We start from the raw sequence: 108,488 nt of genomic DNA, 5'->3' as shown, positions 1-108,488 counted from the left end.
CTTCATCCTCCCCGGCCCCTCCTGCCTGAATCTTTAGTCAAGCCAATTGCAGTCTGTCTCAGTCAATTCCATGTTTTCTTCTCCTCCTTTCTGGGACTTCCTAAGGCTGTCTTAATTCTAAGCATCAGGTGCTGAATAGGATTAGAGGTAGGGGAGGCATCGGGGCATCTGGGTGTCTCAGTGGTTGAGCGTCTGCCTTTGGCTCAGGGCGTGATCCCGGGGTCCTGGGATCAAGTACTGCATCGGGCTCCCTGCTCGGTGGGGAGCTGCTTCTCCCTCTGCCTGTCTCTGCCTCTTTGTGTCTGTCATGAATAAATAAATAAAATCTTAAAAAAAAAAAAAAAAAGAATCCCCGGGTGTCACCTATCATCATTGTGCCACCGCTGCCTGAGCCTCAGGTGTGGTTACCTGCCGTGTGGTTGCCTGTCCATCTGCTTCATCATGGTGCAGACACTGTCAGGATCCACCTGCTGGCTGTCACTGTCCACCTCGGAGACAGAGGGAAATCTGGCCTTCTCCCACACTGTTCTGGAGCATAGGAAACCGCGAGTGGCTGTTTCAGACCCTCTCAGCCTCTCGAGTAATAATCTCTGCCTTCTGCTCTCAGACCACAGGATGAGGAACACGTGCACACAGGTGTTCCTGCCCAGGTCCCAGACAAGAATCAGGGAAGAGTTCCTCTACTCTTGCATACTCATACTTTCCTGGGGACATTATCACCCTACTCCCCTTTAAAGCTGACTGTGGGAAGGACTCCTTCTCAGTGCACTCATCCTCTGCTTTCATTCAAATCTGCTGAGGCTCTTCCTCTTAGGAGATAGAGGTGGGTAGAAGGGAGCCTAGCTCAGCAAGTACTTTGTTAGATCTTTATAGCTCACACCTGGACTGTGATGTCAGTCTTAAGACCCAATAGCTTTACAGTTTTGTTCTTGCTTTTTAGTTCTACCTGACTCCAGAGACCTTTGATCTAGCAGCCTGTATTCAGAAACATCACAAGAAGATAAGACTTAGAGGGGAAAAAGAGCCAGATGTCACAGTTGAGGGACACACCAGAACCAGTGAAGAGTGTAAAGCAGCATTTTCTCTGTCTAGGAATGTAATGTGATGAAGAAAGCAGGACAGGGGCAGCCTGTCCTCACCATCAGGAACCTCATCCATGCACTGAGTTCCCTCTTCTTATGCCTCTTTAGGCAGTGTAGACTCTTGTATAAAGGAGGCGATCCCTTTTCGAGTTTCTGTTGGTAACCTTCTGAGATGAAATAATAATAAGCCTGTGGGTTTACCAAGCACATTACATCCCTTATGCATTCAGTTAGCACATCCCTATAAGGAGGGAAGTTACTGGGACACCTGGGTGGCTCAGCAGTTGAGCATCTGCCTTTGGCTCAGGTCGTGATCCCGGGGTCCTGGGATCGAGTCCCACATCAGGCTCCCATAGGGGGCCTGCTTCCCTCTCTGCCTGTCTCTGCCTCTCTGTGTCTCTCCTGAATAAATAAATAAAATCTTAAAAAAAAAAAAAAAGAGGGCAGCTATTATCACCTGTTTTACAGAGGAGGAAACCAAGATTCAGAGAGGTTAAGAGACATGGCCTGAGCAAGTCAGAGAATGCCAACAGTCACCAGAACATACAGTCTTGTACAGAAGCAAAGGGTATGAGTTTGGTGTTAACTATTGCTAACCCAACAAACATTTTTTTAAGTGTCTGATAGCGTTGGATGATGTTCTGAGTGCAAGAGATACAAAAAAATATATAACACAAGATTTTAGAAGTTCATCCTATAGTAATGAGAAATTTGTGAGCAAGTAAGTGAAATGCAATCTTATGTGACTCTTAAAGATTTACACAGGGTTTGATTCAGCTCACAGAGGGATTGGTTGGTCAGTCCTGGGGAGAGGTGGGAAGCTTAACAGCAAAGGTGCCTCTCGGAGTGAGCCTAAAAAGCAGGTGGGCTTTGACACAGGGATGGGGAGACTGAGAAATTGAGGGAGAGGAGGTGTCATGGAAAAGGCCCCGAGGCATGAAATGACGGGGAATATCTTAGGAAATGCACTTCTGTGTTACTGAATCTTTGTGTCCAGCAAGGGATGAAGATGAGGTATGCTGATGAACTTGGAGAGGTGCTAGTTCGTAGAGGGCCTGGGAAGCCATACTGATGGGTCAAAATTTTGTCTTCTAAACCCTACTGTCCAATACAGTGGCTACTAGCCACATGGGATTATAGAGCATTTGAAATGTGGCTAGTATGACTGAGCAATTTAATCTTTAATTTTAGTTCATTTAAATTAAAAAATGGATTCAATTCAGTTATGGAAAACTTTTAAGTAGTTTGGAAGAACTTGGGTAAGTACATCATGTGCTCTTTCCGATTCCATTGTAAATTGTATGAAATCTAAATATAAGTCAAGCATTTCCAATGAAAATTTGACATCTGGAATTGAGATACATAAGTGTAAAAATATACACCAGATTTCAGAGATTTGGCATGCAAAAAGAATGTAAAATATATCATTAATCATTTTTATATTGGTGACAGATTGCAATAATATTTTTGATATATTGAGTTCAGTAACAGTGTTCAAACTAATTTCACATTTTTTTTTCTTTTAAAATTTTCCAGGAGCCACATAAAAAGATACATATGTGGCCCATGTTATATTTTTAGTAGACAGTGCTGCTTAAGCATTGGGGGAACATTGAAGACTTTTATGTAGGGCAGAGGCATGGTCAGATTTGCATTTAGAAGGAACATTCTGTTAGGAAAGGGGAGGATAGCGTGGAGGGATCTAAGAGTGGAGAAAGAAAGGTACATTGGTTAGGAAGTGGTTGCAGTAAAAGCTTCAGGAATGGGGTAATCGAGCAGATATTTTACAAAAGTTCAAATTACAGCAGGTGTCAGAATCACCTAGGGAGTTTGTTAAAACACAGATTGTGGGACCCACTCCCAAAGAGGCTGAACTAGGGTGAAGCCCAAGTATTTTCAATTGTAACTAGTTTCCAGATGTTGCTGGTGGTGGTGATCTGGAGACCTCACTTGAGAACCTCTCTCCTGTAAGACTTGGCCACCAATAGATATATGAAGAGAAAGAAAGAGAAAAGTTCTATGAAGACTTGCAGATTCCTGTTATGGAGGTCTGGGTAGATAGGGACTAGAAGAGGAGAAGCTTACTTGGGACAAAATGGGATGGGTTTTGTTTGGGACCTATTGAGTTTGAGGTCCTTTAAGAACCCCGAAGAGGGGATATCTCATGGGTAGTCGGGTATATATGTGTCTAGAACTCAGGAAAGAGATTGAGCTATAATTAAAGATTTGAAGTCATCAGAGTTGAGTTGACAGGTAAAGCCTGCTCAGAGGGACAGTGAGGCATGAGAAGACAAGAGACCCAAAGGCAGATTCCTCTAGTGAAAGCTATGTTTTGATCAAAATCATTAGTGTTCAAGAAAAATGAGATAGGCCAGAATATGCACTTGTCATTTTAAACTTGTGTTTGATCACAGTGACCCAGGCTTAGGTAACAAATTCATAGGGCTTTAAAATCCAATTAAAGGGATCCCTGGGTGGCGCAGCGGTTTGGCACCTGCCTTTGGCCCAGGGCGCGATCCTGGAGACCCGGGATCGAATCCCATGTCGGGCTCCTGGTGGATGGAGCCTGCTTCTCCCTCTGCCTGTGTCTCTGCCTCTCTCTCTCTCTCTCTCTCTCTCTCTCTCTCTCTCTGTGACTATCATAAATAAATAAAGAAAAAACATTTAAAAAAAATAAAATAAAATCCAATTAAAGGTTAGCTGTGCTCCACCAGTCACATGAAGTTAAAGATAGCCTTTATTTATGAATTTGATCATTAATAAAATAGTCTTGACCGAGCAGCAGAACCTTCCTAAGCTTTAGGTTTTTTTTTTTTTTTTCCATCTATAAAATTGGGATACTGATACCTCTTCCACAGAGCTTCTGGGGGAAAGAGATAATGTGTGTTTAGCACAGCATCCGGCTGACACACAGGAGCATCTCGAGAAGGATAATTATTCTCATCACCGCGAGACCACCTTCCAGGTGAGGCAACTTCGCTGCCTAAACCTTGTTGGATGGAGACCCTCGGAAGACTCATTTGACACGGAATCCCACCCAAGGCAAAGAGCCATTTAGAGTCAGCAACAGCAGTGATAATTTCAACATTGTAATTCTTGCCATTTTAAAGTTCAGAGGGAAAGAAAACCAATTCTTTAGCGAAAGGTGTGTTGTCCACTGTTACATTGTGTGTTTACAACAACATGCAATGGAAGGGAAGTAGCCCTCCTATGCCCTAGGCAGCCTGGATCTATTCTCCCATTTAATCTATCAATGTCATATCTTTAAATGAATCTCCAGCGAATGGCTCCATGTGTTTCCCAGCACGAGGAAGAGGAGCTGGGTCCCTGTGGTCCCAGCACATTGCTGAGGCAATCAAAAGCTGGGTCACTGCAGGTGGCTCGTTGTCATTCTTCAGAGCAGCAGATGGCCGACCACAGTCTGACTTGTCTGACGGGCAGGCCAGACCTGTGTAGACAAGGGCAGCCTTTCTTTTGGTCATCTAAACCACTTTCCCAGCACCCTCTCCTGTTCTCGTTTTCTTTGGGAGCCGCAGCACTTCTTTTGATTTGCCTGCTGTTCTCCCCCACACAAAACCCTTGGTCTGAGAAAGCCGTCCTCACGTTACCTTTAATCTGAATATCAATTTCAGCATCTTAAACCAGAAGAGCCTTATCTAGTCCAGCCGCTTTGATTGAGATGTGGTCTGGAAAGAAGTAAAATAGAGTTTGTGGGCTTGGCTGACATTCTCTGAGCCCTCTTGTACTTTTCTTTCCAGAGAATTCTCACCTCTCTCAGGTCCTGGTGTGCTAATGAAATAGATACTCTGTTTTGCTTCTGCTGCACACAGAGTGCGGTCCAAATGCGTTTCCTAATGGTTTGTTTTCCAGCTGGGCTGAACAGAATCAAAGCCACAAACCCCCAGTGAAGGCCTGAGATGTCTAAATGGACTGGGGAAGCTATTTAAAACGCTAGAAATAGAAAATAAAATCAGAGGCTGGTGGGATTGTCTGTAGTTACATTACTGAGTAGGAGGAGATTATTCTTTATACACATCATTAACCAATTACATTATAGTAAGTTATATACCAATCAGCAATACTAGTCCTGCTTTTTTTTTTCAAAAAATAAAAGCATATCTATACAACCCCTCATCTAACTCACCCCTTACTCATTCCCTCCCTGCCACCCCTGCCACCAGAAACTCCCACGAAGTGATCAGCAAACTCATCTATACCTTGGAACACATCTTCGACTATTTCCCACACCCACTTGCCTTAGTTGAAACCCACCGTCACTCTGTGCCCCCTTACTCTCTTGTTGCTCAGGGTCCAATGGAAGGTTAATGGTCCTCCTTGTTTGCCAGTTATTCCCCTGCCCTCTTACAAAAGCAAACGCAACCCCAGACACACAACAGTGCAACAAACCCAGCTCCTCTGAAGCTCATGCTATCCTACACAACTCCCCCTGCCCCTTCCTTAGTTGTCATTCACCCTCCTTCACTGAAGACTTTAGAACATGATTCACCGTCACTGTCTCCTGCAGTCAGTGTCACTGAGCTTATATATAAGGGAGGCTGCTCACCCAATGCTTTGCACATCAACTCAGTGAACTTCTCAACTGTATTTCAACCCATGTGCCCAAGATGCTGCCCCAGACATCGTCAAATACCTGCACCCCTGCCAAATATCATGTTTTTGCACATCCAATTTCCAGGCTTCCAACCTTTGAGTCCAACCACTTATTTTTTCCTTTTATTCATTGGCCTTCTCTCGACATCACTCGCCTCTTTATGACTTCTATTTCATGATTTACCAATGTCATCATGCCCCTACTGCTGTCCTTGTTTTACCCTTTCCATCCCACCCACCTCACAAACGGAACAGATTCTACACTAGCGCCTCCAGGAATGGCTATAGGAAACCACAATATGGAACAAACTGCTGTCACTCTAAATGAATAACTCACTTCAAATGGGTACACTGTGATGCCTTGGATTCCTGTTCTCTCTCATCTGGTAAGTTTGCTCTCCTGTTCTCTCCCCAAATTTCCTATGCTAGTTTTTCTCTTTATGATTAAAATGAAAGCCATCGTATGAAAGGCCTGCTGCCTTTCCTTGACCAATTCGGTACATGTGCTGGTGTCTGCATCAGTCTTTGCTTCTGCTCCTAGTTCAGTGGATCACTTGTCCTCCTCTGCTGAAAGGCCAGTCTCTTTGTGTGCACCTGGTCTTTTCTCTCTCAAAGGCAATAGCTTTCCTATTGCACATCATTAACTGGTGCTCTCAAGTTCAAGTTCCTTGTACAGAGACCCTTTTTTTCCCCCAGGATTGCATCCTGCTCTATGACTGAGTTCTAGGGGAAGGGGATATGGAAACCTTTTGTCTTCTCAGCTTGCCCTTTCCAGCATGGAATTTCTGCCCTGCAAGGAAGCTGGGATGTAGGCAAGCAGGGCCTCAGTACTGCGGACTTACCGTGCCTGGAGCAGAGCTTCCACCCAACAAGTGGAGGCTAGATAAAGAAAAGGAGAACCCAGTCTTCTTGGTATGCCTATCTGGAATAGAACATCCACAAAATGAGGCTGGGAACTGAGAAACACCAGCATCCTGCCCCCTCAGAAGTCAAACTACAGTCCCAGACTGGTGTCTATGGGACACTGGAGCCCTGTGGCTGCACATGACCTGGGTAGAGCTTCCATATAATGGGACTATTGGGCACCTGGGTGGCTCAGTGGTTGAGTGTCTGCCTTTAGCTCAGGTCGTGATCCCAGGGTCCTGGGGTGGAGTACCGTATCAGGTTCCCTGCTCAGTGGGAGCCTGCTTCTCCCTCTGCTATGTCTCTGCCTCTCTCTGTGTGTCTCTCATGAATAATAATAATAAAAAAAATCTTAATGGGGCTACTGGGGAAGATAATGGATCAGAACATAGCTCAGATGCCACAGACTTGTGCTGTTCTTAATTGAGATTTTACAGATTTTCCTGAAAGAATGTTTTTCCTTGCTGTATGCCCTTAGGACACTTTCCAGAGACTTCAGGTGATGGCTATTTAAAATAATTTTCTCAGTTAAATTGTTCTTTTGCTAAGTAAAAAGGCTTCCAAGTCTATTACTCCATTATTCCAGAAGTCCTATCTTTCAACTCATCTTTGTGTATCCACCAAAGTGTCTCTAGGCATGTTAGCATCAAGTCTAACAGCACAACCTCCCTTTAAAAAAATTACCTGCTTTAAAAAAAAAAATCTCACTTTTGTGAATCCAATTGAAAATAAGACTTTTAAACATTTCAGTGTATTTCCAATTCTCATCAACTGCAGCTTTTCAGATATTTCTCTTTCTTTTTAAGATTTTTTAATTTATTCATTTGGGAGAGACAAAGCAAGAGCAGGACAGGGGGGAGGGCCAGAGGGCCAGAGGGAGGGGGAGTAGCAGACTCCCTGCTGAGCAGGAAGCCCTATGCAGGGCTCCATCCCAGGACCCAGGGATCATGACCTGAGCCAAAGGCAGACACTTAACCGACTGAGCCAACTGGCGCCCCCAGAATTTTAGGTATGTCTTAAGATTCTTAAAAACACTGGTGCCCTCAAGTCCAAGTTCCTCATACAGGAGTTTAATGTGGGCTATAATCTTTTGGTGAGAATTCTCAATCACATGATGACCTCCAGGCTGAATATCTAAAGTAATTTCGAGGGCCTGATAGCTGAACCAACTATCTAACCAGCCTGGATTCAAGTCTCTCTTCTCCCACTTGTTAGCTATGTTACTTAGAACAGGTTGTAAAAATCATAGAAGCTACCTAAGAGGATTGTGGTGGGATAAATGGATGAATGCATGGGAACTAGTTGGCTCAGATTTAGGCACCCACTGAAGGACAACGCTCTGTTCATCTTGTCAACCTCTGCATGGTGCCAGATTGCCACAAGGGGGCATCAAGAGCCAGGTGGTAATGATGGAGTGCTCAAGTGATCCTTGGTTCGCTCATCCCCATGGCTATATTTGTAGGCCAGCCAGAAGTAGATATCTTTCCAGGCAACAGAAGATGGAAGTTGGAGGCACTTCCTAAACATCACCATACAATTTTCTATAGAAGATAGCAATTCAGGACCCTCCCAAAACATCAGTGGGTCATTCCCCCAACTGGAAGCTTAGCTATACAGGCATGGGACTTATACTTTCAGGAGGAAAGTCTCATGTGATTTACAAGGTCCTATTCCTGTGTGCAAGGTAGTGTTCTAGGAGACCGGAGGATGCGAGAGGTTCCCCTCAGGAACAATCATAGTTATGTAGTTGTTATTATTTACTTAGAGAGTGTGTGCCATGCATCAAGAATCCTCACAGCATAAGGCGTCATCCCATTCCTTTCGTTCTGATTGAAGAGGACCGCAGAGGCTCAGCCAAGGGTTTGACCTTTGCTCAGAGAATGATAAAAAGTCAATCGATATTCTGGAGCAAAGAGGAGGGAACTTAATGAAGAAGGTACTTAGCACGATTTATTCAGAGTGGAGCACAGAAAAAAAGAGTGAAAAGAAAAGTGCAGAGGTGCCAGTGGCAAGGTTGCAGTAGACCAGCGCAAAGCCAAACTTGATGAAAGTAAAAGCTCTTAATAACACTAAATTTTAGGAGAAAGCCCAATAGTTAAGAAGATAAAAATGAAGCTGAACCATGAAACAGTGACTGAAGCTGGCGGAAACAGGTGCCTGGCACCCGGGTCATCACCTAGGACTCTTTCACACCTTCCTGCAGCTCCCCTAATGGTGAATTGGTGAATTGGATATAGGTTTTCAAGACCATGTTCAGTGTTGGAAGAGCCTTGAGTGTGTATCTCTATGGAGCACAGCTCGAAAATGACTGCAGTTGTCCAAACGGTGAAGCGATTGGGTGAAGACATGGAATAAAGGATGACTTAAGGATGGAGGGAGGTAGAGCAGAAAGAAAACCCAGGACCTGACACCACAGTGCCCTGGGTGTGCTCACTTGGTCACGGCCTCATGCTCTGCCCTCTGTCTGCCTCCTCCTTGCTCTACTTCTCCCGCTTTCCTTAGCATGCTATTGCCTTTCCCTAGGGTACATCACGGGTCTGAGCCCAACTTTTGGCACTAATCTTGGTTCTGGTCCTTGGTTACAATTCACATTTGCCTCTTCCTTCCCAGAGACAACCCAGCCCAACCCAGGCTTATAAATGGGAGTCCTGGCATGGACCCAGGAGGCCACTATTCTTGCCAGGATTTTCCACCTGCTATGAAAATTAGGTAAGAAGAATGAAGGGGATCTAGCAACAGATTGTGTGTGGAGGCAGAACTAATAAAGAAAGGGAAGAGGGATCCCTGGGTGGCGCAGCGGTTTGGCGCCTGCCTTTGGCCCAGGGCGCGATCCTGGAGACCCGGGATCGAATCCCACATCGGGCTCCCGGTGCATGGAGCCTGCTTCTCCCTCTGCCTGTGTCTCTGCCTCTCTCTCTCTCTGTGACTATCATAAATAAATAAAAATTTAAAAAAAAAAAAAAAGAAAGGGAAGAAAGGGAAAGGGGTCATTAATAAGCTAATGTCTATGAAGTGGTGTCTCTGTACCAGGCTCACTGTGAAGATGTTAAATACACATTATATATATATATATATATATATATATATGATCAGTAACATATATCTACTTGTATGTAATATATGTAGTTGTATCTTTATAGATCATATATATTTATGTTTGTGTAAATATATGGGCAATGGGTGGGAATAGACAAGATGCCAAAAAGCACACTGTTTCTGATGAGATGCAGCCATTTTTCCTGAATAAATACTTGGATTGTTGCAAGACTTTCATTAATTTCTAGAGTTCTGAAAATGTTGATTTTGATAACTGTTGTCAGTGTTCTCATTGCTTTTATGGAAGGGTGAGTTTTCAGAAGTCTTTGCCCCATGGAAATCGGAGCCCCCAGGGGCAATGCTTGCCAAGTCCCTACATCAAGCAGCTCACTCATACTTGGCTTGTAGTCCTTAGAACCCTGAGTCCTTTTCCTGAGCTGCTAGCTACTCCTTCCATATTTGATTGTTTTTAAGTAGGTGTAAGACTTTTCGTTTTCACCAATTAAATTTCATTTTCTTGATTTTTGTTGTTGTTCCAAGATGTCAAATAATTTGGAATGCTGGCATCAGTCAGTATGCTTTTTTTTTTTGTTTCATTTGAGTCATAACAACATTACTGGCCCAAGTTGGAGCACGAACCAGCCTTTTGGGGCTCCACAGGGTATCTCCTCCAGGGGGACATTTATTCCATTAACTAGTTTGGGCACTTATTTCCAAATTGTGTCTCTAGCATCCCAAAATCTACCAGTAAGACACCTTTTTCTAAAAAAGGAACATTAGTTAACTTTACATGATTTATTCACAGCGAATTTTCCCAACTCCTATTATTCACTATTTCTTTACTGTTCACACATCATTTGCTTCTAAAGAATGTTATATTTATTGAAGTACCAACGATCCATCATTGCCCCTTTTTGAAAAGTGAGGCAAAATTTGGTCTTTCCTCAAATTTCTAGCCCCTTTCCATCTCTCCAGACATTTCTCAAAGGACAATAGATAGCAATTGTGTAGGAATTCATCTTCAGCCTCCCCTGTCTTGTCCCTGGTGATGGGGGTGCCAAGAAGAGCACCATCTGGGAGGAACCAGCTTAGCAGCAGGGGCTCTTCCCATACAGGCAGCCCAGGTGCTATTAGGTAACTCTAGGTGTGGTGTGGGAAATCAATACCAGAGCTCCAAACTACCCTCAGAGGACTGTGCCGTGGTTCAGGGCTGGCTTTTTTGGGTATTCGTAACAGCGCTTCGTCGATAATTAGTGGACAGAGAGAGAATCCAGCGTCCCCCATTCCCTGGGAGAGAGGGCTTGTGGGAGTAATGTGGGGTCATAAGGCCCAGCTGAACTGACTGAGATTCAGGGCTAGAGCCTCAGACCTAGCCTCTAGGGCAGGCGTCCTGAACTGTGAATTGGGCCAACTGTGTGTGCACGAAGGACAAGAGCCCTGTTAGCACTCACTGCTGACATATTTACTGTCTGTCTCCACAAATGCCTCAATAGGGAGTGTGGCACATTCACAATTCCAGCTGTGAGGGGCTGGAGAAGGCAGGAGCGACTAAGGAACGAACGCTGCTTTTGAGACTTTGCACGGTACAGTGGAAATAAAGGCCCAGATAGGCTAAATAAACTGTGGTCCGATCACTTGCCAAAGTACTTATTACTGTGAGTTTCAAGTTTCTCATCTATGCAGTTAAGCACTCAATGCACCAGAGCCCCAGTAAATTGTGCTTGGGTATTTTTATCCTGCAGGTACGTTTCTTTCTGGGAGCAATCCCCCACCTCTACTGCCAGATGGCGCCTGGGAGCAGTGTCGCCCTTTCCAAAGGCTTTTCTTTCCACCCTTTGGGCGCTAGGTAGTTATCTTCCTCGCTGTCAGTGCTCAGGCTGGCATTTAAAATCCAGTACTGCACACAGACTTTGTGCTTTTGATCCATCTGCTCCATGAAGAACTGTGAAACTCAGAAATACCTACTTCCAGCCAGACACCCATTGCTCCAATAGGATTTGTCAGTTGATAAGCCTTTGTGATATAACCAGGCAATGGGGACACTGGAGTCAAACATTTCATTAGGAATCTGATTTTTTTTTTTCTTTGCATGTTTATCTCTAAGTTAGAGAATCTGGAAAGAGTGCAGAGACTCAAAGTTCAGGCCTTGTTGGTTTGAATCTCAGCAAGCTGAGCAACTTTGGACAAATGATTTGATCTTTCTGAACCCTACTTTCTCTACCTGTAAAATAGTTGTAATAATAATAACTGCGTCATGGGGTTGTCATGAGAATAAATGAGATAATCCATGTAGGACATGGCGTGAAACCAGGTGCATAGCTAGTGCTCACCAAGTATAAGCAATTATGTCAAGAGCATGAACTTTGAAGTCAGAAGGATAAGGATTTGACTCCTAGCTCTTTTTTTTTTAATATTTTATTTATTTATTCATGAGAAACACACACAGAGAGACAGAAAGGCAGAGACACAGGCAGAGGGAGAAGCAGGCTCCATGCAGGGAGCCCGACATGGGTCTCGATCCCGGGGTCTCCAGGATCACACCCTAGGCTCCAGGGATCACACCCTGGGTTGAAGGCGGCACTAAACCACTGAGCCACCCAGGGATCCCCCTAGCTCTTTGATTTAAAAGTCTCACAGTCTTGAATAAGTCATGCAAGCTCTCTGAGCTCCTTGAAATTTGCAAGATTACTATGGAAATTACAGAGCTAGAGAGACAACACCTTTTACTTTGTATTTGCACCATGACCCATTTCAGATAGGATTTGAGTTTACCACCCAAAACAAAAAAGTAACCCAATAATTCTTTTTTAAGCAGATATTAACATCAGGGTCAAGAAAAAGCCAGGATAGGAAACACGAGATAAGGTTAGCATCTCTGATCACATCATAAGAGTAGCCATGTATCTTTGCTAGTGACGGGGGGTCACAAATGTGGCTTTGGGCCTCTTAGCATCCAAGGCAATAAAGAAAGGAAATATGGTTAGTTAAATGATTCAGAGTGCCAGGATGAATGCAGAGGAGTTCTGAAGAAGAATCTCAGCTATTCCTAGTTCTGAGACTGAAGAGGCTGTAAGTAGCACATGCTGGATAGCACATACACAATAGATGTATAAATGTTAGCTGTCCTCATCTTCAAGCACAGAAGAAAAAGTGAGTCTAGGAATAAAAGCCACATGGAAGAGGTAACTTCTGAGCGGAGAAGAACTGAATGCAAATTTGCCGGGTGCCTGGGGGGGGGGGCTGGGGGAGGGAGGGAGAATGTGACAGCGTCAGGCTCCCCCTCCCATCAACCGCTCTGCAGCCCGAAAGCCGAAAGCCGGGGACTCACGTGGTGCCACCCCGGGTGCAGCAGCGGAAGCGCCTGTCACACTGACAGGCCCAGGGACTCAGGGTTGGAAGAGCCAGGCCAGGAGAGGAGAGAGGTGGCTTGGCAGCTCCGGCACAGCTGTTCTGGCTCGAGGCTCCCCCGACTGGACATCTGCTGCTTAATCACCGGCCTCAGAGGGAAGCGAGTTCTCTCTTTTTGAGTGTGTTTTCTTTGGTTCTGTGCTCCTGTGAACCCAGCCTTATGGCTCTTGAAGGAAGGAAACAGCCAGGATGGTTCCAGGCCCTGTGACTTTTCTCGCCAGGTCTCCTCAGCCATTACAAGCAGGGCTGGAGGCTTCTGAGATGTGACCTTGTCAGGAAGCGTCCTCGGGCCGGGCCGAGAGGACCCACAGACTTGTGAGGAACTTGTATCCCCATTCCTGCTCCCTCACAGCACACTCAGCTCCCTTCTTCCAGCACGTACTCCGTCTCTCTCTATCTCACTGTCTCTCTGTCTCTCTGTCTCTCTGTCTCTCTGTCTCTGAGCTGGAGGGGGTGCGATCGACCTGCAGAAATCTGTGTTTCCTTCTGCCTTAGCCGCCCAGAGGAGCCTCCACATCCCTGCCTCCCCTTGGGACTTTGCCCTACATAAATCTATATGCAAAGACAGAGCTTTGCCACTTTGAGGTGTTCGTACCCAGGAGGTTGAAAATGAGCTAATTAGTGCTTCCGATTAGGTTTGGATCCCTGAACACACAGTTGGTACTACTGCCTTGTTCTCGGTGACAACCGAGTAGTCACTAACTTTCAGGACTTAAATACCCTCAGACTCTTCCTGGCTTGCCCAGAGTAGGCATAGCATGATCACTGCCACCCAGTAGAGCAGCTCAGTATCTCTGCAATCATCTGTTTTCTAAGAATTCTCCGCAGGGCCAGTTCTTGGTATGGTTCTGATTGTTATCTTTGTACCTTCTGTGTGATAATTGTGACAGTCCCCGTGTTAGCCAGCTCTGCCCAGGCACGGTGGAAGGGACCCAGGAGAGGAGAGTCAGGCATCTGGGTTCCAGGGATGGCTGTCAGAGAGAAGTTTAGTAGCTTCGGATAAGTCCCTTCCGTTTTCTGGTCTTTAATTTTCCCATCTGTAAAAAAAACTCTAAAAAAAATTTTTTTTTTTTTACATATGGATTTTCCTAGGGAAAATGGGGTCTATCTGTCATTATTTTCTCAAAAGGGTCTGGAACTCACAAAGGTTAAAATGCCTGGGATTGTTGATTTATAAATTCTTAGAATCCAACTTAGAGCAGTTCCTCAGTTCTGTGCTTCTAGGAATGTCATGCCTTGCATAATTCAGCAAGTTTTTGCTGACTGCCTACCACATACCAGGTCTTTTGACATGGTGCAAGGATATGAAAGTAAATAAGACGCTTGCAAGGAGACCGCTGTCCCATGGGGAGACCGACCCACAAACAAAACATCGTGATAAGATGTCTAAGAGAGAATGATAGAGATGTACACAGGGCACTTGAGGAACACAGAACATCTAGAAGTGACAGCACTATTTCTTCCTCACCTCCAAAGAGGGCGTGAACTACTGAGAAGAGGTTGGGGATGGGGGGCTCCTCCCTTCAGGTTTCCAAAGGGGAGGGCATGCTCCCACCCAGTCCTTCTGAAAGCCCCAGGCTCCTGCTGACCCTGCTCCTCCCAACAGTCTCTGCACAGGTTCTCTGCTCTTGTGCTGCCAACAAAGTCATGGAGCCTACATGGAAATGGGCCTCCTCCTCTTCCTTGAGTGCCTTTGTGTGCGTGCCTCAGAAGCCCCATTCCCTGAGGCAACCCCAACACCTTGCCAGCCCTTCTTCTCCTTCCCTTACTGGGTTCTCTTGGCCCCTTTCATGCCCAGCACTCCACGACACTAAACCTCTGGGACGCTGACAAGGGTGCTACCCCCACCAGCATGTTATTCCTGTTCAGGTGTAGACCTTAGCAGCTCCCCGTGGCCTTATGGCTGTGCAAATTCACCATTTGTTAAATGGTAAATCTGTTTTAAAAAAAAGCAGGAATACTTATGTTGGCATACAGCAGGCCAGAGGGATAGACACTGCCGTAAGCCTGGTTCCAATCTCAGTTCCCTTACTCACTAGCTGGATCCAAGCCTTTGCATAGAGTTGCTACCCATAGTCTGGGCCACTATCACCTCTGCACTCAACTATTCCACATAACTCATGTATAGGTCCCATAATTTGCTCTGCATGTGGCAGCCAGAGGGATCTTTTCCTCATCAGGTCCTATAACACCTTCCATAATCTGGCATCTGTCTACCTCTCTAGCCCTGCCTGGGACCCCTCTCCTCCTCACTCACTAAGCTCACGGATCTATCTCCACATCATAGTCAGTTCTGCCTCAGGACCTTTACAGGTGCCATTTTTTTGTTAACTGAACTTCTCTTGCCCCCAAGAAAAGCCTAGGCATGGCGTTTCCCCCCTTATAATTCAGATCTCAGCTGAAAAGGCACTTTTTTGTGAGAGGTCCTCCCTGAGGACCCATCTAAAGTTTCCCCATCCTGCCTCCACCACAGCCTTTCATTCTGCTCTCTTTTACTCTCTTTATGGTGTTTATTGTAATCTGAAATTATCTTGTGTATTTGCTTATTGTCCGTCTCCCCTGGACCACTAAGAAGCCTTGTGTATCATTTTCACTGGGGTATTCCTAGCATCTAGAATATGTTATGGCCCAGAATTATCAAATACTCATTGAATGATTGAATGAGTAATGATGGGAAAGTCATTTAATTTATTGAGCCCCAAATCCCTGGCTATATCTGATCTTTTGTGATCTTTAGAAAACTCTCTTTGGTAGGTACTATTATAGCCACTACACAGTTAAGGAAATAGAAAGTCAGATGGGTTATGTCATTTGCCTAAAATCATAATTGTCTCATAAAGTTTATCCCCTTTGAGGTACCAATAAAATAAAATAAAAATTGGGGGGACAAAAATATTCCCTATTCTTCCAAACTTTACATTCCCCCCAAAAGTTATCCATCACAGAATGGGACAATATGCTACTATCTGGTCTACCCAAAAGCAGGATCTGTGGCCGTGATGGCCCAGGGGGGTGACAGAGTCTATTCTTACTCATAATTCATCTGTATTTGATTCATTCTGAGCACTACTACTACATTCAATCACTCATTTATTTAAACATCAATTCATCACATATGTATGGTTAACAGCATTAGATAGGTATATGGTAGCTCTAAGGAGGAACCCGATTCATGCTAAATGTACATCCTTAGTCTCCCCTAGAAATAGATGGTCCCCAATAGGGTCTGTTGACTGAATTCTTTTGACTAATTAAGATAATGCATATAAAATGCTTATTAACCAGAGCTCTGGCATAGAGTAGGCACTCAAGGAGTATTAGTGATGATGATGATGATGATGATGACGACGAGGATGACAACGACAGTATTAGAACCTGGACCTCCTTTCTCAGCCAGGCTGCCTAGAAGGGGAGAAGGATATTAAATATTCCTTTGGCATGTTTTCCCCTTCCAGAACCATCCCATTAGAGAATCCAGCGCACATGACTTCCATTTCTTTTCCCTGAATCCACAGCCTGTACAAGCAACTGAAAGTAATAAGCATAATTTAAATGCTGTGTCTTTCCTAATTAAAATCCATCCAGAAGGGGATGCCAGAGTTATTTTAGTCCATGTGGCAGAGGAAGTTCCATTATATTAATCCAGGCTTCTCAACAGAGTCCAAGGGGAGATGTGTCCATGTGTGTGTATGTGTAGCATAAGTTTGGAGGTGCTACCAAGAATGCATAGTTGGCCCTGAACGGGTTGTAGGATATGAATTTTCAGAGGAAGCTATTGATGGAACCATGGGGAGTTGCGTCCTGAGGCTCTCGAGGCCGGTGAATAAGCCTGGAGTCTGTCTTGGCCCTTGTCGGTGGTTCTTGAAGAAACACACTGGAATGGCTTTTCCATGAGGAGATGCTGTTCCCGCTCTCCCTGCAGAGGCTCCACATGCTTGGCGGCTCTCCTTGGAAACACTGGTTGCCAGAGCAGCTGTGTCAACCCGGCTTCCCCAGAAAAGATGGGAAAGCAAGCAGGGAGCCCTCGGCTAACCCAAGGGCCTCTTTCCAGGGGACAACTCCCAAGAGCAAACCACACCAGAACCCAAATCCAAAGAGGAAGGAGATGACAATGGAAGAAACAAGGAGGAAAAGAAGAGAAGGTAGAGAAACAATGAACGGCAAGGAGATTTAGGAGACATTCTCTCTGAGGGTAGATTTTGCTTTTCAAGGGCGGGAGGTTGTCTCTGTGTGGGAGGATAGTTGGCTGAAGTCTGAAGGCAGTTTAGGGCATGCTTTTCATTTTCCAAGGATTCTTCTTTCCCATCACCTGGCCCTGAGACTCTGCTGTAACTGCTAATGGTTTTGAAATACATCTCAACGTATGTTCTCTTATTGATAAACCTGTTTTCTTTCTAGCAGCCAGTTGGCTGTAGTGCTGCTGGAAAGGAGGAGAGTCATTTATAGGTCTGAGATGGGGGTGTTTCTGCTCCCCAAATCAAGGTCGAACCCTGGGGTGTTGTGGGTGGGAGGGGGTAAAGGATGTGTAGCATGAATTGAGAAGCACTCCAGTGGGGAAATAGGATAACTTACTCCTGGGAAATGTACATGTCTTAGATAGCCCATGGTCAGTCCAGAATGCACCCAGCATGGCACAGGGACTGAGGTCGGTGTCCAGATAAGGGAGCCAGGGATCTGACTTGTTGAGACTTTCAGACTCTAGCTCAGTGCAGGGCAACATATATGGGAGATCCTGGGCCTCTGGGAGATGCAGAGGCTGAAAGAAATGAAGGACCTAAGTAGATCCAGGTGGTAGATAAGGCAGCTGCAGGGAGTTGGGATCAAACACGAAGTTCCAAAGGACAAGGTGGGACTCTCTTTCTCAGGCAGATACCCAGGAACAGTCTGAAATAGCCCACAGATCAATGGTGACTCAAGGCCAGCACAGGAACCTGAGACTAGCCTCCCGAACCCAATACCGTAGGACTCCTAAGTTCCGCCCCTACCCAGACACAATCTGGAGAAAGAGAAAAAGGTGGAGAGCTATCTTGACAGAAACTTCCCTGGACATTTGTATCTTGAATTGATTGAATTCTTAGCCCAAAGAGATCAAGTTGAATGGAAAAGGCGGTTTTAAATGGGAAAAAGAAGAAATTACATTTAATTGGCCAATTACATTTTCTGGGGACTCAAATAAAGATGAAATCAATTATAGATTCTTTTAAGAGCTGCACTTTTTTCCCCCACAACTGAATTGCAGTTTAAAAACTTTGACCTCTCTGTGATAATGACCTTACACAACCACAAATAGATTTAGAGCACACAAGTCATTTTCATGTACATTATGTTTTTTGAACCTCACACCAAAACAAAATAGATGCTCTTAGTCCAACTTTATGGATGCAGAAAACAGAGGCTCAGCGATGCTAGGAGCTTTGTCCAAGTTCAACAACGTAGAGGAGGGCCTCTTCCACACCCATGTCAACTACAAGCTGTAGATGCTCAGTCTAAATAGAGGTTCGAGACCAGGGCCATTTCTGGAGACAATTTTGGTGGTCATGCCTGGGGGAAGGGCATGCTGCTGGCATCTGGAGGGGAGAGGCCAGGGATGCTAATGATACATCCCATAATGCACAGCGTGCCCCTCACAGGAAAGAATTTTCTGGCCTAAAACGTCAGCAGTGTGGAGGCAAAGCAGCCCTCTCATACAGGGGATTCCAAGGGAGGATATTGTATCTCTCCTTTCACATCATAAAAATGGACAAGGACTCAGAGCCAAGGCGATTACAATTTAATAGAGAAGACACAACTAATAAACCTTAACTGGCCAGAAACATAGCCTCATAGGAGCTTCATTTCCAAGATGCTCTGAGGGGTGGGTGAGGCAAATCTTGTTGGAGGATTGAGAGGAAATTGTGTTCACCATGGCAGGGGTGAACCGAGGGAGCACCGAGGGATGTACTCGGAATGGATCATTTGTAGCCTTCTTTCCTCTGTACAACACAATTATTTAAAAATCAATAACAATGGCCAGAAAACTGCAAAATTTTTTCTCATTGAACTCATACACATAATCACGTCAGTAACAACAAAAAATGTGTAATGGAAAAAGGAAAGGAGTACCAGATTAATACTTTTAAAAATTATACTGATGTATTTTCTTTTAAAGGCAAAAAAATACATCTGCATGTTTTGTCTGTTGCAATGGATGAAGAATAATACTACAAGTTATTTGTCTCTTAACCTCTGTAAATTTGTCACTTTGTCAAAATTATGTCTTTGTAAATTCAAGTTCAGTAGCCTGATTTGTCAGGGCTATTTCCTTCACTCCTGGTTATCAAACAACTTTTTACCAATTTTAATTCTGAAATTTTCCTTCACACAAAGTAACAAATTTATAAGCAGGAACTTTACTATCTTCATCTGGGCAAGTTTGGCAGAGATACATAAAATATCTCATTTCTCAGTAAATTCCAGAAATTGCAGTACTGTCCATGTTTTTGTGTCCCTTCAGGATTTATCTTAAAGTGTTCCAAAGTCTCCACAGTTGAAAATTTCTACTAAAATACCCTCAATAGAAAAATCCATCATGATTCCTATTGTATCTGGTAAAAACTGAAAAATTTTCTACCATAAGAACAGAAAAAATGGCTGAAAAAAGAGAACATCGACATTATCCTTTTAAAAATCACTTCAGACAATGTACCCTCTTAATGTCTATACCCAGGGCTAATCCATCCTGCTCCCAGCCCCCCACCCAGCCCTTGGTATGCATCTGTCCATGGATGCATCCTTTAGGGGAAGAATCAATGTGGTAGGGCAGGCTTCATGGAATCACAGTGTTCTGAGATCACATCTTTTTTTTTTTTTTCTTAAGATTTTATTTATTTATTCATGAGAGACAGAGAGAGAGAGGCAGAGACATAGGCAGAGGGAAAAGCAGGATCCCTATAGGGAACTGATGCGGGACTTGATCCCAGGACCCCAGGATCATGACCTGAGCCAAAGGCAGAAGCTCAACCACTGAGCCACCCAGATGTCCCTGATCTTTTTTTTTCCTTTTAAACTTTGTGTTTTTTTTTTCTAACTCTTTGCACAAAGAATATAAAAATACAGAAATGCAGAGATGCCTGGTGACTCAGTTCGTTAAGCATCTGACCCATGATCTCATGAGATTGAGCCCTGGGTGGGGCTTAGGTCATGATCTCATGAGAATGAGCCCTGGGTGGGGCTCTGCGCTTGTGAGGAGTCTGCTTGGGATTCTCTGCCTCTCCCTCTCCTTCTGCCCCTTTCCTGTTCACATGTGCCCATGCACATGGTCGTGCTTTCTCTTTCTTAAATAAATAAAATCTTTTTTAAAATTCAGGAATAGGGACGCCTGGGTGGCTCAGCAGTTGAGCACCTGCCTTTGGCCCAGGGCATGATCCTGGAGTCCTGGGATCGAGTCCCACATCGGGCTCCCTGCATGGGGCCTGCTTCTCCCTCTGCCTATGTCTCTGCCTCTCTCTCTGTCTCATAAATAAATAAAATATTTTAAAAACAAATTTTTAAAAATGCAGAAATGCATTAAAGAATAAGGATTATACACTGCATTTGTTAGAATTAGATTTGGTTGCAATCCATACATAGTCTCAAAGATGGTGATATCTTAAGTTGTGGACAAAGGTATCGTTGTCGGGAGCTGGTTATCTCAAGAGAGGGGTTGATAGAGAGCTTGGGTTGGAAGTCGGAAGAGGTTCAGAGGAGCAGCGGAGGAGCTGCTTCCAACCAGGAGCCTAGAGATTCCATGGGAAAAGTGACATTTCAAGTTGTCTTGAACAATGGGTAGCATTCGGACACTTAAGGACCATGCTTTAACCTGAAGGACAGTGCATTGAGGGAATTAGGCTCTTCTTGTCTCCACTTCTCCATTAGCAAAGCAAAGACCAGATCATCTTTCCCCTTGGGTCCACCTGGAAAGCAGCAAAAGAGAGACAGGGTGCTTGTTCTGTTGAACGGAGCACAGCCTGGGAAGGAGGGGTCGCTCTACTTGTATTTCGCTGTGTGTGACAGTCAGCAAGTCACTTTCCTGCCCTGGACAATGTTCTTGTCTGAAAAATGAAAGGATTTACCAGATGCAACATCTCAAAGGCGTCCTCGGACTCAGACATTACTGTGTGATCCTAAAAGTGCCTTGGGGTGGATTTCTGCCAATGGGAACAGGGCTTCCTGTTCACACAGACACTTTGGTGAATGGAGATGGCTTAAGAGTCAACCTGGGCCTTTGCAAGTCACAGTCAGGGGCCCGGAAGTCTGGGCCTCTCCACCCGTCCATCTGCCTGGGGCCGTGAATCTCCACCCTTGATTTTCCTACAGCCTTTGCCACCTCTCTTCCACAAGCACCCACTCACATCCTCCCTCCACCACCACACGCGGGAGGGAGGGAGGCGAGGTGGGAAGAGAATGTCCCTCTTGCCCCCAAGAGCCCCAACCTGCGCTTCCCACTGAGAACTGGAGGACCCAGGGAAGTCTCCTCTTTCTGCTTCCCCCACCTCCTCTCTTCTTTTAAGCTGTTTTTCCTCTGTTTCTGAGATCCCTCTTCTTTAGAGGAAAGAAAGGCACTTTGGTCTTCTAAGGGTTCCTTTTCATGAGGCTGTGGCTGCGTCCGCTTCCCTCTGTAGTTCTGGGGCCGCGGCGGGGGGCCAGGGACCCTGAAAGGAGGCCGAAGGGACTTCGGAGAGGAAGCAGGCCTGAGGCCGGGAGGGGCGTCTTGGGGCCGCCTCGGGAGCCTGGTCAAAGGACGCTCATTTGCCGGCCTTCAAAGCTCCGAACAGAAAAGATAGGAGGAGGAGGAGGAGGGGAGGAGGAGGAGGAGGAGGAGGAGGAGGAGGAGGAGGAGGAGCAGGTTCATTCGAGGCCAGGCCGGCCTGTCCAGGCGGAGTCCGCCACGGCCTGCCGGCACCGTCATGGCCCTGGCCCATCTCAGAGGTGGCGGCTGGAGAAGCACCAGGGGCAAGGCCGCGGCGTCAGCACCCCGGCCAGGGCATATTGGTTATTTTTAAAAATTTATTCAAAACTCATTAATTATAGCTGAGGAAGCTGGGGTGTGTCGGTAGGGCCTTGAAGAGACGCAGGTGGTGGGCGGAGGGCGGCACAGCCCCCCGAGGGAAGGGGGGGACGTTGACCTATACTTGGCAGCACAGGCCCCACGTTCTCTGAGCCTGGACAAGGCTCGCCCCCCGCGGCCAAGCCTCAGTTTCCTCATGTACCGCACCCTGAGCACCTCGCAGCGGGGCTGGAAGAGCTGAGCAGGCGAGGCAGCGTTCAGGGCGCCGGGCTGTTCGCAGCTGGGGACCCTTCCCCTTCCCCAGCATCCCCAGCAGCGAGCCGAGCCGTCCCTGAGGAGCCGGCCCTTTGCTTTCCTTCCTGTGCGGCTCCTCCGGGCCTCCCGCTGGGCCCACCTAACCAAGCCCTGGGACAGCCTCCCAGTCCCCAACGGGCGGCGGCCTCGCGTCCATGTGCAAAGGCAGGGATTCCCGCTCTTCGCATCCTGGGCTTCCCGGTCTCTCACGGCTTCGGAATATCTAACTGGAAGTGGTTTGGGTGGTGGGGGTGCATCTAGGAGAATCTGGAGCCATGTTAGTATGTGGAGGCCGAGAAAAATTAAGGCCATCCCACCTCAAGTTTAGCATTAGCACAAGTACAGCCATCCTAGGCCCCTGGAAATAAGAGCTGAACTTTTACAGGAAAAACCGCAGAATGTCCTCGGCAGGGAATCCCATATCGGAAAGACAATAAAGCTCAGAATTGCCCTCGTTAGAGAATCCCATATCAGATCTTAAGAAACTCCCCCACCCTCTCCCCCATATTGGGATGGTAAAAATTCCTCCACCCCTCCTGAAGATCCCCTAGACCAGCCTATAACCCAGCTGTAACCCACCTCGGGGTCCGAGACCCTGCTCTGCTGTGTCGGGTATACTTGGACCCAAGCTCGAGCTTGCTATTAAACCCTCGTGCGCTTGCATCAGTGTCGGCTCCTCGGTGGTTTCTCGGATTCGCAATCTTGGGCACAACAAGTAAATCAAGCATCCTGGGGTTACATGAGCACGTGGTACTTTGGGGAGGCTTTCGAAAATTCACGATTATGGGGTTCAAAGGTCCATGAAGCTCCAATCTGTCAGTTTATCTCTGAGTGAAGATTAATAGTGGGATATGGTTCTTAGACTCAAGGCTGATGTTACTGCATGAGTTTATTATTTTTTTTAAAGATTTTATTTATTTATTCATGAGACACACACACACACACACACACACACACAGAGAGAGAGAGAGAGGCAGAGACATAGGCAGAGGGAGAAGCAGGCTCCGTGCAGGGAGCCTGAGAGCCTGACGTGGGACTCGATCCCGGGTCGCCAGGATCACATCCCTGCTAAAGGCAGTGCTAAACCGCTGAGCCACCAGGGTTCCCCACTGCATGAGTTTAGACAGAAGTTTGCAAACCTAGGGTGGATTCCAGTCTCCACCAGCAAATGTTCAATTCTCGTCTTAAAGTAAGGGTAGTAGACGCGAGATTCTCCCAAATTCCTTTGTCAGTCCCTTCCCTCTCCTGTAATATGTTAGGGTGGAAACCTTACAAGTAAATCTAGCCTAAGGGATTCAAGTGCCAAGTGCCTCAGCATGTTGTTTTATTCATTTGACTTTCAAAGGCCAGAGAGAGGACACGAATCCTGGGTCACTCCCAGGAGCTTATTTGTCTCCTGCAAGGTCAAGGTAGAAGCGGGCTGGGAGGGTGGTGGTGGTTAGGCAATGTGAGGGGACAGACTAGAACTAATACTTGTTGAGTAGCTAATACTCCAGGTTGCTAGGTGCTTTATATATGTTATCTTGTTTAATGCGACCAACACTGAGATGGCATTAAATGACCCCGCGGCTCAGAAAGACTAAGTATGACGTTACAAGCTAAAAAAGGCTTCTCCGTAGTGAGGGCTTGATGAGTTATTTGTTTCTTGAATAAATGGGTGCCAGGGCTTGAACCCAGGTTTGATTCAGCTCCAAAACCTGTGCTATTTCCAGGCTACATCCTCAAGCCCAACTTAAAGAGAAACATAGTTACTGACCTTCGGCAAATGCTGCACATCTCCGGGGAGCTGGGTCTGAAGCATTTAGGAGAAACTCAGGACCGTGCACCAAAAACACGGTGATGACTTAGTGCCTCTGCTATGATACTGAAGCACTGCGCAGAGCACTTCGGTTGACTCCAGCTGAAGGAAATTTTATTTTATTTTTTTTTAAGATTTATTTATTCATGATAGACATAGAGAGGCAGAGACACAGGCAGAGGGAGAAGCAGGCTCCATACCTGGAGCCCGATGTGGGACTCCATTCCGGGGCTCCAGGATCATGCCCTGGGCCAAAGGCAGGCGCCAAACCGCTGAGCCACCTAGGGATCCCCTGAAGGAAATTTTAAAAGCTAGAGTCTTGCGGCCTCCGCGGTTGCAAGAAACAGAAGCCTGCTCAAATTAGCCCAATCAAACGTGTGGTGGTGGTAGAAGTAATTATAATGCTAGAGAGCATACTGAATCCAAGGGAGGCTGAACGACTAAACATCAAGAAGGACAGGAATCAGTGAGGTCCAAGGACTTTGCAGGATTACAAAGACTTTTACTAATTTGCATTCCCTCCTCCACTGATTTATTCAGTCTCTCCAGGGCTGTTTAGAGGAGTGCTTTGCAAACTGCAGCTCGCACAGGCATCACCTGGAGATCTTGTTAAGATGCAGATTCTGGTTTGGTAAGTCTGGCATGGGGCCCAAGAGTCTACATTTCTAAAAAGCTCCCAAGTGATGCAAATGACGCTGGTCAATGGACCACACTTTGAGAGTCTCGAGAACTTAAGTCACTAATTCACAAGCTGAAGTTGGAATCACCTGAGACTTTTTTTTTTTAACCTAGATGCCTGGATTCTACGCTTCCCAGCAGATTCTGATACAACTGGTTTGAAGTATGACCTGAGAATTAGGATTTTTTTTTTTAAGTCCCCCAGGAGAGGGATCCCTGGGTGGCGCAGCGGTTTGGCGCCTGCCTTTGGCCCAGGGCGCGATCCTGGAGACCCGGGATCGAATCCCACGTCGGGCTCCCAGTGCATGGAGCCTGCTTCTCCCTCTGCCTGTGTCTCTGCCTCTCTCTCTCTATCTGTGTGTGACTATCATAAATAAATAAACAAAAATTAAAAAAAAAAAAAGTCCCCCAGGAGATTCAAATGAGCAGCAAAGTTTGAGAGCCATGGTTAGATCAAATTCTCAGTGGACCTGATGGAGCTGCTTCTCTGGGGTTAGAGGTCCCTCCTGGTTCAGGCAGCTATAGATGGACATGGGGCTTATAAAGTACACACATATCAGCCACACTTGAGTCTGTATAGGGCCAATGGGCAAGGATTAACATATCTGGCACAAAAAAAGACTTGGAGTCCAAAGAGCATGAGTACAAATTCTGGCATTCCCATTTTCTAATTGGATGCTCTCCTCCAGAAATTCTGGTTTCAAAATTCTTTAAGCATTGGGTTTTTGTTTTGTTTTGTTTTTAAAGTGAAAAGTGGAAGCTGTGATTTCTGATCCACATCCTTCCCAGGGTCTTTTGAGGCTCAGTGCAGTGTTCAACCTGGGGGCACAAGGGAGAATAAACTGGGAGAGCTTTCTGAGGCAGATAGGCTGGCCTTCCATGCAAGTCTCAGGGTGGTGCAGGCATGAGTTTTTTTATAAGCTCCCTCAGATGATCCTTCTGTGCATCCCTGGGTGTGAACCATTGATCAACTGAGATCATATAATAAAACCTTCGAGCTGTCCTTGACTCTTCTACCAAATCCCATGGATTCAAGCTCCCTAAATAGCTCTTGAATCTATCCATCCATCTCATCCCTAGAGCCTTATTCAAAGACTAATGTAGAAAGTTCCCTCAACTCTTCCTAATTCCCTGCAATCCATCTTCCCAGTAGCTGCCAGTATCATCTTTCTAATACAGAAACTGCTTATGTCATTCTTTTGATCAGGATAAAGTCCAAAGGCCTTAAAGTGGTGTGCAAGGATATTCATGGTCTGGCCATACCTCATTTCCCATCACTCTCCCCCTCATACCTTACATCCAACAGTCCTATCACTCCCAGGAGGGTTCTGTTCTCTCTCATTTCTGTACTGCTACTTGGGATGTCCCTCCCCATCTTTTCCTGATAAACTCCTGCTTTTCCTCCCCTCATTCTAGCATCCTCTTCCCTGCAGAGCCCTCCCACATCCATCCTGCTCCCCAACAGAGGTTGAGGGAGGTTTAAGGCCAGTTCTGTTTTATGAATCTTAAAAAGACAAAGAAGTCCCCAAAGAAAGTTACTCAAAACAGTTGTCATTCTATCTCTGTGAATATATATGCTTTTGGTGACAAATCAAACATCTTAATTTGAGGCCCTTCAAAATGTAAGACATGGCCAAATGACCTTTCTGCTTCATAATCCCACCCACTCGACATTGAACCAGCATGATCCTCAGACTAGCGGAGCCATGCATCTAGTGCTATGCAGAATACATCCAAGGGATATGTGTGCACAGGCCAATTTTAAGGGGATGTCTAGATCTTTAACTTCTATATGTACTTTTGCTTAAACCAATCTGTCCATGAAGGTGCTTGTGACGGAGGCCTTGTGCTGGTTCTCCCTTTCTTTCCTCCCTTACACAATCGGACTCCTTTCATTTTACCAAAGATAGGCATACCCTTACCCACCCTAAATCTTACTGTGGTTTAGGGCTCTAGTTCCAGGTATCAAAATATTTGGGACATTTTGGGGACAAGGGGACAATGAGGTGATTGGCTGTTGGTGAACCCTCCTGTTATTGAGGCACCAAAACTATGCACATTTATTTACCTAGATTGGCAGTTCCACTAAAGTTTTGCTTTTTAGGGGGCGCCTAAGTGGCTCAGTTGGTTAAGCAGCTGCCTTTGGCTCAGGTCATGATTCTGAGTCCCAGGATCAAGCCCCACATTGGGCTTCCTGCTCAGCGGGGAGTCTGGTTCTCTCTGTGACTCTCCCCCTTCTCTCAAGCTTTCTCTCTCTCCAATAAATAAATATTTTTTTAATTTTGCTTTTTAAGATTACTAATTATCAAAATTGTTAATATATGATATGGTTTATCAATTACATAATAGAAATAAAGGTAACCGTCAATCATACGTAAAGAAAAAAAATTTAAACTTTTTGAGCTTTCTGTTCTGGGAAAATAAAAATAATAATTTCAGTTTATAGACATGATTTTCTGGCTGAAAAACATGGAGGCTCAATACAAGACTTTCAAACACAAAAACGTATTACCTGAGAAACAAATTGAACAAATACAACAGAAATAATGATTTTGAGGGAAGAAGAAGTAAAGCACAGATTCCAACCGCATTTTCCAAATGGGTGTTGGTAGGTATTAGATCGGTAGGGGTCACCAGCTCCGTTAAAAAGAGCAACATGTTGGCTTACCTTAAATTGCCAAAATTTAGAGCAGTTACTGTGTCCTTTGCAACTATTTAAACCTGTGATATCATATTTTGGATGCTAGCTCTATAATATGAAATGCAGGTTCATGTTTTAAAAATAATTTTAGGGAGTACGTGAGGGGAAAAAATGGGAGATCATGCTCAAAGAGATGTTAGGCCTCATTTCTAAGTGAGTATCTACAATCTGGGGTGAGGAATAGAGGAAGGCCTATGTGGCCAGGAGGAGTCTAGATGGGGGAGGGTATGAGGACTAGGAAGGCTGCACCCAGTATAGAGACTGGCCCTCCTGAGAGCAGCTGGACAGCTCTGGACAGTGTTCAAATGCAGGACACAGGGAGGCAACATGTAGGCAGTAATGTTCTGATGGTCCAACCAGGGTGGGAGGTCTGTCCAGGAGGTAGGCCAACCTCAAAGTCATGTATGTGAGAGGGAATGAGCCTGGATTCCAACCAGGAACTGTCCTCCACTCACTAGCCTGGGGAGTGGCAAAGATGTCAAGATATCAGATAAGGTCACTGGACTTCAGAAGCCCCTCATATCAGGGCAAGTGGGACATTGCAATAGCCAACTCCAGTCTCTCAAAGATTTCATTCAGAAAAGTTTTTTTCCTCCTTCATGTGATAGTTCATTGACTCAGAGACCTAGGTCCCTTCCTTGTCTTTATCTTCTCAGGACACCTGCTGGAGCCAGAAGGAAGGGAAGAGAGAGGGACCACATGGCAATGTTTTGGGCCAATCGTGAAGTGATAGCCATGCTCACATCTGCTCATATTCTAGTGGCTGGAATTCAGCGGCATGGCCACACTACATGCAAGGGAGGCTGGAAAAAGTGGTCTGGGTGAATGTCTGGAAGGAAAAGGAATGGATTTGGTAAGCCGTTGACATATTGCTTACCCTCATCAGGGATAGCCAATACTTGGGCCTGTGTCTGTGGCTGATTAGTAGGAGTTAACATATCTATAGTATATAATATATACGCATATCTAACATCTAATATATATAATTTATAGTTATATATATGTACAGTTGACCCTTAAAAAACATGGGGGTTTGGGATACTGACCCTCTACACAGTTGAAAATCTGCATATGACTTTTGACTCTTGAAAATCTAAACTACTAATAGCCACTTTTGACTGGAAGCTTTACTGATTACATAGTCATTTAACACATATTTCGTATGTTAGATGTATTATGTACTGTGTTCTTTTTTTTTAATATTTTATTCATTTATTCAATGAGAGACAGAGAGAGAGGCAGAGACATAGGCAGAGGGAGAAGCAGGCTCGCTGCAGGGAGCCCAAAGCGGGACCCAATCCTGGATCCCGGGATCATGCCCTGAGCCAAAGGCAGATGCTCAACTGCTGAGCCACCCAGGTGTCCCTATGTACTGTGTTCTTATGATAAAGTAAGCTAGAGAAAAAATATTAAGAAAATCATAATGAAGAGAAAATACATTTACAGTACTGTACTGTATTTATTGAAAAAATCTGCATATACATGGACCCACACAATTCAAACTGTGCTGTTTGAGGGCCAACTGTATGTGCATGCAGCTGTATGTACAAAGATAGATATGGGTATAGGTATAGATACAGTATAGGCATAGGTATTTGCAAGGAGACCGAGGCAGGCCTGATAACAGAAGCTACCAGGAGAGCTCCTGGGAATCACCAGGACTTCTCATCCCTGTGTGAGCAGGGGACATTCTCAAGCTACAAGTGTCACCATTTTAGCACCATTCAGTACACTGATTCAAAAAAAGTTCTGCAAAATCCCAATCCAAGGCAGCATAATTGGCTTCAAATTAGTGATGCTTCATGAATTTTATGATTATAAAATCCATCTCAGAAACACAATTTGTTTCATGAAGTGGCCCCACTCCCTCCCCAGTTCACTCATCCATGTAGAACCCGGATGTCTTGAAAACACAGTAGTGACTCTTGAATCAAGTATTTGCAGAATGAAAATGCATCCACTAAAATTATAATATATGGTCTGACTCTGTCGTAGCACATCGCCAGCGGTTTTTACTAACAATTACTATTATTATTACAAAAAGGAAATACTGAATCCCTATCACACTCTGAGCATCGATTTAAGTGTTTTAGATGCACGTTCTCACTTAGTTCACGTAAGACCCTTACAAGGAGACTACTGTGATGCCCATTTTACAGTTAAAACTCAGAGCGATTTGGTGAACTGTCCGTGTTGGATGGATGGTGAGTGACGGATCTGGGACTCACGTCCAGGCTCACCTGCCCCCTGCTCACCCTCCTAACCACGACAACTGCCGTCTACCTTTGCTGAGCACGGACTTGAAAGCGTGCACTGGAGTGGTGTAGAACACAAACTCTCAAATCAGCCTTTCAGCCTGGGCTTAAATTCTCCTACTTCCTCTCTTGAGCCCATCCTTCATCTGCAAAACAGGGATAAGAATATTACCTATTTTGTAGCATAAGGATTAAATGAGATGTGGCAGGTTGAGGGTTTAGGATTCAGTGACTGTTAGTTTTTTCAATTGTTTCCTGGCACTGAGCCAGGGTTTGCAGGATGAAAAGAAGTCAGAGAGAGGGGCCTTTGGTCCCAAGTCCTCACTGACTCAAAGCCCAGACAGGCAGAGAAATCTCACCACCATCTTCACTCGGGCCTTTCTTCTCTAAAAGGTCCTTTTGATTTATTAGCAAGAAGCTATCTCCTGACTACAAAGGCAAGATTTCAATAATTCTCACCCAGTCCCTGGCTAAAGATGCCCAAAGAGACTTCTAAGCCAGTGATTTTCAAAGATGGAACTTAATTCATATGCTTTGAAGAGGGGGGCTTGATGGTTGGGCAGTTGGTTATATTTTAAGTTTGAATGGAAGAGCCATCCCCCATGGGCAGCAGGCAAGGGACCCTGGGGACGGAGCGCTTGTGAATGACTGGGCTTCCACACAGCTTGGCTTCCTACCAGTTCCTGCCATCTTGGAGGCCAGAGCCTCTCCAGGCATGGGGGAGGCAGTCACCTCCTCTAAGAGATTTGAAGATGCCATATATAAAACCAGTCACCCAAAGAGAATCTTAAGGTATCTGTGTCTACTCCCAGTCTCCTCAGAGAGGAGAAAGGTGTTTGGTGATGAAAGTAGAGCTGAACCCTAACTGCTCGATCTAAATGGGAAGATGCCACGGAGTGGATGCCTACTGACCTGTGTTCCAAGCTATGATCTATTAGGGATGTCAGAATACGAAACCACATCTATGTGGCATCCCTCATTCCCACACCTCCAGCCACCTGCTCCTTCTTCTGAGCAGGAGAATTGTTTCCTGTCCTCTTTGAAGGAAAAAATGGTCTGAGATAGTGAATTGGAAAAATTGCTCCTAGCCCACATTCCCCATCCCTGGGCCCCCATGACAGGTATTTGTTGCGGGCTTACGATTTTTTATGAAGTCATTCTCCCCGCAACCCTCAGAGGTAGAAATTATAACTTCATCTCACAGATGAGGAGGTCTGGGTTAAAAAATGCTTAGTGCTGCTCAAGGTCATACACCTGCTAAGTGACAGATTTGAGTCACCGAGATCCTCACCCCAGAGTTCCCTTCTCTCATGCCCAAGATGCTGAGTTCCTTGGCCTGGGCTACAGCCCATGCAGTGCCAGTGTTTGGAGCTTCCCAGGTGAGACTAATGGGCTGCCAGGCCTGGGCACCACTGCACTGCGTCTGCCCTTCTATAAATCTGTAAATGTGGTTTTTATTCCATCTTGCATTACAGATTCCTTGGGGGGGGGTGGAAGGGGGAAGCTGTGGATCTCCCCTACAGAAAAATAAATATGTTTATATATGAAAAGTTGCATACAATTTCAGGTAATTATGGTAATTTTGAAGCTTCTGCATGGCTCCCCCGAGTCATGAACTCAAATTAAGGTCAAGTCTGTAAATCTTCGCTTCCAATTACTTGGCCACACATGGGAGTTAGCTGGAAGCCTTTAAACAATTCATTTTCTTTCTAGTGACTCAGAATTACTGGATCTGTAGTCCTGGAATATGTTCCCGGTTTATTCTTATACATCCAACCAGTCTTTGGACTGGTTTTTGGGAACCAGTGCTCTAAATGATGCCCATCCAATGGGCCAGCATTCATTTCTGTCACCTCTACCTACATAATGTCAGACAAATTGCTTAACCTCCCACACCTTCTCTTTTCCCTTCTGTAAAATGGGAATAATGATAGACCCCACCTCATAGAATTGATATGGGATTAAATAAAATATTCCATGTCAGTGTTTAGCAAAGAGTCTAGCACATAAGTACTCAATAAATAGTAATGTATCACTGATTACATAGTAATATTATTTATCATCGAAGTAATTAATCTCTAAATGGTCTCTTGGTGATAGGATTGGGAACAGAATCTAATTTCTAATAGACTGTCAATAAAAATGCATGAAAGAAAGGAAAAAATTCAAAGTTTATTAAGCATTAAGAATAACAGACAGATAAAGGTTTGGACTTAACAGCATAAACACCACCAATATCTTGGTGTACAATTAAACTGACCTCACATTAGTTTGTACCTGTTTAACAGATGCAACCTTTGTGGTGTTGCCAAAAGGATAATGGTTATGGTTATTGTTACGTTTGGTAAGGTGCTCCAGAATTAAAGATGTTACGATTAGACTTAAATATTCACACACACACACACACACACACACACACACACACACACGCATGCACTCCTCTACCCACACCTGGCCCTCTGCAAAATGTACTGACTTCAGTTGGCAAGTCCAATTCAACCAAGATCTAAGATAAGGCTTTGCTCATTTTTAGAATGACATTATTAATTATAGAGAAAGCTAAGAGGAGACCATGGCCTCTCCAGTGAGGCCCAGGAACCCTCAGCAGGAAGCTGGCGCCCTGAGAACAGAAGAAATCTACCACATAGTTTCCTATCACCTGCAGCTTGCTGGCCCTGGGTTAAATCCCAGCCTCTGCATGCCACACCCGCAAAGAGGCCAAGCCAGCCTGCCTTGGGATTGCTCTGGTTAATTCTGCTAAAGTGTGAGTTTTCCTAAAAGGAACATTGGGGGGAAACTAGAGAAACTACAAAAAACAAAAACAAAAACAAAAAACAAAACCCAAAACCAAGCATAACTGCATGTTACAAAATGCCTGTTGTTTTACTCAGGGTGGGTGAAAGAGAGAGGCTCCACCTAAAATTCTTTTTGACTCTTCCAAAATCAGAGGACCTTCCATATGCACATTTAGAATTATTGTGTGTTCCCTCACAAAGCCAGTGAGTCGGAAGGAAACTGTGGGTTATCTAGTAATAGAATCCTACCCACCCAATGCCAGATCCCATCCGTGCTGTCCTCAACCAGTTGTTCTGCTTTGAGAGATGGCTTCACACAGGCCTGTCACATTGGAAGATGAAAGGCCCATCACAGTCTTGCCCATTGGGTGTTTTGAATGGTCAGAAGGTGGGCACTTTCTCAAAAGGAGGATATGATCATTTACAGCCCTCCCACCCCTCCCTACAGCCTCCAGTGGCACGGGCAGCAGGACAGGCTGATCAGCTGTTGCCTTCCTCTGCAAGTCTCGTCCACAGAAACGATAGCGTGACCTTGTCAGGAAGTCCTAGGCCGCTCATTCCAAATTGTGTCTAAATGATGTTGGCATGATATGATTTGGATTCATTTTTAATGGCCAAGTAATTAATCTCCCAAAGATGCTTATGATGAAAAGGTGAAAAATGACAACAGGACTTTTAATAGCTGCAGTCTGCAGGACTCATTTGACCCTGGTTGATCCAAGTCATTCCAGATCGGGCCATGACTTCCCACGCCATTTAGCAGAATTGCCTTATTTACTAGTTAATTGCCCTAGACAGAAAGCAGTGAGTCCAGGAATGAGTGTTCATGTGTGTGTGGTGACAATGACCTACATAGAAGGCACGCATACAGACTCCAAAGTTTTTACATTTTAAGACGAGGTAGGTTTTCTGAAACCTCTCCTGGCACACCGAAGAATACGTTTCATTATAATCTTTTTATTTCTTCTGCAGAGAACATTTGCGATCCTCATTTGACACAAACAGCCTAATTCCAAGAAAGACCAGGGCTCAAATTCGGTTTTTCAGCTACCATTTCATCCTGTAGTGAACTTGGATGGTCCATGGTGCCTCACTTCTCCACTTAAAGATGCTGCTTGTCTTTGTTTTAGTAACTACTGCCACTTAATAATTCTGCTGCCATTGGTCTCTTTACCTATAAAAAAGCCAACTTTGCATGTCCACCCGTGTCTCTTACTTAATATCACTTATTCAGTTCTGCTTCGGAACTTGGCCAAAGGTTTTATTTATTTTACTGGTCGTATACCTGAACCATGCATTTTGATTCCAATGCTCTCCCATTTCCCACCATAATCTGTAGCTCGGAACAAAAGGGATTTCTAAGTAGGAATATCCTACTGGTCAGGATTACCAAGACTATGACCCTATAACAGAAGCTTTGCCGGTGGACTGACCAGGAAACCACCAGGTCATTAAATAATTAGATACTCTGGAGGCAGGAGAGTAGAAAATCCCACTGATGAAAGGGTGTTTTAATCTAGCACAAAATGTTTCTTTGCAATAACAGCAGAATCTCTTGACATTACACAACGTTGTGAAACAAAAGAACAATCATCTTTAAAGTCAAAACATCTATCAAATTATAAGCCATACACATAACACCAATATCAACCTTATATTGCATTAGACGCACGTGCCCACAGAGGAGAACAGAATTGTCTGGGGGTGCTTGCAGTGATTATTTCATTCCAGGAACTCATAACTTTGAAGTGAACATTTTCGTGGCAGATGCTTTTCCTAAAAAAACACTGTATCATCCAATAAATATTTGACTAACATCCACTTTGTGCTTTTGGGTGACGTTAACTGACTTCTCTCCGAGACCTAATAGGAAACAAGAAAGCTCCTTATATATTTTAGAGCAGGATTCGTCACACCAAGCTTCGATACTGTCATAAAATTTTAATTTAAAGCAAAAAACATGCTGATGTATCAGTGATAGGCTTAAAATATTGAAGACTTCAAAAACCCCCAAGTGCTTCTTCTCTGTACAACATTGATGAATATATATCTTTGCTATAGAATTTTAAAACATGGAATAGTTTTCCTTTTCTCTTTGCTATATATAATATATGTCTTCCAAAATACATTGTCAGTATTTATATCTGAAAAATACTGTACAAAAAAGAACTTCCTATAATTACTCTGTATAAACATTAAACAATTTAATAATCTCTCCTTTTGGTCTATAGTAAACATTTAAATTGATTGGATTAACCACAGTTTGTGACAACACCATCCTCTTCTGAGATACACCAGTGTCTTTTACATTCATTTTTCAGAAGTCCACTTTATAAGAGCACATACGTTCAAAAAGCAAACAGAAAATTAGAAACATAAGCTCCAGAACCATTAATTTATGAAGCATTCAAAAAAGACACCACTAGGGAAAAGGGTCTTACAAAACATCAACTCATTAACTTAATTAACTGATTTTTAAAAACAGCAAGGTGTAATTCACAAAAAATATATATATTACCAAAAAAATGGGGAAAACTGAATCTTAAGTAATTGTTTTGAATATCAAGAGGGTATGGAAAAAGGTATCTAGAAAAGTGGGAGGGTGAGGGACGGGAGAAAACAAAACCAGACATATCAATGTCAAAAGCTGTTCCAAGATGCAATTTATTTTGGCTCCTACACTGATAAATTAACCCCTCGTTCTGACACCTGGCATTTCCCTCTGCTTCCCTGTCCTGGGGATGTTCTGGGCATGCTCAAATGCATTACTGCAATTTTTGTGTTTTAAAAGACAGTGAAATTCTTAGGTAGGGAACATATCCTATGTCCACTAGTAATACTCAGGCAGCATGCTCTAGCGTACGATAGGATTATTGCTTTAGGTACAGACGGTGCAAAAACACACTCTGTGTTCTAGAAGAGTACTCTTACTTATCTGGGGTTGGTAGAATTAAAAGGAAACTTAGTAGATAGCAGTAAGTAAATATGGGAATCTAATAAATCTAAACAGCACTTTAAATTTGAAGACAGTTATCACCAAAACGGAAAATAGGAGGAAAGCAACCTATAACCGAGAGAGAGAGAGAGAGAGAGAGAGAGAGAGAGAGAGAGAGAGGAGAGAGAGAGAGCGAGAGCTGCAGTGTAGTGCTAAGTGATTTCTGTGCACCTTATCAGCATGGTCACTTACGGATTAAACAGAAACGAGAGCTCGTAGTCTGGACAGGTGAGAGCCCACCGGGGCCCCGCGGGGTGATGCCCTGCAGAGGCGTCCTGGGGGCAGGAGGGGACGGGAGGGGGCGGCGGGGCCCCCGCGGGCTGGGGGTGCGGGCCTCCGCAGTCCGGTAGAAACACGGCACCTTTCCTTTTCGGAACTGAGAGACGACGAGAGGGCTGCCTGAGGCGGCAGGTGCAAGGGCAGGTGCGCCCGGGCCGCACGGGGCAGGTGCGCCCAGAGCGCGGTCCGGGTCGAGGCCTCCGGTAAAGTGCTGATGGCAGAGAGGTTGGTCCGGGCCACGTGCTGTCGGGCGGGAAACACTCGGTCCCTCCGTTGAGAGCCGGCCCACAGGACCCGCCGCCCTACAGGGGCCCGTGCCTGGCCTCGTACTTGGCAAGGATGTTCTTGCATTTGCCCAGCTCCTTCCGCAAGTCAGCCACCTCCTGGCGCAGGGCCGAGTTCTCCTTCTCCAGGAAGGACGCCCGGATTGCGATCTGGTTCTCCTTCAGCCGCCGGGCGTCGCGGGAGCGCTTGGCTGCCATGTTGTTCTTCCTGCGCCGGGCCCAGTACTTGTCGTCCTGCTCGTTAGTCACGGGGAGGGAGAGACAAGGCGTTAGGCTTCGGGTGTCCTCCCCGGGCCCGCCGTGCACCTCGGCATCTGCCTCCCGCGCAAGGGCGCACCTGCCGGGCCGGGTCCCAGCGCCGCCCTTCTCTCTGCCCGGCAGGTGGGTGCCCGACCAGGCCCAGCCAGGGGCCCACCTCACGCCCCGAACTACACCAGGCCCCTCTGCGCTCTTGGGGAACAGTGTGAGAGCCCTTTCCTCCCACGGGGGCTGGCTGGTCAAAGTCCTTCCCACCCTGTTGCAAGGCCACCTGGCGCCCTGGCTACCAGCCGCCGAGATGCACCACCACCACCATCGACGGACCAGCCCCACTCCTGCGACCTCAGCGTCCGCCCGTCTGCACGCGTGTGCACACAGACACGGGCACAGCAGGCTTACGGTGGCATTGTTTCTAATGGGGAAACTAATCAGTAGGAGATTTAACGACTATATGATGATGGGAGTCATACAAAAGGATACTCTGCAGCTGTTACAAATAATGATCCAGCTGAACCAAAGAGATGTTCATGACATACCACTCTGTGGGTGGAAACAACGGCAATTTGCTGATTAATATGTATAGCCTCATCCCACTTTGGTTAAAAAAAAATCATAATATTGTATATTCATAGAAAGAGGCCCAGAAGGATTTGTGCCAAGCTATTAAAAGTGGTGCCTCTACAAGGGGGATTGGAGGAGGGACGCCAAGGAGAGAGGTAGGTAGGATCTTTCACCTTTTCTGTCTTTCTGATCTATGCCTTGGTCATTAAAAACAGAAATTAAAGAACAAACAAAAACTTCCACCCGCCTCTGATCATATCTAGATGGCTAGCATTTAAAGAATTTAATCTCCTATTTAACTCTTAGACCTTTATTCACCTGGGTACTACTTAAACACGGTCAGTGTGAAAGCATTGTGTGCAGTCCCCCTCATCATTGCTCTCCTTGCCAAAAAAAAAGGGGGAAACTTTCCGAGGAAGATGAAGAAATATAAATCTTCTTTTAGGCCTAACCAGTTCATCTGTGGTGCCACCTGGTGTGTTCTGCAATTCTCTCTTTTCAGCAACTTGCAACAGCAAATCCCTCCATCCTAGCAAGGCTAATCCTTACAGTTACCGGTCACCTAGAGTAAGTGAGTTGAAGACAGTTCTCACCCTCCCCCCGGGATTGTGAGGGGCAGCTGGCATTGGAGGAGGTCACATGAGTGGGGACCAAGGCTGCAAGGACGTCTCAAGATCAGTGGTGCATCCCATGCCTGCCCATTACCCTTGGCAAACATGTGCCCTGCACAGAGACAGGAAGTGTGAGAGAGAACGCAGGTGCAGGCACCTTCTGCCAGCCAGCAATGATCTGATACCGGTACCTTATTTATAAAGCACTCCTAGCTTTCTTCATGTTTCATCATAATATGTAACTAAGTGAAAAAGATGATCTTCACAATAGCTGGTACTAGCATCCTTCTTCCAGAGAAGAGGGCTGTCCTTTGAAGAACAGCTGGCTAAGTCGGCTCGGGGCTAGTATGGGGTGGCCATTGGTGGGATTTGTTGTTGTGCTTGAGGAAGGGGACAGAGGACTGAAGGAAAGGGACAGAGGCCAGGCCAGCTGAATGGGGTGATCTAGGAGGAGCAAAAAGAGTCAAATGACTCCCCAGAGCTAGGAGGACCTAAGGGCATATTAACAACAGTGAAGGTTCCAGTTTGGATGGCAGCTGTTGGGTTACTTCAATGTAAGCCCCAATCTTAACCCCTCATAGTCTCGGTAAATCTACCACAGTCAGCGTTCCTTGGTTGTGTGGTTTCCAAGATCATTCAAAGGAGGAGGAGCTGACTTAGAATGTATCTGAACCTGACCCAGGGGAACAGGAAGGAGCCTGGGAGGTAAAGGGGTGCATGAGAACAAGACCCTGGGAAATGGCAGAAGCTGGGGGTGGGGTGGAGGGAAGGGAAGGGGTGTACTGATGTAGGCCACAGACTTAGAGGTGTGTGACTGGGTGTTAAGGACCAGGGAGTCAGCAGCTTTTCTCAGGGTAACAACCAACTTTTCTGTCTCTTAGAGTTCTTTTTGCTTCTGTTTTCATTTCACAGCCTCACCTGTCCACACAAGCAGGTGAGCTAGAAAGGTGTAAAATGGGGATCCCTGGGTGGCGCAGTGGTTTGGCGCCTGCCTTTGGCCCAGGGCGCGATCCTGGAGACCCGGGATCGAATCCCACGTCGGGCTCCCGGTGCATGGAGCCTGCTTCTTCCTCTCCCTCTGCCTATGTCTCTCTCTGTGTGTGTGTGTGTGTGTGTGTGTGTGTGACTATCATAAATAAATAAAAATTAAACAAAAAAAAGGTGTAAAATGGAGACCATCTCGGGTGGGAGGGGAGCTAGGAGGAGGAGTGGAGCAGAGGACGCAGAAGGCTAGAATCAGTGATGGAAGAGGGGGCTGCCCTGGACCAGAAAACCAGCTTGCTTCCCTTTGTTACCACGGAATGGTTGGGGGAGGGGGAGCAGGACACTGAGTGGGGCTGACAAATTTGGCACTGTCCTCTTCTCCATTGTTCCCAGGAGCAGGTGCCATCTGGCTACCAGGTTACCCCACCCAGCAGGGGCCCCCCAGTCCTGCCCCATCATCTTCCTGAAGGTCTCATGTTTGACATTGCCTCCCCTTGCCAAACCCCTCATTACAAGTCAGCGATCCCTTTTTCTTGCCAGACTAGAAGTTCCTTGAGAGTAGGAACAATGTTAGTTCTGGCTCACCTCTGGATATCCCCAGGGCTTGGAATACACAAGCATTTGAAAAATATTTGTCAGGCAAGTGAATGAGCAGTAAAAAGTATTAAGACAACAGGGTGATTAAACTGATTCTCAGCTAGGAATCCCAGGACCCACACTGCTCATTCCTCCCAGGAGACGCATGCTAACCCGAGCGAATGGTTCCAGGGAGGGTGTAGGCACCTGAGGGGAAGACACCTCTCTGCCAAAAGGAGAAACACGTTACAGCTCTGCTTCTTGTTTCCATATGAGATCATGGTCTGTGGCCTGAGCCTTTACCCACAACCAAAGGAATCCAAGGACATTTGGCAGGAGAATGTTCCTGCCCGCTACCCACCTGCTATGGGAGAAGGTCAGGCAGGCCTGGCCATGACAGCAGTACCATGCATAATTCCAGCATAGACTGTTTTCCCATGGCCTCTTTGTTGCCAGGGTTACCTGGGTTATTCAGTAAGTCTGCTCTTTTGCTTTGAACTTGTAAATGTGGAGACCCCGGGAAGGTCTGGCTGCAAATTAGAGCTACTGCTCAGGATCATCAAAAAGAGATCCATGCTGCCATGGTCTAGCTGAAGAGATGAGCTCTAAGATACACACAGGACCAGATGGCTCAGGTGAGGATAAGCATTCAGCTGAAAGAAGATACCCTACTGCCCAGGACCTAGTCCCAGTGGTTCTTTCTTACCCTTACTCTGACCATCAGTTCCCTAACTAACTGGCTTAGTTTTCGTGGTGTGTTTACTATGAACTTCACTCTTTGGATTATACACACAGGACCAGATGGCTCAGGTGAGGATAAGCATTCAGCTGAAAGAAGATACCCTACTGCCCAGGACCTAGTCCCAGTGGTTCTTTCTTACCCTTACTCTGACCATCAGTTCCCTAACTAACTGGCTTAGTTTTCGTGGTGTGTTTACTATGAACTTCACTCTTTGGATTATTAGGGTGACAGCTACTAGTCTGTAGCCTGTGTCCCAGCCAACATCCCGCAGTGACATTTCTGGACACTAGAAGACTCAGGGACGAGGCCTTCCACTAACTAGCAGTGTTCACCCTATTTCACCCTACTTCTTGTTCCATTTCCTCAACTGCAAAATGGTAATTTTGATATAAGGAGCCTCTGAGGTCCCATTCAGCCCTGACATTTGATGAGTCCTCCCCACTCAAAATAATCTTGGGTATGTAGATGACAGCAGTGATTTCAATCTGATTTCCTTTTCCTCCAGTGCTCTTTCTAGATGGCAAAAACAGGTACCTGGTCCAAATTGGTTCCAAGAAGATATGCCCAAACTCCCATGTTCCCAGCCTATAATGACTTCCCATCCGCATCACAATTAATTTTGAGAAATGGGCAGGTTAGAAGCTAGAAAGAGGCTAATTATGCCTGGTTTCAATGCCTCGATTGTATACAATCATATCCCTATTGTCTATATGATTGGAAGGAAGCATAAACACAAAAAAATTCTAAGCCATATCTAATCAAAAATGGTTCTATTTTGGGATAAGTGGACATGGCATACTTTTGGAGAGAATTCTCTTCCTAATTATTATTAAACGTGTCAGATTAATTTTGTTTTAAGTTGTATCAGACTTTGTCAGATAAATCTATTTTCCTTTATAGATAATGTATCCTCTCAACATAGCAGAAAAGAAACAACAACCTGAAAGTAACCTTTTCTTGAGATACTCAAATGACCATTGTTTAAGAGACAGAGTACACAGTACATATAAATTATACCAGGGGACCCACAAGCTTCCTTAAGAAAATCCCACCCAAGTCATCCATAGGTGGAGAGAGGCCCGGTCTCCAGTTGTTACTCTCTGAGGCCTATACAGAAAAGGCAGCAATTACTTATCAATAAATCTCCTAAGGGAAGAAACCCTTGGAGGACTTTGTGGTCCAGATGTTCTTCACAAATAATTTCCGTTCTCTTTCCAACCCTGAAAGATTTTGGTTTGATTTTATTGGGCTTTCACAGGCTTCCCTGCAGATAGTAGCAGGTTTGTTTCCTTCATGGGTTGTAAATCACTCCAACATTTTACAGCTTCTCCTTATTTCTGTGCTATATCAAGACATGAAAGGCATATTTCAGAAGGCACCCAGGGAGAAAGCAACTTGCCTAGAGTCACATGCCAAGAAATAGGATCAGAAATCACAAGTCCTTTGTTCACTTGCTTATGTGATCTTCCTGGAGGTCACCCTTTTAATCTGCCTCTTGAGCCCACCTTCCATTTGCCCAAAGCCCGATGACCAGTTCCAATTTACCTTCAGATCATCGGGGATGAAGACTTTGCGCGCTTTCTTAATCATGGGCTGTGGCTTCAGTTCTTCCTCAGAGAACTTGCGTTTGCGAGGGTCAAACATTTCCTGGCCAGGGATGCTGGAGAGGGCCAGATCTGCTGGGTCTGGCTCGTAACCCACCGGGACCTGGATGGTGTCAGGATCGATGGGACTCGGTGTATTGCGGTTTGCTGGCAACAGCTGACCTGGAGCAAGACAGGAGCTTTAATTCAGAAAACTACCGGAGCCCCATTAGACAGCTACCAGATGATACTGCAGGATAAGTGGCAAGAGGCTTCAGCTTAATACATGACTAACATTGTTCATTGTATTCATCCTCACCACATTACTGAGGACCCAGTAGGTTGAGTATGACTTTACTCACGTCACATCAGGCACAATAAAGACCCACACACATGTGTGCAAACTCAATTTTAAAAAAATACACGCACTCATTCCTCCCTATAACACATTCATGGAGCACCAGCTGTGGGCCAGCCACTGATTTTTACTTTACCTAAATTTAAGGTGTCTTCCAGGCAAGTCAGGGAATCAGACCCATAACAAGTCAGTTAGAATATAGTGAAGGTTCTGGGACAGAAATGTGCTTCCAGGGTGTGGGGGACGGTACCTAACACAAAGGCGGTTAGGGACACTTTCTAGAGGTGACACTTGGTGTAGGTACAGCTTGAGGTAAACAGTAATTAGCAAAAAAGGTAATCCAGGGACAAAAACAAGCCGGAGGGTTATCTTTTGGATAGCACGGACACAGAGCACAAGACAGAGCAGAGAGAGGCGTAAATGCAAGAGCTGTAGTCAGGCAGGTGGGCGGTGGGGGCTACTTGAAAAGGATCCCGAGCTCCCAGTGGCAAGCAGAGCTTGAGGCTGGAAAGAGGACTCAGGCCGTGTGACGGATGGACTGGACGAGGCAGGGCTGGAGACTGGAGCTCAGCCTCCAGCTGCTGTGATGACCCGCCCAGGCGTACATCAGTGCTCACAGTGGGCCCAGTGGGAAGAGGGTAATTTCAAGGAGCATTTCACAAATTAGAAAGGACACACTGGAGAGGCCCCCACTTCTACGGGAGGGTACTGCAGGCCCAACCAGGGAACCGCACAGACGTCCCAAGAACAACAGAATGTGTCCTACTGGTGAAAGTGAACTTAATGACAGACTGCAGTGTTTACATAGGCAGCTCTGAATCTCAACTTCTAATTTCATCTGAATTCTACAGTTGCTCCTTTCACACCCAGAAAATAAATGAGAGGATACAGCCTGGCTGTGTTTGGCACACCGCTCCCCCAATTCCTCATTGCTAATGGTTGGACGATGTGTGAAATATCCTTCAGGTTTCATTAAAACCTACCCCAGTTTGAAGCACGAAGCCACTGGCTCACATTCTAGCTGAACTGTAAAACCACGCTCATCTGTTTTCTGGAAAGGCCTGGTGGGGAGCCTGCAAATGAATGTTCTGGGTGACCTTTCAGGTCCTCACTCTGCTTTGAGCTCTCTTTGTGTCCTGCTTGCCAAAGAGGAAGAGATGGGCCCCTGAGGCATTGGCAGAGGACAGAGATTTCTCATTAGCCAAGCCGCAGCTCAGCTATAGCTTCTAGAGACTGCTGGGTTCGGTATTGGATGGTGTCAAGCTAGATTTGATCTTGTGCCTCTTGACATTGCCTCAGAAAATGAGCCATATCTGAGTCAAACAGGGATTTTATTTTCCCTTTAGAAATTCTCTTTGAACTTAGTAACAAAGCTACCCAATGCCCTATCACCACCGGCACCATTCCACCACCACCTCCCCCATAACACCGGCACATGCTCAGGCATATGCACACTCTCCTACCCTCTGGAAGCATCTCGTAATTAATATTTCCCAAACTTAATTGCTTCAAGTTATTTCAAGTTCCTCCTAAGTACTTCAGAATTCTATAATTATGCTATATTGCAATGTTCTCCTTTTTGTTTTATAAATAATAAACTTGACATACATACACACACACACACACACACACACACGCACCCCTCCTCTACTGGACAACATGGTCTTTCATGATTTATCTACTTTATGCCCACTCCACTCCTCACCGTGGTACCTACTTCAGAGGTCAGCTTCTACAAAGAGTATTCCTCATTTACCAGTGGCCCTCTGAGATGCTGGGCTCTGACATTCATTCGTGGACATTCTAACAAAAACCCCTCACATTCAGGCAGAAACTTTCTTCGTATTCTTTCTTCAAAGGCAGTAGGTCAGGCCTACCTGCAGAATGCAGAAAACCTAACTGGACCATAGATGAGGTCAGTGGATTCCCCAGTGTCAGACAGCAAATGGCAATGCACCCAAGTGAACCTGAGGAACAGAACCAGGTCCTCTTTCTCCCCAAAGATACCCTCATGCCATCTTGTTCATCTCAATGTTTTACTGGGTTAACTCTGTTGGACTCATTTTTCCCTCCTTTATTCCAAAAGGTCAACGCTGCCATCGGGTAATGGAAAGGAGGGTCTTTAATTTTGTCCTACCTTTGTGGGTTTTCAAAATTTTAATGGAAAAATGTTCAACCTAAGAGTGTATCATTATATATATATTTTTTAAAATTACTGAAGATGTTCATTGCAGAATTTCAACAAATGCAGAAATGTGTCAAGATGTGTTCCTGTCCCCTGTCCCCTGTCTCTTGCTCCTCTTCCCAGAGGTGACTGCCCTTAACTGCTTGGTGTGAACCTTAGTTTTCACACATAAATAATTTAACCCAAATAGGATTATACTACCCACATATCTTAAATCGCTTTTTCAATATACCATATACCATGTCAGTGCAGAAAGAACTACTTTGTTCTTTTAAAGGGTAAGGGGCACCTGGGTGGCCCAGCTGGTTAAGCATCTGCCTTCAGCTCAGGTCATGACCTCAGAGTTCTGGAATCGAGCCCTGCAATGGGTTCCCTGCCCAGTAGGGAGGGAGTCTGCTTCTCTCTCTCTCCCTCTGCCCCTCCTCCCTGCTCTTGCATTCTCTCTCAAATAAATAAAATATTTCTATAAATAAATAAATAAATAAATAAATAAATAAAATCTTTTAAAAAGGGTGGGGGAGGATGAGTATTTACCTGCTTATTCCCAACAGAGAAGTTTTTAGGTATTTTTGTAGAAGGGATTCCTAGAAGTGGGGCTGCTCGTCCAAAAGGTACGTGCATTTTATAACCGTACTGCTAAACTATCATATCTACTTACACTTGTACCAGCATTTGAGTGCATTTCCACACAATATTAATTTTTTAAATGTTGGCAGTCTGATAGACACAAATATCACCACTGTTTTAATTTGCATTTCCCTTATTACTACTGAGACTGAACATTTCAAATATTTATCGAGTATTTATTTCTATTGCTATGTACTACCTCTTCCTGCCTTTTGTCCCCTTTTAAATGGATTTTATTACTTACTCGTTTTTTTTTAAAGATTTTATTTATTTATTCATAGAGACAGAGAGAGAGAGGCAGAGACACAGGCAGAGGGAGAAGCAGGCATCATACAGAAAGCCCGATGTGGGACTCGATCCCGGGTCTCCAGGATCACGCCCTGGGCTGCAGGCGGCACTAAACCGCTGCGCCACCAGGGCTGCCCTGCTTACTCGTTTGTAAGAACTCTACAGACTGGATATAATTCTTTCATCTGGTTTATCTACAGAAAATATTTTCTCCCAGACTATTGTTTGTTTACCGACTTTGCTTATAGAGTTTTTCAGTATTGGCAAGACCTCACATTGTAATGTAGTAATATCTTGAAGTCTCCTTTATGGCTTCTAACTTCTGTATCTTTCATGCAAAAATTATATATGCACATACATGTATGCATCTATATATTCATATATGTATTTTTTCATATATGTATTTATATATGTATATTACTCTATACTTTTCTCTGAACAACTATAATGATTTTTAGAATTGTGAGTCACCTAAAATTTAATTTTATTTATTATTTTTTAAAACATTTGTTTAAAGATTTTATTTATTCATTCATGAGAGACAGAGAGAGAGAGAGAGAGAGAGGCAGAGACACAGGCAGAGGGAGAAGCAGGCTCCATGCAGGGAGCCTGATGTGGGACTCGATCCTGGGACTCCAGGATCACGCCCGGCCAAAGGCAGGCGCTAAAGTGCTGAGCCACCCAGGGATCCTGAATTTCATTTTGTGTATAATATAAACAAGGGGTTTTACTTAATGTTCTCCAAATATCTTTATATAATGGTATCAGTAAGGCTTGATATTTGACAAGGCAAATTCTATACCCTTTACTGTTCTTTTTAGAAAAATTTCTTTGGTATTATTCTTATAGTCTTCACGATGAATTCCAGAATATATCTACTAAGTTATATTTAAAATTATTACTGAGATTTTTGAATGAAGATTGCATGAAAGCTATAAGTCAGTTTAGGGACAAGTGAGGTCTTTAAAATTTTGAGTATACCCACAGCATATCTATCCATTCTTATTTTTATTTTTTGGTCTTTTTCTTACATCTAGCAGTTAAGGCTTAAAGTTTTCTTCATTTTAACTATTCACATTTATTGCTAGGTATATCTCTTAAACGTTTTGTAGTTGTTCCTAGTGTGAATTTTCTGTTATACCTCCTAATTGGTTAATGCTGGCATAGAGGAGCTACTGGTTTTAAAAGGCTGGGTTTAAATCCAGCCACTTTACTCTCTTATTAGTCCTAATTGCTCTAGCATTGCCAACTTAGTTTTCTACGAGAAAACTAACACAATCTTATCATCTGCCTCTAGGGACAGTTGTTGCTTCCTTTCAGTGTTTGTAATTCCTAGTTTTTATAAAACTTCACTGCATTAGCTAGACTCTGCTACAAGGAGGAGTAAGATGGGTAGAAATTGCTGCTTGTCCCAGCTTTTAAGGGAAAAAGTTTTTAATATGAAGGGTTCAAGTATGAAGGTTTGTTCTAGCATCCTAACTGCCTGACAAAGTAAGGCAGTTCCCACATATGGCACTGAGAGATTTTTTTTTTTAATCAGAAACGGTGCATTAAATTTCCTCAAGTGCCTTTTTTAGAATCTGTTGAGATGATGGTGTGGTTTTCTCCTGTATTTGTTAACTCTGAGCCTGGGGTTTCTCCAAGGCTTTCTTTGAAAGATCCAGGGTAGACCAGATCAACCCCATGATGCAGACTCTGCAGTTTGCTGGCACATTGTTTTCTTCTTTTTAAAAAACATCTTGATGAAAGTCACTTCCAAAAGGGCCAGGGAGGATTTCTGGAGGAAAGGGTGGAACAAAAGAACTTAAATCTGGAAGAAGATTAGAAATGACCTTCAAACCCAGAATTGGCCTCCACTTTTGTCACAGGTCAGGCATAACTAAACCTCCAAACACTAGAACATAAGATTGGCTATTTCTTATTCTTATATGCTTTAACAACAAGTGAGCACCTTGAGTTCAGTTAGCTGATTGGCTAGAAGTCATCAGTGAATGGGAACAGCAGCAATATGTGTCCTGTGTCCTTATCTCTTTTCAAGTCAATGGTTTAATTTACGGCTGCGTCAAAGCAATAATAAGTCATAGTTGTATTTGCTATTTCATCCTCAAGACTTATTGCCACACCTCCAACCTTTCTGTTTTGCTTCTCATTCAGGCAGTTAAAGAAAACAAAACCTTAGATCTGCAGCTGTAATGTCAGGACAGATGATACTTCCAGTGTTTATCACTGATGAGTATTATTCTCCATGAAGGAAGGCTGAGAGAAGAGAAAGTAATCTGGTTTTGACCAAAATGTTCTCTATTAGCACTGAGGGTGAACTTCCTTGTGATTCAAAGGTTGTTCCCAGATCTTGGTCCAATCTCTTTCTCTCTCCATAATCAGTTTGTGGTCCGTTGCTTGCAATCACCTTCTGAACCCTGGATGGTCATAATTTGATTTGAAATAGCACCATTTACCCTCTTTGCAGCCACTGCTTTCAGAAGAAAACTGCCATCGAGGTCACAGCCTATTTTGCTACAAGACACCCCTGCTTCTGAGAATGCCTTATGTTACAGGGGGCCAATTAACTTAGAAGATTGTGTAACACTAGCAAGTTTCTAAAGAGTGCTCACGATATGTGCAGAGATTAAATAAAAATCTCACAAGTACATCCTAAGGATATGGGCTTTGTGGACTCTGAGGCCAATTAGCCAGTCTCTGTTCCGGCAGCAGGAAAAGCTTTCTCATGTTCATCAAGCAGGTCTGCATAAGCAGCTACCTCCTAATGGTCAAAGGCCTCACCCTTCCCTCTACCCATGTTCTGTTCCATGTGGCTTTGCAGTTCCAGGCAGAGCCTATCTCTCTAACTCCTTGAATCTGGGCTGGCATTGTGACTTGCACTGGTCAACAGAGTGTGACAGCTGTGACAGTGTCAGTCCTGTGGCTGGACCTAAAGAGACTTTGCACACTCCTGCTTCTTCTCCAGCACTTCTGTCCCCCCAGACATAAGCTCGATCTAGCCTACTGGGGAGTGAAGGGCACATGGGCACATGGAACAGGCCAGTCTAGGTCAGCTCCCTCGTGGTGAGTACAGTCGTGGTCAGCAGAGCCATGTGACCGACCCACAGCATTCCCAGGTAAGTAAACAATGAACCTTCATTTATGCATGTGACTATTTGGTAGGTATAATCATAAGAACACATGAGTGATCTACAAAGCTGAACTACTGCCTACGGGGAGATGCTTATACAGTAACTTTAAGAGTCTAGCAGGATTTACAACATACAGGATGGCAGTTAAAGTGAAGGGAGTCAGACTTGGGTTAGAATTCTGGTTCTGCCACCAGTATGGTACAAACCTGGGTGTTGGTGAATAAAGGACCAAAAAGAAATACCCCACCCCCAATTTCCTAATAAGGTCTGTTTTAAAGAACAAGGATTATTGGTCCTCCCCCCCCCCCACTTTCTGTTATTTCCCTGAGTTTCGGTTTCTTCATCTGCAAAGGAATTACTATGCCAGCCTCAGAAGGCTGTGTGAAAAATGAATGAGATAATGTATATATAAATAAAGTGCTTAACACAATGCATAGTGCCTGGAAAATACTCAATAAATGATATAGATATATACATAATTACACAATGTAGATCCTTAATCACAGATACTTAAAAAAAATTAAAGACTATGCCCCCTTGTCCAAGCCAGCCCAGTCTCCCCCCAAACTACTGTCACATCCCCCCAACCGCTCTTCCTCCTTCCATTTGTGTCTCTACAATGCACTCTCCACGCAGCTACCAGAAGGTATTCTAAAAATGCAGACCTATGCAGGGCACTCCCCCATACCAAAACCCTCCAAAGGCTTTCCATTGCCACATATGATAACATTCAAGACTCCTCCTCACTCAATATGCTTAGCCATGCTGGCCTTCTTTCTGCTCCTCATATACCCCAAGCAGGACCCCACCCAGGCCTCTGTACTCTGCCTTCTTTCCGTGTAAACCATTCTTCCCCTGCTCTCTGCCTGCCCAGTCTTCCTGAATCATTTAGACACCAGCTTGTGGTGTCTCCTTGATCCTGTGACTTAACCCCCCCTGCACCCACCTTTCCAACCACCCATCTAGTAACCTTTACAATATTTATCTTCAGGGCACCTGGGTGGCTCAGTGGTTGAGTGTCTGCCTTTGGCTCAGGTTGTGATCCCGGGGTCCCAGGTTCAAGTCCCACATCAGGCTCCCTTCATGGAGCCTGCTTCTCCCTCTGCCCATGTCTCTGCCTCTCTGTGTGTGTGTGTCTCTCATGAATAAATAAATAAAATCTTAAAAAAAAAAACAATATTTATCTCCCCCCCAAAACTGTCTTTTGTATTTGCTTGACGTTTGTTGACTGCTTCCCTCCACCTAGATGGAAGCTCCACCACCAGGACAGGGAACCTTGTCTTGTTTGCTGCTTCTTATCCCTATTCTATATGGAGCCTGCCTGGAGGCGGCATTTGGTACAAACTATTGAGTAACCAGAAATAAATACTCCCAGATCCCAACAAGGACTGTTTTAGGGAACAGGGACTATTTTCTCTTTTTATTATATTTTGCAAATTGTCTATAATGAGCATCTTTCACTTTTAAGGTCAGAAACTAAAATATCATTTTTTTAAAGAAGGGACTCTCTGCTTCACTCTGTACATAATACTTTCAGGAGCCGTTGTTAAATGTTGTTCAAGAGAAGACCATTCGAGTCCCTAGAAAGGAAAAGGAGGAAGAAGAGGAGGAGAAAGAACAGACCAAAGAGAAGCAGGAGAATGAGGCAGAGGAAGAACAGGAAGAGAAGGAAGAAGGAATCAAAAAACTAAAGCAGAAATACAAGGATGAATGAAAACAGTGAAGGAGGGAGGGAGGGGGGAGGGAATTGGAAGAACAGAAGGGCATAGAAAGGAAGAGAAGGGAGAGGGGAAGAAAGATGACGGGAAAGAAAAGGGTTAGCTGAAGACTAAAATGGGAAATATCTTCTGGATCCCAGCTGCTGGGAAGTGGACGTGACCCTGACACTGTTCAGATGTCCTGAGCCACCTTACACAGCCGACACATGGACATGAGGCAAGACCGACTCTCTCTCTCTTTTTCTCTTTTCTGTCTCTCTCTCTCTCTCTCACACACACACACACACACACACACACACACACTGTCAGATTCAGACAAGGTTCCCAGTAAGCGCCATCCACGACCATTGAACAGGTGCCCCAAAAGGCATAATGCAAAGATGGCTTTCATCTAAGCAGCTCTTCTCCCACAACTCTCTCCACACAGTAACAGACCATCAACAGAAGTCTGAGGTAAGCTTGATGCTGAGAGGCCAGCTCAGTCCCTTACGTGTGACCATCAGGGAACATGCGGTGCCACCCTGGGGGCTGGTAGGCAGGCGTGCCCCAGCCACCGGGCAATCATTCTCCATCATACCGATGGCTGACTGGGGGGGGGGCAGCGCTTATTCCCCACCAGGCCCCACTGACAGGCCGCCTCATCTAATCCTCACAGGGGCTGTGTGAATGTGGAATTATTAGTATCTTCTTGTTCCAGATGTGGAAAAAAAAATGGAAACGATTTAAGACAAGTTCAGAAATGCTAAATAATTTGCCAAAGGTTGCCCAATTAGCAGATGAAACAGGGACTCACCTCCCCATTTTTCTGACTCTGAAACACAAGTTTTTGTTGTTGTTTTGTTTTTTAAAGATTTATTTATTTTAGAGAGGGGGGGAGGGCAGAGGGAGGGAGAATCTCAAGCAGACTCCACACTGAGCGCAGAGCAGAGCCAGATGTGGGGCTCGATCTCATGACCCTGAAATCACGACCTGAGGTGAAATCAAGCACCAGACGCTCAACCTACTGCGCCACTCAGTGCCCCTGAAACCCAAGTTTTTAATTGTGCAAATGCCTCAGAAATGGAGGCCAAAGGGCCTAGCTCTGCATTAGTGGAAAGTGAGAGACTTTGTGCTTCAGGAGTGAGAGTCCTGTAGTGGGACCTGGACTAGGAGCCTAATGTAGAACATTCCATTGAACCATCAGCCCTGCCCAAAGGGGTAGATAGTGTCCCACATTTTATGGATGAGGAAAAATTTGTCAGAGAGGTGAAACCAACTGCACAAAGTCATGCAGATAGAAATCTGCAGGGGCAAGGTGAGGTGGAATTCAGACTCAAGTCCACTTGATCCACAGCCCATGCTCTTTCTACTCCGCTTTCTTCTCAAAGGAGCAGGGGAGCATGGGGAGGACCCCGCAGATTCCGTTCCCTGTAGCCCAACATGGGCCAGCAGCAGATGGACCCCCAAAGAGGTGGAAATAGCCTCCATGGACAAGAGCCCCCGGGAAGCTATGGGCAGCCAGCCACTCATTTCCTTGCCCTCTGTTCCTTCTTCTCTTCCCTCCGCTCCTCCACTACCTCAGTCCCCCTGAATGGCCAGCCTGTGCTAAGGGCACGTCTCTGACAACACCACTGCTGGCCACGGGGTCGGGGCTCCCTGCAACACTATGTCTCCTCACTGGCATCTTTAACAAGTTGTGGGAGAGCCAAAGACCATGGCTCACAAAGAGAAGGGTGAGGGTTCCTGGCAGAGAGGGTGTCTAACATATTGTTGTGTGGCCATGAAGTTGGTTGCAAAGGTCGCTCGCTTCATGGGGAAGGCATATTCTTCTACATCTATACCCTTAAATTGTCACTATGCCAATTAGTGCTTGCTCTGGGCTTGGGCAACGAAAGACAGCTGGAACTCTGTTCTGAGGCTCAGCCCCAGCCTTCATGCCTCTGCTTCGACCTTCCTGGGAGACAGCGCAGCTCATCAGAAAGCTCAGACAGACGTGGACGCATCACGACTTTGCCCCTATACGGCTCTGCGGCCTGGGGCCGCGGCTGCCGCCGAGCAGTCTTGTTCCCTCATCTGCCAAGCGGGGCTGGACAGGGTGGGCCGTGGAGGCGGGACGGGAGCCCCGCAGCAGGCATGGAATCCACGTGTCCCTCCCTCATGCTGCCTGGCGCCGGTTCTTCCGTAGCTACAGCCCAAGCCACGGTGTCCCTCTCTGTGACCCCATGGCCAGGACAAGCACTTTGCCCTAGGACTGAGCCTCAGGACCCGAAATGGCCCTGACTTGACTCGGCAGCTCGTAACTTGGCAGGAGCTGGGACCGGATTAACGAGGCCTCTCATTCCGAGGCTGTTTATCACCACGCTTCTTGCCAACGGTGTCAGCAAGAAACCTGCCTCCTTGAACTGAAGGTGAAGCCAGAGGAGCTCATAACCACAGCCTGTTGCAAGTCAGTCAAACGGCAGGCAGAACAGAAGTTCCAGCCCAGTGGTCGGGGCCCAGGTGGGCCCACCGGCCTTCTCGCCATGGCCCCTGAGACCCAGCACCCTCTGTCTCCTCCCCGGTGGGCCAAGGGCCTCTCCCCATCGCTGGCACCGCACCTCAGAGTGCAGAGAAGTCAGACTGGCCAGAAACGAACTCAATGCCAGAAACTGAGGCCTAAGTGAGGCATAACTCAGATGGGGCAGCCCTGCCCCTGGGTTGTTTTTTTTTTTTTTTCCCCCCTGGGGGTTTTGAGCAGGGAACAAGAGGCATCATCCTCCTCTCACACACTCATGCCCCTGCCCCTGCCCCCACTCCACCCCAAAGCTGTGGAGCTATGGTGGGAAGAGATTGGCTCCCTCTGCAAGTGCAGGGAGTGCACAGTGGGATGAAGACCCAGGAACTAGAAGGTTAAGTCCCAGCCATCTGCTGGCTAGTTCAAAGTCTTCAAATTGTTTTGTGCTCCAGCTCTCCCTTCTGAAGGAGGGGAGGCCCAATGCCTCCCAGAGCTGCCAGGGTGATGATGGGAGTGACAAAGAATGACCATTTCACACACCAGACTCCACATACCAGAAAAAAAGTAACAAGAGACATGTGGAGAGGACAGAGCAGATCCTGAATGTCCAGTGTCAGACCCCTGCCATGGGGTGCGTGGTAGGGATGCCATCCAGACCGGCCACCTTCCACAGAGGAGCAGTTGACGGAAGAGGCTCCTGCTTGCACCTGCCACTGCGTCTGGACCTGGTTCAACAGCATGTTGCATCTCTCCAGCCTCATTCCACCCTCCTGACAACCCTGGGTTGGTAGGAGGCAGGTAGGCAGGACCAACGGGCATCTTTTCCAATGGAGAAAGTGAGCCACGAAGCAATTTCCCTGGGTCCCCGTAGGATGGGGCTAACTTTGATCAAGCAGAGAAGCAAGCTCTTCCAACCTGGAGTCTATTTTCAGAGGCTCTTTCCATTTTTAATGACAACGTGCACCACTAGAATCAGCACCACCTAGGTCCCCAGAGTCTCTTTAATTGTCTGAGTTGGTGAAAATGTGCAGGCCTAGTCATTTGAAACCGGCAGTTTTCAAAGTGCTGCCATGGCGAGTAATTAAACTGTCTATTCTCCTTTGGGCTATGTTAAAGTTTTTGTTTGGATTTAGGGGAGGGAGTGAAACAGGAGACCAGATAAGGGGTGAGGCTGGCTGACGCTCCCTATGAACCCAGGAACCTGTGGCAAACAAACAGCCCATACTCTCCCTGAACAACACCCTTCCTCCTCCCCCAACCCCCAAACCAAACCAAACAAACATAGGAAGAAAAACAGGATTGCTTTAAAGCCCTAGTTTCCGGATGAGCATGAATAGGATTCAGGTGTGTCTGTGGTTCTGCAGCTTCTCAAGGAGATTCACAAAAATTCTTTCCTGTGCAGGACTCCAAGCTGAGCACCCAAAAGTAAACATGCTTTTCCAGAGCCTCCTTGCCTTGGCCCCCGGCCAGCGCTCTCTCCTACCAAAGTTCACAGAGTCCTGGCCCCAGTCTGGGCGTCACTGCACATTGCCCCCAGGCTCACCGTCACCTCCAGGCCAGGGTGTTTAGACCAAACCCATCCTCTAAGCTTCCAGGGACCATCAGCGTCTCGTGCCTGCCAACTGTCCACTTCTCCATTCTGTCAGGCTTCAAATATTAACCACACACCTCTCATGCTGGAGCGAAAAGTGAGCCATGGATCCGAATCTTCCCTGGGCTTCCCTTTGGCCACCCATTAAATAACAGGATGCCAGGCTGGAATGATAGCAAAGGCTCATTCCAGCTCTGGAAATAAATTATCCCTGGAAGCTCACGGGAGGTTTTCCTTTGTGGTTTAGATTCCCATTTGGGGGCTGGTGCAGGCTATTCTATGAAGGACCCAGACCATCATAGTACCTTCCTCCCTGGCCTCTCTGCAACCTGCAATCCTGTCGGCCAACAGAGCTACCCCATTACTCTTCCTAGAACATCTCCAGTATCAAAGGTAGCCAATGGCTCCCCACTGCCCCCCATTTTCACTGCCGACAGTCACGCTGCCCTCACCTTGTAGTCTCTGCTCAAGCCAAGCTGCTCTGCCTTGCTTCCTGGACATTCTTGCTTTATATCCGCTCTACCTCTACCTGTCCTGCCACCCACTGGGATTTAATTCAAGCTCGCCTCCTGCTAACTGCCCCAGTGTTGGTGGCAAATTTTAACATCCCTCACGTTTAATGTCTCTATCATATTGTACTACACACATGCCAGCCTAGAGTTTTTACCAGATTAAGTTACTCTACAACTTCTAAGCAATCCAACTTTCTCAGATTAGAAATCTTTTCAGGGGAAGGCCAATGCCCTCAAAAAGACTGGCTGATTAAAACATTCATTTGTGGGAGTGCCTGGGTGGTTCAGCATCTGACTTTTTTTTTTTTTTTTTTTTTTTTAGCATCTGACTTTTGACTTCAGCTCAGGTCATGATCTCAGGGTCCTGGGATTGAGCCCTGCATCAAGCCCCGTGTTGGGCTCTGGGCTCAGCACAGAGTCTGCTTGAGACTCTCCCTCTGCCCTCCCCCTGCCATGCACCCACACTCTCTATCTTAAATAAATAAATTAAAAAAAAACAGAAAACATTCATTTGTGTAACAAACATTCATTGAGCACCTACTATAGACTAGGCTCTGGGAATTTATAAATAAAACCCAACCCCGCGGAACATACAGACTGGAGATGGAAACAGTGAGCAAGCAGATGATTAGAATACAAGTGCTAAGTGCTCTGAGAGAGCCTTGCCCAGGGATACAAAGGTTGGAGTTCAAAAGCTGATCATTAATCCAGATACCTGCAGGGACATCAGGAATAGCTTCTCTGATAGAGCGGGCATCTTGGTGGACTCCTGAAATTGGCCAGACGAGTCAAGGGACAGGAGGTGGTCATGGCAAAGGGAATAGAATATGTGAAGGCATGAAGTTGCGAGAAAATTCATGGGCCAGTCATGGAATTGAATGGTTGGTATGACTGGAGCTCAGAGAGCAGAGAGGAGTAGTAAGAGTGGAGACCAAAGAATGGCTGCAGGTGGTCAGATCTTATCCTCAAGGGAATGGGAGCAATTGATGAAATATTGCTGTGACACCCAAGTGGAAGAGAGATCAGAGGGGAGTCTAGAGATGAAGGTCCCACACCAAAATGGTAGAGGACTGGGTGGGTTCAAGAGTTACTGATGAGGAGGGTTCACTATGAGCCGACTCAATATGGGGAAAAGAGGAAAGAGCAAGATAAAGACAGTGTCTGGCTGTGGGCCCATTGAGTCTGGGGTGCTGGCGCATTCCAGATGAAGAAGCTGGAGCACACGGAGCTCAGCTTTGTACATGAGTCTACGCTTCAGGAGAGCAACCCTAACGACACATACAGACTTAACCTTGAAATCCCCCCAGGAGAGGACACAGAGAATGAAAAAAACCAGAGAAAAGATCCCAGGGAACCCCTGATGCTTTAGGGACATTTAGGGACAGGGAGAAAAGCACTCCGTGGAGGATACTTCGGAGAGGCCAGAGACAGAGGAGGTAAACTAGTTCTTGGACAAGCTGGTAAAATGGGACTGACCAAAAAGATGGTTCTGCTAATTATGTTGTTAATCCCGTATGGGCAGTCACTGTGCCTCCCAATCAAGGAGCCACATTATTACCTCCATTAAACAAATGAGAAACAATACAAGACAGATCAAATAATTTGCTCAAGGTCAAATAGTTGGAAGAGCCTACATTCAAATTAGGGCTAGCTCCAAGGCCCAAACGTTTTTTCTACATCTCTACCTGTATCCCTCAGCAAAAGTGGTGCCAACGGCTGGTGTCCAACAATCTCCTCCAAGCAACACTCCCTGGCCCCTACACGTGCCACAAGGATCCAAGGGTTCTGACACGTGTTTTGGGATGTTAGGTGTCTATTATTCCAAACTCTTGGGGGGTATTTTGTGAGGGGTGCTTGCAAGGGCATTTATACGCTGAGCAACCCAGCCTAACAGAGATATTTCCCTTTGCTGTCTGTCCACCACTCCTACTGCCTAAGGTTCCCATGACTTTTTATTTATTTTTTATTTTTGATCTGGCAAGTGTATCTTTGGAGGGCATGGGCAGTGGAGGCAGGGAGTCTGGGGGATGAAAATGCCTGGGGAGATCCCCTCTCCAGACCACAATCAGAGATGTCTGTACCACAGGCTGTGTATATCACATGGAACAGGGACATTCTCTCTTTCCTTCTTAGTTAATGATAATTCTGAAAGGTTGCTAAATAAGAGTTGCTAGGCAATAGTAACTGCCTAGAGGGGTTTATGCTAAGCCAGGGGGTGTGGATTCTTGGGGGGAAAAATGTCAATTTAATTCCATGGAGTCAGCTGTTACCTAAACAAAATGGATGTTGTGCCTTCAGTGTCTCATTTGTGGTGAGGTGAGCAATCCCCTAATAGTAACAGCCCTTGTGATTGCTGTCCCGGGGGTGGGGAGGGGGAAGAGGACTTCAGCTTCATATAAGTATTCACTGCACAAGTCTTGTCATCGCCTGATGGCATACACCTTTGTGATGAGGCGTCACAGAAAGGATTACATTATAAAGAAGTGACAGCTCAGGCTCAGTCATTTAGGGAGAGGGAAAGGGAAAGTTATGGAGTAAAATATATAGTTACAGCCATCTACTGATTTTTACATTCAAATGCAAGCCAAGGCTTGGGAAAAGACATACACTCAGGTTTTCTTAAGTAAATTCAAGTCCCTCATAGGGGAGAAACAGCCAAACAGCTGCTGATTCACGTGAGTAATAGATGTGGAGGGGTTTATTAAATCTAGTTCTTACCACCATGTTGGTGGGGGAGGGGGACACAATAAATTGTCCCCATATTTATAAGCCTGCGGTAAGTCAGCCTATCATCCTACAGTTCCTACACTACAATAATATCCTAGACCAGTTTCTTAGAAATGTGCTGTTTCAGAAAAACTGAAAAATTTCCACCTTGCACAAAGGGTCTGTAGCCAAGCTAAACCCATCTGGCTCCTGCCTGATGTGATCTGGGGAGAAATCAGAATGGGACAAAAATCTACCTTTACATTTCTCATGAGGTGAGATCTGTGTGCCTCTCGGGTAAACAGAAACTAGATACTAAGTCATTATGGGCAGCCCCGGTGGCTCAGTGGTTTAGCGCCGCTTTCAGCCCAGGGTGTGATCCTAGAGACCTGGGATCGAGTCCTGCGTCGGGCTCCCTGCATGGAGCCTGCTTCTCTCTCTGCCTCTCTCTCTCTCTCTCTCTCTCATAAATAAATTAATTTGAAAAAAAAATAAAAGCCATGTCATTATCAAACACTTTCTCCTTTAGTTCCTCAAGCCAGTGCCCACTAGGAACATGCATGGCAAGGGAAGCCCCACCATAGTCTGAAATGGACCAAGAATATCCCAGTACCTTTGAAATCCTCTGCCATTCTGACATGGTGATAACCCCCCATGCCAAAAAGCTCAGATTTCCTAACACGAAACTCCCTTCGCAGAAGGCAGTTCTGACCTAATCACTGGGGTGAGCAGGTTGACAAGGACACCAACTATAAAGATATGCCATGAAAATGACAGGTGGGAGTGGCAGGAGACCGTTTCCTTAAAAAGGAAAAGACATACATGCTGTTCGATGAAGACAAACGGTCCTCGGGTGGGTCGGGGGTGTGAAGGGTGAGGGTGTCATGCGGCTTCCTAAAGCCACACAGCCAGGGGCACCGTCTTTGGCAGCAGCTCAGTGGACAGACTTACAGAAGATGGGAAGGCATGGCCTCAAGGGGAAGGATAAAAAAAAACCCTGATGGTTGGTGAATTTTTTTTTTTCTGAAACAGGGTATGAAAGAAGGTCAATAACTGGAATAATTCTTTAAGATGGATAATTCTTAAAACCAGTCTCCTGGAGAAGAAATGCCTATTCTCATTCTCTTTCCCTCCTCCACCCCTCCCCCCACCCCAATCTATTGAGGCTAACTAAGCAAGAGAAAAAAAGACAATTTAAATTCCCAGAGCTGGCAACCCCGTGTGCCAGTCCCCAGGATATCAGAGGAGGAGGAGGTATTGACTTTTAATACCCACAAACTCTACCTACTATTTCTGATGGAATTGGAGGCCATACCACAAGAACAAAATGATTCTTTCTTAAAGGTCTATAAAAAGAGGAAATGAGTTATGGCTAGATAATTAAAGGATAGTGAGAAAAGTCTCAAACTGTACCTGGGTGTTCACTCTCTGGCTCTTGTAGTTTGAATCCTACACTATTTTAATACAGACTCATTTAATGTTTATATCTGTCTAAAGAAAGACCTCCATCCAGTTCAACAAGATCTTCAGAGAAGATGGATGGTTCCATTTCTCCAACCAACTGACCACATGAAGGGAAGTCTTGCTGTATGGATCTGAAAGGGCATGACCAAGGCATCATCACTGAGAAGCACGGTCCCTTAATTTTATTCCCTCTGTGTAAGGTCACAGTTCCCAACCCTGGCTAATGACCAGATTCACCTGTGGAGCTTCTAAAAAAATGCAGGTGCTCAGCACCCTTCCCACTTCAGTCAGAAGCTCTGAAAAGGGGACCTGGGCTCCGCAGCTTTGTTGTGTTTCATTTGTTTTGTTTTAATGAAAGAGGGAATAGTCTTTTCACACACTTTTGGTGGGAGTATGAACTAGAACAATTCCTTTGGGCCCTATACATTTTGATCAAGCATTCCACATCTAGGAATTTAAATGTTGGATATGCCACACACATGTACAAGAAAAAAAAAAGGCAACCAAGGATGAAAACAAGCTAAAGGTACTTGCTAAATAAATTACAGCATAGCCTGACAATGGGATTCCATGCAGTTAGTAGAATAGCTATATATGTTATTGTGGAAATGTATCTAAAAGGTATTAAATAAAAAGGGGAAATTGCACAACATTTTGTATAGCATACAACACTGATCTTTTTTTTTTTTTTTAGAGAGAGAAGCAAGCGTGTGCACACGTGTGAGCTGGTGCTGGGAGGAGGTGAAGGGGCAGAGGGAGAAGGAGAGGTAGAGAATCTTAAGCAGGCTCCATGCCCATCTCAGAGCCCAAGGCAGGGTTCCATCTCCTGACCCTGAGATCACGACCTGAGCCAAAATCAAGAGTGGGACGCTTAACCAACTGAGCCACCCAGGCACCCTAGTATGGACACTGTTCTATGTATAGTGTGTATATATACATATATTTCCATAATCCCCCCCACACACGTGCTTATAATAACAAAGAAAATGGAAGAGTGTCCAAGAAACTGTTGACACTTAAATCTGGGAATGAGATATAAGAACTCAAGCTGTACGCACGTGTACAGTTCTGACTTAATTTTACGACGACCCTATATTACTTTTGCAATTCAACATTTTAAAATAAATGGTTTCAAAGAGCTCCACTGGCAACTGGGGCCAAGGCTGAGAACCAGTGATCTAGTGGAAATAGCCCCTGTGGATGGAAGGCCATCAGACACTCCAGCTTGTTAATAAGGAAACCCACCACCCACACAGCATTCACACCATGTCATGCTCCCCACCTGCCAGAAGATGGCACCCCAGAGGCAATCATCCAGCGCTTCCATCAAAACTTGTCAAAAGCAATTTTTCATGAACCCAAGTCTTTTTACTACTCTAAGGACGATTTTATTTATGCCCAAAGCATTCTTTGCTGCTGCTTCCATAAACAGAGGTTTACACATATTTATGTCACATGTACTTTTTCACAGAAATCCATGGGCTGTTCAATATACTCAAATACAACACTGGGGAGATGTTTTCCTGAAAGGAATTGGCAATGCTTGCTCAGACCACCCCCTCCTCCTCCGCACTGTTTCCCTGTTGTCTTTGCTCTGGTTTACTCACCTCCTTATCTCATTCCAGAATCAATGCCACAAAGGCAAGCCAGGCGGTAGTCAGCCATGTGGGGCATTTGTCCTAAATCTATCCACACCTTTGGCCCAGAAAATATGGGGCACAGGGCAGCCCAGGGCAAGTGCCACGAGTTTTTCTGCCCTCCCACTAACACTGATTTTCTGGAAGTGGGTGTGTTGCCACAGCAACTGTCAAATCACATCAATTATGCCGCCTCTAACCTCCCAACATCTTCTTTAAACATACCACGCTCAAGACACGTGGCTCTGCTGCCCTGGAAGTGCAGAGCACCAGGTCCCTCACCATACAGCAAAGTTTCCCTTTTCTGGGTAGGAAGGAGCTAGCCCCTTTGTGGATCAACCACCATATGCATTTGTTTTATGCTTTTATTTCCCCTGTTTTCATTCCAGGTCAGTGTTATCACATGACACTATGATCTGAATTGTTTGCTGTGAGCTTTTTTACTGTGCATATTTAATAGACACTAATTCTTAATATCAGTCAAGAAAAACTCAATGAGTCACTTAAATATACCCTTCCTGGGATCCCCAGGTGGCTCAGCAGTTTAGCGCCTACCTTCAGCCCAGGGCGTGATCCTGGAGACCCGGGATCGGGTCCCACGTCGGGCTCCCTGCATGGAGCTTGCTTCTCCCTCTGCCTGTGTCTCTGCCTCTCTCTCTCTCTCTCTCTCTCTCTCTGTGTGTGTGTGTCTCTTGTGAATAAATAAAATTAAAAAAAAATATATATATATCCTTCCTATTGACATAATTTTGCCCATTCTTCAAGACACAATCAAGGATCATCTCTGATATTCCCTCTACACCCCATTCAGAGCTGACCACTCTTGCCTCAAGAGCTTCTCAAGTTCAAGGGATGGTGTATCTTTCTTATGTCTGAAACCCCAATACCTAGTTCAGCGCCTGGTAAACAGCTGGCCCTCAGTAAATATCTGGTAAGAAAATGGGTAATTGCACTCCAAAACAAATGTTCATTTGCTCGTGGTTCTCCATTAATCTTTATTATGTTATTAAATAACAGGGATAATGATATGACGACTGGGTATCAGACTTGCAATTAAGATCTAAATAACACATCACAAATCCTTTTTAAGAGGGAGAATACAGAAAGTTCATTCCTAAGACTTTTATACCATCTTCTTTTTCATTCTTGTTTTTTTCTGATCCAAGAAATGCATTGAAAGGGAGGCTTCTCCATATGGGGAGAAGCAACGAAGCCCCAAAGAAGGAAGCCACCACATTCCTGGAGTCCTCACCAGGCAGCCTGACATCTGGTCTGCACTCGGGGAAAAGAGGCCACATCCTCACATGGAGATCTATTTTTGCATTCCGAACTGCTGATGCTTCACTCATACAACTCGCCTCACACACAGGAAGGGGAAGGGAACCAATATTTACCAAGTGCTGGCTGCATGCTCTATGCTGCTTCATATACGCAGCTCTCAAGGAGATATCAGCCCCATGGTCTGAGTCTGTCAGGAGCGTTCACCAAGCATGTTTCTGAGAAGCACACGGAGGTGAACACAGAGTAAGCAACTGCTTCCATTCATCTAGCTGATGGCAAATGCAGAGCTGATGCCCAGCATCACCACGTACCCATGCATGCTTCCCCACAGGACTTCTTAGGGGGAAATCTATGTGTCTCCCTGTTGTGCTGGGCCGGGTCAGCAGAGGGTAGGGCACCAGAAGGATGAATGAATCCTGTCTTGACTTCTACAAACCATGCTGTGGGCTGAGCTCAGAGGCATTAAACATTCCTAACACCCCACTAGAGCATCCCTAGATCTCCTGGATCAGTATGTTTATTATTTCATGGTGTTTCACATTTAAAACTATATCGGAAGGCATTGTGGACTTGAGAATCCTACCAAAGTGCAGAATTCATTTTTTCAGTCAAATCCTTCTTGATTTTATTGGTAAAGCCTGTATTTTGAAAATCAGCCTCTCCATGTCCTTTAAAATCAGACTCCCCAGGAACTGGCCAAGAACTGAGTTGGCCACAGACACACACTCAGGTCAGGTTGTAGTGGCTCCTTCTGCCTTCATTCCTCCCACAGCTAGTTTCCCGGTCCAAACGTCACTGTTGTACCACCGACACAGGTGTTCAGAGGTCCTGGGAGTTTTGCTACCTTCCGCAGGCCATGTGCCTTCTACCAAGAAGCAGTGGCGGGTTCTGGTGTCTGACCACGTGGCCTCGTACTCCAGCCCTGCAGTCCACTAAGCGTGCTCCCTTCAGCATTTATTCGGTTCCCTGGGCCTGTTTCCTCACCTACTAAAGGATGCTGGTAGTGCCTCCCTAGTACTAATGACAGCAGTACCCAGAGGTTGTTTTGAGCTTTAATGAGATAATACACGGAAACCACTTAGCTTGGTGCCCAGACCGTAGTATGCACAAAAGAAGGGTTAGCTCTTCCTGTGTCATTGCTTTTCCACCCATCCTGTCTGATGGAAGCTCTATGTTCAGAGAAAAACTGGTACCCTCTACTGACTGATCCTCAGGATGTCATCAGTCAGGAGACAGCGTGCAGTGACAAGCTGCTGCACACCTGACAGGCATGTCGCCAGTGGCTCCCAGAACCCCGCGTCCTTAGGGTGCTCTGGCTGCACCAAGCCCTCCTCTCTGTGTTGGTTTTGTGTATTTGTCTGTTCGTCTTCAGCATGGAGGGAGGAAGGTATGTACCTCCAGGGTTTAGGGATGCTCCAAAGGAATGTATGCATCCCCAGGAGCACTGCACGCCCCCCACCCTCTAAAAAAAGTGAAACCTTCTATGGAACTAGCCTGGCCTTTTTTTTTTTCCCCTAGACTAAAAACAGGCTAATTTATTAATACCATGGAAACAACATGCAAGGAAGGGGTTAAGACCTGAGGAAACAGACTTTTAATTATTTCAGTGCTGCTTTATGAATTACCACATTTCTCTTTTTAAAAAGTTCCCCAAGGCCACAACTCAATCTGTAATGTTCAAATTCATAGACAACTGTGTACATACATTTGTATATGAATATATAAGGTCAGTATGTCAAATGGTTAATTCTGGGAGACAGGAGGAAGGGTGACTGCTATACACTTTTTTTTTTTTTGTATTTTAAAACTTTTTTCAAAATAATGTTTCTGGCACCTCAGTTGCTTGAATAATTCTCTGCACACTATTCTAGCCAGAGACCTTTGCCACCTCACGCTGGTGGGAGAGCTGGGCTTTTCCCCAGCATACTACTAAACTGAAGCAGAGTAAACGGAGTAGCAGAGGCACTTGTGGGAAGGGCCCAGCATCTCTGGGCGTTGCCGGAAGGTTCTTGCTATATTCACTGCTGTGGGCGCACAGCACGTAGGGCACTTAGAATGGATTCTGCAGGGAATGCTGAAGACATGACAAATGCAGGGACCAACCCATTCCAACTCCTGGCCCAAAAAGCCCCTCTCCCCTTCAGCAGGGCCATGTCTGTTTTAGAACCCTACCCGCTGGCTGGTGTGGGCAGAAGTGCCATTCCGTAAACCAATCAAATCCTACACTCAAAGTAGTTACCCCCGAACGTACCACACATCAAGGAGTACCTTCCAGGTCTATGAACCAAAGAAATATAAGCTGGTGTTTTTAAAAAATAAACATCTGGGCAGCCCGGGTGGCTCAGCGGTTTAGCGCCGCCTTCAGCCCAGGGCCTGATCCTGGAGACCTGGGATCAAGTCCCACATTGGGCTCGAAAATACTCTTCATCCTTGACTATTAAATAATTAATTGGAAAATAGCAAAACGTTCACACAGAAGAGCAGCTCACGGGAGCCTTAAGAGCAGCTCTGGAGCTCTCACCTTGTCAGCGGGGGTGTATGTCTGCACTTTGCCTCCTCCGAGACCACTCAAACTCAGCTCTTTCCCAAAGGAGCTCATCCTGGCATGTTGACCCTTTGCAAAGGCTCACCATGTTGAACATAATCCTGCCAGCACCACTGAAGATATATGAAAGTTCGCACACGTTCTCTTTCAAAACCACTTATAATGAAAGTAATGTCTTTGTTATTTCAACAAATGTTTACTGAATGCCAACTATGGTATAAAGCATGTGTTCAAGTGCTGAAGATAAAAGCCTAGTCCCTATCTCTGAGAAACCGAGAGTCAGGTGCAGAGTCAATAAGCACCAACCGTGTATATGCAGAAGTGCTTTGGGAGACAAGAGGATGGGGTTCAACATGCCTTCACCGACTTCACTTTGTGCAAAATGAAAAAAAAAATCCTGAAGGATTAAAATACTCACACTGGTATGAGGATAGGCCAAACTCAAGACCAACAACTTAACCCACTGATTTTCAAAGGTACATAGTCAGTTCTGAGTGATAACTGCCCTGCCATTATAATGCATGAAGAAATGCAGTGTGCATTGCCTCAGTTAATTATAAAATGAAATTACATTCCCTGAACACTTCCCCGAGGGAGGGCAAGGGGTAGAAGCCTTGAGGTGGTGTCTAGCTGGGTGGCAAATGGCAAATAGCCAGGGCTTACACATTTACTGTGGCTAACCTACCAAGCAGAGAATCCACTAGAGCAATGGAAGAACTGACACCTGATGCTGGCTACAGATCCTCTCAATCATCTGCTAGAGCTTCTGTTGATCGAAAAAGAAAATGCGACTAAAAAAACACCTGCCTGACTTATAAGGGGAAGGGGAACAAAGCTTCAAATGAACTCCTGAACATCAACCATTTCTCAATACTTTCAGGAGACCTCTCTGAAACTTCAGGGCCACAGCCATCTCCCCCAGGAACCTTCTCTAACCTCACCTGGACTGATGTGATTGCAACAGTATTACTCAGTGAAGTAGCACTTGGTTCACCCCCCATGGAGCTGATGCATCTACCAGCCACGTGAGAGCTTGGCATTATTTTTACAGCTAATTACCAGCAGGTTTTTGAGACAGGTGGAATGCATTTCTGTCACTCCCTTTCTGCAGAGTAAGCAAAGGCTTCACCAGGTGACCAGCAGGAGGCTGCAGCCTGGTCCCTGAGGTTCTGGGCAGCTTTTACAAATGAGGGGGCTTCCCACTGAAGCAGTGGCCTGGGCATATGCACCTTGCTGGAAAAACTCTCTTTAAATCTTGATTCATTGTTGCAGGGCTGGATGGTGCAGCAACAGTCCAAAGCAGAAAACACTAGAATCAGAACAAGGCTCAGCGCTTGGGAAATCCCTCCAGAATTTATGGGTTGGCACAACTGGGAAGGAAGAGTTTATTTTGTCACTTGTTACAAGAGAGTCTTCTATTCCACTGACAGAAGAGAAGTTAGTAATTATTCCCATAAATCTTTGCTTTTGAATCATTTTGGTCTTTCCTAAGGAGGGCTTAAAATTCCAGAACCAATTTTATTTTCAAACCTAAGGCAGGCACCCATAATAACTGAGTATGAGGGGATATCAAAAGAAATATATTATATCGTCTCTTTCCTCTGATACCTCTTTTTGAAATTAGATATATGTTTCCCTGGAGGAAAAATGATCAGCTTGGTCCGTAAGAAAAGTAAGATGGAGATGGGAGAGGTGGAGAAGTAGGGGGTGGGGGTGGGTATTACAAAACAGTAAAGTACAAGGGGCGCGCAGAATAAATAAAAATAGACCAGTGAGGGAAAACTGAATGGAAGGGGTCCATTTGTTTATTTTAACAGCGTTTGCCATTCCAGGAGGCTTGCTGAAGTTCCTCCTTCAGTGGTTGGCCCTGGACCAACATCTGAAAGTCTTAGATCTTCAGAAAGAAAGATTTGGACAACGAAGTTGTTTTATCTGGGAGGGTAACTAGTTTGCTCAAGAGTTCCTGGACTTTGGTTTTGATGTTATTACCTTGGCCTAAGCTTCACTGTCCCAGGCGGTCCTGGCTGTGTTTACTGATTTAGCAAGGGAAACAAGAGGTCCTGGGAGGGATGGGGCTGTCTCCCAGGCGCAGCTTCCATGTTTGGCTGGATCCCTTATTACCTGGGCACACCGAAGATGGCAAAGATGGGGAAAAGTCAAATATTTTTTTAAAGGTCCTATCTCTCTACACTCATAAGAGGGAAACAACACTTCTCTAACTTACTCCCCAAATAGACACTGCCGTGGATGTTCTGCCAAAGAGTGATGCGAAAGTGTGTTCCAAAGTGAAATGTAAGCTTGGCCCAGTGCCCAGCTCTCGACTGTATTTTGCAGAGAGAGCTGCAGGCTGGTGTACCGAAGGAACACATTTCTCTCCACGTGACTGCAAGAGCCAGGCAGCCCAAGCAGATTTCTTTGTGTTAATAAAATGTGATCTCTAGACGGTACACACCAGCAGCCCTGGGAAGACGTGAGCCAGGGAGAAGGACCCAGGGAAACCCGTGGTCCTGGCTGAAAAGGGACCGCAGGTGCCGGCAAACTCAGTTGTATCAAGGCAAGGCAATCCAGGCCTGGCAAATACAAAATGAGAACAGAGTCAGGGAGGAAAAGACATATTAGGTGCTCAGGTGAACGCTGCTTAAGAAATAAAAATAATCCACGGGAACCCATCAAACGTGATCCTATGCCAATGTTTATCCTTTCTTGGTAGTCCTTCATGGACACCTTCTCAAGACTAGGAGTATACCTGGGGTTCTGGGCACCTCCCCACAAAACTGAGATTACCCCAAATATGGCAGTTTGACTCTTATGTTAAATTGTAGATATTCTGATCTGGTGTAAGGGGTGGCAAACACACCATATTTCTATTTCCTCACCCCACAGGGGCCCAGCAAACACAATCAACTTTCTATGAACACAAGCAACCATGGGGCTGGGAATCATGAGCAACCAAAACAAGCCTGGCAATCTACATCTTTGGGGAGGAGGTTCACAGGCTGAGGAGGGAAAGTGGGGATTAGCCACCCCTGCTCATTGGGCCTCCTTTTCACACAGCAGATCACTTAACCTCCAGAAGTTCCTCTGGCCAACTTGATCTTTCCAACGTGGAGAGCGTGTGGAGGCTGGAGGTCCCAGGAACAGAGTATCAGGGCCCTAGGGAGTTTCTGAACTTCTCAGGGACAATGTTAGAGACTGCAGAACTTGACACGCCAATGAGTTCCTCTGGCTAAAGGGAGTGGAAAGTCCTAGAAATCACTGCTCCTCCGCTCTCCTCCCTCTGCAGGAGGAGCCCACCCCCAGGCTCCTTGACCACGGGCAGGCAATCAGCTATAACTAGCTAATTATGGAGCAGCTGAGTTGATGCGCACCTTGCAGGCCCAGGTGAGCCTTCACCTTGGTTAATCTGCAAACCAGTTAATCGGCCTCAGGATAATTGAAAGTTAATCGTATGCAGAACTCAAGTGCAGTCATTGGAAACAGCAGGAAACCACAGGAGCAGAGTAAGTGAGGTCCACTCTCTGCGAACTCTCTCAGTCCACTCTCTAGATTCTCCACTGACAATGTTTAACCTCAAAGCCACCACCCCGTTGCCTCATACACCCCTGGACTCACCTCTTGTCACCCAGAAACCTTGACCCCAGGGAGCACATAGTAATTTCTCAATAAAATGTGACCATTATTATTCCACTGGTGCAGCACATGGATCTAAAGCTAGGAGACATTTGGGTGCCTATGGGAAGCACACTGGGGGAGCTGTGAAAGCATTACAGGTTCAAACATCACCAGGAAAGCAGATCAACAGCACAAAAACATGAAGCTCATTCTAAAACTGAAGAGATATAAACTTCTCAATATTGGTTCCATCAGCATGGATGACAGAAGGTCATCCCAAGCCTAAGCAAACTAGTAAATTCTCCGATGCCTTCTTAAAGAAGGTGGTGGCACTTCTGCTATAAACGTTAAGAATCACCATGTGGGGGACTGGGGGCCCAGCCCCCTGGTCACTTCAGGAAAATCTGCAGCCAGGACTGCTGGCCACAGCCTGCCAGGTTTGGTGGTTTGTGGCCGCCTCTGCTGCTGCAGTGAGCCCCCACCCAAGCCTGACCTCCACTGCAGTATCCCCTGGAACCTGATGGGGATGCTGGTTTTGTAACTTCTGTCCCTCTTGTAACTCCTGCCCTGTGATCATGGTGCAGAATCAACAGACTTCACTTCCATTCTATCAAACTAACCGGAATAAGCCTCTTGCAGAGAGTGAAACAGTATGTGCCAGGAGCTTGGAATAACACTTTTCCGGGACACCAGAAACCGCACTGGCCCGAGTCCTTGATCTTCTGCCCAGAGGAGGGATGAGTACTCCAGGATCTTCCCAACCTGCTCTGTAAGGGCAGCAAATACCTGGCACAAATACTGTCCCACCTATGCCCATGGCAGACATCCCTAATTCATCACAGAACTCTTTCCCCTAAGCCCAGACCAAGCTTGAGTCTTTCAAGATGACATTCCAGGCACCTAGCAATCCACTGCAGCCAGCTGGGAGGTGAAACCTACTGCCATGGTGGGGAGGGGGGAGCCCCTACGAACCTGAATCCAGACATGCAGGGGAGCAAGCCAAAAGCAGAGCTGGCCACCGCCCTTCAAAAGAGCTAGCTGTGGGCCTTGGGGTTTTCCTTTTATTTTTCCCTTTCTCTTTTTTAAAAATTATTTTGTCTGGCTAATAAACCACTGCTAAAAAATCCAACTCCTAGAGCGATAATTCCAGCCAGAGAACCTGCTTTCAGGGTTACTCGGGAATGCTGAATACCAGAGAGAAGCCAGGGGTTCCCATTCAGAATGAAGACCATTTTTAAAGAAGAAACTAGCTTTAATACTGTTGCATTTTTTTTCCCAGATGTGTCAGATGGTTTTTTGCCTTTCAGCTTTAGTTTTTTTTTTTTTTTTTCAGCTTTAGTTTTAAACGCCATCATTCTCTATGAGTGGCAAAATGTCAGATTCTTAATCCATCTGCTTGCTTGGGAGCAGTACCATCACCCCGAGGCTCTGCATTTTTTGCACCAAAATTTGAATGTTAGTCTTCCAGCTCATAGTAGTCTTAGAGTCACAGAGATAAAAATAGCACCCATGTTTTACAGATAAGAAAACAGAGACCTTGAGACATTCTGTGACCAGGAATACACAACCCAATCCTGGCCAACTTGCTCTAGAACCTCGATTTGGTGGATTTCAGATTCAGAGCTTTTTGTAAATGGCCTACCTTCAAACTGCTGCTACATGTTTTCTCCTCTTTTAAGATTTTATTTGAGAGAGAGCAAGAGGGCATGAGCTTGAGAGGGTGTGCTTGAGCTGGAGGAGGGGCAGAGGGAGAAGCAGGCTCCCTGCATACTGCGCTCGATCCCAGGACCCTGAGATCACGACCTGGGCTGAAGGCAAAAGCTCAACTGACTGAGCCACCAAGACACCCCCTTTCCCCCTTTCCCCCTTCCACCTAAAACCCAATGGAAATAATAATGCTAACCTAATGCATACTTTAATTTGAATTTACTTTGGTCAATTTTCTAATTGGCTAACATATTTATGACATACTTATAAATTAGAAGAATGAAGGTTATTCTCATCTTACAGATGAAGGAGTAAAACCCAAAGAGACGTTGACCACTCACTTAAGATATTTAATAGCATAGCTGGGACTATAAAAGAGGTCTTTTAGTGTACCTAAAGAAGCATCACAAGGCTTTGAAAGGCTCAGCCCAACAACACAGAAATCTGGGAGAGTCCAAACACTGAACTACAAGTACCTTTTAGAAAGTAAGCTTTAGGGATCCGTGGGTGGCACAGTGGTTTAGCGCCTGCCTTTGGCCCAGGGTACGATCCTGGAGACCCGGGATCGAATCCCACGTCGGGCTCCCGGTGCATGGAGCCTGCTTCTCCCTCTGCCTGTGTCTCTGTCTCTCTCTCTCTCTCTGTGACTATCATAAGTAAATAAAAAAATTAAAAAAAAAAGAAAGTAATCTTTAAATACCAGATTTTTAGGGCACCTGGGTGGCTCAGTAGGTTAAGGGTCTGCCACCAGCTCAGGTCATGATTTCAGGGTCCTGGGATCGAGCCCCACTTTGGGCTCCCCGCTCAGCCGGGAGTCTGCTTCTCCCTCACGCTCTCTCTCAAATAAATGAATAAAACCTTAAAAACAAACAAAACAAAACAAAACAAAAAACAGATTCTCACTCTGAAATGAAAACTGAGTGACAACTGAACAGGCACGATCCCAGGTCTGTTCACGGATTAGCCCATTTAATGTAATTTAACCCCATGATCATCCTGTGACTGGCTGTCACAGACCATGCTAGAAAAGGTGGGGGAGGGGCTCAAAAAGTAAGTGACTTGCTCAAGGTATCATGGGTTCTCGGGAGACCTCGGACTCCAAATCCAATTTAATCTAGTGCCTAAGGGGTCCAACCGTGACATGCTCGTGCTATTAGGACTGTGTTTCTTTGAATATCTTTATCAAAGCTTGTTATTTCTGCCTTAAAAATGATTTCATCCTGATCTCCATGGTTTTTGGCCACTGAGACGTGCCCAAATTTATTTTTAAGCTGCCTGTAATCAGAGTGGAAGGGCTGATGAAGAAAAGAAAAAACGTACTTTGGCGACATAGCCATAATATGCAATCCTCCTGGGAGCAAACTAAGCTCCAGGAACCAACATCATTTCTAATATGAGCTTGTTCCTACAACCTCTTCCATTAAATGCTTAGCATCATCCTGGCTTTAACACATAATGGGTATTGCTATGATTTCCTATGCATTTAGCTGATTTAAACTTAGGAGCATTGTGCCCACTCTTTTATAGAAGCACAGAGATATTTCATTAGATGTAAAAATATGTGCAGGGAGCTCTAGCTGGAATCAAGAGGGGGAAATCTTGCTTAGTTTGATGTACTTTGTTAATCTTAAAACAGGACTGTTGTACCTTGAAAAGCTTTATCCTGCCACACCCATATGTACAGTACACAAAGTACTATGTCAAGACCTATGCCAAGAACTCCACATCTCTAATCTGGTTAAAAAACAAAGTCATATCAGGTTAATCCCAATTCTTAAATTAATCAAATTCTCATCATCTCCTTTGTGTAAAAACTATTTTCATACTTTTCTTCCAAATAATTTGGTTTTCTCAATTTCCTCACATTCCCATTCCATTTCAAAAGAAGGGTCCATTTTTCCTATCTGGAGACCTCCCTGCTACTTTTCCATCTTATAGAGAGAGTTAAGAAGAAAGCGTCCAAGGGATTTACATGAGGAGGGGCAAAAGACCAGAGAGTCGGCTACCACTGGGGACCTACCGCCCTGCTTCTCCTCCAGCCAACAACTCATCACTAACAACTAGGAGGCTGCTAGTTCTCCAACACGTGATCTTAAAGTCACCAAAGAGAAGCCCAACTCATAAATCTTATGGCATGAGGGAAAGGCTTGAAAACCCCCAAAGAAATGTACATAAATTCCATTTCTTCCTTTCCCCCCTCAAGGTCTTTTTTTTTTTTTAATCTACGATAGTCACAGAGAGAGAGAGAGAGAGAGAGAGAGGCAGAGGGAGAAGCAGGCTCCATGCACCAGGAGCCCGACGTCTCCAAGATCCCGGGTGTCCAGGATCGCGCCCTGGGCCAAAGGCAGGCGCCAAACCCCTGCGCCACCCAGGGATCCCCCCCCCAAGGTCTTTTAGCCACAGAGTCAGAGGATGGTAGGGGGATGGAGATGAAAGACACAGCCCTGGCTTGTGGAGCATCCATCTCTTAGCAGAGCCACCCAAGAAAGCAGAGGGACCACACCAGGGCTCCCAGGTGATGTAGATCTTCCTACAGAAGTCAATACACAGAATTCATAGCCCCACTGTGCCTCATTACTCTTACTTCCCTACAATGACACGGAAGGTGGGGAGCCATTTCCAGGCCATCGGTGCTGTAGCACAAGATGCTCTCCCTGACTTAAGTGTCCACACAGTGATGTTGGGGGCAGAGGAAGAGAAGAAAGAATAGAATACAGATCCAAGTGAAAGCTACCACTCATATGCTGAGCACCGCTCAAGGGCTTTGCATATATCACCTCATTTACTCCTCCAGGAATTATCTGGTACAGAGCAAAAAACAAAGGCAGGAGATTTACAGAGCCAAGATTGAAGTTCAGGTCAGAGGTTTAATGACCATGTTATGCTGCCCTTTGATGCAGAGAGGGGAAGAATGAGAGAAAGTTGCTCCAACAGATGATGATTTCATTAGTCGAAATCAAGGAGAAAAAAAAAAAAAACACCCAACACCATCCTTGGGGATTGGTCTAAGACATCCTCTCCAATGGCACGTAAATGAACCATACACTTCTGGTTTCATACACTTTTGGTTTCAGTTTATATACACACAGGTAAGGTCTTTAAAGACTAGTTTGTACTTAAATAAGTTAAATGTGCCTAGGACTAGATTTGCATAATTAATCTGCTTGGTGATATCTTCTTCATAAAGACAATAAGATGTAAACTTCAGTTTAATCAATTAAAGGGGGATCCCTGGGTGGCGCAGTGGTTTAGCGCCTGCCTTTGGCCCAGGGCGCGATCCTGGAGACCCGGGATCGAATCCCACGTCGGGCTCCTGGTGCATGGAGCCTGCTTTTCCCTCTGCCTGTGTCTCTGCCTCTCTCTCTCTCTCTATCATAAATAAATAAAAATTAAAAAAATTTTAATCAATTAAAGGTCAAATGATCACAAAATCTGAATCAATGGGATGTGACTATCAGGAAAGCTTAAAGGTAGAAAGAGAAACAGAATACAAATAAATTTAAATTGCTTCTTCACATCTAGTTTTTGTAGTAGTGAAATTTCATTCATCTTCAAACTTGTAAGGAATCCAGTAACTAAATGCCACTAAATAGCCCATTTTGTTTGAGTAAATTTCACTTGCAATGCTAAAAAATACTTATTTTTTGACACATATAGATATTATTTTAAAAATCATTCAGGTGGTCATTGGCCATTTGAAATAAACACAGGCTAGATTCTACCAGAAAAAAAAGACACTTATGTCTCCTGGGAAAATGTATTAATATAAAGAAATCAACTTTAATGAAATAAATTTTATGAAATTCATATACAATCAGTTTTACAAATGTATCCTCAGAAAGTCTATCAAGGCTTTATTTCTCTCTTTACCTGTTCTATATCATCACTCTTTCCTCTCTACATCTTACAGTGGCCTTTGGTCTCTTAAAAGCAATATTATTTTGACTGGATCCAAGATCCCCATCCTATTTTTAAACTTTTCTCTAGTAAAAGCCTCCATAATCTCCTTAGTGATACTAACAAACGAAGCCCACAGCATAATGAATCCATTCTAAGGTGAATTAAGTCTTCTGTTTAATCCTCAGGGCAGATGGAATTTAACTGTTTGCCACTCTCCTTAGAAGTATTCTTCATATCTTGGGGTATTGAGATCTCTGAGCTGGGTAATCTGATTACTGCATTTCTAGATGATCTTGTTCATCTGGTTTACAGCATGGATTCCCATTGGTCAGGGCCAGGTGGCATCCTTCCCCAAACAAACCTTCCTTTTCCCATTCAATTCAATTCAACTCAAGAGGCATTTATTGTGCATGAATGGACAGCCTCGCTTCTTAACTCTTTCCATTAAGTGCAGAGGCAGTGACAGAGCAGCAACGAGACTTTCCTTCTCTGCTCTGCTGTCCAGGCCTAGATTCCATAGCAAAGACATCAAATCAGACTGTTAAGCTCAGAGCTAATTAGAAAAGAAAGCATTGCTCTTCCCCACTCAAGGAGTTTTCTGCCAAAGCACTTATTTTTGCTGATCCATTTATGCAATCCCACTTTCTAAGAGAACATTTTGTCACAGATGATTTAGTGTTGTAGCTCCCTGGAGCATCTTTCTGCAGCATGCACTCATTGTTTTTAGGAATCTACGTCTCCCAGGCAAGATTTGAGAGGGAAAGGGGTTTAATTAGCCACAAGCCATCTCTCATTATAAGACCCCAAATTCCAAAGCATTCTTCCAAAAATCAGTAATGAAAAAAAATCCCAGATTAAACTTCTAAAAACAAAAGTTTTAGGAACCTTGTGTGACAGCGGAATTGGTGATTTTTCAGGACAGAAAGTGAGACTGGATTCCCATTATGAGCTCGATGGGTAGGGAGCTGAGAGTAACGATATTTGTTAAAGTCAGGAGAGAAAGAAAACAAACATTTTAGGAATTTCCACCTTCAGTCACGGAGTGTGTATCTACCAGAAGCCAATTTCACAGAAACAGCACTGTATGGTTTTCCCCAACAGACACTCAATTCTGCCAACACTCCTGTAATTGTCTACTGTACATAGCTGGAGGTGAAATTGCACACATTGACTGTTATTTTTTTATTTAAGTTAACTGGTTTGGGTTAGGGCAACTCCTCCAGCTTTCTGTAATCTTGGCTTGATATCAGAGTATACTTCAGGGGTGTTTGGGCAAGTCACTTCACGCATGTGCCATTCGGCGTCCCATTCTCATCCCCTAGACCCTGTCCCCACAACACACACAAAGCCCCTTTGCTGTAGCACCATTCCCAATGCAACACACACACACACAAACACACACACACACACACCAACACACCATATCCACCATATCTAAGCATGATGCACAATTAATTCCGGTTTCAGGGAAGAAGGAAGCCACAAATACAAGGTCAGGACTCAAGAATGCAAGACTATAAAGATTCCTTTGTCTCTCAGGAATAAAATTAATAAGCTGGCCAGAAACTTGGCTAAGTATTTTTAGCTGGATATTACTGCTGCAGGTAATCCTTATAATCAAGTACTATTTGTATCACTGAGGCATTAACGTGTTCTTTTCTCACATACGTATATACACACAGAACTACAACCAAAAAAAACCACACTCAGAAGTCAGTTCAATACACTTGTTTGCAAACCTAGTCAGCCTATAAAAGAGGCATTTAAAAAATGATGAATGTTAATGGGTTGGGTTTATTAAAATCTATTTTTCTCCTCCTATGAGACCAGGCCTGCTTTTGGACTTCTAAATTCTGAACCATTCAAATCCCTCAAACGATTTCCTTGCCAAAGAGTGTTTCCCCCAATCACTGAAATCATAAAGCCCAAAATGATGGGCTTCATAAGTGAAACCTAAACCCTGTGTTTTTGAATTACTTTCTCTAGATCGTTAGAACATTGTGTTTGCAAAAGCTGTTTGATGTTCAAGGGAGAGTATTTATTTTCAAAATAATAGTAATAATAATAAGGAAGTCCTGCTCTGCCACAGGAAACTATTGTGAAGTATCTAAAAACGTTTCAAATCCGACCTTGAACCCAAGTGGAAATGTCCACATGCCACTTCCCTCCTCGAAAACCTTCAGTGGCTCCCCACTGCCTACTGGATAAAGTTCAAGCTCCACAGCCTGGCATTCATGAAGCTGCCAACCTGCCTGGCACCTGCCTCTCTAGACTCATCTCCCCGACTCCTTCATACGGATCTCCTGCCCCAGCCAAACTGGATCTACACCTTGTTCCCTAAACACCCCGAGGGCATTCCTGCCTCTAGAACCCTGCCACACTACCACCCACTCAGCATTCTGGCTCTCCACCTCTCCTTCCCAGAGCCAACACAAGGTCTAGCCTCAGGAACTCTTACCCAGGGCAGTAGCTGCTTCCTGTGAGCTCTGGTGGTTTCTTATTGTTTGCACTCCTCCTTTATTTATTTTTAAACATTTTACTCACTTTCTTGATTACTCTTCACCTCCTCTTTCCAGGAGATTTATCAGAGGCCTCTGTCCCCATCATATGGCACCAAGGACATCCACTCTGTCTTGTCACTCATCCTTTTACCTAAAAATCCTACCTTCCCTACTAAATTGCCATCTCTTTGAGATCAGAAGCTTAACTGTACCCTGGTCTGTCTTCCCCAGGGTACACCACAAAGAGAAAGCTGACGCTATTTCTGGGGACAGTCCACGTGGCTCCTAAAACTTCCTCTGTTGTTCCTTAACCTTCCCATCATTTATAAGTGAAGAGTAACAGGATTGACTTGTGATCAAGGCTGGCCCCTTATGTGCCAGGGGTGATGCTGGACCCTTTGTGCACATTAGCTCTAGAAAGCTCACATAAACCCAACCAAGATGTCACCTTGTAGACGAGAAAAGGAAGGTGCAGAAAGAGTAAGGATCTATCCATTACAGGGCCATTTGGGGGGAAAGAGGAATTATTATTCTGGAATATTTCTGTAAAATCCTGCTTATAAGCAGGAGGATGAACTAGACCGCTCTCCTCCTCCGGCACCATAGTATGCCTTTTGGCTTGACTCCCGAGGTCCTTATATTGCCTTTAAGTATAATCACTAATGCCTATGATTAAAGATTCAATAATAACATTGACTGATTGATTACTAGCAAATAGGTCAGGGAGAAATCTTCTAATCAGGAGCTTATTTGAACTACATTTTGTCTGTTTCAGTTTTTAACCTCACGAGCAAGGAGGAATGATTACAGGTTACACTTAGCTACCCCAGGTTATCTGAAACTCAGAGGCTGAGAGGAGCAAGTGAGACAATGTAGAGGAGGAGAGGAAAAACTGAAATTCCTTGACCAGAGGCCTTAATGGGCTAGGGAAGAGAGAGTACGCAGACTCACCAGGAGACCAATGCTAGGTCCTCCTAGGAGAAAGGACATCAGATGGTAATGAGGCTGCCACTCACAGCAGTTACGAACCGTTATTGAGCGCTTACTGTGTGCCAGGCACTGTGCCAAGTACTCTACATGCACTGGCTCACGGGATCTTCACCAACCCCATGAGGCAGATCCAGTGATTATTCCAAAGTTCCAGATGGGAAATCAGAAGCAGATCATTTAAACAACCTGCTGGAGATCATGAGCAAACACGGCAGTCATGATTCACACCCAGGTTGGTTGGTTTGTTGGACCGTAAGCTCTAAGACACTGCTCTGTTGCCCATACAAAGCTGTCTCAGACAGGGCCATTCCGATGGGTATTGTGGCAAGTATTTAGGTCTTCAGGAAATTTAAGTTTATTCCAAAACAATGGTTTAGTGGCTTCAGATCAAAACATTTGCTGGAGGAATACCAAATATATGCTAAGTGAAAGATATTCTCAACCATTTCCATTACAGAATCAAATGCAGACCCTGTCCCTCCTGGTCTCTCTCTCACATGTTCTCTCCCAATGTTTTTTCAGTCCTAAATTTCCCCTGCTACTTCCCTCTTCCTTCCATTTTCACTGCTGAGACATAAAAAATGACTCCCGGGTAAGAGTGATCAGTGTGGTTGCAGGAGAGGATCCAGAGAAGCCTAATAAATCACTGCTATCTTTTCATTCTCCCGCTTTCTACATTAGGATGTTATCAAAGCTTTTCACTTCCCACCTTGCCCACCTCTGTCTCCCCCACCTAGCTCTGTCTTCATATTGCTATTTTTCTAGTCTGGTAGGCACAGCGCTCAACTGGAAACACTCTGCCAAGACCCTTGGCAGGAGCTGGCCTACAGGAATCCTGCCCGCCACAGCGGTGCACAGAAGACAGGGCCTCTGGGCAGACGGGCAGGAGAGAAGGCCGAGTTTGGGGTCTGGCTACAATGTTGGACAGAGCAGGTTTCCCTGGCATATGAACCACCCTACAGGGCTCAGCTTTCTCATGCCAGGGTCAGGATTACAATTTCTTGCTGGCATTTGCTGTGGCTCGCCTGGGAGGAGAAGCAAGGGTTGGGGTAGGGGACGGAAGCAAGCCAGCACGCCACCCAGAGTTGGGCAAGCTCGACAGGGCACAGCCACGTGCCTGAAGCACACGGTCACACAGGCAGATGGCCAGGGTTGCCAGGGCTTGCACGAGAGCTGGGGGGGGGGGCGGTGCTGGGCACTGAGCGAGTGGCTGTTTCCACACTGGCAGAACAGGAGCTGCTAACCCAGAAGCAATGCTGCTGTGTTAACACCAGGAAGTCACTTGTCCTAACCCAGAATGAAGGAGCAAAGTCAAGCAGGCTACACAGAAGAAGGATTGGGCATGCTGGAAAAAAAAAAAAAAAAAAAGCATGTCCTATTTTTGCAGAGAGAAGGGGACTGGATGAAACAAATCCCTAAATGGAGAACGGGGGTTGGGAATACAGTCTAGTTCTTTCCCTGCTCCCATGCCACTGACATCAGAACAACAGCTCCAGGGGCTGAGTATTCGTGTGCCACACACCATGCCAAACTCTGTCAGGTGCTACCTCATTTAACCCTGCAAAAACCCCCACGGGAGAGGGGACTATTTATCATCTCCACACTATTGAGATGTAAACTGAGGCTTAAAGAGGTATGGAAATTGTCACAAAGTTGCATAGCAGGCCAATGTAGGTCAAGGATGTGAACCCAAGCCCCCAGGCCCAGAGCTGATGCTCTTAACCACCACCCTGCCCTCCATACCTACCTGAAAATAACCTCTTGCCAGAAGACTAGGAACTACCATCCAGGAAATGTCACAACAGGTCAAAGTTAAGAGAAAAGGACAAGCCTGTCCTCTACAGGGTGTGGTGGGGAAGGTCAACTCTACCAAGAAGCAGAAAAAAGTCTGCCTGCCTCCAGAAGAAAGCTGACTCTCTCCCCTTCATGATGTTCTTGATCCCAACGAATGCAAAACACTTCCAAGATGCTTGAGGCACAGTGCACAGCAACTATCAATCGTGATGCTCCCAACCTGCAGACCTATCAGTGTGCTGGATGGGAAAATATTGAACTGCACACCCTTAAGGGTAGGGAGAAACCAAAGCTTCATCTCATGATGTTGAGAAAAGCAAGAGAATCCTGTTGCCTGGGCAGGACCGCCCATAAATCCTAGAACCACCAGCACAGAACTCCCCTCTGTCATTACTCAGATCCCATGGCCAGCATGTTCCTTCCACACCAAAACCTGATTATAAAGAAAGGTCAGCAGAAACAGAGCACAAATTCCAACTTGCAAAGGTACAATGGGTTCTCCCCCACCTCCCCACTCTTCTTTTGCCACCCACTTACGCCCTCCTCTTCCCCCATGCCGCCACATGGAAGGGTTTTCACCTTGCTCTGTAACCAGCCTTCATCATGACCCCGACTCTGTGCTCAGAACTAGAAAGACAGCCTTCTTAATTCTCAGCTGAATATGGGTCTAACAGTGGTAGGACACCCCCAAGCTATTCAAAGAAAAGCCACCAGAGGAAACGATTTCAAATCTGGCTTTACAAGCATGTGATTTAAAAATAACTCTGCCTTTGTCTGCTACAGATGACTTTCCCTAAAGGGACTGCTGTCCTTAAAGCAATCGCTCAATTCTCTGGGCAAACAGATTCTTATTTTTTCCAGTACCCAGTGCATACCTCCAGAAGAACACTCCCGGGTACCATCTCTGATAGCATCTGTAAGGCAAACATCAAAGTGGTCAGGATGACTCCTGCCATCTCTGCTGACCTGAGGCCATCCAAAACGTTGCACCTTGGATGACAGAGAAGACGGTGCAGGTGGCTACAGCATCCAGCAAGCACCACTCTTCCTGAATCAAGGTGTCAGCCCAGAAAGCTTAGCCATCACCCAATAGCCAGCCACAAGGGTTTCAACAGATCCCTGGGTTCTTCAAATAAAACTGTATTTTTTCAGATATTTGACTTATTCTTTGATCAGACAGAGGAATAAGGATGGGTGCACAAACAGGAAAGGGGCTTGGGGGGCAGTCACAGTAAGCAGTAAGAGAATTCATAAGAATGCTCAACTGGCCATTCCAAGACACATTTGGGGCAGACCCAGAAATACATTCGTCGTCGACTTATGGCTTAATTTCCTTTCAACCAGACAGGTAGCACTAATGGCACAATGCTACTTAGCATAATTCAAAAGATGCATGCTGAGCAAATACAGAAAACAAATGTTTAATGAAATTGCTTTGCAATTATCTCCTGATTTGCCGGACGTCATAGTTTTATCAACTAACAGCATAGAACTGTGCTCTTATTAACATTATATTTCTTCTTGGCAACCTAATGTCGCCTGACCTTCTCAAAAGTTTTGCCAGAAAACATTACAGGAGGCAAAAAGCATCCACGCACGCATGGCAAGATCCTGAGTTATGCCTAGATTTTGCTGTCCAAATTGAAAGTCTACATCATTAGTTCTCAACAAGGGTGATTTTGCCCCCAGGGGTCATCTGGCAGTGACTGGAGACATTTTTACTTTTCACAGGGTAGGGGCAGGGAGGGCATGACTGGCATCTAAGGGCTAGGAGCCAGGGATGCTGCTGAACATCTTACAACACATAGGACAGTGGCCCACAGCAAAGACTTACGTGAGACCTCAACAGTGCCAAGGTTGAGTAATCTTGACCTAGACTGAAATGATACAGTTCCCAGAATGCTCAAGGCCACACATGTGCTCTTCCCTTCTGAGGACTTCTTTTCCTCAAGATTAACTTGGCATTTCTATTCTGGCCACCACTGTGATTACACAGAACGATCAAGAACTTTCTTCCTTTTTAGTTTTGTTTGGGACATACCATCCATCAAGTCCATATCCCTTAGATTTTTATTTTGCATTATAATCTTTATAATGACCAACACTGCACGAGTTGTTATGGCAGAGTGTTATTGTCTTGGTACTTGGTATTTAAAGAAGACCTTTAAACTTTTTTTCCCCCTTCTTGTTAAGAGTATTATTGAGTTTTCAATTCAAAGAAGAAGATTATTTTGAAGTACGTTTCCATTACCAAAAAAAAAAAAAGACATTTACATAAAGAGCTTATTTCTAGATTCTGGTGCCCCCCTTTGATCCTAGTGCCTTTCAAGCCTAGTGCTGTGACCAAACAAAACTTTCTGCTGAAAATCAGGAGTCTTTTATTATGGATTGGGGGACCCAAGTTTTTGAGAGTTATTAATACTGATTCTAGCAAGTTCTGACAAATGGCTTCTAAGGAAGCCTTCAAATCTCAAACCCTGATTCTGAACTCTCAGTAGGAACCAAGATGTGAGCATACAATATTCACATGCCTTTGGGGGAAAAATACAGTATTTCAAACATGGCACGCACATTTGCCAGGGGATAGAGAAATACCTGTCAATTGAGTATAAGAGTTAAGGATGGAACACACAAATCCAATAAATATTGGCCAAAATCTCTTGATATTTCTCTCCAGAAGTGGGAAGGGTTAAATATTCTTCCTAAGTATTTTAGGAACATATTTCAGAAGACAATTAAAATCAATGATAAAAGTTGACACAGATACAACAATGACAACTGTTCTCATTAAAAGAACATCTACTGCTAGTCCTTTGACCCTTTATACGTATTACGTATAATTTTCACAATAACCCAATCCCATAAAAATTATACCCTTCTTTACAAAGGTAAACTGAGGCTCTGAGAGGTTACATCACTTTCTAAAGCACAAAGTGGTTAAGTCTCTTTGTAGTGACTGAGATACCAGGTACCTTCTCACTGGGGCTCCAGCCCCTTCTCCTTGGTTTATTTTTTTTATTTTTTATTTTTTGTAATAATAAATTTATTTTTTATTGGTGTTCAATTTGCCAACATACAGAATAACACCCAGTGCTCATCCTGTCAAGTGCCCCCCTCAGTGCCCGCCACCCAGTCACCCCCACCCCCCACCCTCCTCCCCTTCCACCACCCCTAGTTTGTTTCCCAGAGTTTTTCTCCTTGGTTTAAATGGTTATTTCACTGATTATCTGTACCTAGGAAGACACAAAACCACGGCCTGTCCAAGGAATAAGAGCTTGGGGTCACATCAAGCAATTTGTTGCCCAGCTTCTGTGGCAGCCTCCTGGGATGGTCAGAGGTTGACTTAATTCCATCCCAGCCAGTGGCCTTGAGTTATCATTCAAAGTAGGTTTCAAAGATGGGGGGGTGGGGAGTCCAGCACAGAAAGACTTTAACTCCAGGACTAATATTTCAAGGCAGGGGTGTTCTCTTCCTCCTTTGAATCATTTCCTTCCATTTTAATCTCACTCTGCATGTCATAGAAATTCTATGTGAGGCAAGGACACGGAGTTCAGTAATCATCTCGAGTACAAGTCCCCCATTGTCCTGCTTTCTGCCTTCCCCTGCAGCAAAGGCCCTTAGCTCGGTGACCTTCCTGACAATTTATCCGGCTGAATCTTTGTTCCTGGTCACCTGTACACGTGAAATGCTTTCTTCCCGTTCATTTTGCACTTCGCAGCATTAACGGCATGAAGCCAGAGCTGAGCCACCTCAACCAGTGTTTATAGCTGAGCACTGAGCAGTGGGTTTGGAAGTACTGGACATTTCAGGTGATGTTTCTAATGTAATATTTCACCACCACTTACAGTCAACCTTACAGGCTTTGACAGACATGGAAATGAAAAAAAAAAAAAGTAAGAACAATTTGGTTTATAGGAATAATGGGGTTCTGGCCCCAAAGAAGGCTAAACCACACTAAACCATAAGAGGTGCTTTTAGATTCAATTCCTCAATCAATGCAATCGCAAGAGGAAAAGGATGAAAAAGGGATCGGCCCCACACTCCCTTCAGGTGAGAGAAAAATGAATGTAGGTGAGCCACAGCCTTGGAGAGGGTCTACTCGCATCATTCAGCAAGATCCTAGATCTATGTATTTGGGGAAGGAGGGCAAGGGGCAATAGAGGAGGTGGGTGCCTACAGTATCCAAACCATTCACTGTAGGCCAGGGTTTCTTAAACTGCAGTCCTCGGATCAGGTGCATCAGTAGTCCCCGGGGTTTAAAATGCATATTCCTGGGCCCTCACCCCAGACCTAAAAAATCAGAATTTTGAGAGGTAGGTCCATAGAATCTGCATGTAGCTGACTCTCCTGAACATACAGATAATCACTGATGTGGGACAACCAGGGCTGTGAGTGAAACACAAGATTCCTCTTTCAGAACTGGCCAGTCTCCTAGACTGTGAAGATATCCATGCCTTCTCCCCACCCCTTGCCCCCATCCCGTCCATCCCTTTCACCCTTTTCTCCATCTGAAGGGAGAATCTTTTTAGAATTTACCTGGTCTGATGGGGCTCTGCATACAGTTCGGGGACGGGATGCCAGGGTGAATGGGTGCAGAGGCCCGACTGCTGAGGTCCATGACTGAGGGGGCCGAGGAGGAAGCTGGCTGCAGCCCAGGAGGGTGAGGACTGTGGTCATGCTGGGATGGGCTGGGGGGAATGCCATTTTCTGACAAAAACTCCTCCAGGTCCATGTATTCCAACTGGAAAGTATCTCCGTCATAGGGAAGGGTTTTGTCCCATAAGGTGGGTCCCAGGAACGCCGACTGGGGGACCGTCGGGCTATTACCGTCATCATCCAGCTTCTTTTCCTTGTCTTTATCTTTACTAAATGCTGCAGAAAACGGGGAAAGTTGGACTTTAAAAAAGAAAAAAAAAAGTGTCGTTTCTTTAATCGCCCCTCCTAGCCTCCACTACAAAACCCTACGTTCAAAATGTTCTCACAAACACCAGGGTTTCTTCTCTGGCTGCTGGCTTTTGTGGATCTAGAGTTAAAAGTTCAGACAGGACATGGATCTCTGCCTGTTTTTCAACATCTTCCTATTTACTTTGGAAAGAAAGCATTAGTCCTTGGGACGGGGCTACAAGCTGATCTAGGATATAAACAAGGGAATGCATTTTGAAGAACGTGATTTGAGGAGACAAATAATTTAGATCTACGGTGAGAAAATCACACTTGCAGTTACATACAATTGCTGTGATTTTTAAGAAAACAGCCAATAACCAGGCATGATTTCTCTTCCAGGAAATTCATTACAGTAACAATATGAGGTCATTCAGACTTAGCCAGTGAGCTGGGGATTCTAATTTTGGTAAAGTAGGGACTCTCCACCCTCCTTTGAAACCATGCATTGAGGGGTGCCTGGGTTGCTCAGTCGGGTAAGCATCTGCCTTCAGCCTTCAGCTTGGGTCATGATCCCGGGGTCCAGGGATCCAGCCCCACATCAGGCTCCCTGTTCAGCAAGGAGGGAGGGGCAAGAGGGCTTTTCCCTCTGCCCCTCATCTCACTCATGCTTGCTCTTTCTCTCTCTCTTGCTCTCTCCCCCTCTCTCAAAAAAGAAAATCTTTTTTTTAAAAGGCAAGAAACCATGCATTGAGCACCTATTATATACCTGACTCTTTCCACATATAATCTCCAAAAATCTCACAATAAATCTGCAAATAGCTATTATTCCCATCTAAAATGAAAACATAGAGGCTCTAAGACTTGAAGGAACTCGACCAATGCCTCACACTGGCAGAGGAAAAAAACTGAGAACTTCCTCAGCCCACATATGTTTGTTTAGAAAGCCACTGGGGCACCCTGTATTTTACAAAAGGAGGTTTTCTTTTTTATGTGTTTTTTTCCCCCTCCTCTTCTCCAAAGGCTTAAGTGTGTGATCCAATTCACAAAAATTATACATGTATGCAATCTCAAAAGCACAGCTATTGGAAAGGTGATTCCATACCTAATGATGGAGGCATGCAGCTATGTCCTACCTGGAAGTACCGCTCACCCCTGGACGTCTTTAAACACTGCTCTGGATTTTGCCCATTCTAGTACTCAGGCGCGGGTGGAATCTGGGATTAGGGAATCTGGCTTCTGAGTTTCTTCCTCAGAGAAACACAGCCTCCGCTGCCATCCATTCTAATCCTCTAGTCTCATCTCCTGAGAATTTGACTCGAAACACCCACAGATGCAAAAGACTGCAGGCAGCACCTTCCTCCCAAGTGCTACTCCTTAAAGGAGAGTTAAGAGGGAAGCTCAGCTTTGCAGAAGGCGAACCAAACCCCTCAACTTTTGCAATGCAACAGGTTGTCCGTCCCCCCCCCCCAGGAGAGAAGATGCGTACTCCCAAGCTATTTGTAACCAAATGATCTTTCAAAGACTTTTACACTCTAAGCCGCAAGGTTCGCATTTGCTCCTGTGACATCGAAGGCATGAAACCGCATCAGCCCAAATGGCGAGTCCCAGGCGGCACCAGCTCGGTCCCGCGCCTCCTCGCCCGACCCCTCCTCTCCCGCTCCAGCCAAGGTTGCCTGGGGGAGGTTTGGGACTTACCAAGAAAAGGCTCAAGCCAGAGGAGGCTCCTGCGCGGTTACACGTGAGCCTGCTCCGCTCTCCCCTCCCACCAGGAAAAGTGCACGGGAAAGTGTCAGAGCTGGAGGTGCGCACGGCCTCGCGCCCAGAGACCACTCCCCCCGCCCCCCGCGCCCCGCCAGCCCCCAGCCCCCACCCCGCTCTCTGAATTCCCCCGAGCAGGCGAGCACCTCGCGAGCTCCGGATGCCAAGCGACAGCCACAGTAGCGGGATCCCGATGCCCAGGCTACGCGGCAAGACGCGCCCCCCGCCCCCGCCCGCGCGCCCCGCGCGCCCCGCCAGCAACGGGACCAGGCCCTCGGGTTTGCCCTCCCAGCCCGCCGAGCTCTGCCCTCGCCAGGCGGCTTCACTCTGCGTGCGGGAAAGCCTCAAGCCAGGGAACACGGACCTGTCAAGCTAGGACTCCCACCTGCGCCGCCGGACCGGGACCCGGGAGCCTGGGTCGGTCCCGGAGCTATTTTAAACGCTGCTCGGGGAGGGGATTTCCGCGCCCCCCCCCACTCACTCATCGTTTGGTAGGAGGGGGGGGTGATGGGTGAGCTCTTCGAATTTCAACAAAGCAGGGGTAGGGTGCCAGGGGACAGGGAGGGAGAGGATGGATGCTCCAGCGGGGCTGCCCAGCCGGGGAAGGGGACCCCGGGAGCGCCGTTCCTTCCCAGAGCGGGGCACCAGCAAGGCAGCGCTCACCGTCTTCGTGATGAAGGGGGAGCTTCAGCGGGTTCTCCAACAAGGACCTGAGCACGCCGTAGGGAGGCGGAATAAAGGTGGGGTTCAGGGGGAGCGGTCGGGACATTTTCTCCATCGCGATGCACTCAAGATTTTTTTCTTTAAAAAAAAAAAAAAAGAACAAGAAAACCCAACCGCCCCCCCACCCCAAAATGTTGCTGAGCTTTTTTTTTTTTTTTCCCCTCCGTCCTTTGCCAAAAGTACTCGCTTTCAAGGCGGTGGAGACAAGAAAAAAAAAATACTTCTGTCTATATTATAAATACATCTGCATCAGAAAATAAAAACAAAAAACTTTCGGGTTCCCGGCGCTGACGGTCCCCCGAGAGCGCGCCAAGTGCCCGGGGGCTCCTCGGCGACTGGCAGGATGCTCTCACCTGCCTCGAACCCCTCGTCCTGCAAAATGTTCAAAATCGCGAAAAAGGAAGAGAGAAAAGAAAAATATGCAGATGGCTGCAGAAGGGCGGAAGGCACCGCGCCGGCCCGGCCCCCACGCGCCAGCACCCGAGGCTGGGCGCCGTCCCACCCCACCCCCCTCCCCGCGCCCGCAGCCGCTGCTCCCCCGCGCTCCGCGGCCCCGCAGCGCCGGGCTCAGCGCATCCGGCCGCCCATGTGCCGCGGCCCTGACAAGAGTGACGTCAGGGCCCGCACCGCGCGCCGATAGGCGTGCAGGGGCGGGGCTACGCGCGGCCACGCCCACCCGCCCCGCCCGCCCCGCCGCCACGTGTTTAGCGTCGTCGCGCGCGCGGATTTTCCAGGACCCTGCAGAGCTGGCCCGCCGAAAAGAGACAGGTGCCAGATCTCCTGGGTCACCGACCTGGCCAGGGAACCCCACTTTTTCAGGGTAGGAAGAGGAATGAGGAATTTTTATCAGTGGTTTTCAACATGGAAATAATCTGAGGAGTTAAAAAAACAACAACAACAACAAAAACATAAGCCCAGATGCTCAGGCCGCATCCCAGATCAATTAAATCAGACCTCTGGGCTGACATCCAGGCATCATTAGTCTTTAAAGATCCCCGGGGTGGTTACAATGAGCAGCAGGTTTGAGAATGACTGATTTAGATCGAATGCAAGATAAATACTCTTCTAAATATTTCTCCTGGCCACAGCCAAGCTTGGCACCCTCTCACTCTTGCCCCGTCCCCAAAACTATTGAAAAATAACTACTTGCTAGAAGTTCTCCTTTTTTATTTTTATTTTTTTAAGATTTTTTATTTATTCATGAGACACACACAGAGAAAAAGAGAGGCAGAGATACAGGCAGGGGGAGAAGCAGGCTCCATGCAGGGAGCCCAATGTGGGACTTAATCCCGGGTCTCCAGGATCAGGCCCTGGGCTGAAGGCAAGCGCTAAACCGCTGAGCCACCCAGGGATCCCTAAATGCCAGAACTTCTAATGAGATACAAAAGTAAAGTGAAAAGGGGAATGAAAGAGGGAGTGCTGTCAATGGTTTCCCACGTTGTCAGGAGGGCATTGCCTGGGGTAGAGGGCAGAGGACAGACACACACCCACACTAAACAGGGTTTCAGAAATACTTGCTGTAGGAGAGTACAGATGACTGTGCCCTGCTTGACGTTCAAGATCTGCAGAATATTAAAATAATTTTGTAGGGTCTAGGTCTTCACTGCCATAGCAGCGGCTTTAGCATCTGGTCCTGTGGGTTCCAGCCCTCAGAGCTCAGGGTCGCTGGAGCACTGCACAGCTCTGGTGTGTGGAGCCCTCTCCCTGTGTGGGGCAGACGCTGGCATCAGGCCTGAAGAGCTCCAGGCAGGCAGGCAGGCAGGCAGGCAGGCAGGGTCTTCTCTCTCCCCACATCTCCTCGCTAAGATCAGGGTAGCATGATCTGGGCCAGAGTCTGCAAGAAGTAATAGACACAAATTAAAGACAATGTTCTTTCAATGAGACACAAAGACCTTCGTAAAGGCTGTCTGAGGTGGGATATGGTAGAGTCTTGATGGGTTCCACTTCCCTGAAGGCCCCAGGAGGGAGGTGTAAGAGAGAAGGCCCCTGGAAGCCAGAAGACCAGGAGGGCCACAAATGAGCACAGACTGCCCCAGGCAGGGTGACTTCTAGCGAATCCCTTCCCCTCTGAGCAGGGCTGTGATCAAGTGACCTCTACAGTTCTCTTCACTCTAAAACTATAATGAAAAAGTAACATTCTAAGATAGTGTGATGATGTTTCAAATTTTAGCCAAATTCTGAAAACATCAGACTTTCAGCTAATGCCACCTACTTTTGTGGAAGACCAATTGTATGCCAAGAACTATGCTGGAACTGGGGAGAAAAAGATATATAAGACATAATTCTAATGTAATAGGTTATGGCCTGACATATGCAAACGTTACAATGTAGTCTTAAAAGAGCAAAAATGCATAGATGAAGGTGACAAAGGTACTTGTATGAGGAGAGGGATTCCAGATAAGTTGTCCGAGCTGGCACAGAGCTAAAGGTCTTTCATCAATTTCCCAAATCCCTCCATTCTATTATACTATTTCTCACAAAACAAAAGACTCTTCCACCATCCTTTCAGAGTGGAAGAGGCTACTTCCCTGCCTTCATTCCCCTACCTACGTGTGAACCCACCAACTAGGAGAGCCGAGAGCAACCTCTCAGATTGGTTAGAAACGGATTATAGATTCCAGGTGCACAAAAGGATAACAGTCCACTAGCATTTCCTGGCACCTCCAAAATGCTTCACCTGCTCTTGGTTCCCTGCACGTCCTCACTTTCCCACAAAACCCCTATCAATTCAAGTAATTTGGTTTCCCAGAGTGATCTTTTTCTTACCACTGGAGAGAGCCTAATACTGTGGCTTGAATTACATTTCCCATTGCAAATGGATACATTGACATCCTGGTTGATCAACCAGTCTTTTGGGAATTTGATTCATATAATTCAGGTCCTCTGATCAACTCTAGACATGGGCTGCATTGAGGACCAGCCTCGGAGACCAAGATGTTAAAGATACACAATATTTGCCCATGCAGAAATCAAAGGGATGGGAATAGGAAAAAAGAAACTCCAGAAGAGAATGGCATGGGGAAAGAAATGAAGAAAGAAAATTGGCAGACACAATTTGAGAACATGTTTTCATTCCTTTTGGATAAACAAAAAGGAGTGGAATTGGTATAACATGGGGTGGAGATATGTCTGACTTTATAGGAAACTGCCAGGGCACTTGGGAGGCTCAGTCAGTCAGGCATCTGCCTTCGGCTCGGGTCATGATCCTGGGGTCCTGGGATGGAGCCCCACATCATCATCATCGGGCTCCCTGCTCCATGCAGAATCTGCTTCTCCTTCTCCCTCTGCCTGCCACTCCCCCTGCTTGTGAGACCTGTCTTTATCAAATAAATAAAATCTTAAAAAAAAAAAAAGAAACAAAACTGCCAAACAGTTTTGTTTTCTGTATTAGGTGAATTCTCCTGCATTGCCAGCAGCAATTGAGAGTTCTGGTTGCTCTGGATTCTCACCAACATCTGGTGGTGTCAGTTTCTTAAAATTTTAGTCATGTTGAGTGGGTAGATAGCAATGTCTTGCTGTGCTTTTAGGTTGAATTTCCCTGATGACAAATTATGTTAACCACTTTTTCATGTGTTCATTATTCATTATATATCTCCCTTTGCAAAGTATCTATTCAAGCTCCTGGACCATTTTAAAATTGGGTTTTCTTGCTTTTATTGAATTTAGGAGTTCTTTATATATTTTGGATACAAGTTCCCTTGCCAGGTATATGTGCTGTGAAGATTTTCTTCCTGTCTGTGGCTTGCCCATTAATGTTTTAACATTGTCTTTCCATGAGCAGAGGTTTTTGATTTTGATGGAGTTCAATTTACCAATTTATTTTTTATGATTATTATTTCTGTGAACTAAGAAACCTTTGACCACCTGGAGTCCTGGAGATACTTTCTTCTAAAACTCTTACAGTTTTTCTATTTAGATCTATGAACTCTCTCAAATGAATTTTGTATATAGTATTGAGGTAGGGGTTGAAGTTTTGTTCTGTTTTTTTTTTTCTTTTGTTTTGTAGGGACTTCCAATTGTTCTAATAGCAATTACTGAAAAAGATGTTCATTTCCCCCTTGAGTTGATTTGGTGGGTTTATATGACTGTATATTTGTGGGTGGTCAAAACCTTTGACCTCAAGGGACAAAATATTCAAGGATAGAATAATGTTATTTTTAAGTTTCCTAAGCTCTGATTGTTATCAAGCAACAGAACAAAGTTCATCAAAGTTCATTGCTAAAATAAATGGCTTGCTTTCAATGGCTCATTTGGTTTGTCACAAGACCTTCTACAAAGTTGTCCACATTAACTTAAATAAAAGCCTAGAGGCAGAAACAATGACCAACTTGCTTTTTATGTACATGAGCAAATATTCATCTTTTGGATGCTTCTGGTTACCACTCTCAATATTTCAATGCTTAAAAAAGAGTCAAAATAAAATCTTTTGTTAGAAAAGGGCAAACAAATAAATACTCTAAAAAGAACATCTGACAAGTCAGTGGAAAACTCTTCAAGGAGGGAAGGATATAGTAGATGCTCCTGAGGTGTGAAACTATTCTAAAAATAGGAATGATCCTAAAAGAAAGGTTTCTCAGAAACTTCTTAAAAGATACCAGCACAGCCTGACTCTGCTCTGAAGCTCTGGAAATCAGCTTCTGCCCAGCCAGTGGTTTCCACCTGTCCAGTCATTTCAGGATTTTGAGTTCTGAGGTTGGGCAAGGAAGTCTTTCTCACAGCCCAGTGGGTGCAGATGGGAGGCATCCATGTCGGCACCAGCTCTGCAGGTCTGCAGAAAGAGCTTTGAGGTGTAAGAAGTGTCTGTGTTTCAGATTCCCAATGGGTGTGAAACCTTGCTGAGCATACAATGCCTGCCACTGTACCCTACCAGGGGCTGGGAGCCTGGGATGGATAGAGCCCAACTTTGTGGTTATGAAGGGCTTTATACACCAGCGAGCCAAAACTCTAGATGAACCTGTTTATCTTGTTGCCAGAAAGGGCACTTTGTCCAGGGAATTAATTCAGAAGTGAAAGGCATCACATGGGAGTTCAGCTGGTTAGGCCTAACCTGGCTTGTCCTTCTCCTTCCTGAAACCTCTAACCCGGCTAAAACACTGAAAAGAAAAATTATATTTCATTAACTTAATTCCTGGAGACCCTCAAATCTATCTGCTTAAGACAGGAACATGCAAACACCCAAAACAAAAAACACGTTTTGGGAATGCTAAGCTCTCCTCCAGAGGATGACTCATGTAAAAGACCATGGCTAGGCTTTCCTACCTCTTCTCTGAGTCCTGTGATGCTCTAGTAAATTCGAGTGGGAAGGACTAAGACAGCCATCAGAGGCAGTAAGCCAAGGGTGTGTGTTTAAGAGTCAGAGGCTTTATGGTGATAGGAAGGTAGGAGAAGGAAAACAGTGTAGGAGAGAAGAAAGAAAGGAATATATGTGGCAAAAAGGAGAGAAAAAAAGATCAGTGCAGTGTGTTGCAATGGAATGGTTTGGGGCCAGACATATCTCGGTATTTACTACTACTCCTACTAAAATAATAGGAACAACAGTATGAAGAGAAGAAGGCTCATGTATTGTGCTCTTAACTGGCTTCTGGCACAGCATTAAACACTTTTAATATATTATCTCATTTATTACTCACGACAATGGTTACAGGGTATGTAACTTTTTTTTTTAAGATTTTATTTATTTGACACAGAGAGAATGAGAGAGAGTGAGTGAGCGAGCACACAAGCAAGGGGAGAGGAGGCAGAGGGAGAAGCAGACTCCCTACAGAGCAGGGTGCCCGATGACATGGGGGCTTGATCCCAGGACCCTGTGATCATGACCTGAGCCAAAGGCAGATGCTTAACTGACTGAGCCACCCAAGTGTCCCAGGTATGTGACATTATTATCCTCATTCTATACGTGAGGACAATGAAGGTCAGAGAAATTAGTGACATGTCATGTTCCTATGGCTAGATGATACATGGAGAAGCTCTGCTTACTCTGGAGCTCGTTCTCTTAACCTGGATACTGGAAATGAATGGCAAACATCCATCCACTAAACTCACTGGTCTTCCAGCCGGTTCAAATTTTGCCCCTGTCCTGTAACCTTGGATAACCTCTCTGATCTCAACTTTCTTTGTGTGAAATATAAACTAAGGCCTGTGTTTCCCAGCTTGCAGAGTAGCTAGGGAGACTAAATGAGATCACGCATCTGGAGGTGCTTGGTAAATTGTGAAGGGCTAAGCAAATGTGAGGACTTGTTAATTGGGACATATCTGCATTTTCTGGAGATGCTCCCACCTGTGACTGCATCTCTGTGTAGTCTGTGATCTTGGAGGCTACTTTCCATCTGAACACATGTGTTCTTTTTTCTTCACCTCCTTCTTCCTCTCACCAGGGCGGACACCTTCTACTGCTTCCAGGGTCCAAAAGAAATTGGAGTTTGAAGATCAGTGGGAAAACAAATACAGTCGATTCCAAAGAGCCCCTCAGGCAGAGCTGGCAAGGATGCCCATTTCCTTTATCTTCTTAAGGGGTGAGAAGAATAGAAATTTGTGGATCAATTAACAAGTGAAAATTATTTCAAATCTAGGAGATATAACTGAAGTTAGAAAACAGTTGAGCTATAGAGGTATGGAGTCACCATGAATCAGAATTTAGTATTGCTCAGGATCCAGGGTGGATCAAGTTTAGCAAAATTGACTTACATCAACCACACTCTAGAGTATAATTTCCAAGCTAGGCTTTTAAGGTGCAACAGAAATACACAACCAGATGCCCTGAGGTGATGGATCTCTGGTTAGGCTAACCGGTAGAGAGGAAGGCTATAAAACTGCTAGGAGCGTGCATGGACTCATGGACCAAGTACAAGCATCCTGCAGACCTGGGGAGAACTAGAACAATGGGCTCTCATCAAGCAGGGACACAGGACCAGCCTCTTTCCATTCATTGTGCCTTCCTCCCAAGACCGAGGTTCTGATCTGTAGACACTGTCACCATCCTATATGGAGTTCTTGCATTGGGCAGGGTTTCACAGGAGACATCTCATAACTGATTGGCCAACCAGATGCCTATAAATGGGTGTCTTTGTTGAGACATTGGTAATTGGTCCAATTACTAGAGGCCAAGGCAACTCCTTTATCTCAGACACATGGTACAAACCATATGCAACCAGATTAATTTGGCATGGCTTTCCTTTAGAAAGATGCTCCAGGCATTTCAGATATGTTTCGACTTTAAGCAGTACTTAAAAATTTGTGTCAGCTGGGCAGTGTGCTCCCTGCCCTGTAGGGACACTCTCCACGGGAGCTTTTTGCTAAGCATGGAATCAGAGTAAGAGGCAAGTAAATCAGATGGCCTTAATGACATCAGGCAGCGCCAGCCAGGTGCACAGAGCCTTGCAGTGACTTCTTTCCAACTGAGTAACTGAGTGGATTTGGACATTTCCACCGTGGAGACTCACAGACAGGGTGAGAGGACCAGGAGGAAGCATCCTGAAGGATCTATGCATTATGTCTCATAGGCATCACATCTGCTGGATTTTGCAAGGAGCAAGAGGCAACATTCCTGACTCTTTGGACTCTGCATTTACTAAGCCCAAGCACACTATTCCTTACCTGTTAATGTTTTTTATTATTTTAATTAATTTTTAAAAAATCAAGCACATAACATTAAGATTGAGCTTTTAGCAGGCCTGCATTCCCAAGACAGTACCCTAGTCTCTTCCCCACAATGCAGAAAACACTAGTGGAAGGCTCTTTTGGGCCAAGTGCTGTGCTGGATGCTGAGAAGGAAAGCAAAGAAAAGAAATAAGGATTTCCTTGCAGTCAGGTGGGGAGACAGACACTTAACCAGATACCTATCTCAGTGCAATATGTATAAATTGATAGATAAAAAGGGAGTACGAACAGGGAAGCAAATAACTGTGTTGGAGCAGGTCAGGGAAGTCTCCATAGAGAAGTTTCAAGGAGGGTTCTGTGGATAGAAGTTGATCAGGACAGAGGGAATGCCAGGTACAGGGGACACAGGCTTAGAATTGCACAGTCTGAACTACAGGCTGTTCAGTTGCTGGAATGCAAAGTTGACTAGAGAAAGAATGAACTTTCTTCTACCACCATCTGCCGAGCCCTGACTGGGCCAGGCATCGTGCTACCTGCTTTCTGTGCACCACAGCAGTCTAACATTGCAACAGCTCTGTGAGGAAGGTGTTAATACTTCTTATTGATGAAGATCCTTGGTTGTGTCATAAACGAAAGTCACACTGTCCTAGGAAAATGGGGGCATGGGTTGGAAGCCTTTTCAATTGTCTTTTCATGGTCTCATGCTTCTCTCTTTGTGTTGACTTCATTCTCTCCCTACAGACCAGCCTCTTCCTGACTTTAGGTTGCATGACTTCCAGCAGCTCAGGGGTTCATGTCTAGTTTTTCTCCATTACAGAGGGACAAACCCTCTGAGTTTTAGCTTAAGAAATCCAGGAAAAGGGCTCTGATGGGCCCAGCTTAGGTCAGCTGCTCATTCTTGGATGGAACAGCAATGGCCTGTAGACGGTAAGAGTGTGACCACTCCAACTGGGATCAAATGGTTGAAGTGGAAGGAAGAGCAATTCCCAAGAGGAGGGAGTCTTTGGTGGACAATATCACAAATGCCCATGGTATTCTCCATTTCATAGATGAGGATATTTTGAGAGCTTTGAGAGGTTGAGCAACATGTTGAGGTCACACAGCTAATAAGTAGCAGAAACTGGAAACCAATCTACGTCTCTTTCAGTGGTTCTCAGAGAGGATTTTGTCCCCTCCTGTAGGGTACATCTGGCAGTGTCTGGAGATATTTCTATTTGTCAAAACTTCAGGGTCCAGGGGTAGGTCTGCTCTGGCATCAAGTGGGTAGAGTCCAGGGATGCTGCGAAAATTCTACAATGCACAGGGCAACCCTCAACAAGGAATTAATCTCACAGATGTCAATAGGGCTGAGTTTCAGAAACCTTGGTCTGTCTGAATACGGAGCCACCAGCACCCTGCAACTGCTCCCCTCTCCTAAAGGGCCCTGGTTGGCCTTTGGTGGATCCTAGGTCTCCTTCCCACATATTTACAGATAACCTGTTTGGGTATTACAACCTCATTTTTTAAAATGTTTTGATTCTTACATTTCCCAGTCACAGAGTAGCTACCTTGCTTTCAAGTGCTGGGTTCAAGTTCCGCCAATCACCTATACATGCTAACTAAATGCAAAACAATGCACAAGTTGACCTCAGACCCTTTTAAGTATTTTATCAAAATGAAAGTTGGTAGTCTAACAAAACACTTTCAAACTATGAGGATAATATCCTATCTCTACCAAGAACAGTTTTTCCATGAGAAGAAAGGGATTTGCAACGCGGTGAACACATTCTTTCATCTCTCCTCAGTTGTTTTTGGCGAAGGACAACAGTGCAACCTGAAGCCAAGGAAAGGTTCTTTTGGAGACAGAATTGGTGAATTTGCCTGTGTTCTGTGCTCTTTTAGGCGATGGTCAGTCAGGTGTGGCCACAGGAGGAGACAAGAGAGAGGCTCAGGAAAAGAAGTTTATTCACAGGTCCTAGAAACCAGACACAGGGCACACCATGGAAGGCCAAGCTGGGAAGCACTGTGCTGGGCAGAGGCAGAAGGGCAGCAGCAAGGTGAGAACCAAGGCCATGGCCTTTGTTGGAATTTATACAGGAAAGGCAAGGCAGGATGGGGTGAAGAATTTAGGATTAGCTAATTTGAATAATTCTGGTGGTCCCTAGTGGCCCAGCACCCAACTCTGGGCCAATTAAGGAACTTTAGGTTTCCAGGCTGGAATTAGAGGAAGAATGGCTCCGGATTGGTTAGTTTGCATATCAAAGGCACATTTCTTTGCTACCTTTAAGAACAGGTTAGCCCCCAAGGGGACGGTCCCTCACCCTATCCCAACCAGGAAAAAATGTTAAGATGTCAAGCCATCATAATATAGAGAAAATAAAAATAAAAACAATATGGACTGGCTAGTGCAATTTGCTAACTCAACCAAGTAAGCTTAAATGCCCCAGTGCTGCAGTTTAAGTCCCAAATATATGAGCGTCTAATTCTCTTTGCCATATAACCCTAATATCAATCCCTCTTTCCTCCTTCCCTCAAATAAACCAAACTCTTCCTCTTTTTCTATTACCTCCTTCCCATAATGGTACCAATTTACCCAATAACCAAGTTAAAAGCTGCAGAAATGACCCTCTTCTCTTCCTTATCCTCCAATTTAGCTTTTCGAGAACAAAATGCCATCCTTAAAGTCAAAGCCAGATCCTAATTATTTCTCAGAAATACCCTCTCCCTTGGGGCACCTGGGTAGCTCAGTTGGCTAAGTATCCATCTCTTGGTTTTGGCTCAGGTCATGATCTCCCAGTTTGAGATCAATCCCCAAACTTGAGCTCTGTGCTGAGCATGTACCCTGCTTAAGATTCTCTCTCTCTCTCCCTCCGTCCTTCCCTCCCAGGTGCACACTTGTGAGCATATACTCTCACTCTTTCTCTCTCTAAAAGAGAATAAAGAAAAGAAAGAAAGAAAAAAGAAAGAAAGAAAAGGAAGGAAAAGCAAGAAATATCCCTCCCTCCTGTCCTCAATGCCATAGTCTTTGTGAAGACTCTTTCACCTCTCCCTTAGAAGATCCCAATGGCCTACTTACTGCTCTCCTAGCACTTTCCCTGTTCATTCCCACCCCAAAATAATCTTCCACTAAAATCACCTCTCAAAAATATTCATTTTCTTTTTTTCTTGCTTATGAGCCGTTCATGTCTCCACACTACATGTAGAATGAATCCCAACCTTCTTATCATGTGTAGACCCATTCTAGTTGAGCACCCATCTCCAGACTCATGTCAGGTTCCTGCCCAACTCCCTTCCCTACACCTGTACCTTAGCCTCACCAGGAGGAAGCAGGACGCAGTATCTAGATGGGTAGCTCTGGAATAAGACCACTGATAGAGTTCGAATTCTGGCTCTACCATCTGTTAGTTGGGTGACTTTGAGAAAGTCACTGGGTTTTTTGGTGCATCCGTTTCCCCAACAGTAGGATGAGAATCACAACTGTACTAACCTTCCAGGTGGGGGGATTAAGTGCACTAAGACACACAAAAAACTTAGACCAGTGCCTGGCACAAAGTATAACTCGGTGGATCAGAGCTATCATGCCTTCACACTTCATGCTCACTTTCTTGCCTACTCAATGGTCCAGGCTCAGCTAAGCTGTCACTCCCTGCGGGAACTTTCCCAAAGCCCCCAAAAAAGTTTGTCCTTCCTTGGCCTCCTGAAACACTTGCTTACACATCCATATTCCCTATAGCCCCTCGAGGGTGTGGGTCTTTCCTCTTGACATTTGTCACTAGAATACCAACACCGGATCCCTGGGTGGCGCAGTGGTTTGGCGCCTGCCTTTGGCCCAGGGCGTGATCCTGGAGACCCGGGATCAAATCCCACGCCAGGCTCCCGGTGCATGGAGCCCGCTTCTCCCTCTGCCTGTGTCTCTGCCTCTCTCTCTCTCTGTATGACTATCGTAAATAAATTTAAAAAAAAATTAAAAAAAAAGAACACCAACACCATACCTACTACAGAGAAGACAACATGAAGATGCCCAATGACTAGGTGTGCAAATATGTAGATTTTGTGGCGACAATGCCAAACAGAGTCAGCTGCCATCACCTAAACATACTCATAGGATTTTACCAAGGATTGTTCCTTCTACTCTCACATTGCAATTATTCTTACATGCCTACTTCAGAAGGAGTGAGAAATATCATTTACAGAGTTCAGTAGCTTGGTCCTTCCTCCTTTGCCCCGTCAGCTTTTATCCCCAAATGAATGTTTGTCGTGTTTTTTATCAATGCTCCCAGATTCTCCATTACTTCTCCAGCTTGGGTTTCTGTTTACCTGCCCAAACTAAAACCCTGACCATTCAGCTCTCCTTCCTCATTTGTTTCTGCATACACTGATTCAAAGCTTTCCCATCCAGTGAAACCTGCCACCATGTTTTTACGCTTGCACTTCCAGTTGCTACACCGTCAGAGCCTAAGTAATTATAAGTCTCCAATAACTAGTAATCTGAGTATTTCATACAATCGTCTAATAATCCTGTATTCTTTGCTAAGAAAATGGCAGGCAGCCTGTGGGATTACCTTCTTTTTTTTTTAATTAAAAACAAATCTTGAAATATCGGGCTATTTTCAACCTGGATGACAGACACCACACACAGTCTTTCTTATCATTAGCTGTCAAACTTTATACACCAAAGTTTAGAGGAAGCTGCTAGAATGCAGATTCCCAGGCCTGCTGCTAAGGATTTTCCTTCAGTGGTCTGGATTTGTGTCTGAGTATCTGCATTTTCGACAGGGTATCAGGTTCCTAGGGCTGCCCTAACAAATTACAATGAACTAGGTGTCTGGAAACAACAGAAATTTTCTCTCACAGTGCTGGAGGCTGAAGATTAAGGTATTGGTAGAGCCATGATCTTTCCAAAGGCACTTGGGGAGACTGCTTCCTGGCCTCTTCTGGCTGGTGCAGGCTCCAGGCATTCCTTCACTTGTGGTCCTATCACTCCCATGTCTGCCTCCACTTCACGTGCCTTTGCCTCTCTGTTGGTACATCTCAAATCTCCATCTTCTTCTCTCATAAGGATACCAGTCATTGGATTGAAAACCATCCTAAATATAGGGGGATTTCATCTAGTGATCCTTAGTTTCATCTGCAAAGATCCTGTTTCCAAATAAGACCACATTCACTGGTTAGTACTTGGACATATCTTTTTGGGGGTAACAAAACTCAACCTACTAGAGAAAATTATTTTGATGTGTGGAGTTCTGGGACCATACTGTAAACAATGTTGCCCTATATCAGTGTTAGAGTTTATCTTAACATTAATTCTCATGATATCTAGACAGTTCTACAAGAGGATACTAGTAAGTTAGAAAAAAATGAGCAATAAAAGAAGGAATGCTCTCCCCTCTGGCAGAGCACATCTTCCCTTATGTGTTGCTGTGATGGTGGAGAGGGAGAGGGAGGAAAAGCAGGACTATTCCATATTGTACATGCTTTCTCTCTCTCTCTAAAAGCAAAGTTCTAGGCTTAGACATTGCCTCTTCATCAAGTATGCTGAGCCTACTGCTTGAAACACAAACATTAAATATATGAATGAATGAACACACAAAAGAATGGAAGTATTTCCTCTTCTTTCAGCTTATTCGGGATTCTGTATGTTGAACCTTGAAAAATAAAATCAACCCTTCCTCCCTATAATCCTTATCTTGGTTTTCTCCTTTCTATAGCTTATAAGTATAATTTTACCATTGAGATAAGAATCCTCCTCTTTCTCTTCCTGTGTGTTAGTCACCTTCCCCATCCTGTTTCAAACTAAAGAGGTCTTGAAAACAAAGGATCTACGATAATACCTGCTTTTTCTGCTAAAGTATGGGTGTCTTCGTTTCATGGTTGCAATCTGCCTCATCTACAAGAGTCTTGTCTCCTTTATCAGACGTTCACTTCTTGTACACCTAATCCTGCAATATCAGTTACAAATCCCTTACCTGGTGCCCCTTTTTTAGACAAGATGCATTTCACCTTTTATACAGTCCTCAATCCCTTCTGCTCTGTGCAGTTTCCAGGTCCAAGAACCTTTCCGGAAGCTGTGACCTTCTCTGACATTGGGATTAGGGCCAGTCACTGGGTTCCATCTCAAAGCTCTGCCTCCCTTTCCTAACTCCATTCTCAGATACTATCCCAAAAGCAAAATTTGGCTAGAAGTACCCCTTTACTGGTGTCCACCTCTCCCATCCTTGTACCTCTGCTATTCATTCTCCCCTTAATGAATCCAGTCCATGCAATGCTATGAATGAATTTCACAAATACAATGTGGATGAAGCCAAAGAGATCAGCCCCCCAAGAGTATGTTCTCTATATAATTTTCTATGGGTTTAGAAAGCAGGTTAGTAGTGGCTACCCTTGGGAGACTGACAAATGTTTAACAATTGGCTGTCCAAAAACCAAAAAAAAGAAAGCCATGTTTTGTAGTACTGGCTGATTTCTCTGATGTAAATACCCTAATTCTGGCCATTCTCAAGCCACTGATGTGATGTCACAGAATACCACGTTGGGATGGGCTGTGCTGTAGTAGGTTATGTGGGATTTCCACTAGACACATACAATAGAGGTATGTAACTCAAGAGCATAAATAATAAAATGTAGTAGAATATTTAGGAAGTGGTGAATTTTGAATATTTATTACATTTTTGTGTGTGCCAAATGATCTTTCCAGCACCTCACTCACATACAAATTGGAAAGCCCCAACAGCTAATGCTACCTAATAATCCAGGATTAAAATAACTTCAGATGTTAAATTACACTCTTGATTTCCCCCATCTTCAAACTCTCCTAGTCTAGCCTATATTTTAACTTTTCAACAAATATTTAGTGAGCTATGTTCCAGCATGTTTTTTTTCTTTTTGACAGTTCTAGAGAGGTGTAATTGACATACAATAAACTACACATGATTAGGTATGCAATCTGACAAGTTTTGACATCTGTATACACCCATGAAACCATCACCACAATCAAGATAATGAGCGTATCCACCCTCCCCAAAATTTCCCCATGCCCCTTGGTGACCCCGCCCCGCCCTCCTCCATCTCCAGGCCACATGATCTGTCTTCTGTCACTAAACATTTGTTTGTATTTCCTAGAAGTTTTTGCCTTTGCTGTTAAAATAACTTATTTAAAAATAAAATAAAATAAAATAAAATAACTTATTTAAATGCAAATTTATATTTATATAAATAAAAAAAATAGTGGCTGTGTTTAACAACCATCATCACTGGGGTACCTGAGTGACTCTCCTTGAGCATCTGACTCTTGGTTTTGGCTCAGGTCTGATCTCAGGGTCAAGAGACTGGGCCTTGCATAGGGGGCTCAGTGGGGAGTCTGCTTAAGACTTCCTCTCCCTCTGTCCCTACTCCCTCCTCAAATAAATAAATCTTTAAAAAATTTTGATGATCACCACTTGCAGGACTCTAGGAGCAGGAGAGGACACAAGATGGGAGCCTACAAGTAAATGGAACAAAACAGGAGGGGAGATTCTGGGCTTGGGGTGATGTTTTGTTCTGGATGCTGGTTGACTAAAGATCTCCACATTACTAAAAATTTATTGAGCCGAACACTTACAGTACGTAGACATTTCTGAATATATGTTCAACTTCAATAAAATTTACCCCCCCCCCCCCAAAGCACTAGGATTTAAAAAAAAAGGATCAGGATGTCGGCTCACTGTTCTTACCTAGTTAAAATCCTTCTCTGGCTTTCTGCGACATTTCGGTGAAAATCTAAGCTCCCTGTCACAGCTTTCCAGGCCTGCCCCACAGATTCTGGTCCCTGATCATATTTCCAGCTTTGCTTACTCAGGCCTCAGTCTGTCAAAGCTGTCCACTTCTTTCCTGCTACAGGACCTTTACTCACGCTGTCCCCTCTGCCTGGTGTGCTTCTTGCCACTTTCCTTAGAACTCCCACCTCCTTTGCAGCCTGGCTTGTTCCACCTAAACAGCTGTCCTTTTCAAGTTGAGCTGCTCTTTTTTTTTCTCAAAGCTTTCTTTCCAAATAATTTTAACTGTGTAGTGTTTGTCTGTTTATGGCCAGGGCCCCATAGTAAAGTGGAAGCTCAGCAAGACCAAATATCCTATGCATCTTGTTCGTGGGTGTGACCCCGGCACAACATCGAGCACGTAGAATAAAAAATTTAGTGAATGAAGCAGTTAACCCTCAGCTTCCCTGGGGAGTACAGGGAGGCCATGGCCCCTGGGATGTGTGTGGACATAAGTAATGAGAGCAGAGAAGCCGGCCTGATATGCCGACTGTCAAGCATCATTCCTCACCAGCTGCAGGTTCCACATCCTTCCATTTTCAGATGAGGAGATGGGAGTTCAAAGTGGCCAAGGTCATGAGAATTCCCTTCTCCTGACTCCCATTCTGGAGCTCACACCTCTTTCTCACATGTTGGAAGTAGGGTTAGGGTTAGGGTTGGGGGTAGGGGGTAGGGGGGAGGAGGAACAAGTTTTTAAGACACACAGACATGGAAGAGAATCTGGCTTAATTTATAGCAGACTCATTCAGCATCGTTGCACAAACAGGCAAATCCCCCAACCCTCAGTGTTCTTATCAGTAAAATGGGGTTCATCACGACTGTTTATAGGGCTCCTGTAAAGAATGAAGGAAACAACGTATGTAAAGCAAGTATCTCATTGTTAGTATTTGATAGAAACCCCATTGGTGGCCTTTTTCCTCTGGCAGTGGCAGCAGCTGGTGGGGGTTGAGCAAGATGAGGTCTCTCCTCACTACTCCATGCATTCCTAATCACGGCTCTGACTGTTGGCCAGTTTAATTAATGCCCTGGCAAGTGGGTTGATATTCACAGGCCTTAAAGGTCTAAGAGTGGTGCTAACACATCGAGTTTCTGCTGCTGAGTATCTAATGAATCCATTCCTGAGGTGCTCAGAGAAAACCCAGGCACAGATCTGACAACAAGCTCTCCAGGAGAGTAATAAGGCATGAAATCAATAATGCCTCACTTTCCCAAAGAAATGGCAACTTTTTAATGTCAAAAATACAACGTCTTCTGACGTAGTGTGTAGTGATGCTATCCTCTTCGGAGCAAACTTTTCTAATCACAGGTATTTAGTTTCCCATTAAAATTCAGTCACACTGACCATAGGGCCTCCAGGCATGAAAAGGATGTGGTGCGTGAAGGTGGGGGAAGGGCACTGGTATATTTTTAGCATATTCTTTGTTCCAAACACTGTGCTAGGTGTTAGCCTCCCTATGAAATAGGCTATACTCTTCTTCAGATTAAGGAGTTCAGACTTAAGTGCGAAAGGAAACGTTATCAGTCAGGATCTAAGATGCTGTAGCAAAGAGAGCCCCAAAGTAGAGAGGTTCCAAAAGGTTTGAGTATGTCTGTCTCCCATATAACCGTCCATAAGTCGGCACCCTGGGCTTAGTAGGTGGCTCTGCCATCCCCAGGAGGATGCAGCAGAGGCAGCAGGCATCATGGATTCAGAAATGGAAGCATCTTTTCTTTTAATGGAATGATTAAGCAGTACCACACATCATTTCTGCTGACATCCCTAAATAGCAATGATTTAAATAATATAGAAGTTCCTCTCTCATGTAACAGTCTGAGGGTGGAAGGTAGCTCCCAACCACATGGGTCCAGATGCCAGCCAAAAGAACTAGAGGAAATAAGAAAGAAAGGACAACTCTTTTCCTTTTAAGGGCACACGCTAGAAATTGTTCACGCCACTTCTGCTTGTATTCTATTGGCGAGGATTTGATCACGTGGCCAAAACTAGCTGCAGGGAAAGCTGGGAAATGTGCCTAGCTAAAACTGGGTAATCATATTAGTAGAAGAGGAGGAAATAAATGGTTTCTGGTAGAAAGTGACCCTCTTTGTCATAGGACGCCATTGTAGAGATCTATGCAAGCCAATGACAGCGTGCGACTAAATTTTCAGAAGTTCTTCTGAAAGAAGTAGAAGAGGACAGCAGACTGGGAGGACTTGCACCAGCATGGAAGGAGACAGACCAGTTGAGAGATAAAGGTAGCTTGTCTAGGCTGGTAGCAGCCAACGTGATGAGAAGTGATTTGACTCAAGATATATTTTGAAATCACTTTCAAAAACCTTCAGCAGAATTTTCTAAGGGGTTACATGTACAGTGTGACAAAAAGGAGTCAGGGATCTTTGGATAAATGGTTTCTTCGAGTCATTCAGGGTTCAGCTCAAACATTGAAGTTGTCCTTGATCCACTGCTTTGTGGCAGTCCAACATGTCATCCTGGTGTTTCTTCTTGAAACATACCTATCTGAAATGACGTTGTCTAGTTCTTTTCTGCCTCCTCCACTAAAAAGCATGTTCCATAGAGTGGGAACTTTGTCCATCCTCTTCATTACTCTATTGTTGGCATCTAGAACAATGCCTGGCACATAGTAATATTAAGAGTGGTGGCCTGCGGCACCTGGCTGGCTCAGTCGGTTGAGTGTCCTACTCTTGCTTTCAGCTCAGGTCATGATCTCAGGGTCACAGAATCAAGCCCCACATTGGGGACCGCGCTCAGCATGTGGAGTCTGCTTGAGATCTCTTTCTCCCTCTGTCTCTCTCCCCACAATCTCTCTCTAAATAAGTAAAATCTTTTTTTTCTTTTTAAGAGTGGTGGCCAAGATTTATTTAATATTTGTGAAGTGTATGAATAAGTTATGATAGTTGATGTTTTTGAAGAAAACAGAATAAAAAGAAAAATTAAATCATATAAGAAAACGGAATGATTTTCTTATTCTGGAAGCCAGAAATCTATACACTGAAGAGTCTACTATGTTCTTTTATTTTTTAAAAGATTTATTTTTATTTATTTATGATAGACAGAGAGAGAGAGAGAGAGAGAGAGAGGCAGAGACACAGGCAGAGGGAGAAGGAGGCTCCATGCCGGGAGCCAGATGCAGGACTCGATCCCGGGACTCCAGGATCGCGCCCTGGGCCAAAGGCAGGTGCGAAACCGCTGAGCCACCCAGGGATCCCCTACTATGTTCTTTTAAAATGATTAAATGCTGACCAGTGTTGTCACATAATCTTTGAGGAGTTGTTATTCCAAAGTCTATGGTCTACAAGCACCCTAGCAGGAGAGACAGATTACTTTAAAAGAAGAAATAATCAGAATGACCTCAACACTTCCCTTCAGCCCAGTAGATTAAAAAAAAAAAAAAAAAAAGAGCAATATCCAGAGACTTAGGGCAAAAAGGCATGACTCAAGAAATCTAAAAACAGTCAAGATACTATTTAAATATGAAGAACTCTGAAAATATATCACCCATATATCCCTTCTGGTATGAAAAGATGTTTCACGGGCCACTGAACAAGATTAGAATAAAGTATTTATTAAAAAGGGGATGTTGACACATATAAGGATTATTGGTGAGCACCAAAATATATTCAACATAATGTGAATTTTTAAATAATTATGTTTATAAAACACATTACAATTGTGTATAAAGGCTATACATTATAAAACAATAACAGAATATTGATGGGGCAGCTTTAATGGATACAAATTAATAGTGGTTTAAATAAGATAGATGTTTATTCTGTCCCCCAGCCCCACCCCAAACAATCTGATTGCAAATAGTTCAAGGCTGACCTAGGGCTCCATTGTGTCAGGAACCAGGTCTTCTCTCTTGTTACTCCCCACTCTCTAGTTGGTGGCCCTGTTTGGCTTGGAGGAATATGGCTCACGACCACGTCCACTTAGTCTATATTCTAGCAGCAAGAAAGGTTAAAAGAGGAAAGATGACCATGGGGTACACTATTCTCTTTTAGGAGCATCCAATTAGTTGGCTACCTAGCAGCAAGGGAAGCTGGGGAATGTAATACCTAGCTGGGGGTTACATGTCCACTTAAAACTTCTATTATTACAGAAGTAGAGAAAGATGTGTGTGGGAAAGGGAGAAACCCGAGGATAAAATGAAATGACATGTCAGGACACATGCTTAATACTTATACCTACAGCACAGTAGGTGTCCAGTAATTATTAGGCATTCTTTTTAAATGAAATAATCACATTTTTTCTTATAAAATGATACATGTTGGTTAGAAAGTCTTCAAACAATGTAAAAAGAACACACAAAAGAGTAAAGTTCACTCTGACCCCTACCTTCAGAGATAACCACTGGTAACACTTCATCAATATCTGATCATTTATCAAGTGTTTCTTTGAATCCATCCCAAAATACAGTTGCTTTTATTTCTATTGGTTTTTAAGTTTCTATTTTGTTTATTGGTGCTCTAATCTTTATTATTTTTCTCCTTCTACTGGTTTTGGGTTTCGTTTGTTCTTTTCTAGCTCCTTTAGATGTAAGGTTAGGAATATGTAGTTATTTTTATAGATGTTTGCTGGAGGGGAGGTGGTTGGGGAGATGGGGTAACTGGGTGATGGGCACTAAGAAGGGCACTAGACGTAATGGGCACTGGGTATTATATGCAAATAATTAATCACTAAACTCTACCTCTGAAACTAATTATATACACTTTATGTTAATTAAATTCAAATAAAAAAATTCAAATAAAAAATGTTTCAACACTTTAAAAAGAGCATGTATTTTCTATTTACAAGGTAAATCGTTTATATATATATATGTTATTTCAACCATGTTATCTTCTACATTTTTTTAATATTATTTGGTGCAAAAAGATTTATGATAGTTAACCTTCATGATAGTTTTACTTGGCCTGGATTTTGAGTGTCTGATATTAACATCACAACCCTTCCTTCCTTTTGGCTTCCACTTTCCTGGACATTAAGGTTGATACAAGAATTTTGCCCTAAGCAAGTTCAGGACTTTAGGAAGTTAATTTCTTCCTTTTTTAAAGGCTCAATTCTCTTCTCCCCTGCTCTCACAACAAGGAAGGGACAGTTTACAGCCACCTGCTCTGTACTTAACTAATCTTAGATTCTGTAAGAATGGAGATCTTGTAAATACTACTATCCTGTTTGAATCCAGTCGCCCTGTATTGAAAAAGATGGTGTCAAATTGTAGCAGCAGGTCAACTCCAGGGAGTATGTGTTTTCACTGGATTTCAAGTAAAGCTATAAATTCACAGCTAATGTGCAGTTCAAGGGAAGTTTAAGGGCTTCTTTTTTTCCCCCTTGGGAAAAATCACATATACCTTAGTATTTGTACACATTTTTGTGCTTCATCTATAGAGAAGTAGCTACTTCCAAGTTGGCATATTTTTATTTACCAACAGGCAAATTAGAGCTTTCTAAATTTAGTCTAATTCCTTTCGAATTCTCTCATTAAGAGGAAACTATGAAGAAAACCCAAATCCTTGTTTATCCACCTATTTTTGTTGCTTAGGAGATAATAATGATGATGCCAGGAACCACTTGAAGGTGCCTATTACGTGCCAAGTCCTTTACATACACCATCTTTACTCTGATCCTCAGAGCCACGTGCCCCATGAGTGACTTCCACCCTGTCCAGGTAAGAGTCCTGAAGCTCAGAAGAGCTGTAGAGTTACACATGTAGGCTAGTTGTGGTCAGAGTTGAGCCAGTTCTGTCTGACTCCATAATATCTTCTAATTCCACTCCTCCAAGAGTTAGACTTCTGGAGGAAGCAGGAAATTCTTTTTCTATGTTTTGAGTAATGTGTCCTCTTTTTCTCTCCTTGGATGTTCCTTCCTGCTGTCCAGTAAGAACAAATTCCATATGCAGCTACAGAGATGCAAATATGAAGGACTGGAAGCCTAGAACCTGTTTAATTTACAGTTCAGCAAACAAATGTAATTTCCTTGAATAAACCCTCCGGGAGTGTTAATGGATTCAAACCTCTTGTTATGTTAGTGCTGTAATTCCAGAATGTACCTCAGTGATTTAACAAAGAACACAGATATCAAATATTGCTCTCAATCTATTGCAAATGCCATACAAAGTTTTATTGTTGTTTAGAGGACACTGGCTCTGTAGCAAAACATTATACCTTGTTTCAGAATGGCAAAATAGGTATAACTTTATGAATTTTATGAATTACTTAGATTTTTTTTTTTTTTTTTTGCACAACCAAATAAAACTTCTAACATGTAATTCTGGAAAAAAGAAGTGCCCCTCCTGATTGCAGATGTATTTTCATTAATGTGAGCTGTACTTATAATACAAGGTGCTTTAGTACCATCGGCCAAAAGGACTGAGGAATGGGGAGGAGGTAAAGGTTTGGACCAAACCTGAAGCTCAGAACTGGCAGTGCATGACATTATACCTGCAGAACTTTCCACAAATGCCAACCAGCTGTCCATTCTTTTTTGGAAACTTGCCTTATTGACATTACAAAGAATACAAACAGCTGCTCAACCATGTCTAGAAATGAGATTCTACTCTTCAATAAAGCACCAACAGTTTAACCAGGAAGTGTTAAGGAGGAAAAAAAAAAAGTCAGCCTGAAACACTTTGCATGGAAAAGTCACCCATCTCCCCAAAGAGCAAAATAACCGAAGCTACCTTTACATCTGCTTTCCTGTCATCAATTGTTCTTTGAGGACAGATATCTCAAGGCAGACTTAGCTAGAACTTCATTGTGTGCTGTTCTTCTGGATCTAATCTATTGATTCTCTCTTTTAAGTGTCTGTAATTTTATTATTATTATTATTTATTTTTTTAATCCATTTATTCATGAGAGACATAGAGAGAGCGAGAGAGAGGCAGAGACACTGGTAGAGAGAGAAGCAGGCTCCATGCAGGGAGCCCGATGCGGGACTCGATCCCGAGACTCCAGGATCAGGCCGTGGGCTGAAGGCAGCGCTAAACCCCTGAGCCACCGGGCTGCCCTGTTCTTCTGGATCTATACTTGCTACACTCAGTCTCTCTCCTTTCCCCAGACCCTACACTACACACACACACACACACACACCCTAAACAACATCCTTAAAGATGGGGAGTAGAATAAGGGAGGGGATCTGGTTTCAAATAATCCATATTATATCATTAATGTCTATGAGCTAATCATGCCCCTCACCCCATTCATATCATAAAGTCCTAGCCCTCAGAACCTCAAAATATGACTATATTTGAAAATAGGGTCTTTAATGAGGTAACTTAGCTGAACT

At 45.0% G+C, this 108,488-nt stretch overlaps 1 protein-coding gene across 5 annotated transcripts; it reads right to left on the bottom strand.

Annotated features, from left to right (window-relative positions):
* Nucleotides 1–31,943: 31,943 nt before the first annotated feature.
* Nucleotides 31,944–86,328, bottom strand: HLF (HLF transcription factor, PAR bZIP family member). 5 transcript variants are annotated; one of them, XM_055337625.1, is made up of 4 exons: nt 85,785–86,328; nt 83,016–83,351; nt 41,422–41,642; nt 31,944–36,378 (listed from the first exon to the last, which is right to left on the bottom strand). In XM_055337625.1, the coding sequence occupies exons 1-4, from the start codon at nt 85,897–85,899 to the stop codon at nt 36,163–36,165; spliced, it is 888 nt and encodes a 295-aa protein (XP_055193600.1). In that variant the 5' UTR covers nt 85,900–86,328; the 3' UTR covers nt 31,944–36,162. The 5 variants fall into 5 exon arrangements, with proteins under 5 accessions (XP_055193600.1, XP_055193618.1, XP_055193615.1 ...); XM_055337643.1 differs by having other exon boundaries at nt 86,198–86,312; XM_055337640.1 differs by lacking the exon at nt 85,785–86,328 and adding an exon at nt 85,059–85,138.
* Nucleotides 86,329–108,488: the final 22,160 nt, after the last annotated feature.

This window comes from Nyctereutes procyonoides, unplaced genomic scaffold (genome assembly GCF_905146905.1).
Source record: "Nyctereutes procyonoides isolate TBG_1078 unplaced genomic scaffold, NYPRO_anot_genome, whole genome shotgun sequence".
Classification (NCBI taxonomy): Eukaryota; Metazoa; Chordata; class Mammalia; order Carnivora; family Canidae; genus Nyctereutes; species Nyctereutes procyonoides.
This window is presented reverse-complemented; position numbering and strand designations above follow the sequence as displayed.

Bases quoted from the DNA above. Each gene is read 5' to 3' on its own strand.
- HLF (XM_055337625.1), bottom strand. From the start codon at position 85,899: ATGGAGAAAATGTCCCGACCGCTCCCCCTGAACCCCACCTTTATTCCG. The intron at 83,352-85,784 runs GTGAGCGCTGCC...CGTTTTCTGCAG, and splicing joins CCCCCTTCATCACGAAGACG to CATTTAGTAAAGATAAAGAC. The intron at 41,643-83,015 runs GTAAATTCTAAA...GTCTTGCTCCAG, and splicing joins GCAGAGCCCCATCAGACCAG to GTCAGCTGTTGCCAGCAAAC.